This window comes from Sus scrofa, unplaced genomic scaffold (assembly GCF_000003025.6).
Source record: "Sus scrofa isolate TJ Tabasco breed Duroc unplaced genomic scaffold, Sscrofa11.1 Contig2458, whole genome shotgun sequence".
NCBI classification, from domain to species: Eukaryota; Metazoa; Chordata; class Mammalia; order Artiodactyla; family Suidae; genus Sus; species Sus scrofa.
In genome coordinates this window covers 24,437-147,927 of record NW_018085095.1, presented here as the reverse complement: position 1 = coordinate 147,927, position 123,491 = coordinate 24,437, and the positions used below count along the sequence as shown (strand labels likewise).

The 123,491-nt window shown below is 38.3% G+C and overlaps 3 protein-coding genes and 1 long non-coding RNA gene across 5 annotated transcripts; 3 read left to right on the top strand and 1 right to left on the bottom strand.

Annotated features, from left to right (window-relative positions):
• Positions 1–12,955: 12,955 nt before the first annotated feature.
• On the bottom strand, positions 12,956–37,848 carry LOC110258587. Of its 2 annotated transcripts, XR_002341183.1 has the most exons (4): positions 37,674–37,848; positions 36,715–36,894; positions 15,971–16,075; positions 12,956–13,781 (listed from the first exon to the last, which is right to left on the bottom strand). It is a non-coding gene; the product is annotated as an uncharacterized LOC110258587 (long non-coding RNA). The 2 variants fall into 2 exon arrangements; XR_002341184.1 differs by lacking the exons at positions 12,956–13,781; positions 15,971–16,075 and adding an exon at positions 25,281–27,068 and having other exon boundaries at positions 37,674–37,844.
• A 667-nt stretch (positions 37,849–38,515) lies between these two features.
• On the top strand, positions 38,516–63,293 carry LOC110258589 (butyrophilin subfamily 1 member A1-like). The gene is made up of 3 exons (XM_021081840.1): positions 38,516–38,620; positions 62,041–62,062; positions 62,236–63,293. The coding sequence occupies exons 1-3, from the start codon at positions 38,516–38,518 to the stop codon at positions 62,802–62,804; spliced, it is 696 nt and encodes a 231-aa protein (XP_020937499.1). The 3' UTR covers positions 62,805–63,293.
• A 15,847-nt stretch (positions 63,294–79,140) lies between these two features.
• On the top strand, positions 79,141–96,377 carry LOC110258588 (butyrophilin subfamily 1 member A1-like). Its single transcript, XM_021081839.1, has 5 exons — positions 79,141–79,279; positions 86,408–86,572; positions 86,971–87,134; positions 95,125–95,146; positions 95,320–96,377. Exons 1-5 carry the CDS (start codon positions 79,141–79,143, stop codon positions 95,886–95,888), a joined length of 1,059 nt encoding a protein of 352 aa, XP_020937498.1. The 3' UTR covers positions 95,889–96,377.
• Positions 96,378–102,510: 6,133 nt separating this feature from the next.
• On the top strand, positions 102,511–113,229 carry LOC110258586 (butyrophilin subfamily 1 member A1-like). The gene is made up of 4 exons (XM_021081838.1): positions 102,511–102,682; positions 103,228–103,393; positions 111,979–111,998; positions 112,172–113,229. The coding sequence occupies exons 1-4, from the start codon at positions 102,511–102,513 to the stop codon at positions 112,738–112,740; spliced, it is 927 nt and encodes a 308-aa protein (XP_020937497.1). The 3' UTR covers positions 112,741–113,229.
• Positions 113,230–123,491: the final 10,262 nt, after the last annotated feature.

The following is a 123,491-nucleotide window of genomic DNA, read 5'->3' as shown; positions in this document are numbered from 1 at the left end:
AGAAAAGTTGCGTCAAGGGAGTATCTGAAGTTTATGAGAAGAGTCAAAATAGTTAATAAAAGTAGAATGATCAGATGAAACAAGGACTATTCAAAATGCAATGAGTAACAATCTGCTTCTTTTTTTTTTATTTCCATTGTCAGCAAGGGGATCAGTTATCTTAACGTATATTACATTTAATCTTTTCCCCCTTTGTTCTGTTGCAAATGAGTACTAGACAAGTTCTCAACAGAGATGCTAGAAGATTGAAATAACACAATGAATACTACTCACCAAAAAAGATGACATAAGCATTTGCAGACATGGATGGAACTAAGAACTCATACTGGGAATAGCCAGAGAACAAGGCAAATAATATATCATAAATGGAAAATATCCAGCACAAATGAACATCCCTCAGAAAAGAAACATGACTTGGAGAAAAGACTTGTGCCTGATGGGGGGGAGGGAGTGGAGGGACTGGAGCTTGGGGTATCAACAAACTTAGAATAGATTTACAAGGAAATCCTGCTGAGTCATAAAACTTTGTCTAAAACTGCTCATCACCAGGAAAGAAAGAAAACAATTCATTCAAATGAAAGACTAGGGTTCCATTGGCTCAGCAGGTTAAGAACCTGACTAGTATCCATGAAGATGTGGGTTTGATCCTGGCCTGCTCAGTGGGTTAAGGATCCGATCCAGCATTGCTGTGCACTGCCACGTAGGTGGAGATAGGGTAAAGGATCCTGCATTGCTGTGGCTATGGCATAGGTGCAGCTGCAGCTCTGTTTGACCTGCCTGGAATCATATGTGGGGGAAAGAAAAAAGAATAAAAAGGGGAAGACCATATAGGAAAGAGAGGAAAAAATTGAATAGTCTACATTTTTCTAGAAATTACTACATGGCTGGAAAATAAAGCCTTCCAACTTAATAATTCTTTGTTCTTGCTGTGAAGTACATGTCTATTCCAAGACAAATGGATAAGATTTTATCTGGAATATCAATGCCAATTATTATCTTGCTTGGACTTTCTACCATTATGAAAATAAAGTGCATATCTACATATTTATGTCTATATATATATGTATATATATGAATGACAGGTCATTCAAAAGTTATTAATAAGCATGTGGTATGGCAGTATCCAACAATTATATATTTCATTATTATATGTGCACTATGTAAAAGGTGATGTAGTCATGAATTCTAATCCTTGTAAAAACATAAATAAATTGTCTCTTATACTCACTTTCTTGAGTTATCATAAGGGATGTGCATTTTGTCAAAAGCTTTTTCTACATCTATTGAGATTGTCATAAATTTTTCATTTATTTTGTTAATATGATGTATCACATTGATTGTTTTGTAGATGTTGAACCATCCTTACATCACTGGGATAATCCCATTTGATCATAATATACTATATATATTTTTTTTTCTCTTTTGCTATTTCTTTGGGCCACTCCCACGGCATATGGAGGTTCCCAGGCTAGGGTCTAGTCGGAGCTGTAGCCACCAGCCTACGCCAGAGCCACAGCAACACGGGATCCGAACCGCATCTGCAACCTACACCCAGCTCACAGCAATGCCAGATCGTTAACCCACTGAGCAAGGCAGGGACCGAACCGAAACCTCATGGTTCCTAGTCGGATTCGTTAACGACGGAACTCCTGATCATAATATGTAATATTTTGATGTATTATTTAATTTGGTTTGGTAATATATTGTTGTGGATTTTGTGTCTACATTCATTAGGAATATTTCCCTCTAATTTTTTTTCTAGTGCTGTCCTTGTCTTTTTGTCTTTTGGTATTTCTGTATTGCTAACCTCATAAATAGAATTTGGAAGTGTTCCCTTCCTCTCTCCTTTGTTTTGCCCTCATCTATGAATGACAGTTTGACCATGAATAAAATTCAACTTGATAGTTATTCCCTTTCATTTCTCCTAGATCTTATTGTTGACATTGTGGCATGGACTGTTAGCTAGGTCATTCCTTTGCAGTCCCCTGAAAGCGTTTATAGTGGCTATTTTTGCCTGAAATTCTTCAGCTTTACTACAGTATGTCTAAGTCAGTTTATTTTTATATATCCTGCACAATATTCTGAGTGCACCTTGAACCCCAGAGCTTATGCTTTCTTCAGTACAGGGATATCTCAACTGCAATCCCTTCAAATACTGCTGCTTCACCAATCCTTCCATCCCCTTCTTATAGAAGTCTTATTAGCAAATGTTGAAACCTCTCAGCCTTGATTTTTAAATTTCTTTCTGATTTTAATTTCTTTTCCTTTCTGTGCAATGTTTGGGGTGAGTTTGAGGTTCTTCTACTCCATTTTCCAATTTGTTAATTCATCTTTAAAATATATCCAGTCGGAGTTTATGCCCTTATTCCCTCTGTTGTTTGTTTTCAATGATTCTATTTTTCCTGTCTATATTTAAAGTGCACGGCATTGTTTTAGCATGTGTATACACTTCAAAATGGTTACCACTATCAATCTAATTAACACATCCATCACCTTTCATAGTTATCTTCTTTTGTAGTGAAAATACTTAAGTTCTCTTAGCACATTTCAAGTATGCAATATAGTATTACTACCTATACTCACCATATTGTATATTAGATCTCTAGAATTTATTTGTTGGGAGAGTCTTAAGTCTTTAGGCCCCCTACTCATTTGCATAAGAATGGACCATGGGCTGGGACCACTTCCTCATCAAGAAATAACCTATACTACCTGTGCAGGGCTTATTACCCTAACTGGAGTATCTTTCCAGTTTCAGCTACATGAATGTTCTTTTGATGTGCTTAAGTGTGAATATCAATGGTCTTCAGGCACCCGCCTAACTTTCAGTATTTCAACTCCACAGAGGAGTTGGGGGTCCTCATGTTATAGCACAATTGCCTGCATTGGCTGAATAGTCATGAAAACTAATTAATACACACAGTTGGAGCTGATAATGCTCTATCTTTTGCAATGTGAGTAATCATTGTTGAACACAGTGCTTGACTGTGTTTTGTTTTCCTTTGCAAATTTGTTACCAAGGTGAAATAGAGCATTTGGAGTCCTTCTCTGGGATTGGTACCCAATGTATGGTACTCTGCTCAACATCATTCATCCTGCATAAATAAAACTATTTATTTTTGTTGACCAAAATCTCCTGATTTGTCTTACCCTTCAGCCTCCTGGAAAATACCATTCTACTCTCTGCTCACATGAATATTATTTTTTAGATTCTCCCCCCCCAAAAAAAAAACATGAAAAAACTTAACGACAGGTTTGACAGTGAGTTAAGCTCAGCTGTTTTTAAGGCAGAGCAGGAGCCACCAGTGAAAAACAAATGATTAGTCATTAGTTGTAATATTAAGGCAACTTTATCTTAACATTTTATATTATTACTTTTTAATCTCCTTTGGGTTGGGGAGACCGGGGAAAATAGTTTTTAAAACTGCTTGTGTCATATTTGGGTTGTAAATTCATAAGATTTGGTACAACAAAGCAGGATATGCCATTCTGATTTAAATTAAAAAATACAAGTGAGGTCATGTAGCATTATCTTTGCATGTCTGACTTATTTCACTTAGCATAATGCCCTCTAGGTTTAATATATATTGTTGTAAATGATGATTATCTTTCTTTTATAGGGACAAATAATAATATCTACTGGATGTTACATGCCGTATTTTCTTTATGTGTTCACCTATTGATGAACATATAGGTCGTTTCCATATCTTGGCTTTTGTGGTTAATGCTGCATGGGGGTGCAAATATCTTTTTGAGATATTGATTTATTTCCTTTGGATTTATATCCAGAGGTATATATCATATGTTAATTTTAGTTTTAATTTTTGGAAGAACCTATATACTATTTTCCATAGTGGCTATACAATTTACATTCCTACCAACAGTGTCAAGGGTCCCCTCTTCTCTGTATCCTTGCAAACTTGTCCCTTTTAGATCTTTTGTCTTTTTGATAAAGCTATTCAACAGCTATGAAGTGATAGCTTATTATGGTTTGCATTTGTCTTTCTCTTTTTATTAGTGATTTTGTACACCTTTTCATATACCTGTTAGCTATTTGTATTTCTTTTGGAGAAATGTCTATTCAAATCCTTTGTCCACTTTTTAATTGAGTAATTTGGTTTGTTATTAAATTGAGTTCCTTATATATTTGGGATATTAACCCCTTCAGATATATGGTTTGTAAATATTTTCCTCTATTCTATAGGTTTCTCTTTACTCTGTTGATCAATTCTTTTGCCATGAGGTTTCTTTGATGAAATCCCAGTTGTGTATTTAAAAGATTTTTTTTATTCCCTGTGCTATTGGAGTCACATCCAAAAATATTATTGCCCAGACTAATGTCAAAAATATTTTTCTCTATGTTTTCTTCTAATAGGTTTATAGTTTTAGATCTTATGTTTAAGTCTTTATTCCATTTTCAGTTGATTTTTTATACGTTTGAAATAAATTTCCAATTTAATTCTTCTGCATGTAGATTTTCAGTTTTTGCAAGGCCGTTTATTAAAGAGACCAGCCCTTCCTTGTCTGTTCTTTGCACTCTCAAAGAAGATCTGTCGACAATAAATGTATGAATTTACTTCTGGAATTGCTATTATGATCCTTCCGTATATAAGTATGTATGCCTATTTTTATACAAGGACAGTAGGTTTTGATTAATGCAGCTTTATAATATATTTTAAAACCAGGAGTGTGATGCTCCCAGCTTTTTTTCTTCTTGCTCAAATTCCTTGGTTATCCAGAGATTTTTTTTTGACCTGTATAAATTTCAGGATTTTAAAAATTTCTGTAAAGAAAAACAAGCATTTGGATTTTGATAGGAATTACATTGAAACTGTAGATCACTTTGGGTAGTATAGACATTTTAACAATATGCATTCTTCATCTGTGAACATGATATGTCTTTCCATTATTTGTATTCTTCTATTTCTTTTGTCTGTTTGTTTTTTAGGGCTGCACCCATGGCATATGGAGGTTCCCAGGTTTGGGTTGAATCGGAGCTACAGCTGCTGACCTATGCCATAGCCACAGCAATACCAGATCTGAGCTGTGCCTGTGACCTACCACACAGCTTATGGCAATGCCAGATCCCCAACCCACTGAGCAAGGCCAGGGATCAAACCCACATCCTCATGAATACTAGGCAGATTTGTTTCCCCTGCACCATGATGGGAACTCCCGTTCTTTTATTTCTCTCATCAAAGTTTTATGCTATTCAGTGGATCTTTCACCTCCTTAGTTAAATTTATTCCTAAATATTGTATTCTTCTGAATGCTATTGAAAGAGGGGTTACTTTTTAAATACCTCTTTTGTATGGGCTATTAGTGTATAGAAATAAAGCTGACTTTTGTATGTTGATTTAATATCTTGCAACTTTACTAAATTTGTTGTTTTTTCTCCTAATTTTTTTTGGTGTGGGAATTCTAAAGGGTTTTTACCTATGAGATCATGTCGTCAGCCAGCACTGACAATTTTACTTCTACTTTTCTATTTGGATGGCTTTTGTTTTCTTTTTTTGTCTAATAGCTCTGGATAGGATTCCTATATTGGCTAGCACTACATTGAATAAAAGAGGCAATATGAATTCCATATATTGTTATTTTCTAAAAACAGTTCTAAGAGAGAAATTTATTTTAATAAATGTCAGCATTAAGAAAAATATCTCAAATAAGCAAGATAAATTTATATTTCAAGTAACTAAGAAAATAAAAATAAACAAGCCTAGTGTCCGTCTTTGGTATCAGGTTAATGATGGTCTTATAAAATGAGTTTGGCAGCTCCCTTCCTGTTGTTTTGGATGTTTGAGAAGAATTGGCATTAGACCTTTTAAAAATATTTGGTAGTATTACTTGTGAAACAATCTGATCTTGGGCCTTCCTTTGTAGGGGGATTTTTGATTGCTAAATCAATCTTACTCATTGTTGGTTTGTTCAGATTTTTTTTCTTCATAATTCAGTGTGAGTAAGGTGCATATTTGTAAAAATGTATCCATTTCTTCTAGGTGATCCAATTTGTTGACGTACAATTGTTTATAGTAATCTCTGCATAGTATCGTATACTGTACAATAGTGTAGTACTTCTGTGATTTCAGTTGTAATGCTTCCTCTTTTTGTTTATGATTTTATTTATTCAAGTCTTCTGTCTTTTATTTTTGGTTATTCTAACTAAAGGTTGGTTAATTTCATTTATATTTTCCAATAGCCCACCTAGTTTTGTTTATATTTTCTATTGTTTTTCTAGTTTGTATTTCATTTATTCTTGCTCTCATTTTTAATATTCTCTTCTTTCTACAAACACTAGGCTTGTTTATTTTTATTTTCGTAGTTACTTGAAATATAAATTTAACTTGCTTATTTGAGATATTTTTCTTAATGCTGACATTTATTAAAATAAATTTCTCTCTTAGAACTGTTTTTAGAAAGTTTTGTTTTTGTTTTTATTCATCTAAGGTATTTACTGATTTCTATTTTTTTTCTTTACCCACTGGTTGTCCAGGAGTGTGTTGTTTAATTTCCGCATATTTGTGAATTTTCCAATTATCCTTCTGTTATTGATTTCTAGTTTCATAGCATTTTGGTCAGAAAGGAACTTGATGAAAATTTCAAGCTTCTTAGTTTTTTGTGGCCCCGTCTGTTCTGGAGAATGTTTCATGTGCACTTGAGAAGAATGTGTATTCTGCTGCTGTTAGGTGAAACACAGCATTTGTATCTGTTTTGTCCATTTGGTCTATAGTATAATTGAATATAACTTTTTCTTGTTTATTATTTTTTATTTTCTGTCTAGAAACAGGAAATCCAAAGTCTAGATGTACTTTCCATTGCTGAGGGTAAGTATTAAAGTCCCTTACTTTTGTCTTTCTTGTTGTTGTGGTTGTCTTTTTGGCTGTGCCTGCGGCATGTAGAAGTTCCCAGGCCAGGGATCAATGTGCCAATGACCCAAGCCACTGCAGTGACAAGGCTGGATCCTTAGCCCACTGTGCCACAAGGGAACTCTCTGCTCTCTCTTTTTTTTTTCCTTTTCAATTCTGTTAATATTTAGGTGCTTCAATGTTGGATGTATATATTTACAATTGTTATAGCCTCTTGATGAGTTGACTCCTTTGTCATTTTATAATGACCTACTTTGTCTCTTTGACATTTTTTGATTTAAAGTTTATTTTGTATAAGTATAGGCACTGGTTCTCTCTTGGGGATTACCATTTGCATAAAATATCTTTTTTCATCCCTTCACTTTGTTTGTTTGTTTTTTTGTTTGTTTGCTTTTTAAGGCTGCACCCATGGCATATGGAGGTTCTCAGGCTAGGGGTCAAATTAGAGCTACAGCTGCCAGCTTACACCACAGCCACAGCAATGTGGGATCCTAGCCTCGTCTGTGACCTACACCACAGCTCACAACAATGCCAGATTCTTAACCCACTGAGCGATGCCAGGGATCGAATCCACAACCTCATGGTTCCTAGACAGATTTGTTTCTGCTGCTCCATGATGGGAACTTCCATCCATTCACTTTCAACTACGTGTGTCCTTAAACTAAAATGAGTATCATGTAGGCAGCATATTGCTGTTTTTTTTTTTCCTTTTATCCATTCAGCCAGTCTGTCTTTTGATTGGGGAATTTAATCCATTAATATTTAAAGTAACTATTACAGATAAGAACCTTCTATTGTGATGTAAAAATTATTTTGGTAATGTTTGTAGTTCTTTTCTTCCTCTCTCGATGTCTTCCTTTGTGATTTGATAGTTTCCTGTAGTGGTATGTTTTGATTATATTCTTATTATGTGGTTTGTATCCACTACAACATTTTTTTTGTTTTGTGGTTACAAAGAAGCTTACCTAAAACACCTTATAGTTAAAACAGTCAATTTTAAGCTATAACAACTTAACTTCAATTGCATTAAAAACTCTGCACTTTTACTTCTATTTTATATTGCTTTACAATTTACCTTTTTTGGTTGTGTATCCATTAACAAATTATTATACCTTTGGTTATTTTTAATAGTTTTGTTTTTTTAATTTTTTTCCCCTAAAGTTAAAAGTAGTTTATGAACTACCATTACAGTGTTAAGGTATTTTGAATTTGACTATCTATATGTATTTACCAGTGAATTTAATGTTTTCAAATGTTGTTATGTTACTAACAACATCCTTTCATTTCAACTTGAAAAACTTCATTTAATTTTCCTTGTAAAGCAGGTTTAGTGGTGACAAGTATTTCAGCTTTTTTTTTTTTTTTTTGGTTTTCAAATTATTTCTTTTTCCTTCATTTTTAAGTATAGTTTTGCCAAATATAGTATTCTTGGTTGGCTGTTATTTTTCTTCCAGCACTGTGAGTATATCATCCTAGTCTCTCCTTAGCTGTAAGATTTCTTCTGATAAATCCACTGATACCCTTATGAGGGTGCTCTTGTATGTGATGAATCTCTCTTCTCTTACTTCTTTCTATTTTTTTGTATTTGACTATGAATCATTTAAGAAAAGTTAATGGCAAACTTTTTCAAAAATAAGAGGAGAAGACACTTTCAAAATCACCTTATGAGGCCAGAATTACCTTGATTCCAAAACAGAAAAAAGCACAAAAGAATAAATCACTAGGTCAATATCCTTGATAAATATATATGCAAAACTCAACAAAATACTTGAAAGTTAAATCCAACAACACATTGAAAACATTAAAATGATCACAGGCCATGGGAAAAAAAAAAAAAACAAGGGGCATTTATCCCCAGCATACAAGGATGGTTCAACATACCAAAATCAATTAATATAACAGACCACATTAACAAAATAAAGTATGACCATCATATGGTTATCTCAATAGATGCAGATAAAGCATTGGACAAAACTGAATACCTTTTCACCCTCTTAACAAACTGGTTATTGAAGGGAATTTACCTCAACATTATAAAAGCCATATATGAAAAGCCCACAACTAACATCATCTCAATAATATTTAGGAATAAACCTAAGAGTGAAAGACTTGCATACCGACAACTACAAAACATTGATGACAGAAATTAAGGAAGACCAGCAAATGGAATGTTATTCCATGTTCATTGATTTAAAAACTCAGTATTGTTAAAATGTCTGTGTTAAGCACAGCAATCTGCCTATTCAATACATTCCCTACCAAACTCCCAACAGCATTTCTTCACAGAAATAGAAAAAAAACTAACATTTATGTGGAATTTCAGAAGACCATAAATGGCTAATCAATTTTGAGAAAGAATGCAGCTGGAAACATCACCTTTTCTGATTCCAAAATATAATATAAATGCACACTAATCAAATAGTACTGTACTGGCATAAAGATAGACATGTAAACTTATGGGACAGAATAGAGATTCCCCCTTTCAAAATATACAAATATGTGATCAACTGATCTTTGTTAAGGGTGTCAAGAATGCACAATGAAGAAGGAATACTCTTTTCAACAAATTTTGTCTGGAAAACTGAATATTCACATTCAAAAGAATGAAATTGACCCTTATCTTATACCATACAGTCAAATATACCCAAAATGGAAGAAAGATTCAAAAATAAGACCCCAAAGTATAAAAGTCCTAGAAAAACACTTAAGGCCAAAGCTTCATGATATTAATTTTTTTTTTTTTTTGTCTTTTGTCTTTTTTGTTGTTGTTGTTGTTGTTGCTATTTCTTGGGCCGCTCCCGCGGCATATGGAGGTTCCCAGGCTAGGGGTCCAATCGGAGCTGTAGCCACCAGCCTGCGCCAGAGCCACAGCAACGTGGGATCCGAGCCGCGTCTTCAACCTACACCACAGCTCACGGCAACGCCGGATCATTAACCCACTGAGCAAGGGCAGGGACCGAACCCGTAACCTCATGGTTCCTAGTCGGATTCGTTAACCACTGTGCCACGACGGGAACTCCCCATGATATTAATTTTGAGAATACTTTCTTGGGTAATAATTTCTTAACAGCAAAAGCACTGGCAAAAATAAAGAGCAAAGAAAAAAAACAAATTTAAGGGTTACATAAAACTAAAAATCTTCCGCATAGCAAGGGAAACAATCAAAAATGAAAAAGTCACCTATGGAATTTGAGCGAATATTTTCAAATCATATATCTAATAATATATTAACCTCAAAGATATATAAGGAACTTGTCTAATTCATTGACAACAAAAGAAGAGAAACCCTCCTAACCCAGTTAAAAATGGTCTATGGACTTGAATAGACATTTCTCCAAAGAAAATATGCAAATGGCAAAAAGTATATGAAAATGTGCTCAACATCACTGACCATCAGCGAAATGTGAATGAAAAGCACCATGTAATATTATTTCACAATTGTCAGGATAAGTATATTGAATAAAGATAACAGGTGTTACTAAAGGTATACAGAAATTTAATTCTTTTACATCATTGGTGAGAATACCAAATGGTGCCTCCTTTATCCAATGGAGGTTTCTCAAGAAATAAAAAGAGACTACCATATGATCCAACAGTCTCACTTGTGATATTTATCCAAAAGAATTGAAAGCAGGATTATAAATAGGTATTACTACTCCCATGTTCACTGCAACATTATTCACATTACCTGAGATGTGGAAACAACCTAAATGCCCACTAAAGATGAAAGAATAAAGAGGTTTATACATACCATATAATATTGTTCAGCATTAAGAAGAAGGAAATTCTGCAATATGTGACAATGTGGATAAACCTTGAGGATATTATGTCAAGTGACTTGTCAGCTACAAAAAGGCAATTACTGCATGATTGACATATAGCATCTAAAAGAGTCAAATCAATAGAATTAAAGAGTGAAATAATGGTTGTCAGGGGCCATGTTGAGGGTCAAATGGGAAATTACTAACGAAGGGACATACATCCTAGAGATTTGCTGCGCAACATTGTACCTATAGTTAACAAAATTGTATTGTACACTTAAACATTTGTTAAGAGGGTAGAGCTCACATTGTGTTCTTACCACAATAAAATGAAATTTAAAAAATTATGCCATGAATTTGAAATATATTCAAACTTACAATAAGAATTTTCTTTGTATGGGAAACCTTCACTTAAACTATTGCATTTGGAGTGGATAAGCAATGAGATCCTGCTGTATAGCACAGAGAACTACATCTAGTCACTTGTGATGCAACATGATGGAGGATAATATGAGAAAAAGAATGTATATATATTTGTGACTGAGTCACTATGCTGTACAGTAGAAATTGACAGAACACTGTAAACCAACTCCAATGGAAAAAATAAAAATCTTTAGAAAATTAAAAAAAAAATCACACCTTAAAAAAATCAGCTCAATAACATTGCTACTATTAACCTGTGTCTTTAAAAGAATTGAAAAACGAGAGTTCGGTTCTGCAATATGCCAATTATTATGTTTTTTTTGTTTGTTTCCTCAGTTTATTTACTTTTTACTAATGTTACTTACTGAGAACTAAAGATTGTTTATTATCTAATATCTATTGTAATAGAGGGTAATTAATTCTAAACATCTCAATAAGAATAAAAATAAACTTTACCCAATTTGTATAGTGGTTTAAAAAGAAAATGATCTGAGTATGTTTTAGAGAAAGTGTACATTTCCTCCACCTAAATATTCATAAATTCAGAAGTAAATATAATTAGCAGAATCCATTGTCAAAAACATTTCATATACATAGATTTTTTTATAGAGAACACCTTGCATCATGGAAAACCGATAGAGCTTAAGTGCAAATGGAAATAATTTTGGTGACTTCAGTTGGAATGAGAAAAAAATAAGACATACTAATGTAAATTTAAAGAATCTGAAAAGGAATGGATATATTTATATGTATAACTGTATCACTTTGTTATACACCTGAAACACACCATTGTAAGTGAACTATACTGTGACAAAATTTTTAAAAAATAGGAGTTCCTACTGTCATGCAATGAGATTGGAGGCATCTTGGGAGCTCTGAAACACAGGTTTGAGCCCCAGCCCAGCACAGTGGGTTAAGGATCCAGCATTGCTGCAGCTGTGGTGTAAGTAGCAAATGAGGCTCAGATCCGATCCCTGACATGGGAACTCCATATTCTTTCTGCACGGTGGCAAATAAAATAAAATAATATAAATTTAAGACATACAACGTGTGTGGAACGTGTTTGTTTCAAGGACAATAAAAGAACAAGGAACAAGGCAATACTTGACAAAAGTTCCAAAAGGCTATGTTTACAATGTAAAAATGACTAATGGAACTCAGTATTGTCTATTACAACAATATATGAAAAACAAAGAGAGATAGAAATATTATTAATTTATTCAGTTGATTATTCAATAAAAATAATCATAGGTTGTCATGGTAACTGCAAACCAAAAATCTACAGTAGATACACAAATAAGAAACAATAATCCAAACCTAACACTAAAGATAATCATTAAACCACAGGAGACTAAGAGAATGGAAGAAAAAAGACTAACAAAAATAAATCCAAAACAATTAACAAAATGGCAATAAGAACATACATGTCAATAATTGTCTTAAATGTAAGTGGACTAAATGCTCCAACCAATAGCCATAGACTTGCTGAATGGATACAAAAATAAGACCCATATATATGCTGTCTACAAGAGGCTCACTTCAGTTTTAGGGACACATACAAACTGAAAGTAAGAGAATGGAAGAGGATATTCCAGGCAAATGGAAATCAAAAGAAAGCTGGAATAGCAATACTCATATCAGAAAAAAATAGACCTTAAAATAAAGAATGTTTTAAGAGACAAGAAGGTAATTACATAATGATCAAAGGATAAACCCAAGTAATATAACAATTGTAAATACATATGCACACAACATAGGAGCACCTCAATATATAAAGCAACTGCTAACAGCCTTAAAAAGAGAAATTGGACCCCTAGCCTGGGAACCTCCATATGCCGCGGGAGCGGCCCAAGAAATAGCAAAAAGACAAAAAAAAAAAAAAAAAAAAAAAAAAAAAGAGAGAGAAATTGACAATAATAGTGGGGGACTTTAACACCCCACTTACAGAGTTGGATGGATTATCCAGACAGAAAATCAGTGAGGAGACACAGGCCTTAAATGCTGCACTAGACCAGATGAACTTTATAGATATTTATAGACTATTCCATCCAAGAGCAGCAGAATACACATTCTTCTCAAGCACGCAGGGAACATTCTTTAGATTAGATCACATTCTGGGCCACAAATCAAAGTAATGAATTGTTATAGGCTGAATTGTGTTCTGTAGAAATTCATATGCTGGTCTTATCACATGGTACCTCAGAATGTGACCTTATTTGAAATAACATCATTGCAGATGTAATTAGTTAAAATGAGGTCGTTAGGGTATGCCCTAATCCGATATGACTGCTATCCTTATGAAAATGGAAAATTTGGGCATAGAGACAGACATGCATTAAGAAGGACAGTGTGAAGAGACACAGAAAGAATGTCATGTGAAGATAAAGTCAGAAATCTACAAGCCCAGAAATGCAACAGATTTCCAACAAACCACAAGTAGTGATGGGATAGACTCTCTCTCATCACTTCAAAGGAACCAACCCTGCTGATGTCTTGATCTCAAACTTATATTCTCCAGAACTATAAGACAACAAATTTTGTTACTTACACAATCTAGTTTGTGGTATTTTGTTATGGAAGCCCTGGCAAACTAATAAACAAATACTTATAAATGAACTCCAATATAATTAATAACATTATCTTATTTTTATGCTTACGTGATTTAATTGATAATTTCTATTAGGGGGGAGTGTTAATATTTCAATCCTACCTGAATGTCCATGGAGAGAACCTGAAAGGGAAAAGAATCTTTTATTAGGCCTCTTAGGCTTATAGGAAACAGAGTAGAAGCATAATATTAAATTAATATTTTATATTATAAACATGACATTTTTATATGATTGTATAATTATTTTTATTAATTTTCAGAAAAAACTATATTTTTAGCATTAGCATGTGGTCAAGCTTTTAAATCATACTGTTTTCTATTCCACAATAATTCAAAAATATATTAATTAGCAGTTATGTTATGGAAGGCTTAAATATTTTAAGGGTCTTGGCTGATTTTACATGACATTTAATTGGAAGATACTCTAAACCTAAGGAAAGAATTATCATGGGATCATTCCACTCAAGCCCTCAAGAAATGAGGCCTGATGAGAAAGAGCAAATGAAATTTATGAATATGAATGCAAAGTTCTCAACAAAAATTTAGTTAACTTTATATAGCAATAATTAAGAGATTATACATCTTGAACAAGAAAGTTTTTATCAGAATTATAAGAATTAAAAAAATCACTAGATTCCCTGCACATGAATTATAATTAGTTCATGTCTCATTTTGCTTGACCTATTCTGAGCTAATGCCTGTTTTCTAAGGATAATTATTAATACAGCTTGTATTCGTTATCTGTTGTTAAATAGTAAATGACCACAAATTTAGTGGCTTAAAAATACAAATTTATTATCTCATATTTTGTGTAGACCAAGCATAAGATATAGTTTTGCTGGGTTCTCTACCTCAGGATTTTTCATGAGGGTGAAATGAAGGTGTTGGTCACCACTGGGATCTTGGCTAGAGAAGGATGTGTTTCAAGCTCATTTGTATGGCTGCAGGCGGACTTCCAACAGAATGGCTATTGGTTTGAGGATCTTAGTTCTTAGCTGGCTATTTGCTTAAAGCTGCCATCAGATCCTTGCCATGTGGTTTTCCCTAACCTGACAACTTACTTTGTTGAGAATAAAAGGAAGAGAGTCTGGTAGCCAGACAGAATCAGAATCTTTTGTACCATAATAATTGATGTGATAGCCCTTCAAACTTCAGATAAGGAAACAATTACTCAAAAGGAGAAGATTACACAGGCCATAAATACCTAGAGGCAGAGATCATTGATGACCAGGTGACATTTTTTGAGTTTAGGATAATCTTTGCATCACATCATCACAGCTTCCTGGTTTCTGTCTTCTCAGCAGTAACAACTTTAGCCACAAAAATATACCTATTGTTTTTACTTCAGAATAAGTCCATAAATAGACTGATTATAAACAAATGTTCAGTTTAAACATGCTATGAAAGGAAAACTTTCCATTGTTATTTTGATCTTAAGGAGGTGTATTGTAGGCCACCCTAAAATATGCCAAAGTGGCATATTGAGTATTTTGAATTAAAGGTACTTGTAAAACAGCCAATGCAAAGACATTCTGACCCTCCTTTCTGACTGCCCTGAAAACAGAAAATCAATCTCCTATGTGAAAGATACCCTTACTGCACCAGGAGGTAGAGATACATCTTTATGACCAGAGATAAAAATCTGAGAATGCTGTGTAAACAAACTCTGCTTAGTTTATTCACAAATTAGTACTTAGTACCAAAGTCTAAGTTTCTTTGCCAGGTCAGTTCTTCACACATAAATTTATTTATTTATTTATTTATCTAAAAAATACATAAGCACCCTACTTTAATTACTTCTTGGGTCTCACATCTATGAGACCTCTGTATGGACAAAGTTATTTTTTTCTCTTGTTACTCTGCCTTGTGTCAATTTAAGTATTAGACCAGCCAAAGAAACAAAGATAGGTAGGAGGATTTTTTTTTCCTTCCCCGATAATCTTATTTTTTCTTTTTTTATGGCCACATCTGTGGCATGTGGAAGTTCCTAGGATAGGGGTCTGACTGAAACTGCAAATGCAGTCCTACACCACAGCCATGGCAACACTGGATCCAGGCTGCATCTGTGACCTATGCAACAACTTGCTGCAAAACACTGGATCCTTAACCTAGTTAGTGAGGCCAAGGTTTGAACTTACACCTTCATGGACAAAAGTTGGGTTCTTAACCTGCTGAGCCACAACAGGAACTCCCAGTCTTGTTTTTTTCAATATAGGTAATGTATCAAGACAAAATTGATGTCTTTTCCTAATTTTCACCACTCATTATATTGGCTTTATTATAATTGATTGCATTATATTTTTATATCTTACCTCTTGTTTTGAAAAAATGTATGCAAAAAAATAAAAATAAAAGTGTCATTATTGCAGCAATGATTCCAAGCACTATTATTATTATATTTTTGTCAGAACAATTTTCTGAAAAACAAAAAAATAAGATGTATGCAATTAGGATCAGTATTCATTCTTAGTCCCCTTTCACCCCAAAGAACACATTCTCCAGAAAAGATCATATGTTAGGCCACAAAACCAATGTTGATAAATTTAAGCAAATTAAGATCATATCAAACATATTTTCCAACCACAGTTTTATAAAACTAGAAATTAACTACAAGAAGAAAAATGAAAAACAAATAAACACATGGTGATTAACTAAGGAATGAATGGGTCATTGATGCTCTCAAAAAGGAAATAAATAAGTACTTGGAGTCAAGTGAAAATGGACATTTGTCCAAAATCTATAAGATGCAGGGGAAACGTTCTAAGAGGAAAGTTCATTGTGATAGAGGCCTATTTCATGAAACAAACAAACCAAAAAAACTCAAACAATCTAAATGCACAAATAAAGGAATTAGAAAAAGAAAATTCACAGGTAAATTCTACCAAACATTTACAGAGGCAAACACTTATGATTTTCATAATTATTTCAAAAAATTGAAGAAGAAAGGGCACTTTCAAACTCATTTTACAAGACATTAGCTTGATCCCCAAATCAGACACAACAAATATAAAGCCAGAAAATTACATCAACATCCCTGATACACTTAGTTGCAAAAATCTAAAGTTGGCACAACCTTGTAAATCAACTGTACTTTTATAAAAAATAGGTGCAAAAATCCTCAACAAACTCCAGCAAACTGAAGGCAAGAATACATTAAAAGGATCATATATCATGATCAGTTGGGATTCATTCCAGGGGTGCAAGGATAGTTTAACATTTGTAAATAAATGTGATACAACACATTAATAAAATAAAGAATAGTCATACGATCATCTTACTAGATGCAGAAAAAGCATTTGACACAACTCAACATCCATTTTTGATAAAAACTCTGAACGGGGAGTTCCTGTCGTGGCGCAGTGGTTAACAAATCTGACTAGGAACCATGAGGTTGTGGGTTCGGTCCCTGCCCTTGCTCAGTGGGTTATGGATCCGGCATTGCCGTGAGCTGTGGTGTAGGTTGCAGACACGGCTCGGATCCAGTGTTGCTGTGGCTCTGGTGTAGGCCAGGGCTACAGCTCCGATTCGACCCCTAGCCTGGGAACCTCCATATGCCGCGGGAGCGGCCCAAAGAAATAGCAAAAAGACAAAAAAAAACCAAAAAAACAAAAAAACAAACTCTGAACGATGTGGGTATAGGGGGAAATTACCTCAGTGTGATAAAAGGCTATATATGACAAGTCCACAGCTAACATCATACTCAATTGTGAAAAGCTGAAAATATTTCTTCTAAATCAGGAACAAGACAAAGATGCCCACTATCTCCACTTTTATAAAGATAGTATTGGAATTCCTAGCCACTGCAATCATACAAGTCAAATAAATAAAAGACATCCAAATTGAAAAGGCAGAAGGGAATTGTCACCTGATACTGTACATAGACAATCCCAAACACACTATCAAAAAATTACTAGAGTTCATTAATGAATTTGGTAAAGTTGCAGGACGCCAAATTATTTACAAAAATCTGTTGCATTTCTATACACTAACAGTGAACCATCAGAAAGAGAAAGTAAGGTAACAATCCCATTTATCATTGCATCAAAAAGAATAAAATACCTGTGAATACATCTAACTAAGGGGATGAAAGTCTTGTTCTCAGAAAACTATAAGACACTGAAGAAAGAAATGGAAATAACTGAAACAGATGGAAAGATACATTCAGGATTGAAGGAATTAATATGCTAAAACACCCATACTACCCAAGACAGTCCCTATCAAAATACCAATGGCATTTTTTTCACAGAACCAAAACAAATAATATTAAAATTTGTAAGGAACACAAATAATCCAAATAGCTAAAACAATCTTGAGAAAGAAGGAAAGAGCTGAAGGAATCAGATTTCTTGACTTCAGACTATGTTACAAAGCTATGGTAATCAAAACAATATAGTACTGTCACAAAAATAGACACATAGCTCAATGGAACAGGATAGAGAACCTAGAAATAAACTCACTCACTCATGGTTGGTTGTTTTATGATAAAGCAGGAAGAATATACAATGGATAAAAGATAGTGCCTTCAATAAGTGGTGTTGGGAAAGCTGGATGGCCACATGTAAATCAATGAATTCAGAACACTCCCTCATACCATTTGGAAAAAAACCCTCAAAATGGAATAAAGACAAATTTAAGACTGGCTACTATAAAACTCCTAGAGGGAAACAGAGGTAGAACACTTTGATATAAATCACAGCAATATTTTTTTTTTTTGGATAGTCTCCTAACATAAAGGAGAGAAAGCCAAAAATAAACAAAATGGACCTAATTAAATTTAAAAGCTTTTGCACAGCTATGGAAAATCATTGATGAAATGAAAAGACAACCTACTGAATGGGAGAAAATATGTGCAAATATTTTTGCCAATAAGGGATTAATATCCAACACATATACACAACTCACACAACTCAACATCAAAAAACATACAACCCAATTAAAAATGGGCAGAAGAACTGAATAGACATTTTCCAAAGATGAAATGCAGATGGCCAACAAGCACATGAAAAAGATACTCAACATCACTGATCACTGGGAAATGCAAATCAAAGCCATGGTGAGATATCACGTCACACCTATCAGAATGGGTATCATCAAAAAGACACAAATAACAAATGTTGGCAAGGATGTGGAGAAAGGGAAACCTCATAAACTGTTGGTGGGAATATAAATTGGTACAGCCATTGTAGAAAATGGTATGGAGATTTCTCAAAAAACTAAAAATAAAACTACCATATGATCCAGCAATTCCACTTTTAGGTATTTATCTCAACAAACCAAAACACTAATTTGAAAAGATACATGCATTTGAATGTTTATTATTTACACTTGCCAAGAAATAGAAATAACCTAAATGTTCAACAAGAGATGAATGCATAAAGAAGTAGTACACACTCACACAATGGACTACTACTCAGTTATAAGAAAGAACAAAATGTTGCCACTTGCAGCAACACTGATGGACTTGGAGGGCATTATGCTAAGTGAAATAAGTCAGAGAAAGACAAATACTGTATGACATTACTTCCATGTGGAATTTAAAAAATACAACAACTAGTGAATATAACAAAAATAAGCAATATAGCAAATGTTTTGTAATAATCGTAAATGGAAAGTAAGTTTTAAAATTATAAAAACTTAAAAAAAATCAAAGCCTCCACTTAACAGCTGATAAAAATAAAAGCAAATTAAATCCACGAAAAGTCGGAGTAAAATAATTGTGCTTAGAATGTAACTAAGTTAACTAGAAAATATATGATTCTGCCATTTTACTTTCAAGAGAAGTTAAGTCACATGCCTAACACAAATACTTTTCCAGAAAGTACACAGCAGTTTTATTTAATATTTAGAAAATGAAAACAAACCAAATGTTCGTGAACAAGTTGATAGATGAATCAATTATGGTATATCCATACAATAGAATACTATTTGGTAACAGATGAGTAAACAATTTTCTCATGCTACAACATGCCTATATACTATTTCTTGGATTCGGTTGAGTATGTTACCTTACAGAGCAGAAAAAAAAGAAAAAGAAAAAAAAAAAAAAAAAACGAAAAAACCCCTCTGTAAATGTGATTAAGTTAAAGACACTGAAATGAGACAGTTAAAGATAACTGAGATGGGAAATTATCTTTGATTATCTAGGTGAGTCAAATGTAATTGTAGGGGTCCTTACAAGTGAAAGAAGGAAGTGGGAATGTCAGAGTCAGAGGAGATGTGATGACAAAAGAAGGCAATGTGTGGAAGAAAAGGTGCATTTAAAAATTGTATAAAATTCTATTTGAGAAACAGGTTTTCAGAAGCATTTGTGTACTGAGGACCATTAAAAAGATGCCATGTTTAATGCATTTTGGAATATGAAAACCCAAAGGGAAAATAACAGCAGTGAGTAAGTAGAGGTAAAAAGGGCAATGAAACTCACAGCCTGTTTCTTCTGAGGATTTTTCTGACAAACCTATGTAAGAAAAACTAAATTCAACCTATAAAACTGGGAAACAGATAGCTATTCAGTTAGGTGTCATTGCGTTCAGCAATCATGGAATGACAAAGGAGAAATTATACCCTTGACCTTCAGAGATGTTAACAGTAAGGATTTTTTTTTTAAGTTTTATCGAAGTATAGTTAATTTACAAGGTTGTGATAATTTCTGCTGTACAACAAAGTAACCCAGTCATACATACAACCATATCCACTCTTTCTCATTTTCTTCTCCCGCATACATTATCGCAGAATAATGGGAAGAGTTCTCTGTGCTATACAGCAGGTCCCCATTGGCCAACCATTCCGTTTATCTCAGTGTTCATATGCCAATCTCAAGCCCCCAGTCCATCCCTCCCAACCTCCCACTCGTCCCTTTGGTAACCATAAGTTTTTCACGGTCTGCCAGTCTGTTTTTGTTCCTCAAATTTTGTATCCATTTTTTTTTTTTTAGATTCCACATATAGGTGATAGTATATTATGTTTGCCTTTCGCTATCTAACTTCAATTAGTGTGATAGTTTCTAGGTCCATGTTGCTGCAAATGGCATTATTTCATTCTTTTTTACGGCTGAGTAATGTTCAACTGTACATATGTACCACATCTTCTTTATTCATTCCTCTGTTGATGAACATTTAGGTTGCTTCCATGTCTTGGCTATTGTAAAAGTGCTGCAATGAAAATTGTAGTGCATGTATCTTTTTTAATTATGGTTTTCTCTGAATAGATGCCCAGGAGCAGGAGTTCTGGATCATATGGTAGTTCCATTTTTAGTTTTTTGAGGAACCTCCGTACTGTTTTCCATTGCTGTGGCACCAATGTACATTCCCGCCAGAAGTGTAAGAGAGTTCCCTTTTCTCCACACCCTCTCCAGCATTTATTATTTATTTACAGATGGTTCCCTTTTCTCCACACCCTCTCCAGCATTTATTATTTATTTACAGATGGTTCCCTTTTCTCCACACCCTCTCCAGCATTTACTATTTTATAAAATTTATTATTTTATGACTTTTATTTTTGATGAAGGCCATTATGGGGTTTTAAGGTGGTACCTCATTGTAGTTTTAATTCGCATATCTCTAATAATTAGTGATATTGAGCAACTTTTCATGTGTTTTTTGCTCATCCATTATGTCTTCTTTGGAGAAATGTCAATTTAGATCTTCTGCCCATTTTTTGATTGAGTTGTTTATTTTTTGATATTGAGTTGCAGGAGGTGTTTGTACATTTTGGAGAGTAACCCATTATCTGTTGCTTCACTTGCAAATATTTTTTCCCATTCTGTGGTTGTCTCTTTGTTTTGCTTATGGTTTCCTTTGCCATGCAAAAATGTTAATTAGGCCCCATTTTTGTTCACAGTAAAGACTTATTGAGTATGTTTGTTAAAAAGAATTTCTTTAGGAGTTCCCATTGTGGCTCAGCAGTAACAAACCTGACTAGTATACATGAGGATGTGGGTTCCATTTCTGGTTAAGGATCTGGCACTGCCAGTGACCTGTGGTGTAGGTCACAGACACAGCTTGGATCCTGCATTCTGTGGCTGTGGCTGTGGCATAGGCTGGCAGCTTCAGTTCTGATTGGACCCCCTAACCCGGGAACTTCCATATAATGTGGGTGTGGTCCTAAAAAGACAAAAAAGGATTTCTCTAAAATCATCAAAAATGAATCTATTAGGCGTTCCCATCGTGGCGCAGTGGTTAAGGAATCCGACTAGGAACCATGAAGTTGCGGGTTCAGCCCCTGTCCTTGCTTAGTGGGTTAACGATCCGGCGTTGCCGTGAGCTGTGGTGTAGGTTGCAGACCAGATCGGATCTCACGTTGCTGTGGCTCTGGCGTAGGCCGGTGGCTACAGCTCCGATTGGATCGCTAGCCTGGGAACCTCCATATGCCGCGGGAGTGGCCCAAGAAATGGCAAAAAGACAAAAAAAAAATTAATCTATTAGTCACTTTAATTACAGTTTGGCTCCTAGAAGATTTGGGTAAATTAAAATGAGCACATCAAGGAAATGTAAAATCAGAAATTATAATAGATAATCAAAGTTGAAATACTTTGTAAAAAAATTCTACAAATAATAACTTTAGGCTTTATTCACCAGCATTTCTCATCTAAACATATTTTTTAAAATTATAGTTGATTTACAATGTTCTGTCAATTTCTGCTATACAGTGAATTGTCCCAGTCATACATATATACATTTATGAATACACATATACACACATATATACATTCTTTATCTCACATTATCCTCCGTCATGTTCCATCACAAGTCAGTAGGTATAGTTCTCTGTGCTATACAGCAGGATCTCATTGGTTATCCACTTCCAGTGCAATAGTTTGCATCTACTAACTGCAAACTCGCAGTATATCCCATGCCTTTCCCCTCCCCCTCCACAACCACAAGTCTGTTCTCCATGTCCATAATTTTGTTTCTTTTATGTAGATAGGTTCATTTTTGTCATATATTAGATTCCACATATAAGTGATATCATATGGTATGTGTCTTTCTCTGTCTGACTTACTTAGCATGAGTCTCTATTTCCAAGCATGTTGCTGCAAATGGCATTATTTTGTTCCTTTTTATGGCTGAGTAGTAGTCCATTGTGTACATGTACTGCATCTTAATGCATTCATCTGTCAATGGACATTTAGGTTGATTCCACGTCTTGGCTATTGTGAATACTGCCGCAATGAACATAGGGGTGCATGTATCTTCTTAAATGGAAGTTTTGTCCAGATATATGCCCAGGAGTGGGATTGCTGGGTCATACGTTAGTTCTATATTGAGTTTTCTGAGGTACCTCCATACTGTTTTCCATAGTGGTGGCACCAGTGTACATTCCCACAAACATGTAAGAGGATATCCTTTTCTACACACTCTCTCCAGCATTTATTATTTGTAGACTTTTTGGTGATGACCATTCTGGAGTTCCTTTCATGGCTCAACAGTAGCAAACCTGACTAGTATCCATGAGGATGCGGGTTTAATCCCTGGCCTTGTTCAGTAGGTTAAGGATCTGGCATTGCTGTGAGCTGTGGCATAGATTGCAGATGCGGCTAAGATCCTGCATTGCTATGGTTGTGGCATAGGCTTGTGGTGCAGGGCCAGTTCAACTCTAGCCTTGGAACTTGCATATGAGGCAGGTGCGGCCCTAAAAAGCAAATAAGTAAGTAAATAAATTAATTAATTAAATAAAATAAAAAAGATGGTCATTCTGACCAGTGTGAGATGGCATTTCATTGTAGTTTTGATTTGCATTTCTTTAATAGTGATGTTGAACATTTTTTCATGTGCCTATTGGCCATCCATATATCTTCTCTGAAGAAATGTCTATTCAGGTCCTCTGCTCATTTTTCAAATAGGTTGTGTTTTTTTTGTTTTTTGTTTTTTTCCGTTGCATTGTATAATTTGCTTGTATATTTTAGAGATTAAGCCTTTGTCAGTTGCATTGTTTGAAAATATTTTCTTGCATTTCATAGGTTGTCTTTTTTTTTTTTTTTTTAGTGATTTCCTGTGCTGTGCAAAAGCTTGTAAGTTTGATTAGGTCCTATTTATTTATTTATTTATTTATTTATTTTTCTGTTGCCTTGGGAGTCTGACCTAAGAAAACATTTGTATGATTTATGAAAGAGAATGTTTTGCTTATGTTGTCTTCTAGGAGTTTGATGGTGTCTTGTCTTACATTTAAGTCTTTAAGCCATTTTGAGTTTAATTTTGTACATGGTGTGAGGGTGAGTTCTAGTATCATTGATTTACATGCATCAGGTTTGGTGGACTGCACGTCTCTAAAAAGTTGTCTATTTCTTTTAGGTTGTCAAATGTATTGGCATATAATTGTTCATAGTATTTTTTTATGTTTTTTTATATTTCTGCAGTATCTGTTGCGAATTCTCCTTTTTCATGCCATATTTGTTTATTTGAGTTCTTTCTCTCCTCTTCTTGGGGAGTCTAGCCAGAGGTTTGTCAATATTTTTTACCCTTTCATAGAATCAGCTCTTGGTTTTATTTATTTTTTTCTATTTGTTTTTTGAACCTCTTTTTTATTGATTTACCCTCTGATCTTTACAATTTCCTTCCTTCTGCTTTCTTTAGGTTTTGTTTGTTTTCTTATTCTAATTACTTTAGGTGATGGGTTAAGTTGTTGATTTGAGATATTTTCTTCTTTTCTGAGGATGGCCTCTATAGCTATGACATTGCCTCTAAGAGCTGCTTTTGCAGCATTCCATAGATTTCGAATGGCTGTGTTTAAGTATCATTTGTCTGGAGGTATTTTTAATTTCCCTTTTGATTTCCTCACTGACCCATTGGTTTTTTAGTAGCATGTTTTCTAATCTGCATGTCCTCAGTTTTTTCTCATTTCTTTTCCTGTGGTTGATTTCTAGTTCCATGCCATTGTGGTCAGAGAAGACACTTGAAATAATTTCTATACTCTTAAATTTGTTTAGGTTCATTCTGTGCCTCAGTATATGGTCAGTCCTTGAGGATGTTCCATGTGCACTTGAAAAGAAAGTATATTCTGATTTTTTGGATGTAATGTCCTAAAAATTTCAATTAAGTCTAATTGAAATGGCATCATTTAGAGTCATTTAGGGTTTCTGTTGCCTTATTGATTTTCTGTCTAGAGGACATGTCCATTGATGTGAGTGGGGTGTTAAAGTCCTCTCCTATTATTGTAGTCTCATAAATTTTGTCTTTTATGCCTGTTAGTATTTGTGGTATGTATCTGGGTTCTCCTATATTAGGGGCATATATATTGACAATTGTAATATCTTCTTGACTGGACCCATTTATCATTAGTGTTTTTCTTTGTCTTTCCTTATGACCTTCATTTTAAAGTCTATTTTGTCTGATGTGAGTATTTCAACTCCTGCTTTCCTATCTTTTTCATTTGCATGAAATATCTTTTTCTATCTCCTCACTTTCAATTTGTATGTATCCTTTACTGTAAGGTGAGTTTCTTGTATTGTGGCTCTTGTTTTTTCTTATTCCTTTTTTATCCAATCTACCACTCTGTATCTTTTGGCTGCATCATTCAGTCCATTGACATTTAAGGTAATTGTTGATAAATATGTATTTATTGCCATTTCAAACTTTGTTTTCCACTTGGTTCTGTGTTTCTCCTTTGTTCCTTTCCTTTTTTTGGTTTGATGGTTTCCTTTTCATTTATGCTTGTGTTCGCTTCTTTTTAGTTTTTGTGAATGTAATGTTTGGTTTGATTTGTGGTTGCCCTGTTTTTGAAGTATGTCAACCCCTTCCTATATATGTTTGCTTTAGCCTGATAGCCATATAGACTCAACCACATTCTTAAAAAAAAGAATCTAGATTTTCTTACTTTCTTTCCCCACATTTTATGATGTTGAAGTCCTTTTTTAAACATCTTCATGTTTATCATTTTGCTGTTCCTTGCATTTATCATCACTTTTACAATAGTTTTTTTTTTCTTTTAGATCTGTGTACTGGCTTATTTAGGTGATTGCTTTCCAATTGTGATTTCCTCCATCCTATTTCTTCTTACTTCATTTGTATTTAGAGGAGCCCTTTCAGTGTTTCTTTTAGAATGGGTTTAGAATTGGTGCAATCTTTTAGTTTTTGTTTGTTGGAAAATTCTTTATTTCTCCTTCTTGTTTAAATGAAATTCTTGCTGGGAAGTGTGTTCTAGGCTGCAATTTTTTTCCTTTTAGAATTTTGAATATATCTTGCCACTCTTTTCTGGCCTGTAGTGTTTCTGTAGAAAAATCAGCTGATAACCTTATGGGGATTCCCTTATAATTAATTCTTTGTTTTTCTCTTGCTGCCTTTAGAATCCTCTCTTTGTGTTTAACTTTTGTCATTTTTATTATAATAAGTCTTGGTGTGGGCCTGTTTGGGTTCAACATGTTTGGGGCCCTTTGTTTTCCCAGTATCTTGGTATATGTTTCCTTTATTTGTGGAAAGTTTTCAGCCATAATTTCTTCAAATATATTTTCAATCCCCTTTTCTTTTTCTCCTTCTGAAATCCCTATTATGTGCAGGTTGGCCTGCTTTATATTATCCCATAGATTCCTTATATTGCTTTCATGTTTTTTTCATTTGGTTTTCTGTCTGCTATCCTGAAGGGGTGATTTCCATTATTCTCTCTTCCAAGTCACCAATTCATTCCTCAGCATTATTCATTCTGCTTTTCAGTGCCTTTAACTCAGCTTACATTTCTGTGAATGCATTTTCTAATTGTTATTGGCTCCTCCTTATGTTTTCCAGTTCCTTTCTAAAGTAGTCTGCATCACTGTTCATATCCACTCTTAATTCCTTTATATTCACCCTTAATTCCTTCAGTACTTTCACTGTCTCCTTCTTGAACTCAGTAGCTGTTAGATTGTAGAGGTCTGTTTCATTTTTGGCTCCTTCAGATTAATTCTCCTGTTCTTTTAACTGGGAATGGTTCCTGAGCTTCTTCATTTTGCTTATATTTTTCTTATTCTGTGTGTTTAGTTAAAACAACTACTATAGTCTTGGAGAGCTATTTATATGTGCCAGTACCCCTGGGTATTTTGGAAGGTCTTACTATTTATTTATTGTGTGCTGCATGAGCTTCCAAAGAGATACAGGCAATGGGCAGGGCTAGTAGCCAATGCCTGGTTGCTGGGCCCTTGGCAGTTGCAAGGACCTGTGTGAAGGTGGCACAGGCCTCTTCTAGTTGCAGGGCCCTGGGAAGTGACAGTTATCTTCAGGCATGTGTGGGAAGTGCCCAGAGTGCTTGACAGTGGTAGCAGCAGGGTGTGCGCATTCTCAGGGGAGTGAGAGCAACAACAGGTGGTGCTCAGTTGCAGTCTCCTTCTCTGTGCCAACCTCTGGGGTGACTGGGGGCACAGGTGGTACCTGTTCCCTGACCCCCTAGTGGTGGTGGCCATGCCCACATCTGGTGTTTGAGATCTCTGCTGTAGTTTGCCTCTGCCACCTGGAAACCATGCAAGAGGCCCTGCATTACTCTTTGTGTACCTTTCTGCTCCCCTACTGCCCTTATCCTGCACAAGATGTGCCCAGCCACCCAAAGGCCACACAGGAGGCATCCTATTCCCCATAGCCCCTGCAGGTGTCACCTCACCACCTGTAGCCTGTGTCAGATGCAGTCCACCCTCTGAGAGTCTGCAGTCCACAGGGACCAATATCCCCATGGTGCCTTCCCCAACAGTGGCACCTTGCTTCTCCTGAGTGCCCAGACCTCCTCCTGGGTTTCCTTGGCTGTGGCACTCTGCTTCCCTGCCTGTGGCAACCACTCCCTAACCACACAGGCTATCTCCACACAGCCAACCCTAGTCCTCTCCCCAGAACTGACCTTTGGATCCTGAGTCTCAGCACCCAGTCCCTGCCCAAGTATCTCTACAGTGATGTCCGGGGATGGTGGTACTGATGGTCTGTGGGGCTCTCACTCTGCTTTGTCCTCCTCAGTCCAGTCACTGCACTTTTCTCTGAGGCTTTGAGGTCCCTTTGTCTCAGCTGATCTACCTGTCGGTTATGTGGCTTGCCAGAGTGTGGGTTCCTTTCCTCTTTCACAGCTTCCTCTCAGGAGTGCTAGCCCCATCCTGATTCCTTTTCTCACTCTCCCTCTTTCTCCCTTCGTTTTCCCCCTTTTGCTCTGCCCAGTTATGTGGATGGGTTCTTGCCCTTTTTGGAGATTTAGAGTCTTCTGCCAGTGTTCAGTAGATGATCTGTGTGAATCATTCTACATGTAGATGGGTTTTGTTCTGTGTGTTTGTGGGAGAAGGTGAGCACCACACCTTACTCCTCCACCATCTAGATCCTCTCATCTAAACATTTTAATACCTCAAAATGTCTCATATCAACATCTCAAAGGATCTGGTAATCACTGAGGCTCAAAAAAGACAAGTGTAGAGAAAGACTGTGGATCGTGAGCGAAATGAAAGTAAGATGAAAAAAGCAATGGGATAGATAGAAATAGAAAGATAACAGCTAGAAGAAAATAAGATAGAATAATGTCTGGTTAGCAACAGGCTATATAAAATTACCATTTTCTTATAGGCACAGACAAAAAAGATGAAATTTATAACTTCATATACAGCAGTTCCCATTGTGGCTTAGTGGTAATGAACCTAACTGGTATCCATGAGGAATGCAGGTTTGATCCTTGGCCTCACTCACTGGGTTAAGGACCTGGCATTGCCATGAGCTGTGGAGGAGTTTGCAGACACAGCTCAGATCCCACATTGCTGTAGCTGTGGCGTAGGCTGGCAGCTGCAGCTTGGATTGGAGCCCTAGCCTGGGAACTTCCATATGCCACAGTTGCAGCCCAAAGAAGACAACAACAACAGCAACAATGACAAATACATATACAAATGCAAATGGGGGACAAAGAATAAATGAAAATATACTGAAAAACTTCCCACAGATAGGACGAACACTAGAATGATGCCAAAGAAAAAAAAATTACTTATCTTTTTTGTACTGATCACTAAAAAAGAAACATGTATTTTTCTAAATATCAGAATAATTAAGAAAATTTGTGTTTTTGTCCTAGAGGTGTGACTAGGCTATCTTTCAGTTTGTGTCTCACAGACTATTTCACAGTTTATTTCTGCCTCTTATCCCCAGCATATATACTACTGTCATCTTGAATGACTACATGACCCATGAGGACAAATGTTGGTGACTCTCTTGCCATTGGCATTTCCATAGAGATTGTATTATATTTCACTTCTTCCCTGAAATAAACTTACACATGGCTGCCTATTATGTGATTTTCCAGGGGCAATTGACAGTAAACAGCGCTGTCAGTTTGGGGTGGGCCTTGGATATGCGATATTCTTCTTCCAGTAGAGAATATTATTTGTCACATTTGGGACAAGAGGGCAAAGAAGGACATTTCATAATGGTAAAAGACTAATTTCCTAGAGCAGATACACAATTCCAAATGTTTATGCTTAATAACAGTTTCAAAATACTAACTGAAGAAGAAACTGACCAAACCAATACAAGAATCAGACAAATATCTAACTGAAATTTCACTGCTTTTTCTGTCTGCAATTGCTAGGAGAAGTACAATGAAAAGCAGTAAGGATATAAAAGATCTTAACATTACCAACCAGTGGACATCTGTAAGGTACTATCTAGCCACAACAAGGAAAACTTCACTGAAAACATTAATTAAAGTAGACCATAAATTGGTATATAATGAAGTCCAAATAGGTTTTAGAGGATTGACTTACTGTGCTGTCTGACCATAACATAGTTAAATTTGGGATTGATAATATTTTTTGATAATCCCCATATATGTGAAAACCAAATAAAATGTGTCTTACAAAACCCACAATCTAATGAGGAAATTATAAATGATATTAAATGTAATTTTAATGAATGAAAATTAAAATATAATTTGTGGGATACAGCTGAGGTAGCATTTTGAAGTAAAATTATAGCATTAAAATACATATATTAAAAAAGAAGAAAAGTCTGAAGTTAATGACCTCAGCTTTCATATTTAAAAAAGTGAAAGTAAGAGTTAAACTCTCCAAGAGTAAAAGAAAGTAAATAATGATTAAACTAGAAATCAATGAAATAGAAAACAGCAAGAAATAGAGAAAATAAAATGATCAAAGCTGGTTATTTGAGTAGATCAATACTATGTCAATAATATCAATAGATTTCTTTTTTTGATCAAAAAAAGAAAGCACAGATTACATATATGAAAATTTGGTATTCCTCATTTGATATTTGACATCATATAAATTCTATACATATTAAAATTATAATAAATGTGTTGCAGATATTTATGCCAATAAATAAACTTGTCAGCTCCTTTCTTACTATTTGATTTTATGTCACTTGTTGGCAATTCTGATTTCCAAATATACTGTACTATTTTGCTTTCCCATAAACAGTGAATGGGAATTCCTATCGTTCTGTATCCTTACCAGTACTTAATATACCCAGGTTTAAAATTTTTATTTTAGACATTTTAATAGGGGTGCAGTGATATCTCATTTTTGCCTTTGCTTTTGTTTTTTGTTTTCAAGTTTACTGAGGTATAACTGACAAGTAAAATTGTATATATTTAAAGTATACAGTGTAATGATTGACATATGTGGAATGTTGTGAAATGATTACCACAATCGAAGTAATGAATGTTTCCATCACTTACCTGGTTAACAGTATTATTATTGTTATATTTTTGGTGAGGGTGCTTAACATCTGTTCTCATAACACATTTCAAGTATAAAATAGAGTATTATTAACTACACTCTCATGCTGTACATTGGATTCTCAGAACTTATAAATGAAAACTTGGGAGTTCCCTGGCATTTCCCACTAAAAGGAGCCAGAATTCATCAGAGAAATAGCTAGACACAGGACTGAGGGAGGGGGAGAAAAAAGGTGAACCTTCTAGCTGGGCCAGAAATTTTTAAAGTGCTCAAGGGTTTCAGTGAAATGTCAAAAGGATGCAGATGTCAGGTTGAAGGGGCTCCAAATAGGGAAGATTTTGAGTTTCCTAACAAATAATGATATTAATAGATGACAACCCATTGAATAAAACAGAAATTGGAGTCTACACTGATATAAACAAATGAACAAAGAAAGAAAGAAAGAAAATTTGTACCCTTTGACTAATCTCTCCACATTTTCCCCAACCACTGGCCTCTGGAAACCACCATTTTATTTTGTTTCTATACATTTGCCTTTTAAAAAACTTTTTGATTCTGCATGTAAGTGATACAATAGAATTCTAATCTTCCTTTGTCTGGCTTGTTTCATTTAGCATAAAGCCCTCCAGATTCAAACATGTTGTTGCAAATGGGAAGATTTCCTTCTTTAAATACCTAATACTATTCGTACACATATATATTTTAAATAGTTATATATATATAAATTATATATATATATATATATATATATATATATCTCACATTTTCTTTATCCATTCATCCATCAATAGACATTTGGGCTGATTTCATAGTCTAGCTAATGCGAATAATGCTATGATGTATATGAAAGTGCAAGCATGTCTTTGACATACTGATTATTTCCTTTTGCATATATATCCAGATGTAGGATTGCTAGATCATATGGTAGTTCTATTTTTAATGTTTGGGGGAACTTCCATTCAGTTTTCCATAATGGCTTAACTAATTACATTCGACCAACAGTGCATAATAGTTCTTTTTTCTCCACATCCTTTCCAACATTTATCTTTTTTCTTTTTGATAATTCCTTTTCACACAGATGTAAAGCAATATCTCATTGAAATTTTGATTTGCATTTCCATGCTGGTTAGTGATATTGAGCACCTTTTCATGTACCTATTTTTTTTTTCTGTTTTAGGGCAGCACCTGTGGCATAAGGAATTTCCTAGGCTAGGGGTTGAATTGGAGATGAAGCTGCCAGCTTATGCCACAGCCACAGCAACGTGGGATCTGAGCCATATCTATGACCTAGACACAGCTTGCAGCAACACCAGATCCTTAACCCACTGAGCAAGGGCAGGGATAGAACCCACATCCTCATGGACTCTAGTTGGTTTCTTAACCCACTGAGCCACTACAGAACTCCTCATGTTCTGTATAAGGCTATCTGTATGTCTTTGGAAAAATATCAATTCAAATCCTCTCCCTGGTTTTTAATGTTGCTTTGTTTTCTTGTTATTGAGTTTGAGTTCTGTATATGTTTTAGATATTAACTCCTTAACAATATATACTTTGGAACTATTTCTCCCATTTTATAGATTGTCTCTATTCTTTTGATTTTTTCCTTTGCTCTCTGAAGCTTTTAGTTTGACACAGTCCCACTAATTTATGTTTGCTTTGCTTTTGTTGTTTGCCCTTTTGGTGTCAAATCCAAAAAATTGTTCTAAGACCATTTTCTTGGAGATTTTTTCCCTAAGTTTTCTTCTAAAAGTTTTATAGTTCAGATTTTCCCTTTAACTCTGCTTTGCATTTAATTTAATTTGATTTGATTTTTGCATATGGTATAAAATAAGGGTTCAATTTCAATCTTTTCCATGTGAATGTATGGTTTTCTGACACTACTGAAAAGACTGTTCTTTCCACATTGTGTTTGCTTGTCACCCTTGCTGAAAATTAGTTGACCCTATATACATGTGTTCATCTCTGGGCTCTCTATTCTGTTGCATTGGTCTATGTGTTTGTTTGTATGCCAGTTCCTTACTGTTTGGATTAGTATGGTTTGAAATTAAGAAAGCATAATGCCTCTAGTTTATTCTTGCTCAAGATTGCTTTGGTTCTTTTGTGTCTTTGTAGTTCCATACAAATTTTAGTGTTGATTTTTCTGTTTCTGTGCAAAAGCCATTGAGATTCTGATAGGAATTTCATTGAAGCTGTGGATTACAGTAGGTAGTATGGCCATTTTAACACTCTTAATTCTTCCAATCCATGAACATAAGATATCTGTCCATTTATTTGGGTCTTAAATTTCTTTCATCAATATTTTATAGTTTTCAGTTTATAAATCTTTTACCTCCTTGGTTGAATTTATTCCTAAGTATTTTATTCCTTTTGATGATTTTGTAAGTGAGATTATTTTCTTGATGTCCTTTTTGTTTTGCTGATTTTATTTTATTTTATTTTATTTTGTGTATGTGTGTGTTCTTTCTTCCTTTCCTTCTTTCTTTCCTTCTTTCTTTCCTTCTTTCTTCCCTTCTTTCTTTCCTTCTTTCTTTCTTTCTTTCTTTCTTTCTTTCTTTCTTTCTTTCTTTCTTTCTTTCTTTCTTTCTTTCTTTCTTTCTTTCTTTCTCTTTCTTCCTTCCTTCCTTCCTTCCTTCCTTTCTCTCTTTCTTTCTTTCTTTCTTTCTTTCCTTCTTTTGAGTCTTCTGTGCACCAATGCAGAATTTTCTTTGGCCGCATTCATGCCAAGTGGAAGTTCCTGGGTCAGGGATTGAACCTGTGCTGCAGCAGTGATGATGCCAAATCCTTAAGTAGTAGGTCACCAGGAAACACTCTTGATTTCCTTTTTGGATATTTTGTTGTTAGTGTAAAGAAATGTTGCTGATTTTTGTGTTTTTTTTTTTTTTAAATCTTGAAACTTTATGTAATTTGTTTATTAGTTCTTGAAGATTTTTTGGGGGGTTTAATGGTTTTATATGTAGAAGCTTGTCATCTGGGAAGAGACACAATTTTACCTTTCCTTTGTGATTTGGCTTATCTTTAACTTTTTCATGTCTAAGTGCTTTTGTTAGTACTTCCATTACTATGTTGAATAAAAAGGAGAGAGTGGGCATGCTTTCTTTGTACAGGATCTTAAAAGAAAGGCTTTCTGTATTAATTAGGACATTAGTTGTGGACTATTCATATATGGCCTTTATTGTGTTGAGATAAGTTTCTTCTATATCTCTTTCATTTGAAAAATTTTTTTTTGCCATGCCTATGGCATGTGTAAGTTCCCAGGCCAGGGATGAAACCTAAGCCAAAGTAATGACCTAAGCTACAGCACTGACAATGCCAGGTCCTTTAAGTGCTAGGCCACAGGGAATTCCTGGAGTTTTTTTTTTTAAATCCTGAATGGATGTCGAATTTTGTTAAGTGCTTTTTCTGCATCAATTGAGATGATCATCTTGTTTTTAATATTACATTCTGTTAATACCTTATATCACATTGATTGATCTGTGTATGTTGAACCAACCGTATATCTCAGAAATAAATCCCACTTGGTCATGACGTATAATTTTTTATGTGCTACTGAATTCAGTTTGCTCATATTTTATTGAGGATTGTTGCATCTATGTCCAAGCATTACTAAGAGGGAAATTTATAGATATAAAATCATATGCTAAAAAGAAGAAGGATCTCAAATAAACAATTTAATGAACTATAAAAAGAACAAACTCGACTCAAAGTTAGCAGGAGGAAGGAAATAATAAGGATCAGAGCCAAGATAATTCAAATGGATAATACAAAAACAATAGAAGAAATTAACAAAACAATGAATAGGTTTTTTAAAAAGATAAAATTTGCACTTAGCTGGATTAGATTATTTGTGAAAAAAGAGAAAAGACTACAATAAATAAAATAAAAAGTAGGAGTTCCCATTTTGGCTCAGTTGTAACAAACCTGACAAGTATCCATGAGAATGCAGTGGGTTAAAGATGGGGCATTCCGTGAGCCATGGTGTAGTTCACAGATGTGGCTTGGATCCTGCATTGCTGTGGCTGTGGAGTAAGTTGGCAGCTGCAGCTCCAATTTGATCCCTGGCCTGGGAACTTCCATGTGCCACACATGTAGCCCTAAAAAGCATAAATAAATAAATAAAACCAAATAAAATAAAAAATAAATGAGGAGACATTATGACAGATGCCTGAGACAAAACGTTTAAAAACATCAGAAGACCTGTTGGTATTCTGTATGTCTTTGGGGTAAATGTCTATTCAGTCCTTTTGCCCATTTATAAATCAGGTGGTTTGTTTTCATATTGGGTTGTATGAACTGCTTATATATTTTGAATATCAACCCCTTATTGGTCATATCATTTGCAAATGTTTTCTTCCATTCAGTATGGTGTCTTTTGTTTTTATAAAAACTTTTGCATTTAATTAGGTCCATTTGTTGATTTCTGATTTTGTTTCCCTTGCTTGAGGAGAAAGTTCTAAAAAATACTGCTAAGACTTAAATCAATGTGTGTATTGCCTATGTTTTCTTCTAGGAGTTTTATGGTTTCTGGTCTTACATTTAAGTCTTAATACATTTCAAGTTAATTTTTTGTGAATGGAGTGAGAAAATATTATAATTTCATTCCTTTATATAGAGCTGTCCAGATTTCCCAGCACCACTTACTGAAGAGACTTTCTTTTGCCCAATGTATATTCTTGCCTCCTTCATTGTTGATGAACTGACCAGAGGTGTTTTGGCTTTCCATTCTATTCCATTGATCTAAGTGTCTGTTTGGGACCAGAATCATGATGTTTTGATCACTGTAGCTTTTTACTATAGCCTCAAGTCAGAGATCAAGATAAATCTGGCTTCATGGATGGATGCTCATCATCACTACTCACAACCACGAGATCTCACCTCGCATCTGTTAGAATGGCTATCACCAAAAACAAACAACAGCAACAACAACAACAAAAAAACAATAAATAACAAGTGTTGGTGAGGATGTAGAAAAAAGGCATCCCTTGGCCACAGCTGATGGGAATGTAGATTGATATAGCCACTATGGAACACAGTATGGAGATTCTTCAAAAGAGTAATAATAGAACTACCACATGATCCAGCAATTCTACTCCTGGATTCATTTATTTGAAGAAAACAAAAACACTCATTTGAAAAGATACATGCACCCAATGTTCACTGAAGTATTATTTACAGATTTACAGTAGCTGAGATATGAAAACAACCTAAGTGCCTATCAATTAATGAATGAAAACTAATATAATGGAATACTACTAGCTATAAAAGGATGAAATCTTGCTATGTGTGACAACATGGATGACCTAGAGGGTATTATGCTAAGTGAAATAAATGAGTCAGAGAAAGAAAATACTGAATGATTTCACTTATATGTGGAATCAAAGAGACATCAAACAAACAAACTAAAACAACAAAACAGAATTAGAATCATACATCTAGAGAGCAAACAGGTATTTGTCAGAGAGGAGGGGTTGGGATGAGTAGGGATGTAGATGACGGAGACTAAGAGGTACAACCTTACAGTTACAAAATAATTGAGTCACAAATAGGAAATGTACAGGGTGGGAAGTATAGTAAATAATTATGTAATATCTTTTTATGGTGACAAAGAGTAACTAGATTTATCCTGGTAATGATTTTGAAACATAGAAGTATTTAGTCACTCTGTTGTGTACCAGAAGTTTAATAGTATTTTAGGTCAATTATACTTCAACAACATACAAATAAACAAACTCATAGGAAAAAAAAGATCCAATTTGTGGTTACTAGAAGAGGGGAGTGGAGGAAGGGGAATTTGAAAAGGGTAGTCAAGGGTACAGAGTTTTCAGTTATAAGATAAAGAAAAGCTAGGGACATAATGTACAAAATGAAAGGGGTAATTCATATTGCTCTATGTTATGTACGAAAGTTGTTAAGAGAGTAAATCTTAAGAGATATCATCACAGGAAAATTTTTGTTCTATTTTAAATATGTATTTATATGAGATGACGGATGTTGACTAAATTATAAAACTAATTATTTCATGATAAATGTAAGGCAAATGATTCTGCTCTCCACTTTAAACTTATACAGTGCAGTGTGTCAGTTATATCTTAAACTGGAAGAAAAAAATTGAAAAAGTAAGACCTTACTGTGAACTTAAAAAAAATTCGTACAGATTAGTCCTAATTCTTCCTGAATAATCCCCTCATTCTCATTATTCCTCCACTAGAATTTGTGAACCCTCCAGATTCTGGAGTCTGCAATCTTATGTCTTTAGCAGTGTTGATTCCCAGGGTCAGTACAAGTTTAATGTGACCACTGAGTGATAAAATGATAGAATGAGTATACCAGATAATATCTGTGGGAATTACTTTCTTCAGGTACTCAAAAAAACTGCAAAACTTTTCTTGACACCGTAAGTACAGTACAAAAAATATTCAGATCTATTACTTCACTCATTCTTAAACTTACCATTTTCTCTGGGCTTCTCAGAAGCAACTTGATAAAACAAATTTAGCATGGTGATTAGAAGGGCAGCTGACATGATCTTGGATAATTTATTCGTTATGATGTAAGATGTGAAAAATGGAATCCCAGAAACTTCTCTGTTGCCTCCTATATAGATTAAAATTGTTTTTCTTGCCTTTTCCCCTATAAACAAACAGAAAAATCACAATCCAGGTCAATTTTCCTCAGGAAAAGCTGACCTCCATCACTTCCAAGGGATACAGGGTTGGGCCATGCTGGAAAATCAGGGACAGGGATGGAGTAGGGAGGAGCTTCTCTCCTGGGTCCTGTGCTTTGAGTGAAGTAACCTCATCTGACAGCACCAGCACAGGGGAGTGAAAAAAGCCCTATCTGATCACAGTTCTTCTATCATTCTCCTCTTCCTTCCTAAAGAAGGTATGAGAAGCTAGAAGAGATTTGGCAAGATTCCAGACCTTTAGAAGTAGATTTGCCTGAATGAATTCTTGCATGGGTTTTGGATGAATGATTGAGTTCAGGGGAGAAGGTGAGACAAAAGGAGACTCCTAATATTCTCTTCTGGCATAAAATAAATGCCCTGGCTGGATAGACAGTGATAGAAGGAAAACTAAGGGGGATAGAGATAATATAAGGATCATAGTATGGATTCAAAATCAATAGGGATAGAGCTAGATAAATTCTAAGGATGAGAGGGTATAAGATAAAACGTAGTCTCTAAGGTTGGAGAGGTTTACAGCTTTCTGGATGAGTCTTTAAGGTTTTTTAATCAGGGAAAGGAATAAATAAGAACAAAGACGGAAAAACCATGGGGATTAAAGATACTAAGGTCTTTCCCCCTAGATTCTCTGCTGGGTCTGTTGACCTTTCTCAGACTGTTTACACACACACCTCCACACACAACATTGCCCTTCTTCCCCAAGGTAAAAATTTCTTTTTCCACTTACCTGGATTAATCTCCAACAGACAATTCTAAGTTTCTTAGCATACACAGGACATCTCTCTTCTCTTATGCCTCCTCTAAAATAATGAAGCCCATCATCTAGAGGCATCAGTCAAACCACTCAGGTGTTTTCTCTCTGTGAACTACATCCAAAAGGGAAATAAGAGTAGCACAAGGATGCAAGATAGCAAGGAAGGGACTTTGCTCTTCTCTAATGATAGCAAAAAGACCTCACCTAGCCATAAAGTCAAAAGTTTAATCCAGATATATACATGAAAACACACACACAATCCTCTGAAAAATTACAGTCTTTCTTCCTGCTTTTACTATTTTAAAAATCATAGCATATAGCAAAAATTTAAACAACGCATTCTCACACTAACTGCCCAGATTTATGTATTTACCTTGATTAGAGGAAGGAATGTGTATATAAACTACCTCTACAAGTTTCAGCAATCTAGCTTTCTTAATCCTACAGTTAATGGAAAATCTACCCAGGAGGTCGAGAGGAGCTGATTTCTATATTTACATCTCCTGCTGCATAAATGTTTGTAGCCTGTCCATGCAAAAAGCTACTGCACGTATTTATATCATCAAGAGTTTGTTTTCTCCAGGATAGGCCCATGATTTAAATACTGTCAGCCAGGCAAATTAAATTAGAACTCTGATGGTTGTTCTAGGCAAGAATACAGGAACCATCCACTTTTCTTGTGTTCTTAGAACATTTGCACTCTGTTTAATCTTTTAGGACAAAAACCCTAAATCTTAGGGATCATAAACTGAATTTACTAGATATCTCCTGATTTCTTGCATTTGATCCCTGGTAGACAACTGTCACTGACCCTCATGGCTCTCAGGCCCCCAGATGATGTCAACATCATGCACTTCTTTGGCCTTAGGGCCTTTTGTTCCTTGTCTCAGAATGCTCTACGTGGCCCTGCCTCTCAGATGGTAATTTGGATGGCTTAGTGTGACAAGTTCCCAAATCTACCCCCTCCTCCTATCCAACAAGAGAAAAATATGTATACAGAAAGCTTTGCAGATGAGAAATGTAGACATGTGCTACTTGGAAGGTGTTCTTTTGGATTAATGGACAAAATTAAGAACAGATTTTGATGGTCTTGCACACACAAGGGACATCAGAAAGGCAAACTCCTCCAAAACTTCTCTCCTGCTTTGTGGGACTTGAAGGACATTATGGCCTGCAACTGTGCAAGTGCCAGGATGCCAGATGCTCTTTTCCACATCTCTCTGTGTCTATGAGCTGGGTAATTGCTAATAACCCTTTTACTACTGGACAAATTATCTTTATAGTTAAAGCAAAAAGAAAAAAAAAGTAACAAATAGGGAAACTTTAAGCCAAAATGTAACACCCAAGCCCTACCATAAAAGTTTCTTTAGAAGTATCAGGAATTTCTACCAAGTAAACGAACTGTTATTCTAAGCTGCTCAGGTGAGAGCCTTTGGCCACTGCTGATGGAGGAGTTGGAGTTGGTTTCTCTACCATTAACCTTCACAGAGGCCCCTCAAAAGTAAAAATGATAAAGACATTGTTGCAGCTCCTTCGCTTTAGATCCTGACTTCCCTTGGTAGAGACCACTGCTTCTGCTTCCCTAATTTAAGACTATGTCTCACTCTGATATATTAATTTTCTGTGTGATTTTCCTTGTATTTGAGTTTGGGGCACCTCTGCTGAATTATATATATATTTCACACTTTAGATTTTGTTCCTTTGTTGCCTTAAGCGTCGACTACGTTGTTCAGCGTTTTGGCACCAGACCTCTGGTTGATCCATCAACATTTCTCACTGGGTTAGACTGGGAAGCACCATGGCATGCTGTTCTTATGGTGCATAGTAGTTCCCGAAAATTTATTTCCAATAATAGAATTCAATCACTCTCAAATCAAGGGATTAAAAACGTGTCTCTCTTAATGCTAGAAAACAATTTCCTTAATTGCAAGCTTGTTTTAATTTTGTTGATTTACACTCACACGCACAATGTGAAAGAGGGTAAAAACCTAGTAAATGCATTCGGGACAAATGAGCAATTGAATGATTTTCATGTTTCCTTCTATTTATTGTCTTTACCACTCTTGTCATCTGTATTTTCAAAGTAATTCATATAGAATGATCTATACATCTCCCCCCTCATAGTTTGCTGATTTTCCCATATCCATTTGCTTTCCATGAATTCTCTGCTGAGTGTAATAAGGTGCTTGTCTCTCTGTCTCTCTTTTTTCCTCTCTTTTTGGAATATTGTTGATCTTTAAACATCTTACATTAGATAACGAGAAAAAGTCGTGAAGTTTTATTGCCTATGTAAGAATAAATACAGCAATAAATCAGCCACAACTGCTGACTTAGCAAAGATATCTGGGCTATAAACTGGTTGACCTTTGTTATTTAGTCCACAGAATTGGGGAGGGGGAGATATGGTTTTTATTGCTATGAAAGTAATTGGATGAATTTTTTTTTGTCTTTTGCCTTTTAGGACTATACCTGCTGCATATGGAGGTTCCCAGGCTAGGGGTCTAATCAGAGCTGTTGCTGCTGGCCTATGCCAGAGCCACAGCAACGCTAGATCTGAGCCATGTCTGCCACCTACACCACAGTTCACAGCAACGCCGGATCCTTAACCCACTGAGCAAGACCAGGGATCAAACCCAAAACCTCATGGTTCCTAGTCAGATTCGTTAACCACTGAGCCATGATGGGAGTTCTGGATGAAAATGTTTTAATATTTCATTGTTAAAAACCGAGAGAATCTTCTAGGTTCATAGCATATTGGGACATTTCAGAGAAAATCATGACAAAAATGGTGCACAAGAGCAATTAGAGAAAAGGAAATTAGAAAAGAACAAAGGAATATAATACAGGTCAGAGGAGCTTTGAGAAAGACTGAAGAGCAGCTACCTAGAGGAAACTGACAGATGTTGGAAGATTATTTCTTCATAGAGACGGAATGTTGGCTATGGAGGTTATTAGTCACTGCATATATAGTGGTGAGACTCTGGGCTCAGTCTGGAGTTGTGAGAATTAGGTACAAACTTTATGGGACATGGCAGTTTATGACTCTCCTCTTAAAAGGCTAAATGGTGACAAACCAAAAACATAACTAAATAAGAGGCAAAATGCAGCTGGAACCATTTTTGATTTACCTGCACCAAAAAACTCCACAGTTTCCCGAACTCTGTCATCATCCTAGACACTCCCCTCTTCTCCAAAGCCTTCTTTTCCCTCTGCTCTTATGATGTTTCCCCATTTTTATGGTCTTGGCATCTAGGAGCATCTACTTCCCATGGGATTTAAGCTTGTGTAGATTAATTTAGTCAACTCATAATTGTGGCTCAGTTGACTGCTTTAACCCTGATTCGGTGGTCTTCTGCCTTGAGGATCTTTGCCACCATGTATCCTCTTTTGCAATCTTTAGTAGTGGGTGAAATGTCACCTAATCTTTCCGAGGCATAATCATTTCAGGTAATACTTGCTTCCCAGTCACTTTCATCTTTCACTTTCTGGTTTCCTTTCTACATAAACATGTTTTTGTATATCCCATTTAAAAACAAAATAAAAGTAAAGAAAGCTAGTCAAAATTAGCACAAACAAAAATTCCTTCCTTCTAACCTGCTTTCTGTTGTAGATTTGCCACATCTCTCTTCCTCTTATAGTCAATGATTCTTCAAAAGAGTGGTCCATACTCAGCCTTTTCTCTTACCTAACATCCATTCAAATCAGTCTGCTGAAGGTGCCTTAGGCAGATCACATGAGCTCTGCTTGAGCTTTTTTCAGCTTTGAGCTAACTTGACCTTCTATAGCATTTGGTCATATAGTGTCACTAAGTCTGTGACATTCTTGTCTTGTTTGATTTCCATGAAATAGCACTCTTTTTGGTTTCTATGAGTCTCCGTGGCCCAATTATGGGGTCTTAACCTCTTCTCACACCCCAATTTTTCATACTGAGGTTTTTAAGCTTTTGCTTTACTTTTCTCAATCTGTATGATTTCTACTCTTAATTTTATCTAGTCAAATGAATTTAGTAATCAACTGTATAAGTGTATTTTAGATATTCCTTCTGAGCTTTTGACAGATATTTTTAAAATTTTATTTTTTATGTATAGTGATTTTTATTTTTTTCTATTATAGCTGGTTTAAAGTGTTCTGTCAGTTTTCTACTGTACAGCATGGTGACCCAGTTACACATGCATGTATACATTCTGTTTTAACACATTATCATTCTCCATCATTTGACAGATATTTTATTTTTTAATTTACTTTATTTTTAATGTAATTAAAAAATTTTTTTTCCATTATAGCTAGTTTTCAGTGTTATGTCATTTTCTACTGCACAGCATGGTGACCCAGCTACACATACATGTATAGATTCCTTTTTCTCACATTGTCATGCTCTATCATAAGTGACCAGACAGAGTTCCCAGTGGATCTCATTGGTTATCCTGTTCAAAGGCAATGGTCTGCGTCTATTATCACCAAGTTCCCAATCCATCCCACTCCCTTACCCTCCTCCTTGGCAACCACAAGTCTATTCTGCAAATCCATGATTTTGTTTTCTGTGGAAAGGTTCATTTGTGCCATATATTAGATTCCAGATATAAGTGATATCATATGGTTTTTGTCTTTCTCTTTCTGATTTACTTCACTCAGTATGAGAGTTTCTAGTTCCATCCATGCTGCTGCAAATGGCATTATTTTGTTCTTTTCATGGCTGAGTAGTATTCCATTGTGTATATATACCACATCTTCCTAATCCAATTATCTGTTGATGGACATTTTGATTGTTTCCATGTTTCGGCTACTGTGAATAATGCTGCAATGACATGCAGGTGCATGTGTCTTTTTAAAGTAGAATTTTGTCTAGATATATGCCTGAGAGTGGGGTTGCTGGATCATATGGTAGTTCTATGTATAGATTTCTAAGGTACTTCCATACTGTTCTCCATAGTGGTTGTATGAACTTACATTCCCTCTAATGGTGCAGGAGAGTTCCATTTTCTCCACACCCCCTCCAGCACTTGTTATTTGTGGACTTAGTAATGATGGCTGTTCTGACTTGTGTGAGGTGGTATCTCATGGTAGTTTTGATGTGCATTTCTCTAATTATCAGTGAGGTTGAGCATTTTTTCATGTGCTTGTTGGCCATCGGTATCTCTTCCTTGGAGAAATGTCTATTCATGTCTTTTGCCCATTTTTCCATTGGATTGTTGGCTATTTGACTGTTGAGTTGTGTAAGTTGTTTGTATATTTTAGAGATGAAGCCCTTGTCAGTTGCATCATTTGAAAGTATTTTCTCCCATTCTGTAACTTGTCTTTTTGTTTTCTTTTTGGTTTCCTTTGCTGTGCAAAATCTTGTCCGTTTGAGTAGGTCCCACTGGTTTATTTTTGCTTTTATTTCTGCTGTTTTCGGAGACTGACCTGAGAAAGCATTTGTAAGGTTGACGTCAGAGAATGTTTTGCCTATGTTCTCTTCCAGAAGTTTGATGGTGTCTTATCTTGTATTTGAGTCTTTCAGCCATTTTGAGTTTATTTTTGTGTGTGGTGTGACAGTGTGTTCTAGTTTCATTGACTTGCAATATTTGCTGAAAAGACTGTCTTTTCCCCATTTTATGTTCTTGCCTCCTTTATTGAAGATTAGTTGACCAGAGGTATCTGGGTTTATTTCTGTGTTCTCTGTTCTGTTCCATTGGTCTTCTGTCTCTTTTGGTATCAGTACCACACTGTCTTGATGACTGTGGCTTTGTAATATTGCCTGAAGTCTGGGAGAGTTATACCTCCTGCTTGGCTTTTGTTCCTCAGAATTGCTTTGGCAATTCTGGGTCTTTTGTGGTTCCATATAAATTTTTGGATTGTTTGTTCCAGTTCTGTGGAAAATGTCATGGGTAATTTGATAGGGATTGCACTGAATCTATAGATTGCTTTGGGTATTATGGCCATTTTTACAATATTAATTTTTCCAACCCAGGAGCATGGAATATCTTTCCATTTCTTTACATCTTCTTTAATTTCCTTCATTAATATTTTATAGTTCTCGGCATACAAGTCCTTTACCTCCTTGGTCAGGCGTATTCCTAGGTATTTGAGTTTTTGAGGTGAAATTTTATTTTATTTTTTTTTAAATTTTATTTTCCCACTGTACAGCAAGGGGGTCAGGTTATCCTTACATGTATACATTACAATTACAGTTTTTCCCCCACCATTTCTTCTGTTGCAACATGAGTATCTAGACATAGTTCTCAATGCTATTCAGCGGGATCTCCTTGTAAATCTATTCTAGGTTGTGACTGATAAGCAATTTTAAAAGGTATTGTATTTTTGTATTCCTTTTCTAATATTTCATTGTAGTATATAGAAATGCGACTGATTTCTGAATGTTAATCTTATATCCTGCTACTTTGCTGAATTTGTTGATCAGTTCAAGTCGATTTGGGGTTGAGTCCATGGTGTTTTCCATATATAGTGTCATGTCATCTGCATACAGTGACAGTTTTCCTCTTTTTTTCCTATTTATATGCCTTTTATTTCTTTTGTTTGTCTGATTGCTGGGGCTAGGACTTCCAATTCTGTGTTGAATAACAGTGGTGAGAGTGGGTATCCTTGTCTTGTTCCAGATTTTAGTGGGAACGCTTTCAGCTTTTCTCCATTGGGTATTATATTGGCTGTGGGCTTGTCATAAATGGCTTTTATTATGTTCCCTCTCTACCCACTTTGGTAAGAGTTTTGATCATGAATGGATGTTGGACTTTGTCAAATGCTTTTTTTGCATCTATTGAGGTGATCATGTGGATTTTGACTTTTCTTTTGCTAATGTGGTGGAATGACACTGATTAATTTGCATACATTGAACCATCATTGTGCACCTGGGATGAAATCCCACGTGGTCATGGTGTATGATCTTTTTTATATGTTGTTGGATTCGGTTGGCTAAAATTTTGTTGAGAATTTTTGCATCTATATTTATCAAAGATATTGGCCTATAGTTTTCTTTTTTGGTGATATCTTTGTCTGGTTTTGGTATTAGGGTGATAGTGGCTTCACAGAATGTCTTTGGGAGTGTGCCTTCTTCTTCAACCTTTTGAAAAGTTTAAGGAAGATGGGTATAAGTTCCTCTTTGTATGCTTGGTAGAATTCACCTGTGAAGACATCTGGTCCTGGGCTTTTATTTGTAGGAAATGTTTTTATGACATATTCAATTTCATTTCTAGTGATCAGCCTGTTCAGTTGATCTATTTCTTCTTGATTCAGTTTTGGCAGGCTGTAAGTCTCTAGAAAGTTTTCTCTCATGGTTTTTTGTATTTCTGCCATATCCATTGTGACTTCTCCTTTTTCATTTCTGATTTTGTTTATTTGGGTTTTTTCTCTCCTCTTCTTGGTGAGTCTAGCCAGAGGTTTGTCAATTTTGTTGATCTTTTCAAAGAACCAGCTCTTAGTTTGATTGATTTTTTCTATTGTTTTTTGAATCTCTATTTTATGGATTTCTTCTCTGATCTTTGTGATTTCCTTCTTTCTGCTGACTTTAGGTTTTGTTTGTTTTTCTTTTTCTTTCCTTTTTCTTTCTTTTTTTTTTTTTGTCTTTTCTAGGCCCACATATGGAGGTTCCTGGGCTAGGGGTCTAATTGGAGCTGTAGCAGCTGGCCTCCACCAGAGCCACAGAAACACAGGAACTGAGCCACATCTGTGACCTACACCACAGCTCATAGCAGTGCCGGACCCTTATCCCACTGAGCAAGCCCAGGGATTGAACCTGCTACCTCATGGTTTCTAGTCAGATTCATTAACCACTGGGCCTTGATGGGAACTCCTGTGCTTCTTTTTCTAATTCAGTTAGGTGGTGGGTTAATTTGTTGATTTGAGATTTTTCTTCTTTTTTTTGCAGAAGGTCTTTATTGCTATGAACTTCCCTCTGAGGAATGCCTTTGCCATATCCCATAGATACTGAGTGGTTGTGTTTTCATTATCATTTGTCTCAAGGTATTTTTTAATTTCCTTCTTGATTTCCTCATTGACCCATGGGTTTTTTAGTAGCATGTTGTTTAGTCACCATGTCCTCAGTTTTTTCTCATTTCTTTTCCTGTGGTTGATTTCTAGTTCCATGCCATTGTGGTCAGAGAAGATACTTGAAATAATTTCTATGCTCTTAAATTTGTTGAGGTTAGCTTTGTGCCCCAGGATGTGATCCATCTTTGAGAATGTTCCTTGTGTCCTTGAGAAGAAGGCTTATTCTGATTTTTTTGGATGCAGTGTTCTGAAAATATTAAGTCTAACTTTTCTATTGTGACCTTTAGTATCTCTGTTGCCTTATTGATTTTTCGTCTAGTGGATCTGTCCATTCATTTCAGTGGGGTGTTAAAGTCTCCTACTATGAATGTAGTCCCATCAATTTCTCCTTTTATGTCTGTTAGTATTTGTTGTAGGAATCTGGGTGCTCCTATATTAGGGGCATATATATGGATGATTGTAATATTCTCCTCTTGAATGGATTCTTTAACCATTAAATAGTGTCCTTCTTTGTCTTTCTTTAAGGCCTTCATTTTAAAGTCTATTTTGTCTGATATGAGTATTGCAACTCCTGCTTTCCTGTCTTGTCCATTGGCATAAAATACCTTTTCCCATTCCCCCACTTTCAATCTATATGTGTCCTTTGCCCTAAGGTGAGTTTGTTGTACACATTGGATTTAATCTTATCCAATCTGCCACTCTGTATCTTTTGGCTGCATCATTCAGTCCATAGACATTTAAGGTGATTCTTGATAGATATGTATTTATTGCTATTTTAAAACTTGCTTTCCAGTTGATTCCATGTTTCTCTTTTCTTCATTTCTTTTTTTGGTTGGATGATTTTCATTTATTTTATGCTTAAGTATTTTTCTTTTCAGTTTCTGTGAATGTAATGTTTGGTTTTGATTTGTGGTTGCATTGTTTTTTAAGTATGTAAACCCCTTCCTACATCTGCTTGCTTTAGCCTGACAGTCATATAGGTTCAAACACATCATTAAAATAAAAAACAAGAATTTATATTTTCTTACTTACCTTCCCCACATTGTATGATTTTGATGTCTTTTTTTTTTAACTAATTCATGTTTAGATTGTGTGCTAGTTTATTTAAGTGATTGCTTTCCAATTGTGGTTTCCTCCATCTTAGTTCTTCTTACTTCTTTTTTTTTCTTAATTTAAAGAAGCCCTTTAAATATTTCTTTTAGAATGGGTTTAGTATTGCTGTACTTTTTCAGCTTTTGTTTGTTGGAAAATTCTTTATTTCTCCTTCTATTTTAAATAATATTCTTGCTGGATACAGTATTCTAGGTTGCAACTTCTTTCCTTTCATCACTTTATATATATCTTGCCACTCCCTTCTGGCCTGTAGTGTTTCTGTAGAGAAATCAGCTGATAGCCTTATGGGGGTTCCCTTATAATTAATGCTTTGCTATTGTCTTGCTGCCTTCAGAATCCTCTCTTTATCTTTAACTGCCATTTTTATTATAATATGTCTTGGTGTGGTCCTATTTGGGTTCAGCTTGTTTGGGGCTCTCTGTGCTTCCTGTATCTTGGTATCAGCTTCCTTTAGATTTAGTTTTCCAATAAATTTCTTCAAATATATTTTAAATCCCCTTTTCGTTTTCTTCTCCTTCTGGAATTCCTATTATTCATATTGGCCTGCTTTATTTATTTACTTTTTTCACTGTACACCATGGGGACCCAGTTACACATACATGTATACACAAATTATTCTCCCATTGTCATGCTCCATTGTAAGTATCTAGACATAGTTCTCAGTGCTACACAGCAGGATCTCATTGTAAATCCATTCCAAGAGCAATAGTTTGCATCCGTTAACCCCAAGCTCCCAATCCCTCCCCCTCCCTCCCCCTCCCCCTGGGTAACCACAAGTCTATTCTCTAAGTCCATGATTCTCTTTTCTGTGGAAAGTTACCTTTGTGCCTTATATTAGATTCCAGATATAAGTGATATCATATGGTATTTATCTTTCCCTTTCTGACTTACTTCACTCACTATGAGAGTCTCTAGTTCCATCCATGTTGCTGCAAATGGCATCATTTCATTCTTTTCATGGCTGAGTAGTATTCCATTGTGGATATATACACCACCTCTTCCTAATCCAATCATCTGTTGATGGACATTTGGGTTGTTTCCATGTCTTGGCTACTGTGAATAGTGCTGCAATGATATGCAGGTGCATGTCTCTTTTTCAAGGAAAGTTTGTCTGGGTAAATGTCCAGGAGTGGGATTGCTGGATCATATGGTAGTTCTATGTATAGATTTCTATGATACCTCCATACTGTTCTCTATAGTGGCTGTATCAGCTTACCTTCCCACCAAGGATACAGGATGGTTCCCTTTTCTCCACAACCCCTCCAAAATTTGTTATCTGTGGACTTATTAATGATGACCAATCTGACTGGTGTGAGGTGGTATCTCATGGTAGTTTTTTCTTTTGGTTTTGGGTCTGGTGTCCTGATTGGGCGATTTCCATTTTTCTATCTTCCAAGTCACTAATTCATTCCTCTGCATTATTCATCATGCTCTTTAGTGACTTTAACTCAGTTTGCATCTCTGCAAATGAGTTTTCGAATTTTTCTTGGCTCCTTATGTTTTCTAGCTCCCCTCCCAAGTAATCCGCATTACTGTTCATATCCTCTACTAATTCCTTCAGTATTTTCATTATCTATCTTTTGAGCTAAATGTCTGCCAGGTGGCAAAATTCTGTTTCATTGTTGACTGCTTTAGGTGACTTCTTCTGTTCCTTTAACTGGGAATGGTTTCTGAGCTTCTTCGTCTTGCTTATGTTTGTCTTTTCCCCTGAGTTTAGGGAAGCCAAACTGTAGTCTTGTGGAGGCCACTTCTATGCAAGAGCGCCCCTTTGTATTTTTTTTGGGGGGTTAGTATTTATTTTTTGTGTGGGAGTCTGAATATTTGCTGTCTCTTTCTTTGATGTGAGCAGGCTGTTATCCCCAGGATGCTCAGTGTGTTTTCAGGGAGAAGGAGGCAAAGGGTAAGGCCAGCAGTCAGTGCCTGGTCGTTGGGCTCTCAGCAGCAGCAAGGACCTGCAGGAAGCTGGCACGAGCTACTCCTAGTTTCAGGGCCCTGGGAAGTGGTAATGAGCTCTAGGCAGATCTACAAAGTGTCTGGAGCATTTGGCAGTAGCAGCAGCTGGGTGTGTGAGTTCCTAGGGGAGGGAGTGAGAGCAACAACAGCTAGTATTCAATTATAATGCCCTCCTCTGAGGTGATTGGAATTGCAGGTGGTGCCTGTCCAGGGACCCCTAGTGGTAGCAGGCCATGACCACCTCTGGAGTTAGTGATAACTGCGGTGGTTTGCCCACCACCTGTAGACCATGCATGAAGCACCCCATCTCACTTAGCCCACATAGGAGGTGCTGCACAGGCTGCTCCTAGTTGCAGGATCCTGGGAAGTGACAGGGATCAGGTATGTGGGTACTGCCATGAGCATTCAGCAGTGGCAGCAACAGGGCCAGTTTGTGTCCAGGGGTACAAGAGCACCAACAGGTGGTGTTTGGTCACAAGCCCTCCTCTCTGTTGCCCTGAGGTGACTGGGACTGCAAGTGGTGCCTGTTCATGGACCCCTAGTGGTAGCGGGACACTCCCACATCTGGAGCCAGAGAAAACTGCGGTGGTTTGCCCCCACCTTCTGTAGACCATGCAAGAAGCACCTCATCCTGCTTAGCCCCCACAGGAGGTGCTGCACAAGCTGCTCCTAGTTGCAGTTTCCTGGGATGGGACAGTGATCAAGCGTCTGGGCACTGCCCAGGGTTTTCGGCAGTGGTAGCAGCAGAGCAGGTGTGTTCCCAGTGGAGTGAGAACAACAACAGGTGGTGTTCCATCACAATGTCCTTCTCTATGGTGCCCTCTGAGGTGGTTGGGGCGGCAAGTTTTTTTTTTCTTTTTTTTTGTATTTTTGCTATTTTTTTGGGCCACTTCCGTGGCATATGGAGGTTCCCAGGCTAGGGGTCTAATCGGAGCTGTAGCCGCTGGCCTATGCCAGAGCCACAGCAACGCGGGATCCGAGCCGCGTCTGCAACCTACACCACAGCTCACGGCAACGCCGGATCGTTAGCCCACTGAGCAGGGGCAGGGATCGAACCCGCAACCTCATGGTTCCTAGTCGGATTCGTTAACTGCTGCGCCACGACGGGAACTCCTGCAAGTTATTTTTGTTCAGTTATCCCCAGTGGCTGTGGGCCACATCCACCTTTGGAGTTAGAGATAACTGCAGTGGTTTGCCCCCACCACGTTCAGACCACACAAGAAACACCCTGCCCCACTTAGTGCATGCAGCAGGTGCTGTGCCAGCTGTTCCTAGTTGTAGGGTCTTGGGAAGGGACATTGACCAAGTGTCTAGGCATTACCCAGAATGTTTGTCAGTGGCAGGTGCAGGGCGGGTGTGTTCCCAGGGGAGTGACAGCAACAGCATACATGCTTGGTTGCATGCCTTTTTTTTTGGCCAATACCCGAGGTGACTGAGGCCACAGGTGGAGCCCACTCACAGACCCCCAGTGGTGGCAAGCCATGCCTCCCTCTGGCCTCGGAGATGACTGCCCCGGTCTGACCCTGATGCTAGGGAGGATGAAGGATGGCAGTTGCAGCCAGACCACAATAGTGAATGTCGTCCTTTCCCTGATGCTAGGGAGGAAGAAGGATGGCAGTTGCAGCCAGACCACAATAGTGAATGTTGTCCTTTCAAAACTGCAGCCATTACCTCATTCTTTCTCCACGGAAAGAGCTTCTCAATATTTTTTTGCCAGAGGCACCATGCTGCACTTAGCCCCCTGATGCCCTTAACCCACACAAGAGGGGACTGGCCACTGGTAGCCTTTCACAAGAAGGTCCCAGACTCCTGTAAAGGAGCAAGAGGCTTCTCACACAGAGCGTGCTCCAGAGCCGCCCTGCCCTCTGAGAGAGCCCACAGGCACACACGCATGCGCAGGAGGAAAGTGTGCAGGGAGTTTCCTATGGCGGTCCACCCCTTCTCCTCTCCCTTCCCCAACAATGGTGCCTTGCCTCTCCTGTGGCCAGGACCTTTCCCCGGGTTCCCTCTGCTGTGGCATTCCACTCCCCAGCCTGTAGCACACCGATCCCCCACCCATGGCGCACTGCTCCTTAGCCCCTTAGGCTGTCCCCACACAACCAGCCCCTGTCCTCTTCCTAGGACTGATATACGCAGCCTAAGTCTCATCACCAAGCCCCTGCCCAAGCATCTCAGGCTGTGGTGTCCTGGCTGGTGGTTCAGATGATCTGGCTGGCTCTCTCTCTCTGCTTTGCCCTCCTCAGTCCAGCTGCTGTGCTTTTCTTAGTGACTTTGAGGTCCCTCTGTCTTGGCTGATCTTTCCATCAGTTAGGTGGCTTTCCAGGGTGTGGGTTCCTTTTCCTTCACTGCTCCCTCTCAGGAATCCTAGTCCCATCCTGGTTCCTTTTGTCTCTCTCTCTCTCTCTTTTTTTTTCCTTTTCTTCTACCCAGTTATGTCAAGAGTTTCTTGCCCTTTTTGGAGTTTTGAGTTCTTTTGCCAGCATTCAGTTGCTGTTCTGTGCGAGTTGTTTTACATGTAGATGTGTTTTTTTTGTGTTTGTGGGAGAAGGTGAGCAAGACCTCTTTCTTCTCCACCATCTCGCTCTGCCCCCTTGACAGATATTTTAATTGCCTCCAAAACATTTCCTCTTGATTGTCTTACTTATATTTCAAATTTAACATACATAACAATGAACTCACCATTTGCTCAGGACGCATTCTCCTGTGGCTGTAATGTCATTCTCAGGGAATGCCAAATCATCTACTCATTATATTTAGCACTTTCAATATTTTCTGATTATAATTATTTAGAGAATTTTGTTTGATGGTTTTTTTGCTGCACCTATGGCATATGGAAATTCCTGGGCTAGGGGTCAAATTGGAGCTGCAGCTGCCAGGCTACACCACAGCCACAGCAACAGCAACATAGGATCTGAGCCATGTCTGTGACCTACACCACAGCTTATGGCAATGCCAGATCCCTAAACCACCGAGCGAGGCTGGGGATTGAAACTGCATTGTCTTGAATACTTGTATTTGTTACCTCTCAGCCACCATAGGAACTCCCAAGGAAATATTTTTCTGAAGTGTGTACTTTTTCTGTTTATTTTTTGTGTGTATTAATCGGCTTTTCGTATTTTTGCTCTACTATCAGAAGATTACTGCTGGAAATATGGGTAGCTCTGTTTGGTATGTCAACCCAACCTGATATTTAAACAGTCATAAAAGTGGAAATGGTCATGTTCCTTCAGATTTAAAATCCTGCTGCCTTGGAAAACATGGTTCAAAATCTGGCAAATGTACATTCGTTTGAGGCCCTTTTCTTCAAGGGAGAAGAGTTTTTCTTCAAAGAATTCCAAAATTGCAGGAAATTTTGCACTGTCCCCTTCTTCTCTCCTGCCCCTGAAAACCTCCTGCACTGTCCAAGCACCTAAGAATGTCCAGTGGGAAAATGCAGCCCTCGGTGTGGGAGCCTTCAATTTCTGAGTAATTACCCCAGATACACCTAACTATCAAGAGACTCTGATTTTCCTCTCTCCTCCACCCATGTCCCTTTGCTTGAGCCAAGCCCCTTGCTTGAGTCAGCAAATTCCCCCAGGAGATAAAATGGCCAGTGACTCAGAAGCTGTGTTATATATGCAATGGAATACTACTCAATCATAAAGGGAAAGAAGTAACACCATTTTCCACAACCCAGATGGACCTAGAGATTATCATACTAAGTGAAGTAAGTCATAATGAGAAAGAAAAATACAATATGAGGAGTTCCTGTCATGGCTCAGGGGTTAACGAATCTGACCAGAAACCATGAGGTTGTAGGTTCAATCCCTGGCCTTGCTCAGTGGGTTAAGGATATGGTATTGCTGTGAGATGTGGTGTAGGTCACAGATGCAGCTTGGATCCCATGTTGCTGTGGCTCTGGCATAGGCTGGCAGCTACAGCACCAATTAGACCCTTAGCCTGGGAACTTCCATATGCCATGTGTGTGACCCTAGAAAAAAGAAAAGATTATCATTCAGGATTTCCTGACGTGGTGCAGTGGTTAATGAATCTGACTAGGAACCATGAGGTTGCAGGTTTGATCCCTGGCTTTGCTCAGTAGGTTAAAGATCCAGTGTTGCCATGAGCTGTGGTGTAGGTCACAGATGCAGCTTGGATCTGGTGTTGCTGTGGCATAGGCTGGCAGCTGTAGCTCTGATTAGACCCCTAGCCTGGGAACCTCCATATGCCATGAGTGTGGCCTTGAAAAGACAAAAGACAAAAAAAAAAAGATTATCATTTATATTTGAAGGCAAGAGTAAAAGTTTTACAGCCAAGCATAAGCATCACCATGAAACCATCCTTATAAGATCATTTCTAAGTAGAAAAGAAATACAACTAGAAATATGAAATTTATGAAAGGAAAAATCTCATCTTAAAAAGCAAATATACAGTAAAGGTAGTAGATAAACACATTACAAAGCTAGTAGATAGGTTAAAAGGCAAAAATACTAAAAACATCTATATCTATAATAAGTCGTTAAGGGATACACAAAACAATAAGATATATGATGTATGATGTCAAAAACATTAAATATGGTTGGAAGGGGTAAAAATACATTGCAGTTAGAGTGCATTTACACTTACGAGATTGGAGTTCTTGTAGCTCAGCAACAATGAACCTGACTAGTATCTGTGAGAATGGGTGTTCAATCCCTGGCCTTACTCAGTGGTTAAGGATCTGGTGTTGCTGTGAGCTGTGGTGTAGGCCAGCAGCTATAGCTCTGATCTGACCCCTAGCCTGGGAACTTCCCTATGCTGCAAATTCACCCCTCCCCAGTAAATAAACTTAGGAGATCATCAGCTATATAGAGGTTGTGTATTTGAACCTCATGGTAACCAAATACCAATCACTTACATATACACCCAAAAATATTCAAACATAGCACTTAAGAAAGTCATCAAATCACAAGGGAAGAGAGCAAAAGAGGAAAGAAACAAAAAAGAACTACCAAAACAGGAAACAATGAACAAGATGTCAAAAAGTATATCCCAATCAATAATTGCTTCAATTATAAATGCTTCAATCAAAAGACATAGAAGAGCTGAAGATTCTATCCCAAAACAGCAGAGTAAGATTTCTTTCCCAAATATGCATGGAACAGTCTTTAGGATAGATCACATTCTAGGCTACAATGCAAGTCTCAATGAACTTGAAAGATTAAAACTATATCAAGCATTTTTTCTACTCAAGAGTATGAGACCAGAAGTCAACTATAAAAAATTAAGAACATGTGGAAGGAAAACAATATATTACTAAACAACTAAGGGGTCACCGAAAAAATCAATGAGGAGGTAAAACATACCTGGATCAAATGAAAATGGAAACACATTGATCTAAAATCTGTGAGACACAGCAAAAGCAGTACTGAGAGGGAATTTATAGCAACATAAGCCCATCTCAGTAAACAAGAAAAATTTCAAATAAACAATCTAACCTCAAGGAACTAGATAAAGGAAAATAATCAAAACCAAAGTAAGCAGGAGGAAAGAAATATTAAAGATCAGAGCAGAAATAAATGAAGTAGAGACTTAGAAAAGATCAAAGAAACTAAGAATTGCTTCTTTAGAGATAAGATTGATGTAATTTTAGCTGGGCTCATCAAGAAAAAAGAAGCCCAATAAATAAAATTATAAATGAAAGAGAAGTTACACTGATACTACAGAATTACAAAGGAATTACAAAGGCATTGCTACAAACAGTTATGTTACAATAAAATGGACAGCCTAGAACAAACGAATAAATTCTTGGAAACATAATCTCCCAAGATTGAATCAAAAGAAATATAAAATAAGAACAAACTGATGATCATTAGTGATACTGAATCAGTAATAATTATTTCAAAAAAACCTCCAAAAAAAACCCAAATGTCTAAGACCGAATGGCCTCACAGGTGAATTCTACCAAACATTTAAAGAAGAGTCAATATTTATCTGCTTAAACTATTCCAAAAAACTGAAGAGGAAGGAATGCTTCTGAATTCCTTCTGTGGGGCTAATATCATCCTGATACCAAAATCAGACAAAGGCCATACACAAAAAAAGAACATTTCAGGCCAATATAACTGATGAACATAGATGCAAACAATCCTCTGCAAATATTTGCAAGCTGAATTTAACAGTGCATTACATGAATCATACATCATAATCCAAGGGGATTTTCCTAAGGATGCAAGAATGCTGTTTTAGTCTAGTGAACACAGGAGAGATGGAGAAAAAGACCACACAATTGATAAAATACCACCAGAGAGATTTCATCCAAGAATATAAGACAAGTAAAGTGCACATAGTACATAAAAACTCGAATCCTATAAATTATAGGACCTCGCATAAACTGTCTTTTTATAAATGCCAGTTCTATAAATGCATTAGTCTCTTGAAATTTGCATTTGTTTTTTAAAGGGACATCAATACAGACTATAAAATTAGTGTTTAAAGTACAGTCTTCTAACAGTTTGCTCATATAATTATAGCATGTATTTTCCTCCTAACTCATTTTTGAAAATTGTATTTCCCCCAATACATGAATCAGTCATTAACATCACCTTTATTCCATTTATTTTCTGTTTGTTTACAAAAGATTTGTTTGCTGAGAAATTCTCTACTATTATGTAAGTTAATAGGAATGAGAAGTATTTAATTAGAGCTATGTCGCTAAATTCTTTGACTTTCTGCAGTATATAATAAAATCAGAGAGTACAAGCTTTCAAAGCTAATTTTGAAAGTTGTTCAATTGATAACTAAATTAATTTTTATTACAATTTTGTTAAATGCAAAGAATTAGAAACCATTAGCATTGCAAACAGACATATAGTCATTCACTTTCTCAACGGTTGTGATATCTTCTAAAAAGACTTTTGGGGACTTATACATATGTTTACTCTAACTATGCAAATAATGTTTTCATATAAAGCTATCTTGCTTAATCTGATATAGTTGGAAGAATTTTCAAAATTAAAAAAATTAATTTCAGTACACTACTACCAAGATAAAAATTTTTATAAAATTATTTTATTAAGTATATGTCTTCATATAAATTTTAAATTACTTATATCCTTAAAACTATTCATAAAAGAAATATGTACAGGATAAAATCCTAGTTATTTTCTGTTCATATCTTCACCATTCTTCTTTTATTCCATCAATTATGAAATTCATTCCCTGTTTTCACTTTTCTAAGACAGAAATGTGATTCCTTGCTATTTTTCCATTCTTGTTTATTTTTGTTCATTTTTTTCTGGTTATGATTCATCCCACCAACTTTCTGTGAACTGGAAATTTTCAGCTTGTTATCATTTTCTGTGTTGTCTTTCCTGGACATTTACTTGAGCTTTTTATCCATTTTACTTTTCAGGAGTACTTCAGAATGAAATTGGTAACTTTTTTTCCTGATAATCTTTTAGTGATGTAATTTCTAGAAACACATTTTCTTTGTTTCCTTTCCTTCTTTTGATATATTCTTAGGCTTCTGTCTTCCAGATAATTACCATAATTTCAAAATAAAGTTGTTGAGATGAAGGGGCTTAGTCTAAGAAGAATGTGTTTTTTCCATTAAATAGAAATTTTCTTTAAACTGGGTTCTCCAATATGTCCTTTGAGATGGATTGCCCATAATTTAGCATGTCTTTCCTCCTTCCTTCCTTCCTTCCTCCCTCCCTCCCTCCCTCCCTTCCTTCTTGTCTTTATTTAATCTATGCACCCACTCCTCCACTGTCTCTAGCATATTTTATTGCTTCTATATTTCTACCTTTCCTTCACCTGACTACTTTTATTATCATGCTTTTTTAAAAAAATAATATAAAGATAACACATAATAGAAAGAGGAAGTTCAAGGGATTCAAAGAAGAAGCACAGTAAAGATGGAGAAATGGACAAAATAATGAGAGAAAACAGGGAAGGAAAACCAAGTAAGGAATTACTTATTTTGTTCCTTTGCAGCCTGGAGGAATTCACAGTTATATCCTGGTGAGCAACATGGACACTGATGAAAAAAATCTATTTGCAAAGATATTTTATTTTTTTATTTTATTTTTTTTATTTTTATTTTTTTATTACTCAGATGAATTTATCACATCTGTAGTTGTATAATGATCATAACAATCTGATATCACAGGATTTCCATCCCACAGCCCAAGCACAGCCCCCCACCCCCCAAACTGTCTCCTCCGGAGACCATAAGTTTTTCAATGTCTGTGAGTCAGCATCTGTTCTGCAAAGAAGTTCCGTCTGTCCTTTTTTCAGATTCCACATGTCAATGAAAGCATTTGATGTTGCTGTCTCATTGTATGGCTGACTTCACTTAGCATGATAGTTTCTAGGTCCACCCATGTTGCAAAAAATGCGGTTATCTCGTTCTTTTTACTGGCTGAGTAATATTCCATTGTGTATATGTACCACATCTTCTTGATCCACTCCTCTGTCGATGGACATTTAGGTTGTTTCCATGTCTTGGCTATTGTAAAGAGTGCTGCAATGAACATTGGAGTACATGTGTCTTTGCGAGTCGTGGTTTTCTCTGGATAGATGCCCAGGAGTGGGATTGCTGGATCAAAATGGCAGTTTCTATGTTTAGTTTTCTGAGGAATCTCCATACTGCTTTCCACAGTAGTTGCACCAATTTACAATCCCACCAACAGTGGAATAGGGTTCCCTTTTCTCCCCACCCACTCCAGCACTTATTGTTTGTAGACTTTTGGAAGATGGTCATTCTGGCTGGTGTAAGGTGGTACCTCATCGTGGTTTTGATTGGCATTTCTCTAATAATGAGTGATGTTGAATACCATTTCATGTGTTTCTTGGCCATCTGTATGTCTTTGGAGAATTGTCTGTTTAGATCTTCTGCCCATTTTTTGATGGGGGTGTTTGTTTTTTTAGTATGGAGCTGCAGAAGTTGTTTATAAATTTTGGAGATGAATCCCTTGTCAGTTGCTTCATTTGCAAAGATTTTCTCCCATTCTGTGGGTTGTCTTTTCATTTTGTTTAGGGTTTCCTTTGCTGTGCAGAAACTGTGAAGTTTGATTAGGTACCATTTGTTTATTTTTCTTTTATTGTCAATACTTTGATAGGTGGATCTGAGAAGATGTTGCTGTTGTTTATGTCAGAGAGTGTTTGACCTATGTTATCCTCTAGGAGTTTGAGAGTATCTGGTCTTCTATCTAGGTCTTTAATCCATTTGGAGTTGATTTTTGTATATGGTGTTATGGACTGTTATAATTTCATTCTTTTCTGTGTGGCTGTCCAGTTTTCCCAGCACCACTTATTGAACAGGCTGTCTTTTCTGCATTGTATAGTCTTGCCTCCTTTGTCATAGATTAGTTGGCTGTAAGTGCATGGGTTGAATTCTGGGCTTTCTATCCTGTTCCACTGATGTATATGTCTGTCTTTGGGCTGGTACCTTACTGTTTTGAGGATTGTTGCTTTGTAGTATAGTCTGAAGTCAGGGAGCCTGATTCCTCCAGCTCCATTTTTCTTTTTCGGGATGTCTTTGGCTATTCTGGGTCTTTCGTGCTTCCAAACAAACTTTAAAATATTTTGTTCAAGTTCTGTGAAAAATGTCCCTGGTGATTTGATAGGGATTGCATTGAATTGTAGATTGCCTTGGACAGTATAGTCATTTTGATAATATTGACTCTTCCAATCCAAGAGCATGGTATATCTTTCTATCTATTTGTGTCATCTTTGATTTCTTTCATCAGTGTCTTCTAGTTTTCGGAGTACAGGTCTCTGTCTCTTTAGGTAGGTTTACTCCTAGGTATTTTATTCTTTTGGATGCGGTGGTAAACGGGATTGCCTCCCTAATTTCCTTTTCTGCTTTTTCATTGTTAGTATATAGAAACGCTATTGATTTCTGTGTATTGATTTTGTATCCTGTGACTTTGCCAAATTCGTGGATAAGCTCTAACAGTTTTCTGGTAGCTTCTTTAGGATTCTCTAGGTATAGTATCATGTCATTTGCAAATAGTGATAGTTTTACTTCTTCCTTTCCAATTTGGATTCCTTTTATTTCTTTTACTTCTCTGATTGCTGTGGCTAGGACTTCCAAAACTATGTGGAAGAGTACTGGCGAGAGCGGACATCCTTGTCTTGTTCCTGATCTCAGCGGGAATTCTTTCAGCTTTTCACCATTGAGAATGATGTTCGCTGTGGGTTTGTCATATATGGCCTTTATCATGTTGAGGTAGGTTCCCACTGTGCCCACTTTCTGAGTGGTTTTTATCAGAAATGGGTGTTGGATTTTGTCAAAGGCTTTTTCTGCATCTATAGAGAGGATCATATGGTTTTTATTCTTCAGTTTGTTAATGTGGTGTATCACATTGATGGATTTGTGGATATTGAAGAACTCTTGCATCCCTGGGACAGATCCCACTGGATCATGATGTACAATCCTTTGAATGTATTGTTGTATGTTAAAGTCCCCCACTATGATTGTGTTATTATCAATTTCTCCTTTTAAGGTTGTTAGCAGTTGCCTTATATATTGTGGTGAACGTATGTTGGGTGCATAGATATTTAAAATTGTTATAACACCTTCTTGGAGTGATCCTTTGATCATTATGTAATGTCCTTCATTGTCCTGAAAATATTCTTCATTTTAAAATCTATTTTGTTTGATATGAGTATTAGCTACTGCAGCTTTCTTTTGATCCCCATTTGCATGAAATATTTTCTTCCATCCTCTCACTTTCAATTTGTATGTGTCCCTACAAGTGAAGTGGGTCTCTTGAAGACAGCATATATATGGGTCTTGTTTTTGTATCCATTCTGCCAGTCTATGTCTTTTGGTTGGGGATTTAGTCCATTCACATTTAAGGTAATTATTGATATGTATGTTTTTATTGCCATTTTCTTGATTGCTTTGGATTTGTTTTTGTTGCTCTTTTTTTCTTTCCTTCTTCTCTTCTTCTTTTCTGCCTACAGAAGTTCCTTTAGTATTTGTTGTAAGGCTGGTTTAGTGTTGCTGAATTCTCTCAGCTTTTGCTGATCTGAGAAGGTTTTGACTTCTTCTTCAAATCTGAAGGAGAACCTTGCTGGGTAGAGTAATCTTGGTTGGAGGTTTTTTTCCTTTCATCGCATTGAGTATATCATGCCTCTCCCTTCTGGCCTGCAGAGCTTCTGTTGAAAAATCTGCTGATAGCCTTATCGGGGTTCCCTTGTATGTTATTTGTTTCTTTTCCCTAGCTGCTTTCAAGATTTTCTATTTGTCTTTAATTTTGGTCAGTTTGATTAGTATATGTCTCAGGGTGTTCCTCCTTGGGTTTATTTTGTATGGTACTCGTTGTGCTTCCTGGATTTGAGCGAGTGATTCCTTCCCCATGTTAGGGAATTTTTTGGCTATTATCTCTTGGAATATTTTTTCTGTTTCCTTCTCTCTCTCTTCTCCTTCTGGCACCCCTATAATACGGATGTTGGTGCATTTCACATTGTTCCAGAGTTCTCTGAGACTCTCTTCATTTGTTTTCAATCTTTTTTCTCTTTTCTGTTCTGCTGTGTAATTTCCACTAATCTGTCCTCCACCTCGCTTATTCATTCTTCTGCCTCCTGTATTCTGCTGTTGGTGGCTTCTAATGAATCCTTTATTTCAGTTATTGTATTTTGCATCTCTTCTTGCTTAAGTTTTTTATCTTGTATCTCTTTGGTCAGTGTTTCCTGTAAGTTATCCATTTTTGCCTCCAGTTTATTTCCAATATCTTGCATCATCTTCAGCATCAACAGCCTAAAGTCTTTTTCCTGGAGGCTGAGAATCTCCTCATGGCTTAGCTGTTTTTCTGGGGTTTTTTCTTTCTCCCTCATCTGAGTTATAGTTCTCTGTCTTTCATTCTTATAGGTTTTTGGTATGGTGACCTTTTTATAGATAATAGAGTTGTAGCCTCTCTTACTTCTGATGTCTGCCCCCCTGTAGCTGAAGTCAGTATGGGGGCTTGGTGTAGGCTTCCTGATGGGAGGGGCTGATGCCTGCCCCCTGGTAGGAGGAGCTGATTCCTATCCCTCTGGTGGGTGGGGCTTAGTCTCTGGATGGGATTAGAAGCAGCTGTGTGCCTGAGGGGTCTTTAGGTAGCCTGTTTACTCAGGGGTGGGGCTGTGATCCCACATGGATTGTTGTTTGCCCTGGGGCTTCTCAGCAGCTGGCTGACAGGTGGGGCCAGATTTTCCCATAATGGCCACCTCCAGAGAAAGGTGCTGCTGCTGAATATTCCAGAGAGCTTTGCTTCCAATGTCCTTCCCTCACAACAAGCTACATTCACCCCTGTTTTCTCAGGATGTCCTCCAAGAACTGCAGTCAGGTTTGACCCAGATTCCCTTGGAGACTTTGCTTTGCCCTGGGACTCAGTGCACGTGAAAGTCTGTGTGCCCCTTTTAAGAATGGGGTCTCCGTTTCCCCCAGTCCTGTGGAGCTCTTGCACACAAGCCCCACTGGCCTTCAATGCCAGATGCCCTGGGGCTCTTTCTCCCTGTGCTAGATCCCCACACGTGAGAGTTTGATGTGTGGCTCAGAACTCTCACTCTTGTAGGTGAGTCTCTGTGAACCAGTTAGTTTCCAGTCTATGGAGCTTCCCATCCAGGAGGTATGGAGTTGTTTATATCATGAAATAGACCCTCCTACCTCTTGATTTGTCCTCCTCTTTTTCTTCTGGAGTAGGGTATATTTTTTAAGGTTTCCGGTCCATTTTGGTGAAGTGTGCTCAGACTTTAGTTGTGAATTTTGTTGTTTTTAGGAGAGAAGTTGAGCTCCAGTCCTTCTATTCTGCCATCTTAATTCTGTCTCCACAAAGATATTTTAAATAAATATCTATGTGTGTACAACAAATACTGAAAATCAAAGAAACTCAAAGCACCCCCTAGATTACCCAATATTTTAACAGATAATAATGTGTTTGAAACATTAAATTGTAGCCATTTTAAACTGCAACATTGTGTTTTGAGCATATGTACACTGGTATTCATGGGCTGAAATCTGAGGACACTAACATGAAAAATACTTTCTTTGGTCAGATACACCATGTTCCCTATTTTCTTGGAGACACCCTAAATAGTTTATAGATATTTATCCTATAGGAACGTTGACTTAGAAGACACAGAAGATGGGTCAGGTCTCAAGTCAGACACAATTTAATAGATTGTGAAAAGAAGTTCAAGTTATGAAAGAGTATATTCCTTGGTTGCTCTTATGCTTGACATAATCTTAGGAAATTTATTATATTCATGGTATTCTGGACAGACAGGCAGATTTATTTTTCAGATGGTGAGATCTCATGATTATTTTTTCTTTATATATTAGAGGAACGAGGAAATCGAAGCTGGTGAGTCTATCAAGATCCAGCAGGGAACTTGCTTTTTGTGGAGTGGCTGGAGGATTCCTGGGTAAAAGTGAGCTGGATCTACCCAGGGCCAGAGGAGTCCTGACAGAACGGGAGCCTTCTGGCCCATGCCTACGACCATTGCCAGAAACTTGATAGTCCACTTGTCTTTGCAGCAAATGTGACCCTGGATGAAGCCACTGCCCATCCTGCCCTCCTCGTGTCTGAAAGAGGGAGGCGAGTTACCTGGCAAGAAACTTGTCAAGATCTTCCCAGATCCACACAGAGATTCAACTCCATTCCCTGTGTGCTGGGTCAGCTGCGCATCAACTCAGGGAGGGCCTACTGGGAGGTGGAGGTTGGGGACATGCAATCTTGGGACTTGGGAATTTGTAGAGATAATGTGACCAGGGAGGGGGTATTCACTATGTCCCCACAGAATGGTTTCTGGGCCATTAGGCTCTATGACGGGGACTACTGGGCCCTCACCTCCCCGGAAACTTCTCTTCCTCTAAGAGAAAGACCCCTTAAGGTGGGGATATTCCTGGATTATGAGGCTGGAGATGTATCTTTCTACAACATGACAGATGGATCCCACATTTTCACCTTTCCCCAGAACACATTCTATGGTGTCCTGAGACCACTTTTCAGACTTTGGTCCTCTGACTCGGGCTCCCTAACCATCTGTTCAGCTGAAGGAGAATGTACTGATATAATTCATAAGTCTACCCTCCAGGCGAAATGATCACTTTGCCCCAAAGAAGATCGCATTTCTCCCCTAGCAAGATATAAATACATTTTTTCCTAGTCCCTACTGGTTCATTGTCAATATAAAGCTCTGTGACACAGACTTGATGATTGTCCCTCATATCAGTTCTTCCTGTTTTTGTCATATATTCCTTCTCATTATTACCTTTTCCTATGACAACCTCCTACAAGTATTAGATTTCTTACACCCCCTTAGTGCATGTGACTAAAGGATGGTGTTGTATTAAAAGGTGAATTACAAGGATGTGTCCTTAAAGGAAAATTGTGTCTTTCTTTTCTTCTTTACTTTTCTTCTGGCTATAAAGTGTCATGATTAATGGAACTCAAAAGACATATATGACCATGTAATATGACGCAGATGGTAGAGAAATTGAAATGAACTTGGGAGTCTGACAACTCCATGGAGCCCCTCTATTGCCCAATTCTAGAATTCTTTTCTGTGAAACATAAACATTTATATCTTTAATCAATTTATGTGTTGGATATTTGTCCCTTGTGATTGATTCTTACCCTTACCAGTGCCCTCTGCCTTTAAGTTGGGCAGCAGATGACATCCACATTGAATATGCAAGTGAAACTGGAGGTATAAGTCCTGTACTTGGTTACATAGCTACTCCTACTCCTGCACTGTGTCAGTCTCATCAGGCCCCTTTATGTCTCCTAATTCATTCGTCACTCCTGACTTCACTTCCTACCCTTTTCCCTACTTGGTGTCATGGCTAATAATTTCAAGTATTCTCTTCCTACGAAATGGAAATCCTGGTGTCATTGTTTTTCTGCCACAATAACTTGGCAAAATACAAATACAAATTAATCTAATTATGCATTTGTATACTGGCAGCCTAAAATGCTATAACAGTCTACCCAAATGAGTAGATGTTTCTTTCATATATGTTTAACAATCTTTCAACTCGTGCACACCACTACTATCCCGTAATCCTCTCCAGCCATTTGCATTCCCTTACTTTTGGTAGGCAGTTTTCTTAAACATTTCTCTTTCTTTAAACTTGCAACTACTGACTCCTTATTCTCAGTTTATGACTGTATTCCTTCTTTGAATTTAATAATAAGAAGAAACCGAAGAAAAATCCATCATGAGGGAACTATCTGAACTTTTTAGCAACAAATAGAACAAACTTATTCAATTCTGTATTTCTCTGTTATTCCTTCCTCACTGTTATATTAGGGAAGAATCTCTCTTCCTTTACTTGAGATACTGATCCTTCTTCTCTCCGTCCATCCTGTACTGCCCTCTCTGGTACTGGGATCCCCCAGTTATTCCTCCTCAGCCTTTGTACTAGCTTCTTCCTATGTACCTTAAAATTTTGAAAATCTTTCTCATTTAAAACGAAAGCAATACAATATTCTATCAACCCCCATATCTTGTCATAATCAACATCCTCAGAATAGTTATCATATAATCTATTCATATTGCCTGTTTCCTTTTCATCCTCAGCATATTGTATCATATGTGTTTTGTGTCCTCCCTTCCCAACTCCTCAAATTTAACATACCGAATTACTAATCTCTAGTATTCAGCATGTGACCTTATTTGGAATTAGGGTCATTCAAGGTGTAATTAGCTAGGATGGGGTCATGTTAGATTAGGGTGGTTTCCTAATCTAACATGACTGGTGTCCTCATAAAAAGGTGAAATGTGGACACAGATTGCTGGCAAAGCATCAGATGTTAGGAGAGAGGCATGGAAGGGACCATTTTTTAGTGCTTTCAAGGGAGTATGACCCTGCTGATACCTTGGTTTCAGATTTCTAGCATCTGCAATTGTGAGATGATAATCTTCTGTTGTTTAATCTACTCGGTTTATCAGCCCTTGCAAATTAATACACTCTATTTTATCTATTTTTATCTATTTTTGGATGGTGCCTGTCTGTCACACAGAACCATCTATAAACCTGGCTCAACTTTTCTCCTTCTCTGAGGGCTAGTTGTAGGGAACTCACCATGGGTCCATAGGCACAGACTGGGAAAGATAAGAGAGTATAGCAAGACTGGGGACCATGGGCATTAGAACCAATTTTTTATGGAAATTATTTGTATCCTCAGGGCCTGCCCAAGCCTGATCTCATATACCCCTTCCACTGGATGTGGTGCTGCACAGGCTCAACTTTATGGCTTGGTGGGTGTGATGTTTTGATTTAGAATAAATATATGTTTGGTCTTTGTCTCTATTCTTGGCTTAGAGTGCCTAAAACCCTGGGAATTTCCTAAGAGATGAGAACAATAAAGGCGTCTTTTGTTATGATAATAAGGAGGTTTTTTAGAAAGCCAGGTAACCTAAGAAAGTGTTCTTATTTGGCAAGTGATTAGAGGGTTAAAATTTTGAGCCATCTGGTGGGGCGGGGGAGAGGAGCTGGAGTTTGAATTAAACCTGAAAAGGACTAGGCTCTGAGAGTCAGGGTTGGTGAACACACGGAGATTTGGGGAGAGTGGTGTGCCCCTTCCCGCATACCTTGCCCTGTGCATTGCTTCCATCTGGCTGTTCCTGAGTTATATCCTTTTATAATGAACTGGTGACCTAGTAAGTAAAATTTTGCTCTGAGTTCTGTGAGCTGCTCTAGCAAATTTGTCAGATTAGAGGCTGGGTCCTGGAAACTTCCAGTCTAAAGGAGAACAAGTAACAACCTGGACTTGTGATTGGTCTCTGAAGTAGGGGGCAGTGCTGTAGGACTGAGACCTTACCCTGTGTGATGTGATGCTATCTCCAGGTGGATAGTGTCAGAATGGAGATGAATCGTAGGACACGTACCTCATGTTGGAGAATTGTTTTGTGGTGTGAGGAAAAAACCAGTATCAAAATCAGTGTTGGAATGGTAGTGTATCAGATAACACCCAGTTTCTAATTGGAAGCTCAGGTCGCATGCTAATTTGTGACTCATGGGCATGTGTTCAGTCTCTGCTAAGATCCAGGGGCAAGCCAAAAACTGTTTCTGCAAAAGAGAGAAGTTGTGCGCAGAGGATGACAGAAATGTCCCCCCAACAATCTAAGGGACTGCTTTGTGACTCACCTATATGGGTCTATGAAAGTCTCAAACAGCATCTCTAAAACTACCACTTTAGGCACCACTGAATTTGTTGCAGCCTGTAGCCCAAGTGGCAGAACAGCTTGCATGGCTGCCCATACTCGATGTAGAGCCTTCTTTTGTTCTGTATCCCACTCAAAACAAAGAGTTTCCAGTCACATAAATGGGAAGGGGTGGCACACCTAGATGAAGAATATGATGCCACCCCAAATCCGAAGAGGCCCACTAGGCGTTATGACTCTTTTTTGGTGGAGAGAGAGGCCAGATGCCACAAAATTATCTTTAACCTTAGAAAGAATATCTCTATATGCCGTACAGCACTAAACCTCTAGAAATTTCACTAGTGTAGAAGTTCCCTGAATCTTTGTTGGACTTATTTCCCATCTTCTGAATGTCAATATCTTTCTTACCAATAAATTCAGAGTAGTTGCTACATTGTGTTCACTAGGTCTAGTCAGCACAATGTCATCAATGTGACTGAACAGTGTAATGTCCATGGAAGGGAAAGGTGACCAAGGTCCCTGGAGACTAAATTGCAACATAGGGCTAGAGAGTAGATATGCCCCTGAAGTAGGACAGAGAAGTTATATTGGTGGCCTTGCTCATTGAAAGCATTACTGCTTCTGGTGGTCTCTAACAACGAGTATCAAGGAAAAGCACTTGCAAAATCAATAGCTACTTATCAGAGGGTATGTTAATTTGCTCAAGCAATAAAACCACATCTAATACAGCAGATACAATTGAGGTCACCACCTGGTTAAGTTTGTGATAATCCATGATCATCCTCCCACCTGTTTTCTGTATAAGCCAAGTCGGTGCATTGAAGGAAGATGTGGGAAATCACTACCTCTGTGTCCTTCAAGTCACTGACAATGGCACTAATCTCTGCAGTCACTCCAGGAAAATGGTATTTGTGTATTATTTTCATAGAAGTCTTCCACTTGGCCTTTTTTTTTTTTTTTTTTAACCCTAATAGCTTTCATCCCACTTGTCGGGAACAAATGTGGATATTCTGCCGTATTCTGAGTGAGTCTATTCCAATTATGCATTCTGAAACTGGGTAAATGACCACAGGATGGGTTTGGGGGCCTATTCTACCCAGTGTAAAATGAACCCAAGCTAAAACTCCTTGGATCACCTACCCTTCATAAGCTTGTACTCTTGACTTGTGGACTTCAGTAAAGTTTGAGGTCTCCTGGAATTAGTGTCAGCTCAGAGTCAGTGTCCAGAAATCCGTGAAAGGTCTGATTATTTCCTTTTACCCAGTACATAGTCACCCTGGTCACCACAGGTCCCTCTGAGGAGGGTTTGGAGGAAGAGTAACTGCATGAATTTTTGACACTCTCTTTCATTAATTTTTAATGAAAGACCTTAAGACCTTCAACTGACTAGATGAGGCCGTCTCTATTACAGAGGTTAATATGCTTAAAGTCAGTTGATTTTAGATGCTAACCATACCTGCAACATATCTTCACAGTAGCATCTCGATCATCGGTTGATTAAATAACTGAGTACGATAGCCTAGCCAGGCTGACAAATAAAACGATGAGCATAGGCTCAACCTCTATCCTTCTAATCAGTATAATCAAGTTAGCTAAGGAAGGCATCCATAATACCTTATGAGATTCTTGGTACCTCTCTGCCCAGCTGTCAGGCTTAGATAAACTGAAGGTATTATTTACTCTGCCCTAGGAAGTTAATTCCAAACAGGTATTCCCAAACCAACGGACACATTCTGAAGTTATTTGTTAAGTTTAAACCTCCCAACGCACTGGATGATGGTCCAAGGAAGGATCTCACATGCTTATGATTCATGCGTTGACCCTAAACACTACCGTTTGAATCAGCTTCCCTTTGGTTTCTATACCAATTGACACTGTGACATTGAAATAATGATTTGTATTAATTATGCTTTGGCTATGCACATAAGACAACTATGAACAATATGGAATGAAGGGTTTGCAATAGGTATTTGACTATAGAATTGTTGGAGCTGATCAAGATGTCTACAAAAATCCACTGCAAGGGTTTACTAATTTTTTAATGTTAGTGACAGCTTGTCAATTTAATGTTAAAAAATGGTCACCGGTTTTGATTTGAATACATGTATTTGGAAACTCTTTTCCTCCATAAGAATGGATAAGTTATTTTGGTTTATCAGCCTGAAGCATGTCAGAAAAATCAGGGATCATGTTTCTAAAAATTATATGCCGAGAGCATCTTAAAAATAGAATATTGCTGGATTAGGTAGATGTGGTATTATATATATATATATATATATATATATATATATATATATATATATATAATGGAATACTACTCAGCCATTACAAAGAACAAAATAATGCCTTTGCAGCAACATGGATGAAACTAGAGACTCTCATACTGAGTGAAGTAAGTCAGAATGTGAAAGACAAAAACCACATGATATCACTTATATCTGGAATCTAATATAGGGCACAAATGAACCTTTCCACAGAAAAGAGAATCATGGAGATGTAGAATTGACTTGTGGTCGCCAAAGGGGAGGGGGAGGGTGTGAGATAGATGGTGTGCTTGGGGTTAATAGATGCAGACTATTGCCTTTGGAATGGATTAGCAATGAGATCCTGCTGTGTAGCACTGGAAACTATGTCTGGTCACTTATGATGGAGCATGATAATGTGAGAAAAAAGAATGTATACATGTATGTGTAACTGGGTCACCATGCTGTGCAGTAGAAAATTGACAGAACACTGTAAACCAGCTATAATGGGAAAAAATAAAAATCATAAATAATAGAATACAGGGAATTTCTGATGTCAGAATTTGAGGCAGCCCACTGCCTAGGTCATAAATACATGAATTCAATATTCTTTTTACTGAACTACTTTAAAGGAGATTTTAATTTTCAGGAAAAATTACCATAAGGAGGTACCCACTGAGGAACTTTTCTGTGTGGGTGAGCTGGTAGTTTGGAGCAGCTGGTTTGAGGGGCCTGTCCATTCACATGATGACTACAGTTGTGGGAATTAGTCCTGCCAGAGGTCCCTCATATGCCCTTCCTTAGGCCCAGACAAGGTGACAGAGAGAGTTGAGTTCCCTGATCTCTAACATGGAGAAAGGACCATAGTGAATGGTGGTCTGAGAGTCTTCATCTCTGGTACTTGATATGGCAGCAGCCACTTCCTAGGGCTTTGGAGTAAATAAACTAGAATCTTTCATTGAAAACTGACTGCAAGAGAATGTAGAAGAAATAAATCACTTGGAGAGAAAGTGCTGAAAAAGAACATTAAACTTTTTACTCAAGAATTCAGGGAAAAGAGATAAGAGATGTGGAGGAAGAGAGAAGGCCCTGAGGATGTAAGAGATAACTTGTAAAGGAAGAAGAGTGAAATGCCAAGAGCAGGAAGCTAAGCCCCTCCCTTACCCCTGGAAGGGATGCCTTCCCAAGCTTGCTATTTCTGCTCCCACAGACTTTCCCAGTCCCTTTCTTTTGACTTCCCAGTAGCCAGTGCTCTGTAATCGTCCAGGTCCTAGACCTCAGTTTTTACTCCCTTGGGTGGGGCTCTCTGCTGCTAGGGGTGAGCCCTAATTAATGTCGTCTATGTTCAGCTGCCACTCGGACCTCATCACACACTCTTGTGCTAAAGGAAAGTTTCTCAAAAAGGATAAACGCAGTTATTATTACATGTTGATGCTCTTTGTAGCTCCGCCTTTGGCCTCTGGGCATGGTGGTTTTAACCAATCTCCTAAGAGTGGGCCCATAGGTATTCTTAAAGAATTTTATGTTATGTGAGAGAGCAGAATCCCCTTGCTCCATAAGTCAGTTTTGTGAATGGAGAGAGTACTCTGTGGAGCACAGAATCCCACGCCTCAACTGTGCCATCAAAGCAACATAAACATTTTAGAACGTTCTTGATGTGACACACAACAAGTGTTTATTAATTTGGAAAATTCGTGACTTAAACATGCCAAGGAGAATATACTCTATATATTCATAACACAATTTTTTTTTTTTTTTACCGACTCTGCTGAACAAAACAGATCAATTCCTGGCTGTCATGGACTTCATTCCTACACCGTTTACCTCTCTCTGACAACTTGCTTGAGCTTGAACTCTTTCGGTCTTTTTGTCTTATTGAGTAATAGATAATTGGTTATCCCCAGAAGATATTGATACATTATTGTTAACTGAAGTTTCATGTTTGTTTAGATGTCCTTACTTTTTATTTACTATCATTTTCTGCTACAAACCCCATATTACATTTTTTATTTTTTTCATTTATAACAATTTTTATTTTTTGCATTATAGCTGGTTTAGATGTTTCTCCTCTTGGCTATGGCAATTTCTCGGATTTTCCTTGGTTTGAAAGTGACCTTGACAATTTTCAGGAGTCCTTGTCAGGAATTTTATATGTCATCAAACTGAGAGTTGTCTGGTGTTTTTCTCATGGAAAGACAAGAGGAAGATTGCAGAGGTAAACTGCCATTTTCATCACATCATATCAAGTGTATATGCTATCAACACGATTTATGTTGGACTCATTGACCTCACTGAAGTAAGGTTTATGAGCTTTCTCCACTGCACAATTATTCCTTTCCACCTCCCATTTCCATACCATACACCGTGGAAAGCATCACTATGTGTGAACCCCCACATCTAAGGAGTGAAAAGTTATGCTTCCCCTCCTTGAGGACAAAGTAATACAACCTATGTATATTACTTGGAATTCATTTACATGAAATGTTTGTCTCTTTTTCTCCTGATTAATTAATTTAATCATTTGTTTTTTTATCAAGATGGATGGACTTATGCATATTTATTTTATACTTTAGGTTAAGGCAATATTATTTAATCTTGTTATTTAAATTGTTCCAGCTTTGGCCATTGGGAGCCCTTTCATTTGGCTTCTGCACCTCTTTGATATGCCCTCATCAACTTTTTTAGCCCTTTTTACTTTCTGATACTACAAAATGCTTCAGAGCCAGTCCTAGAATCAACCATTTCTCCGTGGAGCCCCGCATGGTTCTTTTTATTGGAGAATGGTAGTAAAAAGTACATCTGGGAGTTCCTGCTCTGGCTCAACAGGCTGGGCAGTGTTTTGCGAGCATTGGGATGCAGGTTCCATCCCCAGCCTGGCACAGTGGGCTAAGGATCTAGTGTTGCCGCTGCTGTGGCTTCAGTGGTGACTTTGGCTCAGATGTGATCCCTGGCCTGGGAGGCTAAAAAAGCTGCTGGGAGGCTAAAAAAGCAAACAAACAAAAAGCAGTATCTGGTTGCTAGGTTTGTGGAGCTTCTTTTTTAAATCTTTCCTTACTTTCATTGATCAAACAAAGGAGATAGGGTAGACTTTAAAGATTTGTCTTCTTTTGAGGTGATCCTGTCTTTACTTTTGGTTCTGGATCAAGGTTGTTTCCTGTTGTTGCTACTGACATTTCCTAAGTGCACATTCTAGTAAATTTGGAAAATTTAGCACGAATCTTCTGTTAATATCATCTGTGGATCTACTTGTAAATCAGGAAATCCCTCTACCTCCAGAAAGAGTTCACTGAGATAAATAACTAATCCTATGGCTGGGATTTTTGGTGACAAGTAGTTCAAATCTGAGGGAAGGGATACCGATTCTTAGCAAACATGAACCCTTAAAAAGGAGCTTATTTATACCTCTCAGAGTGCCAGAATCTCCTCAATACCATCTCCAAGCTATTGTGATCCCATAACAATCTCCATTGTGTGACCGTTTGCTCTTGATGGATTACCTCTCTGAAGCAGGTGACATTTTTATCTTCAGCAGCTGTTATCATTTCTCTCTTATACAGGTTGCAAATTTGACTTTAAGAAATCTCCACAAAATAGTCCTAATTCTGCTTGATGACTTCTCAGGATGACCACTGTTCCACATGCTTAGTCCTTTAGGTGTTTGAATATTATTACCTTAATCTCCCAAAGGTTTTTCCTTTTCAGATTGTATTATTTTCTTAAGGCTACTCTAACAAATTACCAAAAACTTGGTGGTTTAAAAGATCAGAAATTTATCTCTCCCAGTTCGAAAGCCAGAAGTCTGAAATCAAGGTCTTAGTAGCAGTGCACCCTCTCTGAAACCTCTAGGTGAAAGTATTTTCTGTTTCTTCCAGCTTCTGGTGGTGACACAGACATTCCTTGGCTTGTGGTTATATAACTTCTATCTGTGCTTCCATTTTCCCAAGGCCACCTTCTCTGCATGTATCTCTTATAAGGACATTTATTTTTGAATTTAGAGCCTACTTGGAACATTGAGGAAGGTTTCTCTCAATATCCTTAATTTAATTACATTTACAATTGCTCTTTTTCCAGATAAGGTTGAGTTCATAGGTTCTGGGATTAAGACATGGATCGATCTTTCGGGAAGCCACCATTCAACCACTCCACAGGCTCAACATCTTCAATCATTTTAACCATTTATTCTTCTTTGGGGGTGTCCAAATTATTCTCAGTTAGAGTTGTCATATTCTTTTCATGATCAAATTTGTCAATTCCTTATCAAACTATGCCTCTAAGAACATGGTAGGTCCTGATGTAATCAGTGAATACTAGAATGAGACTACTATATTTTCTGTATTGAGCAGTCAAATGAGTCCAATGACACTCATCAGAACATCAATGACAACTTTCAGAGAAGAGGGAAGTTTCTTCTAGAACTTGGACTCTATCATTTTCATTGCTTTCTTTTAATTGCTTGTTCATGAGAGAGACTGTGAAGGGAAACAGGAACCACAGGAGAAGGAGTGGTAGCTAGCAGGATCATGTCTAAGATGAGGTAGGTACTGAGTGTGGTTCTATCCCCTACCAGCGCTTGCCTGGGAGATTGAAGGATGCCCTGGAGGATTTCGTGTCCTTTCTCATCCTTATGCTCCTCCTTGTGGAGAACTTGTAATGTCACAGTGTTCTTGGGAATTCAGAAGGAAGAGAAAATTTGAAACGGTTATCCATTCGATAACCAGAGATGGTTTTCCTGTGATACTGGTAAATGAAACATTTCTTTTCTCTCTCTCTGCTCATTCATTATGCTTGATGCTTAGAGATGCTGATTGAAGGGGAAAAAAATCCCCCAAAGAGAAAGAGAATCCTTTTATACACTTGTTGACCATCTCTTCTGCACAGGGACTCTGCTAGGCATAAGAGGATGTTGGCTCCCCTCAGAGAATGCATGAGTAATGAAATGGTGTAAATATAGAAGTAACAATAATTCAAGAGGTATACCTTAATTTACGTTTTTGAGAATACACTTTTCTTAGTTGTCATATAGAAGAGGGAAGAATGATGTAAACTTTAAGTTTAACAGCATTATGGTTTCTTATTTCCCTGTGCTAATTCAGACTCTCCTTCCCTCACTTTTAGTTCATTAATTCAAAAGGAAAATAGAAACTTCCAAAGTAAACCACATAGGGTATATATTCCCAAATGACTGTTTAGTAGTATGTGCACAGAATAATGATTGGACACTATCACAATACAAACATTGTCAGAATTTAATTTTTATTTTTTGGTCTTTTTTTTTTTTTTTTGCCTTTTTATGGCCACATTGGTGGCATATGGAGGTTCCCATGCTAGGGGTCTAATCAGAGCTGTAGCTGCGGGCTACACCACAGCCACAGCAACGGGGATCCGAGCTGTGTCTGCGACCTACACCACAGCTCATGGCACTGCCGGATCCTTAACCACTGAGTGAGGCCAATGATTGAACGTGCAACCTCATGGTTCCTAGTCGGATTCGTTAACCACTGAGCCACATCGGGAACTCCCATGTCAGACATTTTAAAAGAGGACATATGGGATCAATTTCCAACAAAATAGGCTGTTATTTCATTCCATTTAATGTCTGAGTAATATTCCATCGTGTATATGTACCACATCTTCTTTAGCCATTCCTCTGTCGATGGGCATTTAGGTTGTTTCCATGTCTTGGCTATTGAAATAGTGCTGCAATGAACATCGAGTACATGTGTCTTGGAGAGTCTAGGTTTTCTCTGGATAGATGCCCAGGAGTGGATTGCTGGATGAAAGTGTAGTTCTATTTTTTCTTTTCTGAGGAATCTCTACACTGTCTTCCACAGTGGTTGCACCAATTTAAAATCCCACCAACATTTTTATCCACACCCTCTCCAGCATTTATTGTTTGTAGACTTTTTTTTTTTTTTTTTTTTTTTTGTCTTTTTGCTATTTATTGGGCCGCTCTCGCGGCATATGGAGGTTCCCAGGCTAGGGGTTGATCGGAGCTGTAGCCACCGCCCTACGCCAGAGCCACAGCAACACGGGATCCGAGTCGCATCTGCGACCTACACCACAGCTCACGGCAACGCCGGATCGTTAACCCACTGAGCAAGGCAGGGACTGAACCTGCAACCTCATGGTTCCTAGTCGGATTCGTTAACCACTGTGCCACGACGGGAACTCCTGTTTGTAGACTTTTTGATGATGGCCATTCTAGCTGTGTAAGGTGATAACCTGATTGTGGTTTTGATTTGCATTTCTCTAATAATGAGTGATGTTGAATACCTTTTCATGTGTTTTTGGCCATCTGTATGTCTTTGGAGAATTGTCTGTTTAGCTCTTCTGCCCATTATTTGATGGGGGGTTAGTTTTTTTGTTTTTTGGTATTGAGCGGTAGGAGGCGTTTACAGATTTTGGAGATGAATCCCTTGTCAGTCGCTTCATTTGCAAAGATTTTCTCCCATTCTGTGGGTGTCTTTTGTTTTGTTTAGGGTTTCCTTTGCTGTGCAGAAACTCTTAAGTTGATTAGTTGTATTTGCTTACTTTGTTTTTACTGTCATTACTCTAAGAAGTGGATTTGAAAAGATGTTGCTGTCATTTACGTTGGAGCATATTGGCCTATGTTTCCTCTAAGAATTTTATAGTGTCTGTCTTCTATCTAAGTCTTTAATCCATTTTGAGTTTATTTTTGTGTATGGTGTTAGGACTGTTCTAATTTCATTCTTTTCTGTGTGGCTGTCCAGTTTTCCCAGCACCACTTATTGAACGGCTGTCTTTTCTGCATTGTATAGTCTTGCCTCCTGTGACATAGCTTAGATGGCTGTATGTGCGTGGGTTGAATTCTGGCCTTTCTATCCTGTTCCACTGATGTATATGTCTGTCTTGGCTGGTACCTTACTGTTTGAGGATTGTTGCTTTGTAGTATAGTCTGAAGTCAGGGAGCCTGATTCCTCCAGCTCCATTTTTCTTTTTCGGGATGTCTTTGCTATTCTGGGTCTTTCGTGCTTCCAAACAAACTTTAAAATATTTTGTTCGAGTTCTGTGAAAAATATCCTTGGTCATTGGTTAGGGGTTGCATTGAATCTGTAGATTGCTTTGGTAGTATATCATTTTGATAATATTAATTCGATCAAGAGTCATTTTTCTATCTATTTGCGTCATCTTTGGTTTTTTCTCAGTTTTCTAGTTTTCGGAGTAAGTTTTTGTCTTTTAGGTAGGTTTATTAGGTTTTTATTTTTGATGCATGTAAATGGTTGCTTCCTATTTCTCTTTCTTTCTTGTTAGTGTATAGAAATGCATCGATTTCTGTGTATTGATTTGTATCCTGACTTTGCAAAGTCATGAATGCTCTAAGTTTTGGTAGCTTTTTTAGATTCATTAGGCTATAGTACTCATGTCATATCTGGCAGAGTATAGCGAGACGGACATCCTTGTCTTGTTCCTGAATCTCAGCGGGAATTCTTTCAGCTTTTCACCATTGAGAATGATGTTCGCTGTGGGTTTGTCATATATGGCCTTTATCATGTTGAGGTAGGTTCCCACTGTGCCCACTTTCTGAGTGGTTTTTATCAGAAATGGGTGTTGGATTTTGTCAAAGGCTTTTTCTGCATCTTAGAGAGGATCATATGGTTTTTATTCTTCAGTTTGTTAATGTGGTGTATCACATTTGATGGATTTGTGGATATTGAAGAACTCTTGCATCCTGGGACAGATCCCACTGGATCATGATGTACAATCCTTTGAATGTATTGTTGTATGTTAAGTCCCCCACTATGATTGTGTTATTATCAATTTCTCCTTTTAAGGTTGTTAGCAGTTGCCTTATATATTGTGGTGAAACGTATGTTGGGTGCATAGATATTTAAAATTGTTATAACACCTTCTTGGAGTGATCCTTTGATCATTATGTAATGTTATTGCGTACCTCACTTATCTTTGATCCCCATTTGCATGAAATATTTCTTCCATCTCTCACTTTCATTTGTAGTTCCTAAAGGAGTGGGTCTGAAACAGCAAAAGGTCTTGTTTTTGTATCCATTTTGCAATCATGTTTTGGTTGGGATTTATCTTCACATTTAAGGTAATTATTGATAGTTTTTATCGCCATTTTCTGATTGCTTTGGATTTGTTTTTGTTGCTCTTTTTTCTTTCTTCTTCTCTCTTCTTTTCTGCTACAGAAGTTCTTTAGTATTTGTTTAGGCTGGTTTAGTGTTGCTGATTCCTCACTTTTGTGACTGAGAAGTTGACTTCTTCTTCAATCTGAAGGAGAACTTGCTGGGTAAGTATCTTGTTGGAGTTTCCTTTCATCGCATTGAGTATATCATGCCTCTCCCTTCTGGCCTGCAGAGCTTCTGTTGAAAAATCTGCTGATAGCCTTATCGGGTTCCTTGTATGTTATTTGTTTCTTTCCCCTAGCTGCTTTCAAGATTTTCTATTTGTCTTTAATTTTGGTCAGTTTGATTAGTATATGTCTCAGGGTGTTCCTCTTGGTTTATTTTGTATGGTACTCGTTGTGCTCTGGATTTGAGCGAGTGATTCCTTCCCCAGTGTTAGGGAATTTTTTGGCTAATTATCTCTTGGAATATTTTTCTGTTTCCTTCTCTCTCTTCTCCTTCTGGCACCCTATAATACGATGTTGGTCGCATTTCACATTGTTCCAGAGTTCTCTGAGACTCTCTTCATTTGTTTTTCAATCTTTTTTCTCTTTTCCTGTTCTGCCTGTGTAATTCCACTAATCTGTCCTCCACCGCTTATTCATTCTTCTGCCTCCTGTATTCGCTGTTGGGCTTCTAATGAATCCTTTATTTCAGTTATTGTATTTTGCATCTCTTCTTGCTAAGTTTTTTATCTTGTATCTCTTGGTCAGTGTTTCCTGTAAGTTATCTCATTTTTGCCTCCAGTTTATTTCCAATATCTGCATCATCTTCAGCATCAACAGCTAAAGTCTTTTCCCTGGAGGCGGAGAAATCTCCTCATGGCTTAAGCTGTTTTTCTGGGGTTTTTTCTTTCTCCCTCATCTGAGTTAAGTTCTCTGTCTTTCATTCTTATAGGTTTTTGGTATGTGACCTTTTTAATAGATAATAGAGTTGTAGCCTCTCTTACTTCTGATGGTCTGCCCCCCTGTAGCTGAAGTCAGTATGGGGGCTTGTGTAGGCTTCCTGAGGGAGGGGCTGATGCCTGCCCCCTGGTAGGAGGAGCTGATTCCTATCCCTCTGGTGGGTGGGGCTTAGTCTCTGGATGGGATTAGAACAGCTGTGTGCCTGAGGGTCTTTAGGTAGCCTGTTTACTCAGGGTGGGGCTGTGATCCCACATGGATTGTTGTTTGCCCTGGGCTTCTCAGCAGCTGGCTGACAGGTGGGGCCAGATTTTCCCATAATGGCACTCCAGAGAAAGGTGCTGCTGCTGAATATCCAGAGAGCTTTGCTTCCAATGTCCTTCCTACAACAAGCTACATTCACCCCTGTTTTCTCAGGATGTCCTCCAAGAACTGCAGTCAGGTTTGACCCAGATTCCCTTGGAGACTTTGCTTTGCCCTGGGACTCAGTGCAACGTGAAAGTCTGTGTGCCCCTTTTAAGAATGGGTCTCCGTTCCCCCAGTCCTGTGGAGCTCTTGCACACAAGCCCCACTGGCCTTCAATGCCAGAATGCCCTGGGGCTCTTTCTTCCTGTGCTAGATCCCACACGTGAGAGTTTGATGTGTGCTCAGAACTCTCACTCTTGTAGGTGAGTTCTGTGAACCAGTTAGTTTCCAGTCTATGGAGCTTCCCATCCAGGAGGTATGGAGTTGTTTATATCATGAAATAGACCCTCCTACCTCTTGATTTGTCCTCCTTTTTCTCTGGAGTAGGGTATATTTTTTAAGGTTTCCGGGTCCATTTTGGTGAAGTGTGCTCAGACTTTAGTTGTGAATTTTGTTGTTTTTAGGAGAGAAGTTGAGCTCCAGTCTTATTCTGGCCATCTTAATTCTGTCTCCACAAGATATTTTAAATAAATATCTATGTGTGTACAAAAATACTGAAAATCAAAGAAACTCAAAGCACCCCCTAGATTACCCAATATTTTAACAGATAATAAGTGTTTGAAAACATTAAATTTGTAGCCATTTTTAAACTGCAACATTGTGTTTTGAGCATATGTACACTGGTATTCATGGGCTGAAATCTGAGGACACTAACATGAAAAATACTTTCTTGTCAATACACCATGTCCCTATTTTCTTGGAGACACCCTAAATAGTTTATAGATATTTATCCTATAGGAACGTTGACTTAGAAAGACACAGAAGATGGGTCAGGTCTCAAGTCAGACACAATTTAATAGATTGTGAAAAGAAGTTCAAGTTATGAAAGAGTAATTCCTTGGTTGCTCTTATGCTTGACATAATCTTAGGAAATTATTATATTCATGGTATTCTGGACAGACAGGCAGATTTATTTTTCAGATGGGTGAGATCTCATGATATTTTTTCTTTATATATTAGAGGAAACGAGGAAATCGAAGCTGGTGGAGTCTATCAAGATCCAGCAGGGAACTTGCTTTTTGTGGAGTGGCTGGAGATTCCTGGGTAAAGTGAGCTGGATTACCAGGGCCAGAGGAGTCCTGACAGAACGGGAGCCTTCTGGCCCATGCCTACGACCATTGCCAGAAACTTGATAGTCCACTGTCTTTGCAGACAAATGTGACCCGGATGAAGCCACTGCCATCCTGCCCTCCTCGTGTCTGAAAGAGGGAGGCGAGTTACCTGGCAAGAAACTTGTCAAGATCTTCCCAGATCCACACAGAGATTCAACTCCATTCCCTGTGTGCTGGGTCAGCTGCGCATCAACTCAGGGAGGGCCTACTGGAGGTGGAGGTTGGGGACTGCAATCTTGGGACTTGGGAATTTGTAGAGATAATGTGACCAGGGAGGGGGTATTCACTATGTCCCACAGAATGGTTTCTGGGCCATTAGGCTCTATGACGGGGACTACTGGGCCCACCTCCCCGAAACTTCTCTTCCTCTAAGAGAAGACCCCTTAAGGTGGGGATATTCCTGGATTATGAGGCTGGAGATGTATCTTTCTCACATGCAGATGATCCACATTTCACCTTTCCCAGAAACATTATGTGTCCGAGACCACTTCAGACTTTGGTCCTCTGACTCGGGCTCCCTAACACTGGTTTCAGCTGAAGGAGAATGTATATATAATTCATAATCTAAACCTCAGGCGAAATGAATTGCCCAAAGAAGATGCATTTCTCCCCTAGCAAGATATAAATACATTTTTTCCTAGTCCCTACTGGTTCATTGTCAATATAAAGCTCTGTGACACAGACTTGATGATTGTCCCTCATATCAGTTCTTCCTGTTTTTGTCATATATTCCTTCTCATTATTACCTTTTCCTATGACAACCTCCTACAAGTATTAGATTTCTTACACCCCCTTAGTGCATGTGACTAAGGATGTGTTGTATTAAAAGGTGAATTACAAGGATGTGTCCTTAAAGGAAATTGTGTCTTTCTTTTCTCTTACTTTTCTTCTGGCTAATAAAGTGTCATGATTAATGGAACTCAAAAGACATATACGACCATGTAATATGACGCAGATGGTAGAGAAATTGAAATGAACTTGGGAGTCTGACAACTCCATGGAGCCCTCTATTGCCCAATTCTAGAATTCTTTTCTGTGAAACATAAACATTTATATCTTAATCAATTTATGTGTTGGATATTGTCCCTTGTGATGATTCTTACCCTTACCAGTGCCCTCTGCCTTAAGTTGGGCAGCAATGACATCCACATTGAATATGCAAGTGAAACTGGAGTATAAGTCCTGTACTTGGTACATAGCTACTCCTACTCCTGCACTGTCAGTCCTCATCAGCCCCTTATGTCTCCTAATTCATTCGTCACTCCTGACTTCACTCCTACCCTTTCCCTACTGGTGTCATGGCTAATAATTCAAGTATCTCTTCCTACGAAATGGAAATCCTGGTTCATTGTTTTCTGCCACAATAACTTGGCAAAATACAAATACAAATTAATCTAATTATACATTTGTATACTGGCAGCCTAAATGCTATACAGTCTACCCAAATGAGTAGATGTTTTTTCATATATGTTAACAATCTTTCAAACTCGTGCACACCACTACTATCCCGTAATCCTCTCCAGCCATTTGCATTCCTTACTTTGGTAGGCAGTTTCTTAAACATTTCTCTTTCTTTAAACTGCAACTACTGACTCCTATTCTCAGTTTATGACTGTATTCCTTCTTTGAATTAATAATAAGAAGAAACCGAAGAAAAATCCATCATGAGGAACTATCTGAACTTTTAGCAACAATAGAACAAACTTATTCAATTCTGTATTCTCTGTTATTCCTTCCTCACTGTTATATTAGGGAAGAATCTCTCTCTTTACTGAGATACTGATCCTTCTTCTCTCCGTCCATCCTGTACTGCCCTCTCTGTACTGGGATCCCCCAGTTATTCCCCTCAGCCTTTGTACTAGCTTCTTCCTATGTACCTTAAAATTTTGAAAATCTTCTCATTTAAAACGAAAGCAATACAATATTCTATCAACCCCCATATCTTGTCATAATCAACATCCTCAGAATAGTTATCTATAATCTATTCAATTGCCTGTTTCCTTTCTCCTCAGCATATTGATCATATGTTTGTTCCTCCCTCCCAACTCCTCAAATTTAACATACCGAATTACTAATCTCTAGTATTCAGCTGTGACCTTATTTGGAATAGGGTCATTCAAGGTAATTAGCTAGGATGGGTCATTTAGATTAGGTGGTTTCCTAATCTAACATGACTGGTGTCCTCATAAAAGGTGAAATGTGGACACAGATTGCTGGCAAAGCATCAGATGTTAGGAGAGAGGCATGGAAGGGACCATTTTAGTGCTTTCAAGGAGTATGACCCTGCTGATACCTTGGTTTCAGATTTCTAGCATCTGCAATTGTGAGATGATAATCTTCTGTTGTTAATCTACTCGGTTTATCAGCCCTTGCAAATAATACACTCTATTTTATCTATTTTATCTATTTTTGGATGGTGCCTGTCTGTCACACAGAACCACTATAACCTGGCTAACTTTCTCCTTCTTCTGAGGGCTAGTTGTAGGGAACTCACCATGGGTCCATAGCACAGACTGGAAGATAAGAGAGTATAGCAAGACTGGGACCATGGCATTAGAACCAATTTTTATGGAAATTATTTGTATCCTCAGGGCCTGCCCAAGCTGATCTCATATACCCTTCACTGGATGTGGTGCTGCACAGGCTCAACTTTATGGCTTGGTGGGTGTGATGTTTTGATTTAGAATAAATATATGTTTGGTCTTTGTCTCTATTCTTGGCTTAGAGTGCCTAAAACCCTGGAATTTCCTAAGAGATGAGAACAATAAAGGCGTCTTTTGTTATGATAATAAGGAGGTTTTTTAAAGCCAGGTAACCTAAGAAAGTGTTCTTATTTGGCAAGTGATTAGAGGGTTAAATTTTGAGCCATCTGGTGGGGCGGGGAGAGGAGCTGGAGTTTGAATTAAACCTGAAAAGGACTAGGCTCTGAGAGTCAGGGTTGGTGAACACACGGAGATTTGGGGAAGTGGTGTGCCCCTTCCCGCATACCTTGCCCTGTGCATTGCTTCCATCTGGCTGTTCCTGAGTTATATCCTTTTATAATGAAGGTGACCTAGTAAGTAAAATTTTGCTCTGAGTTCTGTGAGCTGCTCTAGCAAATTGTCAGATTAGAGGCTGGGTCCTGGAAACTTCCAGTCTAAAGGAAACAAGTAACAACCTGGACTTGTGATTGGTCTCTGAAGTAGGGGCAGTGCTGTAGGACTGAGACCTTACCCTGTGTGATGTGATGCTATCTCCAGGTGGATAGTGTCAGAATGGAGATGAATCGTAGGACACGTACCTCATGTTGGAGAATTGTTTTGTGTGTGAGGAAAAAACCAGTATCAAAATCAGTGTTGGAATGGTAGTGTATCAGATAACACCCAGTTTCTAATTGGAAGCTCAGGTCGCATGCTAATTTGTGACTCATGGCATGTGTTCAGTCTCTGCTAAGATCCAGGGCAAGCCAAAAACTGTTTCTGCAAAAGAGAGAAGTTGTGCGCAGAGGATGACAGAAATGTCCCCCCAACAATCTAAGGGACTGCTTTGTGACTCACCTATATGGGTCTATGAAAGTCTCAAACAGCATCTCTAAAACTACCACTTTAGGCACCACTGAATTTGTTGCAGCCTGTAGCCCAAGTGGCAGAACAGCTTGCATGGCTGCCCATACTCGATGTAGAGCCTTCTTTTGTTCTGTATCCCACTCAAAACAAAGAGTTTCCAGTCACATAAATGGGAAGGGTGGCACACCTAGATGAAGAATATGATGCCACCCAAATCCGAAGAGGCCCACTAGGCGTTATGACTTTTTTGGTGGAGAGAGAGGCCAGATGCCACAAAATTATCTTTAACCTTAGAAAGAATATCTCTATATGCCGTACAGCACTAAACCTCTAGAAATTTCACTAGTGTAGAAGTTCCCTGAATTTGTTGGACTTATTTCCCATCTTCTGAATGTCAATATCTTTCTTACCAATAAATTCAGAGTAGTTGCTACATTGTGTTCACTAGGTCTAGTCAGCACAATGTCATCAATGTGACTGAACAGTGTAATGTCCATGGAAGGGAAAGGTGACCAAGGTCCCTGGAGACTAAATTGAACATAGGGCTAGAGAGTAGATATGCCTCATTTAGGCATTACATACTGCTTTGGTGTCTCTACAACGAGTATCAAGGAAAACACTGCAAAAAATAGCTACTTATCAGAGGGTATGTTAATTTGCTCAAGCATAAACACATCTAATCAGAGATAAATTGAGGTCACCACCTTGTTAGTTTTGATAATCCATGATCATCTCCCACCTGTTTTCTGTATAAGCCAATCGGTGCATTGAAGGAAGATGTGGAAATCACTACCTCTGTGTCCTTCAAGTCACTGACAATGGCACTAATCTCTGCAGTCACTCCAGGAAAATGGTATTTGTGTATTATTTCATAGAAGTCTTCCACTTGGCCTTTTTTTTTTTTTTTTTTTTAACCCTAATAGCTTTCATCCCACTTGTCGGGAACAAATGTGATATTCTGCCGTATTCTGAGTGAGTCTATTCCAATTATGCATTCTGAAACTGGGTAATGCCAGGAGGTTGGCATTTACCAGTGTAAATGAACCAAGCAAAACTCTTGGATCACCTACTTCATAAGCTTGTACTCTGACTTGTGGACTTCGTAAGTTGAGGCTCCTGATTAGTGTCAGCTCAAGTCAGTGTCCAGAAATCCGTGAAGCTTATTCCTTTACCCAGTACTAGTCACCCTGGCACACAGGTCCCTCTGAGGAGGGGAGGAAGAGTAACGCATGAATTTGACACTCTCTTCATTAATTTAATGAAGACTTAAACTTCAACTGACTAGATGAGGCCGTCCTATAAGAGTTAATAGCTTAAATCAGTTGATTTAGATCTAACCATACTGCAACAACTTACAGTAGCATCTGATCATCGTTGATTAAAACTGAGTACGATAGCCTACCAGCTGAAAATAAAACGATGAGCAAGGCTCAACCTCTTCCTTCTAATCAGTATAATCAAGTTAGCTAAGGAAGGCATCCATAATACCTTATGAGATTCTGGTACCTCTCTGCCCAGCTGTCAGCTTAGATAAACTGAAGGTATTATTTACTCTGCCCTAGGAAGTTAATTCCAAACAGGTATTCCCAAACCAATGGACACATTCTGAAGTTATTTGTTAAGTTTAAACCTCCCAACGCACTGGATGATGGTCCAAGAAGGATCTCACATGCTTATGATTCATGCGTTGACCCTAAACACTACCGTTTGAATCAGCTTCCCTTTGGTTTCTATACCAATTGACACTGTGACATTGAAATAATGATTTGTATTAATTATGCTTTGGCTATGCACATAAGACAACTATGAACAATATGGAATGAAGGGTTTGCAATAGGTATTTGACTATAGAATTGTTGGAGCTGATCAAGATGTCTACAAAAATCCACTGCAAGGGTTTACTAATTTTTAATGTTAGTGACAGCTTGTCAATTTAATGTTAAAAAATGGTCACCGGTTTTGATTTGAATACATGTATTTGGAAACTCTTTTCCTCCCATAAGAATGGATAAGTTATTTTGGTTTATCAGCCTGAAGCATGTCAGAAAAATCAGGGATCATGTTTCTAAAAATTATATGCCGAGAGCATCTTAAAAAATAGAATATTGCTGGATTAGGTAGATGTGGTATTATATATATATATATATATATATATATATATATATAATATAATGGAATACTACTCAGCCATTACAAAGAACAAAATAATGCCTTTGCAGCAACATGGATGAAACTAGAGACTCTCATACTGAGTGAAGTAAGTCAGAATGTGAAGACAAAAACCACATGATATCACTTATATCTGGAATCTAATATAGGGCACAAATGAACCTTTCCACAGAAAAGAGAATCATGGAGATGTAGAATTGACTTGTGGTCGCCAAAGGGGAGGGGAGGGTGTGAGATAGATGGTGTGCTTGGGTAATAATGCGACTATTGCCTTTGGAATGGATTAGCAATGAGATCCTGCTGTGTAGCACTGGAAACTATGTCTGTCACTTATGATGGAGCATGATAATGTGAGAAAAAGAATATACATTATGTTAATGGTCACCATCTGTGCAGTAGAAAATTGACAGAACACTGTAAACCAGCTATAATGGGAAAAAATAAAAATCATAAATAATAGAATACAGGGAATTTCTGATGTCAGAATTTGAGGCAGCCCACTGCCTAGGTCATAAATACATGATTCAATATTCTTTTTACTGAACTACTTTAAAGGAGATTTTAATTTTCAGGAAAATACCATAAGGATACCCACTGAGGAACTTTCTGTGTGGGTGAGCTGGTAGTTTGGAGCAGCTGGTTTGAGGGGGCCTGTCCATTCACATGATGACTACAGTTGTGGGAATTAGTCCTGCCAGAGGTCCCTCATATGCCCTTCCTTAGGCCCAGACAAGGTGACAGAGAGAGTTGAGTTCCCTGATCTCTAACATGGAGAAAGGACCATAGTGAATGGTGGTCTGAGAGTCTTCATCTCTGGTACTTGATATGGCAGCAGCCACTTCCTAGGGCTTTGGAGTAAGTAAACTAGAATCTTTCATTGAAAACTGACTGCAAGAGAATGTAGAAGAAATAAATCACTTGGAGAGAAAGTGCTGAAAAAGAACATTAAACTTTTTACTCAAGAATTCAGGGAAAAGAGATAAGAGATGTGGAGGAAGAGAGAAGGCCCTGAGGATGTAAGAGATAACTTGTAAAGGAAGAAGAGTGAAATGCCAAGAGCAGGAAGCTAAGCCCCTCCCTTACCCCTGGAAGGGATGCTTCCCAAGCTTGCTATTTCTGCTCCCACAGACTTTCCCAGTCCCTTTCTTTTGACTTCCCAGTAGCCAGTGCTCTGTAATCGTCCAGGTCCTAGACTCAGTTTTTACTCCCTTGGGTGGGGCTCTCTGCTGCTAGGGTGAGCCCTAATTAATGTCGTCTATGTTCAGCTGCCACTCGGACCTCATCACACACTCTTGTGCTAAAGGAAAGTTTCTCAAAAAGGATAAACGCAGTATTATTACATGTTGATGCTCTTTGTAGCTCCGCCTTTGGCCTCTGGGCATGGTGGTTTTAACCAATCTCCTAAGAGTGGGCCATAGGTATTCTTAAAGAATTTTATGTTATGTGAGAGAGCAGAATCCCCTTGCTCCATAAGTCAGTTTGTGAATGGAGAGAGTACTCTGTGGAGCACAGAATCCCACGCCTCAACTGTGCCATCAAAGCAACATAAACATTTTAGAACGTTCTTGATGTGACACACAACAAGTGTTTATTAATTTGGAAAATTCGTGACTTAAACATGCCAAGGAGAATATACTTATATATTCATAACACAATTTTTTTTTTTTTTTTACCGACTCTGCTGAACAAAACAGATCAATCCTGCTGTCATGGACTTCATTCCTACACCGTTTACCTCTCTCTGACAACTTGCTTGAGCTTGAACTCTTTCGGTCTTTTTGTCTTATTGAGTAATAGATAATTGGTTATCCCCAGAAGATATTGATACATTATTGTTAACTGAAGTTTCATGTTTGTTTAGATGTCCTTACTTTTTATTTACTATCATTTTCTGCTACAAACCCCATATTACATTTTTTATTTTTTTCATTTATAACAATTTTTATTTTTTGCATTATAGCTGGTTTAGATGTTTCTCCTCTTGGCTATGGCAATTTCTCGGATTTTCCTTGGTTTGAAAGTGACCTTGACAATTTTCAGGAGTCCTTGTCAGGAATTTTATATGTCATCAAACTGAGAGTTGTCTGGTGTTTTCTCATGGAAAGACAAGAGGAAGATTGCAGAGGTAAACTGCCATTTTCATCACATCATATCAAGTGTATATGCTATCAACACGATTTATGTTGGACTCATGACCTCACTGAAGTAAGGTTTATGAGCTTCTCCACTGCACAATTATTCCTTTCCACCTCCCATTTCCATACCATACACCGTGGAAAGCATCACTATGTGTGACCCCCACATCTAAGGAGTGAAAAGTTATGCTTCCCCTCCTTGAGGACAAAGTAATACAACCTATGTATATTACTTGGAATTCATTTACATGAAATGTTTGTCTCTTTTTCTCCTGATTAATTAATTTAATCATTTGTTTTTTTATCAAGATGGATGGACTTATGCATATTTATTTTATACTTTAGGTTAAGGCAATATTATTTAATCTTGTTATTTAAATTGTTCCAGCTTTGGCCATTGGGAGCCCTTTCATTTGGCTTCTGCACCTCTTTGATATGCCCTCATCAACTTTTTTAGCCTTTTTACTTTCTGATACTACAAATGCTTCAGAGCCAGTCCTAGAATCAACCATTTCTCCGTGGAGCCCGCATGGTTCTTTTTATTGGAGAATGGTAGTAAAAGTACATCTGGGAGTTCCTGCTCTGGCTCAACAGGCTGGGCAGTGTTTTGCGAGCATTGGGATGCAGGTTCCATCCCCAGCCTGGCACAGTGGGCTAAGGATCTAGTGTTGCCGCTGCTGTGGCTTCAGTGGTGACTTTGGCTCAGATGTGATCCCTGGCTGGGAGGCTAAAAAAGCTGCTGGGAGGCTAAAAAGCAAACAAACAAAAGCAGTATCTGGTTGCTAGGTTGTGGAGCTTCTTTTTTAAATCTTTCCTTACTTTCATTGATCAACAAAGGAGATAGGGTAGACTTTAAAGATTTGTCTTCTTTTGAGGTGATCCTGTCTTTACTTTTGGTTCTGGATCAAGGTTGTTTCCTGTTGTTGCTACTGACATTTCCTAAGTGCACATTCTAGTAAATTTGGAAAATTTAGCACGAATCTTCTGTTAATATCATCTGTGGATCTACTTGTAAATCAGGAAATCCCTCTACCTCCAGAAAGAGTTCACTGAGATAAATAACTAATCCTATGGCTGGGATTTTTTGGTGACAAGTAGTTCAAATCTGAGGGAAGGGATACCGATTCTTAGCAAACATGAACCCTTAAAAAGGAGCTTTTATACCTCTCAGAGTGCCAGAATCTCCTCAATACCATCTCCAAAGCTATTGTGATCCCATAACAATCTCCATTGTGTGACCGTTTGCTCTTGATGGATTACCTCTCTGAGCAGGTGACATTTTTATCTTCAGCAGCTGTTATCATTTCTCTCTTATACAGGTTGCAAATTTGACTTTAAGAAATCTCCACAAAATAGTCCTAATTCTGCTTGATGACTTCTCAGGATGACCACTGTTCCACATGCTTAGTCCTTTAGGTGTTTGAATATTATTACCTTAATCGCCCAAAGGTTTTTCCTTTCAGATTGTATTATTTTCTTAAGGCTACTCTAACAAATTACCAAAAACTTGGTGGTTTAAAAGATCAGAAATTTATTCTCTCCCAGTTCCGAAAGCCAGATGTCTGAAATCAAGGTCTTAGTAGCAGTGCACCCTCCTGAACCTCTAGGTGAAAGTATTTTCTGTTTCTTCCAGCTTCTGGTGGTGAACAGACATTCCTTGGTTTGTGGTTATATAACTTCTATCTGTGCTTCCATTTTCCCAAGGCCACCTTCTCTGCATGTATCTCTTATAAGACATTTATTTTTGAATTTAGAGCCTACTTGGAACATTGAGGAAGGTTTCTCTCAATACCTTATTTAATTACATTTACAATTGCTCTTTTTCCAGATAAGGTTGAGTTCATAGGTTCTGGGGATTAAGACATGGATCGATCTTTCGGGAAGCCACCATTCAACCACTCCACAGGCTCAACATCTTCAATCATTTTAACCATTTATTCTTCTTTGGGGGGTGTCCAATTATTCTCAGTTAGAGTGTCATATTCTTTTCATGATCAAATTTGTCAATTCCTTATCAAACTATGCCTCTAAGAACATGGTAGGTCCTGATGTAATCAGTGAATACTAGAATGAGACTACTATATTTTTCTGTATTGAGCAGTCAAATGAGTCCAATGACACTCATCAGAACATCAATGACAACTTTCAGAGAAGAGGGAAGTTTCTTCTAGAACTTGGACTCTATCATTTCATTGCTTTCTTTTAATTGCTTGTTCATGAGAGAGACTGTGAAGGGAAACAGGAACCACAGGAGAAGGAGTGGTTAGCTAGCAGGATCATGTCTAAGATGAGGTAGGTACTGAGTGTGGTTCTATCCCCTACCAGCGCTTGCCTGGGAGATTGAAGGATGCCCTGGAGGATTTCGTGTCCTTTCTCATCCTTATGCTCCTCCTTGTGGAGAACTTGTAATGTCACAGTGTTCTCTGGGAATTCAGAAGGAAGAGAAAATTTGAAACGGTTATCCATTCGATAACCAGAGATGGTTTTCCTGTGATACTGGTAAATGAAACATTTCTTTTCTCTCTCTCTGCTCATTCATTATGCTTGATGCTTAGAGATGCTGATTGAAGGGGAAAAAAATCCCCCAAAGAGAAGAGAATCCTTTTATACACTTGTTGACCATCTCTTCTGCACAGGGGACTCTGCTAGGCATAAGAGGATGTTGGCTCCCCTCAGAGAATGCATGAGTAATGAAATGGTGTAAATATAGAAGTAACAATAATTCAAGAGGTATACCTTAATTTACGTTTTTGAGAATACACTTTCTTTAGTTGTCATATAGAAGAGGGAAGAAATGATGTAAACTTTAGTTAACAGCATTATGGTTTCTTATTTCCCTGTGCTAATTCAGACTCTCCTTCCCTCACTTTTAGTTCATTAATTCAAAAGGAAATAGAAACTTCCAAAGTAAACCACATAGGGTATATATTCCCAAATGACTGTTTAGTAGTATGTGCACAGAATAATGATTGGACACTATTCACAATACAAACATTGTCAGAATTTAATTTTTATTTTTTGGTCTTTTTTTTTTTTTTTTGCCTTTTTTATGGCCACATTGGTGGCATATGGAGGTTCCCATGCTAGGGGTCTAATCAGAGCTGTAGCTGCCGGGCTACACCACAGCCACAGCAACGGGGATCCGAGCTGTGTCTGCGACCTACACCACAGCTCATGGCACTGCCGGATCCTTAACCCACTGAGTGAGGCCAATGATTGAACGTGCAACCTCATGGTTCCTAGTCGGATTCGTTAACCACTGAGCCACATCGGGAACTCCCATGTCAGACATTTTAAAAGAGGACATATGGGATCAATTTCCAACAAAATAGGCTGTTATTTCATTCCATTTAATGTCTGAGTAATATTCCATCGTGTATATGTACCACATCTTCTTTAGCCATTCCTCTGTCGATGGGCATTTAGGTTGTTTCCATGTCTTGGCTATTGAAAATAGTGCTGCAATGAACATCGGAGTACATGTGTCTTGGAGAGTCTAGGTTTTCTCTGGATAGATGCCCAGGAGTAGGATTGCTGGATGAAAGTGTAGTTCTATTTTTTCTTTTCTGAGGAATCTCTACACTGTCTTCCACAGTGGTTGCACCAATTTAAAATCCCACCAACATTTTTCTCCACACCCTCTCCAGCATTTATTGTTTGTAGACTTTTTTTTTTTTTTTTTTTTTTTTTTTTGTCTTTTTGCTATTTATTGGGCCGCTCTCGCGGCATATGGAGGTTCCCAGGCTAGGGGTTGAATCGGAGCTGTAGCCACCGCCCTACGCCAGAGCCACAGCAACACGGGATCCGAGTCGCATCTGCGACCTACACCACAGCTCACGGCAACGCCGGATCGTTAACCCACTGAGCAAGGGCAGGGACCGAACCTGCAACCTCATGGTTCCTAGTCGGATTCGTTAACCACTGTGCCACGACGGGAACTCCTGTTTGTAGACTTTTTGATGATGGCCATTCTAGCTGGTGTAAGGTGATAACCTGATTGTGGTTTTGATTTGCATTTCTCTAATAATGAGTGATGTTGAATACCTTTTCATGTGTTTTTTGGCCATCTGTATGTCTTTGGAGAATTGTCTGTTTAGCTCTTCTGCCCATTATTTGATGGGGGGGTTAGTTTTTTTGTTTTTGGTATTGAGCGGTAGGAGGCGTTTACAGATTTTGGAGATGAATCCCTTGTCAGTCGCTTCATTTGCAAAGATTTTCTCCCATTCTGTGGGTTGTCTTTTTGTTTTGTTTAGGGTTTCCTTTGCTGTGCAGAAACTCTTAAGTTTGATTAGGTTGTATTTGCTTACTTTTGTTTTTACTGTCATTACTCTAAGAAGTGGATTTGAAAAGATGTTGCTGTCATTTACGTTGGAGCATATTTGGCCTATGTTTTCCTCTAAGAATTTTATAGTGTCTGGTCTTCTATCTAAGTCTTTAATCCATTTTGAGTTTATTTTTGTGTATGGTGTTAGGGACTGTTCTAATTTCATTCTTTTCTGTGTGGCTGTCCAGTTTTCCCAGCACCACTTATTGAACAGGCTGTCTTTTCTGCATTGTATAGTCTTGCCTCCTGTGTCATAGCTTAGATGGCTGTATGTGCGTGGGTTGAATTCTGGGCTTTCTATCCTGTTCCACTGATGTATATGTCTGTCTTTGGGCTGGTACCTTACTGTTTTGAGGATTGTTGCTTTGTAGTATAGTCTGAAGTCAGGGAGCCTGATTCCTCCAGCTCCATTTTTCTTTTTCGGGATGTCTTTGGCTATTCTGGGTCTTTCGTGCTTCCAAACAAACTTTAAAATATTTTGTTCGAGTTCTGTGAAAAATATCCTTGGTCATTGGTTAGGGGTTGCATTGAATCTGTAGATTGCTTTGGGTAGTATAGTCATTTTGATAATATTAACACTTCGAATCCAAGAGCATGGCATGTCTTTCTATCTATTTGCGTCATCTTTGGTTTCTTTCATCAGTGTCTTCTAGTTTTCGGAGTACAGGTCTTTTGTCTCTTTAGGTAGGTTTACTCCTAGGTATTTTATTCTTTTGGATGCGATGGTAAATGGGATTGCTTCCCTAATTTCTCTTTCTTTCATTGTTAGTGTATAGAAATGCCATCGATTTCTGTGTATTGATTTTGTATCCTGCAACTTTGCCAAAGTCATGAATGAGCTCTAACAGTTTTCTGGTAGCTTCTTTAGGATTCTCTAGGTATAGTATCATGTCATTTGCAAATAGTGATAGTTTTACTTCTTCCTTTCCAATTTGGATTCCTTTTATTTCTTTTACTTCTCTGATTGCTGTGGCTAGGACTTCCAAAACTATGTGGAAGAGTACTGGCGAGAGCGGACATCCTTGTCTTGTTCCTGATCTCAGCGGGAATTCTTTCAGCTTTTCACCATTGAGAATGATGTTCGCTGTGGGTTTGTCATATATGGCCTTTATCATGTTGAGGTAGGTTCCCACTGTGCCCACTTTCTGAGTGGTTTTTATCAGAAATGGGTGTTGGATTTTGTCAAAGGCTTTTTCTGCATCTATAGAGAGGATCATATGGTTTTTATTCTTCAGTTTGTTAATGTGGTGTATCACATTGATGGATTTGTGGATATTGAAGAACTCTTGCATCCCTGGGACAGATCCCACTGGATCATGATGTACAATCCTTTGAATGTATTGTTGTATGTTAAAGTCCCCCACTATGATTGTGTTATTATCAATTTCTCCTTTTAAGGTTGTTAGCAGTTGCCTTATATATTGTGGTGAACGTATGTTGGGTGCATAGATATTTAAAATTGTTATAACACCTTCTTGGAGTGATCCTTTGATCATTATGTAATGTCCTTCATTGTCCTGAAAATATTCTTCATTTTAAAATCTATTTTGTTTGATATGAGTATTAGCTACTGCAGCTTTCTTTTGATCCCCATTTGCATGAAATATTTTCTTCCATCCTCTCACTTTCAATTTGTATGTGTCCCTACAAGTGAAGTGGGTCTCTTGAAGACAGCATATATATGGGTCTTGTTTTTGTATCCATTCTGCCAGTCTATGTCTTTTGGTTGGGGATTTAGTCCATTCACATTTAAGGTAATTATTGATATGTATGTTTTTATCGCCATTTTCTTGATTGCTTTGGATTTGTTTTTGTTGCTCTTTTTTCTTTCCTTCTTCTCTTCTTCTTTTCTGCCTACAGAAGTTCCTTTAGTATTTGTTGTAAGGCTGGTTTAGTGTTGCTGAATTCTCTCAGCTTTTGCTGATCTGAGAAGGTTTTGACTTCTTCTTCAAATCTGAAGGAGAACCTTGCTGGGTAGAGTAATCTTGGTTGGAGGTTTTTTCCTTTCATCGCATTGAGTATATCATGCCTCTCCCTTCTGGCCTGCAGAGCTTCTGTTGAAAAATCTGCTGATAGCCTTATCGGGGTTCCCTTGTATGTTATTTGTTTCTTTTCCCTAGCTGCTTTCAAGATTTTCTATTTGTCTTTAATTTTGGTCAGTTTGATTAGTATATGTCTCAGGGTGTTCCTCCTTGGGTTTATTTTGTATGGTACTCGTTGTGCTTCCTGGATTTGAGCGAGTGATTCCTTCCCCATGTTAGGGAATTTTTTGGCTATTATCTCTTGGAATATTTTTTCTGTTTCCTTCTCTCTCTCTTCTCCTTCTGGCACCCCTATAATACGGATGTTGGTGCATTTCACATTGTTCCAGAGTTCTCTGAGACTCTCTTCATTTGTTTTCAATCTTTTTTCTCTTTTCTGTTCTGCTGTGTAATTTCCACTAATCTGTCCTCCACCTCGCTTATTCATTCTTCTGCCTCCTGTATTCTGCTGTTGGTGGCTTCTAATGAATCCTTTATTTCAGTTATTGTATTTTGCATCTCTTCTTGCTTAAGTTTTTTATCTTGTATCTCTTTGGTCAGTGTTTCCTGTAAGTTATCCATTTTTGCCTCCAGTTTATTTCCAATATCTTGCATCATCTTCAGCATCAACAGCCTAAAGTCTTTTTCCTGGAGGCTGAGAATCTCCTCATGGCTTAGCTGTTTTTCTGGGGTTTTTTCTTTCTCCCTCATCTGAGTTATAGTTCTCTGTCTTTCATTCTTATAGGTTTTTGGTATGGTGACCTTTTTATAGATAATAGAGTTGTAGCCTCTCTTACTTCTGATGTCTGCCCCCCTGTAGCTGAAGTCAGTATGGGGGCTTGGTGTAGGCTTCCTGATGGGAGGGGCTGATGCCTGCCCCCTGGTAGGAGGAGCTGATTCCTATCCCTCTGGTGGGTGGGGCTTAGTCTCTGGATGGGATTAGAAGCAGCTGTGTGCCTGAGGGGTCTTTAGGTAGCCTGTTTACTCAGGGGTGGGGCTGTGATCCCACATGGATTGTTGTTTGCCCTGGGGCTTCTCAGCAGCTGGCTGACAGGTGGGGCCAGATTTTCCCATAATGGCCACCTCCAGAGAAAGGTGCTGCTGCTGAATATTCCAGAGAGCTTTGCTTCCAATGTCCTTCCCTCACAACAAGCTACATTCACCCCTGTTTTCTCAGGATGTCCTCCAAGAACTGCAGTCAGGTTTGACCCAGATTCCCTTGGAGACTTTGCTTTGCCCTGGGACTCAGTGCACGTGAAAGTCTGTGTGCCCCTTTTAAGAATGGGGTCTCCGTTTCCCCCAGTCCTGTGGAGCTCTTGCACACAAGCCCCACTGGCCTTCAATGCCAGATGCCCTGGGGCTCTTTCTCCCTGTGCTAGATCCCCACACGTGAGAGTTTGATGTGTGGCTCAGAACTCTCACTCTTGTAGGTGAGTCTCTGTGAACCAGTTAGTTTCCAGTCTATGGAGCTTCCCATCCAGGAGGTATGGAGTTGTTTATATCATGAAATAGACCCTCCTACCTCTTGATTTGTCCTCCTCTTTTTCTTCTGGAGTAGGGTATATTTTTTAAGGTTTCCGGTCCATTTTGGTGAAGTGTGCTCAGACTTTAGTTGTGAATTTTGTTGTTTTTAGGAGAGAAGTTGAGCTCCAGTCCTTCTATTCTGCCATCTTAATTCTGTCTCCACAAAGATATTTTAAATAAATATCTATGTGTGTACAACAAATACTGAAAATCAAAGAAACTCAAAGCACCCCCTAGATTACCCAATATTTTAACAGATAATAATGTGTTTGAAACATTAAATTGTAGCCATTTTAAACTGCAACATTGTGTTTTGAGCATATGTACACTGGTATTCATGGGCTGAAATCTGAGGACACTAACATGAAAAATACTTTCTTTGGTCAGATACACCATGTTCCCTATTTTCTTGGAGACACCCTAAATAGTTTATAGATATTTATCCTATAGGAACGTTGACTTAGAAGACACAGAAGATGGGTCAGGTCTCAAGTCAGACACAATTTAATAGATTGTGAAAAGAAGTTCAAGTTATGAAAGAGTATATTCCTTGGTTGCTCTTATGCTTGACATAATCTTAGGAAATTTATTATATTCATGGTATTCTGGACAGACAGGCAGATTTATTTTTCAGATGGTGAGATCTCATGATTATTTTTTCTTTATATATTAGAGGAACGAGGAAATCGAAGCTGGTGAGTCTATCAAGATCCAGCAGGGAACTTGCTTTTTGTGGAGTGGCTGGAGGATTCCTGGGTAAAAGTGAGCTGGATCTACCCAGGGCCAGAGGAGTCCTGACAGAACGGGAGCCTTCTGGCCCATGCCTACGACCATTGCCAGAAACTTGATAGTCCACTTGTCTTTGCAGCAAATGTGACCCTGGATGAAGCCACTGCCCATCCTGCCCTCCTCGTGTCTGAAAGAGGGAGGCGAGTTACCTGGCAAGAAACTTGTCAAGATCTTCCCAGATCCACACAGAGATTCAACTCCATTCCCTGTGTGCTGGGTCAGCTGCGCATCAACTCAGGGAGGGCCTACTGGGAGGTGGAGGTTGGGGACATGCAATCTTGGGACTTGGGAATTTGTAGAGATAATGTGACCAGGGAGGGGGTATTCACTATGTCCCCACAGAATGGTTTCTGGGCCATTAGGCTCTATGACGGGGACTACTGGGCCCTCACCTCCCCGGAAACTTCTCTTCCTCTAAGAGAAAGACCCCTTAAGGTGGGGATATTCCTGGATTATGAGGCTGGAGATGTATCTTTCTACAACATGACAGATGGATCCCACATTTTCACCTTTCCCCAGAACACATTCTATGGTGTCCTGAGACCACTTTTCAGACTTTGGTCCTCTGACTCGGGCTCCCTAACCATCTGTTCAGCTGAAGGAGAATGTACTGATATAATTCATAAGTCTACCCTCCAGGCGAAATGATCACTTTGCCCCAAAGAAGATCGCATTTCTCCCCTAGCAAGATATAAATACATTTTTTCCTAGTCCCTACTGGTTCATTGTCAATATAAAGCTCTGTGACACAGACTTGATGATTGTCCCTCATATCAGTTCTTCCTGTTTTTGTCATATATTCCTTCTCATTATTACCTTTTCCTATGACAACCTCCTACAAGTATTAGATTTCTTACACCCCCTTAGTGCATGTGACTAAAGGATGGTGTTGTATTAAAAGGTGAATTACAAGGATGTGTCCTTAAAGGAAAATTGTGTCTTTCTTTTCTTCTTTACTTTTCTTCTGGCTATAAAGTGTCATGATTAATGGAACTCAAAAGACATATACGACCATGTAATATGACGCAGATGGTAGAGAAATTGAAATGAACTTGGGAGTCTGACAACTCCATGGAGCCCCTCTATTGCCCAATTCTAGAATTCTTTTCTGTGAAACATAAACATTTATATCTTTAATCAATTTATGTGTTGGATATTTGTCCCTTGTGATTGATTCTTACCCTTACCAGTGCCCTCTGCCTTTAAGTTGGGCAGCAGATGACATCCACATTGAATATGCAAGTGAAACTGGAGGTATAAGTCCTGTACTTGGTTACATAGCTACTCCTACTCCTGCACTGTGTCAGTCTCATCAGGCCCCTTTATGTCTCCTAATTCATTCGTCACTCCTGACTTCACTTCCTACCCTTTTCCCTACTTGGTGTCATGGCTAATAATTTCAAGTATTCTCTTCCTACGAAATGGAAATCCTGGTGTCATTGTTTTTCTGCCACAATAACTTGGCAAAATACAAATACAAATTAATCTAATTATACATTTGTATACTGGCAGCCTAAAATGCTATAACAGTCTACCCAAATGAGTAGATGTTTCTTTCATATATGTTTAACAATCTTTCAACTCGTGCACACCACTACTATCCCGTAATCCTCTCCAGCCATTTGCATTCCCTTACTTTTGGTAGGCAGTTTTCTTAAACATTTCTCTTTCTTTAAACTTGCAACTACTGACTCCTTATTCTCAGTTTATGACTGTATTCCTTCTTTGAATTTAATAATAAGAAGAAACCGAAGAAAAATCCATCATGAGGGAACTATCTGAACTTTTTAGCAACAAATAGAACAAACTTATTCAATTCTGTATTTCTCTGTTATTCCTTCCTCACTGTTATATTAGGGAAGAATCTCTCTTCCTTTACTTGAGATACTGATCCTTCTTCTCTCCGTCCATCCTGTACTGCCCTCTCTGGTACTGGGATCCCCCAGTTATTCCTCCTCAGCCTTTGTACTAGCTTCTTCCTATGTACCTTAAAATTTTGAAAATCTTTCTCATTTAAAACGAAAGCAATACAATATTCTATCAACCCCCATATCTTGTCATAATCAACATCCTCAGAATAGTTATCATATAATCTATTCATATTGCCTGTTTCCTTTTCATCCTCAGCATATTGTATCATATGTGTTTTGTGTCCTCCCTTCCCAACTCCTCAAATTTAACATACCGAATTACTAATCTCTAGTATTCAGCATGTGACCTTATTTGGAATTAGGGTCATTCAAGGTGTAATTAGCTAGGATGGGGTCATGTTAGATTAGGGTGGTTTCCTAATCTAACATGACTGGTGTCCTCATAAAAAGGTGAAATGTGGACACAGATTGCTGGCAAAGCATCAGATGTTAGGAGAGAGGCATGGAAGGGACCATTTTTTAGTGCTTTCAAGGGAGTATGACCCTGCTGATACCTTGGTTTCAGATTTCTAGCATCTGCAATTGTGAGATGATAATCTTCTGTTGTTTAATCTACTCGGTTTATCAGCCCTTGCAAATTAATACACTCTATTTTATCTATTTTTATCTATTTTTGGATGGTGCCTGTCTGTCACACAGAACCATCTATAAACCTGGCTCAACTTTTCTCCTTCTCTGAGGGCTAGTTGTAGGGAACTCACCATGGGTCCATAGGCACAGACTGGGAAAGATAAGAGAGTATAGCAAGACTGGGGACCATGGGCATTAGAACCAATTTTTTATGGAAATTATTTGTATCCTCAGGGCCTGCCCAAGCCTGATCTCATATACCCCTTCCACTGGATGTGGTGCTGCACAGGCTCAACTTTATGGCTTGGTGGGTGTGATGTTTTGATTTAGAATAAATATATGTTTGGTCTTTGTCTCTATTCTTGGCTTAGAGTGCCTAAAACCCTGGGAATTTCCTAAGAGATGAGAACAATAAAGGCGTCTTTTGTTATGATAATAAGGAGGTTTTTTAGAAAGCCAGGTAACCTAAGAAAGTGTTCTTATTTGGCAAGTGATTAGAGGGTTAAAATTTTGAGCCATCTGGTGGGGCGGGGGAGAGGAGCTGGAGTTTGAATTAAACCTGAAAAGGACTAGGCTCTGAGAGTCAGGGTTGGTGAACACACGGAGATTTGGGGAGAGTGGTGTGCCCCTTCCCGCATACCTTGCCCTGTGCATTGCTTCCATCTGGCTGTTCCTGAGTTATATCCTTTTATAATGAACTGGTGACCTAGTAAGTAAAATTTTGCTCTGAGTTCTGTGAGCTGCTCTAGCAAATTTGTCAGATTAGAGGCTGGGTCCTGGAAACTTCCAGTCTAAAGGAGAACAAGTAACAACCTGGACTTGTGATTGGTCTCTGAAGTAGGGGGCAGTGCTGTAGGACTGAGACCTTACCCTGTGTGATGTGATGCTATCTCCAGGTGGATAGTGTCAGAATGGAGATGAATCGTAGGACACGTACCTCATGTTGGAGAATTGTTTTGTGGTGTGAGGAAAAAACCAGTATCAAAATCAGTGTTGGAATGGTAGTGTATCAGATAACACCCAGTTTCTAATTGGAAGCTCAGGTCGCATGCTAATTTGTGACTCATGGGCATGTGTTCAGTCTCTGCTAAGATCCAGGGGCAAGCCAAAAACTGTTTCTGCAAAAGAGAGAAGTTGTGCGCAGAGGATGACAGAAATGTCCCCCCAACAATCTAAGGGACTGCTTTGTGACTCACCTATATGGGTCTATGAAAGTCTCAAACAGCATCTCTAAAACTACCACTTTAGGCACCACTGAATTTGTTGCAGCCTGTAGCCCAAGTGGCAGAACAGCTTGCATGGCTGCCCATACTCGATGTAGAGCCTTCTTTTGTTCTGTATCCCACTCAAAACAAAGAGTTTCCAGTCACATAAATGGGAAGGGGTGGCACACCTAGATGAAGAATATGATGCCACCCCAAATCCGAAGAGGCCCACTAGGCGTTATGACTCTTTTTTGGTGGAGAGAGAGGCCAGATGCCACAAAATTATCTTTAACCTTAGAAAGAATATCTCTATATGCCGTACAGCACTAAACCTCTAGAAATTTCACTAGTGTAGAAGTTCCCTGAATCTTTGTTGGACTTATTTCCCATCTTCTGAATGTCAATATCTTTCTTACCAATAAATTCAGAGTAGTTGCTACATTGTGTTCACTAGGTCTAGTCAGCACAATGTCATCAATGTGACTGAACAGTGTAATGTCCATGGAAGGGAAAGGTGACCAAGGTCCCTGGAGACTAAATTGCAACATAGGGCTAGAGAGTAGATATGCCCCTGAAGTAGGACAGAGAAGTTATATTGGTGGCCTTGCTCATTGAAAGCATTACTGCTTCTGGTGGTCTCTAACAACGAGTATCAAGGAAAAGCACTTGCAAAATCAATAGCTACTTATCAGAGGGTATGTTAATTTGCTCAAGCAATAAAACCACATCTAATACAGCAGATACAATTGAGGTCACCACCTGGTTAAGTTTGTGATAATCCATGATCATCCTCCCACCTGTTTTCTGTATAAGCCAAGTCGGTGCATTGAAGGAAGATGTGGGAAATCACTACCTCTGTGTCCTTCAAGTCACTGACAATGGCACTAATCTCTGCAGTCACTCCAGGAAAATGGTATTTGTGTATTATTTTCATAGAAGTCTTCCACTTGGCCTTTTTTTTTTTTTTTTTTTAACCCTAATAGCTTTCATCCCACTTGTCGGGAACAAATGTGGATATTCTGCCGTATTCTGAGTGAGTCTATTCCAATTATGCATTCTGAAACTGGGTAAATGACCACAGGATGGGTTTGGGGGCCTATTCTACCCAGTGTAAAATGAACCCAAGCTAAAACTCCTTGGATCACCTACCCTTCATAAGCTTGTACTCTTGACTTGTGGACTTCAGTAAAGTTTGAGGTCTCCTGGAATTAGTGTCAGCTCAGAGTCAGTGTCCAGAAATCCGTGAAAGGTCTGATTATTTCCTTTTACCCAGTACATAGTCACCCTGGTCACCACAGGTCCCTCTGAGGAGGGTTTGGAGGAAGAGTAACTGCATGAATTTTTGACACTCTCTTTCATTAATTTTTAATGAAAGACCTTAAGACCTTCAACTGACTAGATGAGGCCGTCTCTATTACAGAGGTTAATATGCTTAAAGTCAGTTGATTTTAGATGCTAACCATACCTGCAACATATCTTCACAGTAGCATCTCGATCATCGGTTGATTAAATAACTGAGTACGATAGCCTAGCCAGGCTGACAAATAAAACGATGAGCATAGGCTCAACCTCTATCCTTCTAATCAGTATAATCAAGTTAGCTAAGGAAGGCATCCATAATACCTTATGAGATTCTTGGTACCTCTCTGCCCAGCTGTCAGGCTTAGATAAACTGAAGGTATTATTTACTCTGCCCTAGGAAGTTAATTCCAAACAGGTATTCCCAAACCAATGGACACATTCTGAAGTTATTTGTTAAGTTTAAACCTCCCAACGCACTGGATGATGGTCCAAGGAAGGATCTCACATGCTTATGATTCATGCGTTGACCCTAAACACTACCGTTTGAATCAGCTTCCCTTTGGTTTCTATACCAATTGACACTGTGACATTGAAATAATGATTTGTATTAATTATGCTTTGGCTATGCACATAAGACAACTATGAACAATATGGAATGAAGGGTTTGCAATAGGTATTTGACTATAGAATTGTTGGAGCTGATCAAGATGTCTACAAAAATCCACTGCAAGGGTTTACTAATTTTTTAATGTTAGTGACAGCTTGTCAATTTAATGTTAAAAAATGGTCACCGGTTTTGATTTGAATACATGTATTTGGAAACTCTTTTCCTCCCATAAGAATGGATAAGTTATTTTGGTTTATCAGCCTGAAGCATGTCAGAAAAATCAGGGATCATGTTTCTAAAAATTATATGCCGAGAGCATCTTAAAAATAGAATATTGCTGGATTAGGTAGATGTGGTATTATATATATATATATATATATATATAATGGAATACTACTCAGCCATTACAAAGAACAAAATAATGCCTTTGCAGCAACATGGATGAAACTAGAGACTCTCATACTGAGTGAAGTAAGTCAGAATGTGAAAGACAAAAACCACATGATATCACTTATATCTGGAATCTAATATAGGGCACAAATGAACCTTTCCACAGAAAAGAGAATCATGGAGATGTAGAATTGACTTGTGGTCGCCAAAGGGGAGGGGGAGGGTGTGAGATAGATGGTGTGCTTGGGGTTAATAGATGCAGACTATTGCCTTTGGAATGGATTAGCAATGAGATCCTGCTGTGTAGCACTGGAAACTATGTCTGGTCACTTATGATGGAGCATGATAATGTGAGAAAAAAGAATGTATACATGTATGTGTAACTGGGTCACCATGCTGTGCAGTAGAAAATTGACAGAACACTGTAAACCAGCTATAATGGGAAAAAATAAAAATCATAAATAATAGAATACAGGGAATTTCTGATGTCAGAATTTGAGGCAGCCCACTGCCTAGGTCATAAATACATGAATTCAATATTCTTTTTACTGAACTACTTTAAAGGAGATTTTAATTTTCAGGAAAAATTACCATAAGGAGGTACCCACTGAGGAACTTTTCTGTGTGGGTGAGCTGGTAGTTTGGAGCAGCTGGTTTGAGGGGGCCTGTCCATTCACATGATGACTACAGTTGTGGGAATTAGTCCTGCCAGAGGTCCCTCATATGCCCTTCCTTAGGCCCAGACAAGGTGACAGAGAGAGTTGAGTTCCCTGATCTCTAACATGGAGAAAGGACCATAGTGAATGGTGGTCTGAGAGTCTTCATCTCTGGTACTTGATATGGCAGCAGCCACTTCCTAGGGCTTTGGAGTAAATAAACTAGAATCTTTCATTGAAAACTGACTGCAAGAGAATGTAGAAGAAATAAATCACTTGGAGAGAAAGTGCTGAAAAAGAACATTAAACTTTTTACTCAAGAATTCAGGGAAAAGAGATAAGAGATGTGGAGGAAGAGAGAAGGCCCTGAGGATGTAAGAGATAACTTGTAAAGGAAGAAGAGTGAAATGCCAAGAGCAGGAAGCTAAGCCCCTCCCTTACCCCTGGAAGGGATGCCTTCCCAAGCTTGCTATTTCTGCTCCCACAGACTTTCCCAGTCCCTTTCTTTTGACTTCCCAGTAGCCAGTGCTCTGTAATCGTCCAGGTCCTAGACCTCAGTTTTTACTCCCTTGGGTGGGGCTCTCTGCTGCTAGGGGTGAGCCCTAATTAATGTCGTCTATGTTCAGCTGCCACTCGGACCTCATCACACACTCTTGTGCTAAAGGAAAGTTTCTCAAAAAGGATAAACGCAGTTATTATTACATGTTGATGCTCTTTGTAGCTCCGCCTTTGGCCTCTGGGCATGGTGGTTTTAACCAATCTCCTAAGAGTGGGCCCATAGGTATTCTTAAAGAATTTTATGTTATGTGAGAGAGCAGAATCCCCTTGCTCCATAAGTCAGTTTTGTGAATGGAGAGAGTACTCTGTGGAGCACAGAATCCCACGCCTCAACTGTGCCATCAAAGCAACATAAACATTTTAGAACGTTCTTGATGTGACACACAACAAGTGTTTATTAATTTGGAAAATTCGTGACTTAAACATGCCAAGGAGAATATACTCTATATATTCATAACACAATTTTTTTTTTTTTTTACCGACTCTGCTGAACAAAACAGATCAATTCCTGGCTGTCATGGACTTCATTCCTACACCGTTTACCTCTCTCTGACAACTTGCTTGAGCTTGAACTCTTTCGGTCTTTTTGTCTTATTGAGTAATAGATAATTGGTTATCCCCAGAAGATATTGATACATTATTGTTAACTGAAGTTTCATGTTTGTTTAGATGTCCTTACTTTTTATTTACTATCATTTTCTGCTACAAACCCCATATTACATTTTTTATTTTTTTCATTTATAACAATTTTTATTTTTTGCATTATAGCTGGTTTAGATGTTTCTCCTCTTGGCTATGGCAATTTCTCGGATTTTCCTTGGTTTGAAAGTGACCTTGACAATTTTCAGGAGTCCTTGTCAGGAATTTTATATGTCATCAAACTGAGAGTTGTCTGGTGTTTTTCTCATGGAAAGACAAGAGGAAGATTGCAGAGGTAAACTGCCATTTTCATCACATCATATCAAGTGTATATGCTATCAACACGATTTATGTTGGACTCATTGACCTCACTGAAGTAAGGTTTATGAGCTTTCTCCACTGCACAATTATTCCTTTCCACCTCCCATTTCCATACCATACACCGTGGAAAGCATCACTATGTGTGAACCCCCACATCTAAGGAGTGAAAAGTTATGCTTCCCCTCCTTGAGGACAAAGTAATACAACCTATGTATATTACTTGGAATTCATTTACATGAAATGTTTGTCTCTTTTTCTCCTGATTAATTAATTTAATCATTTGTTTTTTTATCAAGATGGATGGACTTATGCATATTTATTTTATACTTTAGGTTAAGGCAATATTATTTAATCTTGTTATTTAAATTGTTCCAGCTTTGGCCATTGGGAGCCCTTTCATTTGGCTTCTGCACCTCTTTGATATGCCCTCATCAACTTTTTTAGCCCTTTTTACTTTCTGATACTACAAAATGCTTCAGAGCCAGTCCTAGAATCAACCATTTCTCCGTGGAGCCCCGCATGGTTCTTTTTATTGGAGAATGGTAGTAAAAAGTACATCTGGGAGTTCCTGCTCTGGCTCAACAGGCTGGGCAGTGTTTTGCGAGCATTGGGATGCAGGTTCCATCCCCAGCCTGGCACAGTGGGCTAAGGATCTAGTGTTGCCGCTGCTGTGGCTTCAGTGGTGACTTTGGCTCAGATGTGATCCCTGGCCTGGGAGGCTAAAAAAGCTGCTGGGAGGCTAAAAAAGCAAACAAACAAAAAGCAGTATCTGGTTGCTAGGTTTGTGGAGCTTCTTTTTTAAATCTTTCCTTACTTTCATTGATCAAACAAAGGAGATAGGGTAGACTTTAAAGATTTGTCTTCTTTTGAGGTGATCCTGTCTTTACTTTTGGTTCTGGATCAAGGTTGTTTCCTGTTGTTGCTACTGACATTTCCTAAGTGCACATTCTAGTAAATTTGGAAAATTTAGCACGAATCTTCTGTTAATATCATCTGTGGATCTACTTGTAAATCAGGAAATCCCTCTACCTCCAGAAAGAGTTCACTGAGATAAATAACTAATCCTATGGCTGGGATTTTTGGTGACAAGTAGTTCAAATCTGAGGGAAGGGATACCGATTCTTAGCAAACATGAACCCTTAAAAAGGAGCTTATTTATACCTCTCAGAGTGCCAGAATCTCCTCAATACCATCTCCAAAGCTATTGTGATCCCATAACAATCTCCATTGTGTGACCGTTTGCTCTTGATGGATTACCTCTCTGAAGCAGGTGACATTTTTATCTTCAGCAGCTGTTATCATTTCTCTCTTATACAGGTTGCAAATTTGACTTTAAGAAATCTCCACAAAATAGTCCTAATTCTGCTTGATGACTTCTCAGGATGACCACTGTTCCACATGCTTAGTCCTTTAGGTGTTTGAATATTATTACCTTAATCGCCCAAAGGTTTTTCCTTTTCAGATTGTATTATTTTCTTAAGGCTACTCTAACAAATTACCAAAAACTTGGTGGTTTAAAAGATCAGAAATTTATTCTCTCCCAGTTCCGAAAGCCAGATGTCTGAAATCAAGGTCTTAGTAGCAGTGCACCCTCTCTGAAACCTCTAGGTGAAAGTATTTTCTGTTTCTTCCAGCTTCTGGTGGTGACACAGACATTCCTTGGTTTGTGGTTATATAACTTCTATCTGTGCTTCCATTTTCCCAAGGCCACCTTCTCTGCATGTATCTCTTATAAGGACATTTATTTTTGAATTTAGAGCCTACTTGGAACATTGAGGAAGGTTTTCTCTCAATATCCTTAATTTAATTACATTTACAATTGCTCTTTTTCCAGATAAGGTTGAGTTCATAGGTTCTGGGGATTAAGACATGGATCGATCTTTCGGGAAGCCACCATTCAACCACTCCACAGGCTCAACATCTTCAATCATTTTAACCATTTATTCTTCTTTGGGGGGTGTCCAAATTATTCTCAGTTAGAGTTGTCATATTCTTTTCATGATCAAATTTGTCAATTCCTTATCAAACTATGCCTCTAAGAACATGGTAGGTCCTGATGTAATCAGTGAATACTAGAATGAGACTACTATATTTTTCTGTATTGAGCAGTCAAATGAGTCCAATGACACTCATCAGAACATCAATGACAACTTTCAGAGAAGAGGGAAGTTTCTTCTAGAACTTGGACTCTATCATTTTCATTGCTTTCTTTTAATTGCTTGTTCATGAGAGAGACTGTGAAGGGAAACAGGAACCACAGGAGAAGGAGTGGTAGCTAGCAGGATCATGTCTAAGATGAGGTAGGTACTGAGTGTGGTTCTATCCCCTACCAGCGCTTGCCTGGGAGATTGAAGGATGCCCTGGAGGATTTCGTGTCCTTTCTCATCCTTATGCTCCTCCTTGTGGAGAACTTGTAATGTCACAGTGTTCTCTGGGAATTCAGAAGGAAGAGAAAATTTGAAACGGTTATCCATTCGATAACCAGAGATGGTTTTCCTGTGATACTGGTAAATGAAACATTTCTTTTCTCTCTCTCTGCTCATTCATTATGCTTGATGCTTAGAGATGCTGATTGAAGGGGAAAAAAATCCCCCAAAGAGAAAGAGAATCCTTTTATACACTTGTTGACCATCTCTTCTGCACAGGGGACTCTGCTAGGCATAAGAGGATGTTGGCTCCCCTCAGAGAATGCATGAGTAATGAAATGGTGTAAATATAGAAGTAACAATAATTCAAGAGGTATACCTTAATTTACGTTTTTGAGAATACACTTTTCTTTAGTTGTCATATAGAAGAGGGAAGAAATGATGTAAACTTTAAGTTTAACAGCATTATGGTTTCTTATTTCCCTGTGCTAATTCAGACTCTCCTTCCCTCACTTTTAGTTCATTAATTCAAAAGGAAAATAGAAACTTCCAAAGTAAACCACATAGGGTATATATTCCCAAATGACTGTTTAGTAGTATGTGCACAGAATAATGATTGGACACTATTCACAATACAAACATTGTCAGAATTTAATTTTTATTTTTTGGTCTTTTTTTTTTTTTTTTTGCCTTTTTTATGGCCACATTGGTGGCATATGGAGGTTCCCATGCTAGGGGTCTAATCAGAGCTGTAGCTGCCGGGCTACACCACAGCCACAGCAACGGGGGATCCGAGCTGTGTCTGCGACCTACACCACAGCTCATGGCACTGCCGGATCCTTAACCCACTGAGTGAGGCCAATGATTGAACGTGCAACCTCATGGTTCCTAGTCGGATTCGTTAACCACTGAGCCACATCGGGAACTCCCATGTCAGACATTTTAAAAGAGGACATATGGGATCAATTTCCAACAAAATAGGCTGTTATTTCATTCCATTTAATGTCTGAGTAATATTCCATCGTGTATATGTACCACATCTTCTTTAGCCATTCCTCTGTCGATGGGCATTTAGGTTGTTTCCATGTCTTGGCTATTGAAAATAGTGCTGCAATGAACATCGGAGTACATGTGTCTTGGAGAGTCTAGGTTTTCTCTGGATAGATGCCCAGGAGTAGGATTGCTGGATGAAAGTGTAGTTCTATTTTTTCTTTTCTGAGGAATCTCTACACTGTCTTCCACAGTGGTTGCACCAATTTAAAATCCCACCAACATTTTTATCCACACCCTCTCCAGCATTTATTGTTTGTAGACTTTTTTTTTTTTTTTTTTTTTTTTTTGTCTTTTTGCTATTTATTGGGCCGCTCTCGCGGCATATGGAGGTTCCCAGGCTAGGGGTTGAATCGGAGCTGTAGCCACCGCCCTACGCCAGAGCCACAGCAACACGGGATCCGAGTCGCATCTGCGACCTACACCACAGCTCACGGCAACGCCGGATCGTTAACCCACTGAGCAAGGGCAGGGACCGAACCTGCAACCTCATGGTTCCTAGTCGGATTCGTTAACCACTGTGCCACGACGGGAACTCCTGTTTGTAGACTTTTTGATGATGGCCATTCTAGCTGGTGTAAGGTGATAACCTGATTGTGGTTTTGATTTGCATTTCTCTAATAATGAGTGATGTTGAATACCTTTTCATGTGTTTTTTGGCCATCTGTATGTCTTTGGAGAATTGTCTGTTTAGCTCTTCTGCCCATTATTTGATGGGGGGGTTAGTTTTTTTGTTTTTTGGTATTGAGCGGTAGGAGGCGTTTACAGATTTTGGAGATGAATCCCTTGTCAGTCGCTTCATTTGCAAAGATTTTCTCCCATTCTGTGGGTTGTCTTTTTGTTTTGTTTAGGGTTTCCTTTGCTGTGCAGAAACTCTTAAGTTTGATTAGGTTGTATTTGCTTACTTTTGTTTTTACTGTCATTACTCTAAGAAGTGGATTTGAAAAGATGTTGCTGTCATTTACGTTGGAGCATATTTGGCCTATGTTTTCCTCTAAGAATTTTATAGTGTCTGGTCTTCTATCTAAGTCTTTAATCCATTTTGAGTTTATTTTTGTGTATGGTGTTAGGGACTGTTCTAATTTCATTCTTTTCTGTGTGGCTGTCCAGTTTTCCCAGCACCACTTATTGAACAGGCTGTCTTTTCTGCATTGTATAGTCTTGCCTCCTGTGTCATAGCTTAGATGGCTGTATGTGCGTGGGTTGAATTCTGGGCTTTCTATCCTGTTCCACTGATGTATATGTCTGTCTTTGGGCTGGTACCTTACTGTTTTGAGGATTGTTGCTTTGTAGTATAGTCTGAAGTCAGGGAGCCTGATTCCTCCAGCTCCATTTTTCTTTTTCGGGATGTCTTTGGCTATTCTGGGTCTTTCGTGCTTCCAAACAAACTTTAAAATATTTTGTTCGAGTTCTGTGAAAAATATCCTTGGTCATTGGTTAGGGGTTGCATTGAATCTGTAGATTGCTTTGGGTAGTATAGTCATTTTGATAATATTAACACTTCGAATCCAAGAGCATGGCATGTCTTTCTATCTATTTGCGTCATCTTTGGTTTCTTTCATCAGTGTCTTCTAGTTTTCGGAGTACAGGTCTTTTGTCTCTTTAGGTAGGTTTACTCCTAGGTATTTTATTCTTTTGGATGCGATGGTAAATGGGATTGCTTCCCTAATTTCTCTTTCTTTCATTGTTAGTGTATAGAAATGCCATCGATTTCTGTGTATTGATTTTGTATCCTGCAACTTTGCCAAAGTCATGAATGAGCTCTAACAGTTTTCTGGTAGCTTCTTTAGGATTCTCTAGGTATAGTATCATGTCATTTGCAAATAGTGATAGTTTTACTTCTTCCTTTCCAATTTGGATTCCTTTTATTTCTTTTACTTCTCTGATTGCTGTGGCTAGGACTTCCAAAACTATGTGGAAGAGTACTGGCGAGAGCGGACATCCTTGTCTTGTTCCTGATCTCAGCGGGAATTCTTTCAGCTTTTCACCATTGAGAATGATGTTCGCTGTGGGTTTGTCATATATGGCCTTTATCATGTTGAGGTAGGTTCCCACTGTGCCCACTTTCTGAGTGGTTTTTATCAGAAATGGGTGTTGGATTTTGTCAAAGGCTTTTTCTGCATCTATAGAGAGGATCATATGGTTTTTATTCTTCAGTTTGTTAATGTGGTGTATCACATTGATGGATTTGTGGATATTGAAGAACTCTTGCATCCCTGGGACAGATCCCACTGGATCATGATGTACAATCCTTTGAATGTATTGTTGTATGTTAAAGTCCCCCACTATGATTGTGTTATTATCAATTTCTCCTTTTAAGGTTGTTAGCAGTTGCCTTATATATTGTGGTGAACGTATGTTGGGTGCATAGATATTTAAAATTGTTATAACACCTTCTTGGAGTGATCCTTTGATCATTATGTAATGTCCTTCATTGTCCTGAAAATATTCTTCATTTTAAAATCTATTTTGTTTGATATGAGTATTAGCTACTGCAGCTTTCTTTTGATCCCCATTTGCATGAAATATTTTCTTCCATCCTCTCACTTTCAATTTGTATGTGTCCCTACAAGTGAAGTGGGTCTCTTGAAGACAGCATATATATGGGTCTTGTTTTTGTATCCATTCTGCCAGTCTATGTCTTTTGGTTGGGGATTTAGTCCATTCACATTTAAGGTAATTATTGATATGTATGTTTTTATCGCCATTTTCTTGATTGCTTTGGATTTGTTTTTGTTGCTCTTTTTTTCTTTCCTTCTTCTCTTCTTCTTTTCTGCCTACAGAAGTTCCTTTAGTATTTGTTGTAAGGCTGGTTTAGTGTTGCTGAATTCTCTCAGCTTTTGCTGATCTGAGAAGGTTTTGACTTCTTCTTCAAATCTGAAGGAGAACCTTGCTGGGTAGAGTAATCTTGGTTGGAGGTTTTTTCCTTTCATCGCATTGAGTATATCATGCCTCTCCCTTCTGGCCTGCAGAGCTTCTGTTGAAAAATCTGCTGATAGCCTTATCGGGGTTCCCTTGTATGTTATTTGTTTCTTTTCCCTAGCTGCTTTCAAGATTTTCTATTTGTCTTTAATTTTGGTCAGTTTGATTAGTATATGTCTCAGGGTGTTCCTCCTTGGGTTTATTTTGTATGGTACTCGTTGTGCTTCCTGGATTTGAGCGAGTGATTCCTTCCCCATGTTAGGGAATTTTTTGGCTATTATCTCTTGGAATATTTTTTCTGTTTCCTTCTCTCTCTCTTCTCCTTCTGGCACCCCTATAATACGGATGTTGGTGCATTTCACATTGTTCCAGAGTTCTCTGAGACTCTCTTCATTTGTTTTCAATCTTTTTTCTCTTTTCTGTTCTGCTGTGTAATTTCCACTAATCTGTCCTCCACCTCGCTTATTCATTCTTCTGCCTCCTGTATTCTGCTGTTGGTGGCTTCTAATGAATCCTTTATTTCAGTTATTGTATTTTGCATCTCTTCTTGCTTAAGTTTTTTATCTTGTATCTCTTTGGTCAGTGTTTCCTGTAAGTTATCCATTTTTGCCTCCAGTTTATTTCCAATATCTTGCATCATCTTCAGCATCAACAGCCTAAAGTCTTTTTCCTGGAGGCTGAGAATCTCCTCATGGCTTAGCTGTTTTTCTGGGGTTTTTTCTTTCTCCCTCATCTGAGTTATAGTTCTCTGTCTTTCATTCTTATAGGTTTTTGGTATGGTGACCTTTTTATAGATAATAGAGTTGTAGCCTCTCTTACTTCTGATGTCTGCCCCCCTGTAGCTGAAGTCAGTATGGGGGCTTGGTGTAGGCTTCCTGATGGGAGGGGCTGATGCCTGCCCCCTGGTAGGAGGAGCTGATTCCTATCCCTCTGGTGGGTGGGGCTTAGTCTCTGGATGGGATTAGAAGCAGCTGTGTGCCTGAGGGGTCTTTAGGTAGCCTGTTTACTCAGGGGTGGGGCTGTGATCCCACATGGATTGTTGTTTGCCCTGGGGCTTCTCAGCAGCTGGCTGACAGGTGGGGCCAGATTTTCCCATAATGGCCACCTCCAGAGAAAGGTGCTGCTGCTGAATATTCCAGAGAGCTTTGCTTCCAATGTCCTTCCCTCACAACAAGCTACATTCACCCCTGTTTTCTCAGGATGTCCTCCAAGAACTGCAGTCAGGTTTGACCCAGATTCCCTTGGAGACTTTGCTTTGCCCTGGGACTCAGTGCACGTGAAAGTCTGTGTGCCCCTTTTAAGAATGGGGTCTCCGTTTCCCCCAGTCCTGTGGAGCTCTTGCACACAAGCCCCACTGGCCTTCAATGCCAGATGCCCTGGGGCTCTTTCTCCCTGTGCTAGATCCCCACACGTGAGAGTTTGATGTGTGGCTCAGAACTCTCACTCTTGTAGGTGAGTCTCTGTGAACCAGTTAGTTTCCAGTCTATGGAGCTTCCCATCCAGGAGGTATGGAGTTGTTTATATCATGAAATAGACCCTCCTACCTCTTGATTTGTCCTCCTCTTTTTCTTCTGGAGTAGGGTATATTTTTTAAGGTTTCCGGTCCATTTTGGTGAAGTGTGCTCAGACTTTAGTTGTGAATTTTGTTGTTTTTAGGAGAGAAGTTGAGCTCCAGTCCTTCTATTCTGCCATCTTAATTCTGTCTCCACAAAGATATTTTAAATAAATATCTATGTGTGTACAACAAATACTGAAAATCAAAGAAACTCAAAGCACCCCCTAGATTACCCAATATTTTAACAGATAATAATGTGTTTGAAACATTAAATTGTAGCCATTTTAAACTGCAACATTGTGTTTTGAGCATATGTACACTGGTATTCATGGGCTGAAATCTGAGGACACTAACATGAAAAATACTTTCTTTGGTCAGATACACCATGTTCCCTATTTTCTTGGAGACACCCTAAATAGTTTATAGATATTTATCCTATAGGAACGTTGACTTAGAAGACACAGAAGATGGGTCAGGTCTCAAGTCAGACACAATTTAATAGATTGTGAAAAGAAGTTCAAGTTATGAAAGAGTATATTCCTTGGTTGCTCTTATGCTTGACATAATCTTAGGAAATTTATTATATTCATGGTATTCTGGACAGACAGGCAGATTTATTTTTCAGATGGTGAGATCTCATGATTATTTTTTCTTTATATATTAGAGGAACGAGGAAATCGAAGCTGGTGAGTCTATCAAGATCCAGCAGGGAACTTGCTTTTTGTGGAGTGGCTGGAGGATTCCTGGGTAAAAGTGAGCTGGATCTACCCAGGGCCAGAGGAGTCCTGACAGAACGGGAGCCTTCTGGCCCATGCCTACGACCATTGCCAGAAACTTGATAGTCCACTTGTCTTTGCAGCAAATGTGACCCTGGATGAAGCCACTGCCCATCCTGCCCTCCTCGTGTCTGAAAGAGGGAGGCGAGTTACCTGGCAAGAAACTTGTCAAGATCTTCCCAGATCCACACAGAGATTCAACTCCATTCCCTGTGTGCTGGGTCAGCTGCGCATCAACTCAGGGAGGGCCTACTGGGAGGTGGAGGTTGGGGACATGCAATCTTGGGACTTGGGAATTTGTAGAGATAATGTGACCAGGGAGGGGGTATTCACTATGTCCCCACAGAATGGTTTCTGGGCCATTAGGCTCTATGACGGGGACTACTGGGCCCTCACCTCCCCGGAAACTTCTCTTCCTCTAAGAGAAAGACCCCTTAAGGTGGGGATATTCCTGGATTATGAGGCTGGAGATGTATCTTTCTACAACATGACAGATGGATCCCACATTTTCACCTTTCCCCAGAACACATTCTATGGTGTCCTGAGACCACTTTTCAGACTTTGGTCCTCTGACTCGGGCTCCCTAACCATCTGTTCAGCTGAAGGAGAATGTACTGATATAATTCATAAGTCTACCCTCCAGGCGAAATGATCACTTTGCCCCAAAGAAGATCGCATTTCTCCCCTAGCAAGATATAAATACATTTTTTCCTAGTCCCTACTGGTTCATTGTCAATATAAAGCTCTGTGACACAGACTTGATGATTGTCCCTCATATCAGTTCTTCCTGTTTTTGTCATATATTCCTTCTCATTATTACCTTTTCCTATGACAACCTCCTACAAGTATTAGATTTCTTACACCCCCTTAGTGCATGTGACTAAAGGATGGTGTTGTATTAAAAGGTGAATTACAAGGATGTGTCCTTAAAGGAAAATTGTGTCTTTCTTTTCTTCTTTACTTTTCTTCTGGCTATAAAGTGTCATGATTAATGGAACTCAAAAGACATATACGACCATGTAATATGACGCAGATGGTAGAGAAATTGAAATGAACTTGGGAGTCTGACAACTCCATGGAGCCCCTCTATTGCCCAATTCTAGAATTCTTTTCTGTGAAACATAAACATTTATATCTTTAATCAATTTATGTGTTGGATATTTGTCCCTTGTGATTGATTCTTACCCTTACCAGTGCCCTCTGCCTTTAAGTTGGGCAGCAGATGACATCCACATTGAATATGCAAGTGAAACTGGAGGTATAAGTCCTGTACTTGGTTACATAGCTACTCCTACTCCTGCACTGTGTCAGTCTCATCAGGCCCCTTTATGTCTCCTAATTCATTCGTCACTCCTGACTTCACTTCCTACCCTTTTCCCTACTTGGTGTCATGGCTAATAATTTCAAGTATTCTCTTCCTACGAAATGGAAATCCTGGTGTCATTGTTTTTCTGCCACAATAACTTGGCAAAATACAAATACAAATTAATCTAATTATACATTTGTATACTGGCAGCCTAAAATGCTATAACAGTCTACCCAAATGAGTAGATGTTTCTTTCATATATGTTTAACAATCTTTCAACTCGTGCACACCACTACTATCCCGTAATCCTCTCCAGCCATTTGCATTCCCTTACTTTTGGTAGGCAGTTTTCTTAAACATTTCTCTTTCTTTAAACTTGCAACTACTGACTCCTTATTCTCAGTTTATGACTGTATTCCTTCTTTGAATTTAATAATAAGAAGAAACCGAAGAAAAATCCATCATGAGGGAACTATCTGAACTTTTTAGCAACAAATAGAACAAACTTATTCAATTCTGTATTTCTCTGTTATTCCTTCCTCACTGTTATATTAGGGAAGAATCTCTCTTCCTTTACTTGAGATACTGATCCTTCTTCTCTCCGTCCATCCTGTACTGCCCTCTCTGGTACTGGGATCCCCCAGTTATTCCTCCTCAGCCTTTGTACTAGCTTCTTCCTATGTACCTTAAAATTTTGAAAATCTTTCTCATTTAAAACGAAAGCAATACAATATTCTATCAACCCCCATATCTTGTCATAATCAACATCCTCAGAATAGTTATCATATAATCTATTCATATTGCCTGTTTCCTTTTCATCCTCAGCATATTGTATCATATGTGTTTTGTGTCCTCCCTTCCCAACTCCTCAAATTTAACATACCGAATTACTAATCTCTAGTATTCAGCATGTGACCTTATTTGGAATTAGGGTCATTCAAGGTGTAATTAGCTAGGATGGGGTCATGTTAGATTAGGGTGGTTTCCTAATCTAACATGACTGGTGTCCTCATAAAAAGGTGAAATGTGGACACAGATTGCTGGCAAAGCATCAGATGTTAGGAGAGAGGCATGGAAGGGACCATTTTTTAGTGCTTTCAAGGGAGTATGACCCTGCTGATACCTTGGTTTCAGATTTCTAGCATCTGCAATTGTGAGATGATAATCTTCTGTTGTTTAATCTACTCGGTTTATCAGCCCTTGCAAATTAATACACTCTATTTTATCTATTTTTATCTATTTTTGGATGGTGCCTGTCTGTCACACAGAACCATCTATAAACCTGGCTCAACTTTTCTCCTTCTCTGAGGGCTAGTTGTAGGGAACTCACCATGGGTCCATAGGCACAGACTGGGAAAGATAAGAGAGTATAGCAAGACTGGGGACCATGGGCATTAGAACCAATTTTTTATGGAAATTATTTGTATCCTCAGGGCCTGCCCAAGCCTGATCTCATATACCCCTTCCACTGGATGTGGTGCTGCACAGGCTCAACTTTATGGCTTGGTGGGTGTGATGTTTTGATTTAGAATAAATATATGTTTGGTCTTTGTCTCTATTCTTGGCTTAGAGTGCCTAAAACCCTGGGAATTTCCTAAGAGATGAGAACAATAAAGGCGTCTTTTGTTATGATAATAAGGAGGTTTTTTAGAAAGCCAGGTAACCTAAGAAAGTGTTCTTATTTGGCAAGTGATTAGAGGGTTAAAATTTTGAGCCATCTGGTGGGGCGGGGGAGAGGAGCTGGAGTTTGAATTAAACCTGAAAAGGACTAGGCTCTGAGAGTCAGGGTTGGTGAACACACGGAGATTTGGGGAGAGTGGTGTGCCCCTTCCCGCATACCTTGCCCTGTGCATTGCTTCCATCTGGCTGTTCCTGAGTTATATCCTTTTATAATGAACTGGTGACCTAGTAAGTAAAATTTTGCTCTGAGTTCTGTGAGCTGCTCTAGCAAATTTGTCAGATTAGAGGCTGGGTCCTGGAAACTTCCAGTCTAAAGGAGAACAAGTAACAACCTGGACTTGTGATTGGTCTCTGAAGTAGGGGGCAGTGCTGTAGGACTGAGACCTTACCCTGTGTGATGTGATGCTATCTCCAGGTGGATAGTGTCAGAATGGAGATGAATCGTAGGACACGTACCTCATGTTGGAGAATTGTTTTGTGGTGTGAGGAAAAAACCAGTATCAAAATCAGTGTTGGAATGGTAGTGTATCAGATAACACCCAGTTTCTAATTGGAAGCTCAGGTCGCATGCTAATTTGTGACTCATGGGCATGTGTTCAGTCTCTGCTAAGATCCAGGGGCAAGCCAAAAACTGTTTCTGCAAAAGAGAGAAGTTGTGCGCAGAGGATGACAGAAATGTCCCCCCAACAATCTAAGGGACTGCTTTGTGACTCACCTATATGGGTCTATGAAAGTCTCAAACAGCATCTCTAAAACTACCACTTTAGGCACCACTGAATTTGTTGCAGCCTGTAGCCCAAGTGGCAGAACAGCTTGCATGGCTGCCCATACTCGATGTAGAGCCTTCTTTTGTTCTGTATCCCACTCAAAACAAAGAGTTTCCAGTCACATAAATGGGAAGGGGTGGCACACCTAGATGAAGAATATGATGCCACCCCAAATCCGAAGAGGCCCACTAGGCGTTATGACTCTTTTTTGGTGGAGAGAGAGGCCAGATGCCACAAAATTATCTTTAACCTTAGAAAGAATATCTCTATATGCCGTACAGCACTAAACCTCTAGAAATTTCACTAGTGTAGAAGTTCCCTGAATCTTTGTTGGACTTATTTCCCATCTTCTGAATGTCAATATCTTTCTTACCAATAAATTCAGAGTAGTTGCTACATTGTGTTCACTAGGTCTAGTCAGCACAATGTCATCAATGTGACTGAACAGTGTAATGTCCATGGAAGGGAAAGGTGACCAAGGTCCCTGGAGACTAAATTGCAACATAGGGCTAGAGAGTAGATATGCCCCTGAAGTAGGACAGAGAAGTTATATTGGTGGCCTTGCTCATTGAAAGCATTACTGCTTCTGGTGGTCTCTAACAACGAGTATCAAGGAAAAGCACTTGCAAAATCAATAGCTACTTATCAGAGGGTATGTTAATTTGCTCAAGCAATAAAACCACATCTAATACAGCAGATACAATTGAGGTCACCACCTGGTTAAGTTTGTGATAATCCATGATCATCCTCCCACCTGTTTTCTGTATAAGCCAAGTCGGTGCATTGAAGGAAGATGTGGGAAATCACTACCTCTGTGTCCTTCAAGTCACTGACAATGGCACTAATCTCTGCAGTCACTCCAGGAAAATGGTATTTGTGTATTATTTTCATAGAAGTCTTCCACTTGGCCTTTTTTTTTTTTTTTTTTTTTAACCCTAATAGCTTTCATCCCACTTGTCGGGAACAAATGTGGATATTCTGCCGTATTCTGAGTGAGTCTATTCCAATTATGCATTCTGAAACTGGGTAAATGACCACAGGATGGGTTTGGGGGCCTATTCTACCCAGTGTAAAATGAACCCAAGCTAAAACTCCTTGGATCACCTACCCTTCATAAGCTTGTACTCTTGACTTGTGGACTTCAGTAAAGTTTGAGGTCTCCTGGAATTAGTGTCAGCTCAGAGTCAGTGTCCAGAAATCCGTGAAAGGTCTGATTATTTCCTTTTACCCAGTACATAGTCACCCTGGTCACCACAGGTCCCTCTGAGGAGGGTTTGGAGGAAGAGTAACTGCATGAATTTTTGACACTCTCTTTCATTAATTTTTAATGAAAGACCTTAAGACCTTCAACTGACTAGATGAGGCCGTCTCTATTACAGAGGTTAATATGCTTAAAGTCAGTTGATTTTAGATGCTAACCATACCTGCAACATATCTTCACAGTAGCATCTCGATCATCGGTTGATTAAATAACTGAGTACGATAGCCTAGCCAGGCTGACAAATAAAACGATGAGCATAGGCTCAACCTCTATCCTTCTAATCAGTATAATCAAGTTAGCTAAGGAAGGCATCCATAATACCTTATGAGATTCTTGGTACCTCTCTGCCCAGCTGTCAGGCTTAGATAAACTGAAGGTATTATTTACTCTGCCCTAGGAAGTTAATTCCAAACAGGTATTCCCAAACCAATGGACACATTCTGAAGTTATTTGTTAAGTTTAAACCTCCCAACGCACTGGATGATGGTCCAAGGAAGGATCTCACATGCTTATGATTCATGCGTTGACCCTAAACACTACCGTTTGAATCAGCTTCCCTTTGGTTTCTATACCAATTGACACTGTGACATTGAAATAATGATTTGTATTAATTATGCTTTGGCTATGCACATAAGACAACTATGAACAATATGGAATGAAGGGTTTGCAATAGGTATTTGACTATAGAATTGTTGGAGCTGATCAAGATGTCTACAAAAATCCACTGCAAGGGTTTACTAATTTTTTAATGTAAGTGACAGCTTGTCAATTTAATGTTAAAAAATGGTCACCGGTTTTGATTTGAATACATGTATTTGGAAACTCTTTTCCTCCCATAAGAATGGATAAGTTATTTTGGTTTATCAGCCTGAAGCATGTCAGAAAAATCAGGGATCATGTTTCTAAAAATTATATGCCGAGAGCATCTTAAAAATAGAATATTGCTGGATTAGGTAGATGTGGTATTATATATATATATATATATATATATATATATATATATATATAATGGAATACTACTCAGCCATTACAAAGAACAAAATAATGCCTTTGCAGCAACATGGATGAAACTAGAGACTCTCATACTGAGTGAAGTAAGTCAGAATGTGAAAGACAAAAACCACATGATATCACTTATATCTGGAATCTAATATAGGGCACAAATGAACCTTTCCACAGAAAAGAGAATCATGGAGATGTAGAATTGACTTGTGGTCGCCAAAGGGGAGGGGGAGGGTGTGAGATAGATGGTGTGCTTGGGGTTAATAGATGCAGACTATTGCCTTTGGAATGGATTAGCAATGAGATCCTGCTGTGTAGCACTGGAAACTATGTCTGGTCACTTATGATGGAGCATGATAATGTGAGAAAAAAGAATGTATACATGTATGTGTAACTGGGTCACCATGCTGTGCAGTAGAAAATTGACAGAACACTGTAAACCAGCTATAATGGGAAAAAATAAAAATCATAAATAATAGAATACAGGGAATTTCTGATGTCAGAATTTGAGGCAGCCCACTGCCTAGGTCATAAATACATGAATTCAATATTCTTTTTACTGAACTACTTTAAAGGAGATTTTAATTTTCAGGAAAAATTACCATAAGGAGGTACCCACTGAGGAACTTTTCTGTGTGGGTGAGCTGGTAGTTTGGAGCAGCTGGTTTGAGGGGGCCTGTCCATTCACATGATGACTACAGTTGTGGGAATTAGTCCTGCCAGAGGTCCCTCATATGCCCTTCCTTAGGCCCAGACAAGGTGACAGAGAGAGTTGAGTTCCCTGATCTCTAACATGGAGAAAGGACCATAGTGAATGGTGGTCTGAGAGTCTTCATCTCTGGTACTTGATATGGCAGCAGCCACTTCCTAGGGCTTTGGAGTAAGTAAACTAGAATCTTTCATTGAAAACTGACTGCAAGAGAATGTAGAAGAAATAAATCACTTGGAGAGAAAGTGCTGAAAAAGAACATTAAACTTTTTACTCAAGAATTCAGGGAAAAGAGATAAGAGATGTGGAGGAAGAGAGAAGGCCCTGAGGATGTAAGAGATAACTTGTAAAGGAAGAAGAGTGAAATGCCAAGAGCAGGAAGCTAAGCCCCTCCCTTACCCCTGGAAGGGATGCCTTCCCAAGCTTGCTATTTCTGCTCCCACAGACTTTCCCAGTCCCTTTCTTTTGACTTCCCAGTAGCCAGTGCTCTGTAATCGTCCAGGTCCTAGACCTCAGTTTTTACTCCCTTGGGTGGGGCTCTCTGCTGCTAGGGGTGAGCCCTAATTAATGTCGTCTATGTTCAGCTGCCACTCGGACCTCATCACACACTCTTGTGCTAAAGGAAAGTTTCTCAAAAAGGATAAACGCAGTTATTATTACATGTTGATGCTCTTTGTAGCTCCGCCTTTGGCCTCTGGGCATGGTGGTTTTAACCAATCTCCTAAGAGTGGGCCCATAGGTATTCTTAAAGAATTTTATGTTATGTGAGAGAGCAGAATCCCCTTGCTCCATAAGTCAGTTTTGTGAATGGAGAGAGTACTCTGTGGAGCACAGAATCCCACGCCTCAACTGTGCCATCAAAGCAACATAAACATTTTAGAACGTTCTTGATGTGACACACAACAAGTGTTTATTAATTTGGAAAATTCGTGACTTAAACATGCCAAGGAGAATATACTCTATATATTCATAACACAATTTTTTTTTTTTTTTTACCGACTCTGCTGAACAAAACAGATCAATTCCTGGCTGTCATGGACTTCATTCCTACACCGTTTACCTCTCTCTGACAACTTGCTTGAGCTTGAACTCTTTCGGTCTTTTTGTCTTATTGAGTAATAGATAATTGGTTATCCCCAGAAGATATTGATACATTATTGTTAACTGAAGTTTCATGTTTGTTTAGATGTCCTTACTTTTTATTTACTATCATTTTCTGCTACAAACCCCATATTACATTTTTTATTTTTTTCATTTATAACAATTTTTATTTTTTGCATTATAGCTGGTTTAGATGTTTCTCCTCTTGGCTATGGCAATTTCTCGGATTTTCCTTGGTTTGAAAGTGACCTTGACAATTTTCAGGAGTCCTTGTCAGGAATTTTATATGTCATCAAACTGAGAGTTGTCTGGTGTTTTTCTCATGGAAAGACAAGAGGAAGATTGCAGAGGTAAACTGCCATTTTCATCACATCATATCAAGTGTATATGCTATCAACACGATTTATGTTGGACTCATTGACCTCACTGAAGTAAGGTTTATGAGCTTTCTCCACTGCACAATTATTCCTTTCCACCTCCCATTTCCATACCATACACCGTGGAAAGCATCACTATGTGTGAACCCCCACATCTAAGGAGTGAAAAGTTATGCTTCCCCTCCTTGAGGACAAAGTAATACAACCTATGTATATTACTTGGAATTCATTTACATGAAATGTTTGTCTCTTTTTCTCCTGATTAATTAATTTAATCATTTGTTTTTTTATCAAGATGGATGGACTTATGCATATTTATTTTATACTTTAGGTTAAGGCAATATTATTTAATCTTGTTATTTAAATTGTTCCAGCTTTGGCCATTGGGAGCCCTTTCATTTGGCTTCTGCACCTCTTTGATATGCCCTCATCAACTTTTTTAGCCCTTTTTACTTTCTGATACTACAAAATGCTTCAGAGCCAGTCCTAGAATCAACCATTTCTCCGTGGAGCCCCGCATGGTTCTTTTTATTGGAGAATGGTAGTAAAAAGTACATCTGGGAGTTCCTGCTCTGGCTCAACAGGCTGGGCAGTGTTTTGCGAGCATTGGGATGCAGGTTCCATCCCCAGCCTGGCACAGTGGGCTAAGGATCTAGTGTTGCCGCTGCTGTGGCTTCAGTGGTGACTTTGGCTCAGATGTGATCCCTGGCCTGGGAGGCTAAAAAAGCTGCTGGGAGGCTAAAAAAGCAAACAAACAAAAAGCAGTATCTGGTTGCTAGGTTTGTGGAGCTTCTTTTTTAAATCTTTCCTTACTTTCATTGATCAAACAAAGGAGATAGGGTAGACTTTAAAGATTTGTCTTCTTTTGAGGTGATCCTGTCTTTACTTTTGGTTCTGGATCAAGGTTGTTTCCTGTTGTTGCTACTGACATTTCCTAAGTGCACATTCTAGTAAATTTGGAAAATTTAGCACGAATCTTCTGTTAATATCATCTGTGGATCTACTTGTAAATCAGGAAATCCCTCTACCTCCAGAAAGAGTTCACTGAGATAAATAACTAATCCTATGGCTGGGATTTTTGGTGACAAGTAGTTCAAATCTGAGGGAAGGGATACCGATTCTTAGCAAACATGAACCCTTAAAAAGGAGCTTATTTATACCTCTCAGAGTGCCAGAATCTCCTCAATACCATCTCCAAAGCTATTGTGATCCCATAACAATCTCCATTGTGTGACCGTTTGCTCTTGATGGATTACCTCTCTGAAGCAGGTGACATTTTTATCTTCAGCAGCTGTTATCATTTCTCTCTTATACAGGTTGCAAATTTGACTTTAAGAAATCTCCACAAAATAGTCCTAATTCTGCTTGATGACTTCTCAGGATGACCACTGTTCCACATGCTTAGTCCTTTAGGTGTTTGAATATTATTACCTTAATCGCCCAAAGGTTTTTCCTTTTCAGATTGTATTATTTTCTTAAGGCTACTCTAACAAATTACCAAAAACTTGGTGGTTTAAAAGATCAGAAATTTATTCTCTCCCAGTTCCGAAAGCCAGATGTCTGAAATCAAGGTCTTAGTAGCAGTGCACCCTCTCTGAAACCTCTAGGTGAAAGTATTTTCTGTTTCTTCCAGCTTCTGGTGGTGACACAGACATTCCTTGGTTTGTGGTTATATAACTTCTATCTGTGCTTCCATTTTCCCAAGGCCACCTTCTCTGCATGTATCTCTTATAAGGACATTTATTTTTGAATTTAGAGCCTACTTGGAACATTGAGGAAGGTTTTCTCTCAATATCCTTAATTTAATTACATTTACAATTGCTCTTTTTCCAGATAAGGTTGAGTTCATAGGTTCTGGGGATTAAGACATGGATCGATCTTTCGGGAAGCCACCATTCAACCACTCCACAGGCTCAACATCTTCAATCATTTTAACCATTTATTCTTCTTTGGGGGGTGTCCAAATTATTCTCAGTTAGAGTTGTCATATTCTTTTCATGATCAAATTTGTCAATTCCTTATCAAACTATGCCTCTAAGAACATGGTAGGTCCTGATGTAATCAGTGAATACTAGAATGAGACTACTATATTTTTCTGTATTGAGCAGTCAAATGAGTCCAATGACACTCATCAGAACATCAATGACAACTTTCAGAGAAGAGGGAAGTTTCTTCTAGAACTTGGACTCTATCATTTTCATTGCTTTCTTTTAATTGCTTGTTCATGAGAGAGACTGTGAAGGGAAACAGGAACCACAGGAGAAGGAGTGGTAGCTAGCAGGATCATGTCTAAGATGAGGTAGGTACTGAGTGTGGTTCTATCCCCTACCAGCGCTTGCCTGGGAGATTGAAGGATGCCCTGGAGGATTTCGTGTCCTTTCTCATCCTTATGCTCCTCCTTGTGGAGAACTTGTAATGTCACAGTGTTCTCTGGGAATTCAGAAGGAAGAGAAAATTTGAAACGGTTATCCATTCGATAACCAGAGATGGTTTTCCTGTGATACTGGTAAATGAAACATTTCTTTTCTCTCTCTCTGCTCATTCATTATGCTTGATGCTTAGAGATGCTGATTGAAGGGGAAAAAAATCCCCCAAAGAGAAAGAGAATCCTTTTATACACTTGTTGACCATCTCTTCTGCACAGGGGACTCTGCTAGGCATAAGAGGATGTTGGCTCCCCTCAGAGAATGCATGAGTAATGAAATGGTGTAAATATAGAAGTAACAATAATTCAAGAGGTATACCTTAATTTACGTTTTTGAGAATACACTTTTCTTTAGTTGTCATATAGAAGAGGGAAGAAATGATGTAAACTTTAAGTTTAACAGCATTATGGTTTCTTATTTCCCTGTGCTAATTCAGACTCTCCTTCCCTCACTTTTAGTTCATTAATTCAAAAGGAAAATAGAAACTTCCAAAGTAAACCACATAGGGTATATATTCCCAAATGACTGTTTAGTAGTATGTGCACAGAATAATGATTGGACACTATTCACAATACAAACATTGTCAGAATTTAATTTTTATTTTTTGGTCTTTTTTTTTTTTTTTTGCCTTTTTTATGGCCACATTGGTGGCATATGGAGGTTCCCATGCTAGGGGTCTAATCAGAGCTGTAGCTGCCGGGCTACACCACAGCCACAGCAACGGGGGATCCGAGCTGTGTCTGCGACCTACACCACAGCTCATGGCACTGCCGG

Coding starts and splice junctions, on each gene's coding strand:
- LOC110258589 (XM_021081840.1), top strand. CDS start 38,516: ATGGCTCTCAGGCCCCCAGATGATGTCAACATCATGCACTTCTTTGGC. Junction 38,621..62,040: donor GTGGCCCTGCCTCTCAGATG/GTAATTTGGATG, acceptor TTTATATATTAG/AGGAACGAGGAAATCGAAGC. Junction 62,063..62,235: donor GAACGAGGAAATCGAAGCTG/GTGAGTCTATCA, acceptor TTGTCTTTGCAG/CAAATGTGACCCTGGATGAA.
- LOC110258586 (XM_021081838.1), top strand. CDS start 102,511: ATGTCGTCTATGTTCAGCTGCCACTCGGACCTCATCACACACTCTTGT. Junction 102,683..103,227: donor TCCTAAGAGTGGGCCCATAG/GTATTCTTAAAG, acceptor TTTGCATTATAG/CTGGTTTAGATGTTTCTCCT. Junction 111,999..112,171: donor GAACGAGGAAATCGAAGCTG/GTGAGTCTATCA, acceptor TTGTCTTTGCAG/CAAATGTGACCCTGGATGAA.
- LOC110258588 (XM_021081839.1), top strand. CDS start 79,141: ATGAGGCTGGAGATGTATCTTTCTCACATGCAGATGATCCACATTTCA. Junction 87,135..95,124: donor GTTCTTTTTATTGGAGAATG/GTAGTAAAAGTA, acceptor TTTATATATTAG/AGGAACGAGGAAATCGAAGC. Junction 95,147..95,319: donor GAACGAGGAAATCGAAGCTG/GTGAGTCTATCA, acceptor TTGTCTTTGCAG/CAAATGTGACCCTGGATGAA.